This window comes from Ammospiza caudacuta, chromosome 23 (assembly GCF_027887145.1).
Source record: "Ammospiza caudacuta isolate bAmmCau1 chromosome 23, bAmmCau1.pri, whole genome shotgun sequence".
Lineage (NCBI taxonomy): Eukaryota > Metazoa > Chordata > Aves > Passeriformes > Passerellidae > Ammospiza > Ammospiza caudacuta.
The window spans coordinates 1509850-1643443 of NC_080615.1; the positions used below are offsets into that span (position 1 = coordinate 1509850).

Below are 133594 nucleotides of genomic sequence, written 5' to 3' on the forward strand. Positions count from 1 at the left end.
GTCCTGGCAGCTTTTGTCTGGAAAAAACCCTTGCATATATGGAATTTTGGAGGAGAAATACCAATTTTGGCCATGGGTATCTGGGCAGGAGGGACGGCTCTTTTCCTTAGGAAGGAAAACACTGAGCACCAGTGTTTGAAGGCAGGTGAGACCCAGCTCTCAGAAAGCCAAGGGCAGCCAGGCTTGTTGGTACTGGCGGCTTTTGTCAGGGAGCTATCTTTGGATATAGGCAATTTTAGAGGCAGAATCCGGTTTCATCCATAGATGCTTGAATGAGAAGGGCAGTTCTTTTCCATTTGAAGGAAAGCCCAGAACCCCATTCTTTCAGGGGCATATGAGAAGAAACCCTTGAAATGCCAAAGGCAGTTGGACCAGTCAGGCCAAACCAACCAGACCTGTTACCTGTTCCCTTGGATCCATGGGGCCCAGCAGTGTCCCAGGGGTCTCCTCGGTACCACAGTATCACAATGGACCCTTGGTTCCATAGGGACTCACAATGTCAGAAGAGTCTCCTTGCTTCCATGAGGTCCTGCAGAGCCCCTTCAACGAGGCCTCAAACTGTCATAATGGCCTCCAGGATTCCAACAGGCCCCACAATGGAGACTACTATCTGTAGTGTCAGAATAGTCTCCATGATTCCATAAGGCCATGCAGTGTCAAAACAGACCACTGATTCCATGAGACCCCACAGTGTCACAATGGCCCCTTGGTTCCATTGAGCCCCATGGTGTTACTAGGTTCTTTTTGGTTCCAAAATGCCCTGAAACGCCACAATGGCCCTTTGGTTTCACAAAGCCTCGAACTGTTAAATGGCCTCCATGGTTTCATGAGGCCATGCTGTGTCACAGTGGATCCTCAGCTCCATGATGCCCCACAGGGTAACAATGGTCTCCTTGGTTCTGCAGTGTAAGAATGCCCCCTTGGTCCCTTGGAATGCCACAGTGTCACTATTATGCCCTTGGTTCTATGAGGCCCTGCAGTGGCACAATGGTCCTTTGGTTCCACAAGGCCTCAAAGTGTCATAATAGTCTCCATGGTTCCATGAAGCCCTGCTGTGTCACGATGGCCTCCGTGGTTCCACGACGTTCTGTAGTGTAACAAAGGTCTCCTTGGTTGCATGGTGTCAGAACGGCCCCTTTGTCGCACAGAGTCCCACACTGTCAATGTGGTCCCCTTGATTCCATGAGGCCCTGCCATGCTACAATGGCCCCAATGGCTACAATGGTCTCCAGTGATAAGAGACATTATCACTCTCTGTAGCTACCTGAAAGGACGTTGTAGTCAAGTGGGGGTTGGTCTCTTCTCCCAGGCAGCCACCAACAGAACTAGAGGACACAGTCTTAAACTGCACCAGGGGGAGTTTAGGTTAGACATCAGGAAAAAATTCTTCACTCAAAGAATCCCTGGCAGCATTTAAAAAAAGCTGGACGTGGCACTCACTGTCATGGTTTAGTTGATGAGTTGATGTTAGGTCATAGGTTGGACTTGATGATCTCAAAGATCTTTTCCAACCTCATTAATTCGGTGATTCTGTGTCATACTACTCTTTGTTGTTCCATGAGGTCCCACAATGTCGCAATGATCTTGGATCCTCAGTGTCACAATGGCCTCTTGGCTCCACGTGGCCCCACTGTGTCTCAGTGGAATGTGGTTCCATCAGGCTGCACAGTGTCACAATGGTTCCTTGGTTGCCTCAGGCCTTGCTGGTCCACAATGGACTTCTGGTTCTATGAAGTTTCATAATGTCAAAACAGTCCCTTTGGTTCTGCAGTGTCACCATGGACCATTTGTTCCATGAGGCTCCATAGTATAACATGGTCACATTGATTCCATGAGGTTCCACAGTTTCACCATGGTCTCCTTGGATCCACATTGTCACAATGGACCCCTCCTTCCATGAGGCTCCACTGTGACACAATGGTCTCCTTGGTTCCACAAGGCCTTGCTGTGTCACAATGGACCCTTAGTTCCATGAAGCCTTTCTCTGTCACAATGTACTTTGGGTTCCATGAGATATCTTAGTGTCACAATGGTCTCCTTGGATCTGCAGTGTCACAATGGCGCCATGGCTGGATGTAGCCCCACTATGTCACAATGGTTCGTGGTTCCATGAGGCTCCGTTGTGTCACAATGGTGTCCCTGGTTCCATGATGTTCTGCTGCATCACAATGGAGCCTTTGTCCGTGAGGTTCCACAGTGTCACAGTTGACTTCTTGGTTCCATGAGGCCCCACTGCCACCAAATCTCCGAATTATCAGAATGAGACTCCTTAACACTAATTCTGTGTTAAAGAGCACATCATTTATTCAGTCCTGAGGTCCAACAGGGGGTAACTCCTACTCTTATGTGGGCATGTGATTCTGCAAATTATGCTGAGGCAACAAGATAATGTTGTCCCATCATCTTTCAGTTCAGCCCCTCTCCTCCCTCCTTCCTTTTGATGCCTAGGCAACAAGATAATGCTTGAGCTATGCAAAAAGCTATGCTAAAGAAGTAGTTATTTTGTAACAGGGTATGTGAATGAAGCCTCTTTAGAAATCAGCAAATTTAGCAGAACAAACTATTTGAGCAGATAATCTTATTGAGCATATACAGAAAATAGAGGTGAAAAGTTCAAGCACGAAGATTTATGAACCCTCATCAAAACGACCACCAGGAAGTGGATGACCATCTTGTGCAGAAACTGTGCATGTGCTTACATAATCATGTAATCAGAAAATATGTTACAATATGAAGGTTAGGAGAATATAATGTGGACATTAAGTATAAAAGCTAGTTCTGTGCTGTGACATGGTGTTCCCATGCTTGAGACATAACATAAGACAGACTCACTTGTGTTTCCTCAAACAAACAGCCTCATTTATTGTCTCCAACACCCTTTTTTATAGACTATTCAAAACTACTGCTGCTTCCTGGACATTGGTCTAAACTCTATGCCCCGCTGACTCTTAACCAGTCAAATGCTTGCATTTTAGGAGAGCTCCCATTGGCTGTGAGCTTCTGTCAGTCAGCCCAGAGGCTGGTTCGTGGAGCTGAGCTGGGCTGCTTATTACAACTTGATTAATGCTAATGCTACATCTCACCCTGTTTCTTTACTAAAAATTGTGATCTATTCTCTGTCATGTATTTGTAGGAGTCCCTAGCAAACAGGGTAACAGAAACAGCAGGGTTTTCATTTGCATGACTTACATATTAGTGAAGGTGCAGTTTACTGGTTTAGAGTCCATAGGTAAGAATTTTTTAATGTTTAGGTAACAAATTATAGCTTATTTTAACAACAACAAGAAGCCACGGAACTCCTAAAACTGTTGAAGAAAGTCTAACTACTAGAGAAAACAATTTGTAAAGAGAAAACAGTCAGTAAACATGAAAAATAGTTTGTACACAAGGCTGTAAGTTATACCTTAATTCTGAACTGAAATTAGAAAACCTAGAAACATTCAACTTTGGTACAAGCTTAACAAATAAGGCAATTAGTAAATGAGCAGAGTCCTTATATGAACTGTTATTTCTAAAGTCTCAGATTTCTATGAGGTAGTTATTTGCTATGGTTACATGGCTTTGTAATGTCCGTTGGTTTTGGTAGCTGAATATCATAGGGTTATTGTACTATTATATTATTTACCTAAGACTCAAAGAAGGGGATGTACCCTCACCCCAACACCCTTCCCCCCCTTTTTTTTAAACAAAACTTTATTAGTATCTAATTCAAGAAGAATTTTAACAAGAATAATAGTGCAACCCATTTATCCCTTAAAGAAAAGCCCAATGCCCAGAATAGATGAATTTTAAGTTTTAAAATTATGAAAAGTGGTAGAACTTCAGTTAAAGAACTTTGTAATTGAAATTTGCCTATGATAAATTGATTTTGTTATGAGTATCATAGCGGATATCCCCTGGATCTTACTCATCCTTCTTGAAACAATGCAATAATAATTACTTGGAGTATTAAAAAGATACATAATAACACACACACTAAATTATTCCTTGATGAACAGCAATAATTGTTTGAGACAGAAATACAACACTTTACTAACTATAGGGATACTGATTTTGGTCCTAACAATCCAAAAAATCCACAATGAATATTGTACTATGAGCTCCAAGGCATATCTCACAAACAGTTGCACATTTTTATAAGTTTTGTAAGTGAGAACCCCTCAGTTCTTCCATTAGTTTTTGGAACATGACAACCCTGATTTATCAGGGGGTAAAGTGGTTGTGAGGCTCTTGAGAGGTGGAAACTTGGTGCCTATTTTCTTCTTCATCATCCATTTGTAGAGGAAAGCTGGCTTTCCCTCACTGGGCTGGATGAAAGAGTGTGTTGTTTTTAGTTGCTTTGAGACAGTTATCCCATGTGTCCGACCCATTTCTTCGGGCAGACTCAATTGTTTCTGCTCCCACAGCACCAAATCTCTGCATGTCTTTTTCCACTGCTTTTAGGCGGGCAACGTCCCCGCAAAGGTTTTTCCCATGCGCTACTCCCGGGTTCTGCGCTTGCAGTCCTCAGTGGTGACGTTCTCAGAGCCGCCCATGGAGGCAGGACTGGGGTAGGACCTCGCCTGCTGGAGGCATGGCTGTGTTCTCTGGGCTTCGGCTTGGGTGCGGGCCCCCGCCCCCTGACGCAGGCTGGATGGGGATGCGGGTAGCCCCAGCGAGGATGGTGGGGCGGCGGTCCCGGTGACCGGATGATATTTCGGGGCTGTTGAGGCTGCACAGCCTGCTGGAACCATGGTGGTCATCATCCCGCCGCCTTCCTGAGCATTGCCAGCAGTCGCGGCGCAGACAGGCTGGGGATGTTCACTGCTTCTTGGGATTTCCCCACCCCCCAGGGTCGTGTCATTTTCTACAGTCGCGGAGAGGGTGCCCCGCCGGCAGCACATCCCAGTGTGGGCTGGCCTTGCACGTCTACTCGGTGGGAGATACCCTGTCAGGCTGAGTCATGGTCACAGGCTGCGTCCCTGAGGCGGCGGCGGCGGCGAAGTCTGAGCCCCAGCAACAGCTCCGGGAGTCGGGAAATATTTTCGAGGGACTGGTGTGGGATGTGGGACGCCCCAGCTCTCCATGGCACTTTAGCCTGGGCGCGTCCCCGCTGCTGCTCGGGACGCCCCCTCCATCTCTCTGCGCGGCGGTGCCCGTCTGTGCAGGGGGGCTGCGGAGGATGGTTCTTCCAGAGGCAATGCCGATGTAGGGGGTTATTCAGTGCAGCCCGGCCATGTGAGGCGGCATGGCCGGCCCCTGTATTAGGCCACGTGCTCTTCGGGCTTTGAAAGGTCCGCATTCCCCCAGAAAACTCCTCCGGTGTGTTTTCTTCTCCATATTTTTCAGTATTTATTAGTCTTATTAAATCTAAAACCTGCCTCCATGGTTTTATAACTCTTATTGCATTTTCATCACCTTTGGATGCTCCTCACAGGATAATTATACCTGTATGTTTCCAGATATTAGAGTCAAAAGCAGTGTCTTTAGTTAATTTAAGTCTGTAGCATTCCAACCAGTTAATTAGTGCACAATCTATGTCCCATGCCATAAAGGAAGCCTTCCATACCTTTAAGATGGGATTTTCCTGCTTAAAGATAAGGTTTCCCATGTCTCCCGTGGGGTTTTTCTCCAATTTTCAACTTCTCCAGTTTCCTTTCTACTCAGCCCTTTGGCTGTGATTTTCTGCAACCTGTTGTAAAACTTAATCCCTGCAGCTTTTGCTGCAGCTTCCAGGCTTTTTTAAGCCTCTTCCTTTTCTAGCTTTGTCTGGTTTCTCTTCCACACAGCCCTTTGACTGTGATTTTACACAACCTTTATTGCAAAATTAGCACCTGCAGCCTTTGCTGCCTATTTTTGGGCTCTTTCCAGCCTCTTTCTTTTTCAGCTTTTCGCTCTGTCTCTTCGCAATTCCTCGGGTCCTTGGACTGTTAATCGTCACATTGTGGCACCACCTGTGACGTGGTGTTCCTATGCTTGAGACGTAACATAAGACAGACTCACTTGTGTTTCCTTAGACAAGCAGCCTCATTTATTGTCTCCAACACCCTTAATAGACTATTCAAAACTCCCGGTGCTTCACGGACATTGGTCTAAACTCTATGCCCCACAGATGTGGGATCTCAGCACCTCAGGATGGAGGTGCAGAGTGGCCGAGACCACCCCTGGGGGGCTCGGGAGTCCTGGAATGTTGCCAGAAGTGTCTGGTGGCTGGACTTTGATCCCACACAGGAGACGACACCTGTATGAGGACTGGGAGGAATTCACTGGGTGAATGGTGAAGGGATAAGTTAATTAGAGTGTAAAACACAGGGTTTAGGATTTTGGTACAGGGGGGTCTAAAGAAGTAAGATGGAGGAATTGGGGCGTGTCCTGTTCTTCTTCTTCTTCTTCTTGGCCTCCATCTTCTGTGGTGATGGTCGCATTTTGGGATTGGTTATTACTAGAAGTGCACCGGTTAATAAGGGTAGAAGGTATTGGGGAAAAATTATAAATATTGTACACGTAACTTCGGCTATAAAGATAAGTGACCGCCCCGAGGGCTTGCAGAGTGTGCCCATGGCTGGCTTGCTGTGCAGACCTCTGTCGGGCTGAAAGAAAATCTTTTAGATAAACAATTAATAAACACCGAGACCGAGACAAGATCAGAAGTCTCTCCTCGTCCTTTGAAGCGTCGGCTCTTCAAGGCCATCCCTGGGCCTTTCCAGGCCACCTAAACAGCCTAGACAGCCGAGAAACCGAGCAAGTGGCATCCCTGAGCTATCTCCGGTCATAAATCAGCAAAGAGAAACCTGAAAGCGACACACAGACTCTTAACCAGTCAAATGCTTGCATTTTAGGAGAGCTCCCATTGGCTGTGAGCTTCTGTCAGTCAGCCCAGAGGCTGGTTCGTAGAGCTGCTTATTATAATATATATTATAGATATATAACATGGAGCTGTTTAATATAATTTGATTAATGTTAACTCTATACTGTGCAAAGAGCGGCTGAGTGAGCTTGTGGTGGAGCTATCCCCCTCACTCCTGGCGCTGAATAAACTAATACCTGCTTTGTAGGCCTTATACTATGGAATACTGTTTTCTTGCCTAGTTTTCAGGCATCACTGGTGACAGCCCTGGCCCCTTTTCCCTATGAGAGCTTATAGGGTTGATCTTGTGTAACATCCTTTGGTAGAGGCTGTAGCTCCAGGTTGACTGGGGGGATACTGGGGGACAGAGACAGGGAATGTGAGAAGGGCTTCAGCTGCAGTTCCCACCTCATCCGTCACTAGCGGATCCATACTGGGGAGAGGTCCTGTGAGTGTCCTCAGTGTGGGAAGAGGTTTTGGAGCAGCTCCCATCTCCTCCTGCACCAGAGGATTCATATATAGGAGAAGCCCTTCTGCTGCCCTGACTGTGGGAAGGGCTTCAAACACAACTCCCAAGTCATCACCCACAGGCGCGTCTACACCAGGGAGAGGCCCTATGAGTGTGGGGAATGTAGGAGGAGCTTCAGCTGGAGATCCAACCTGATCCACCACCACAGGATCCACCCCAAGAAACGGGCCTACAAGTATCCCCCAGTGTGGGAAGAGCTTCTCCAGGAGCTGTCACTTGACCAGACACCAATGGAGCCACTGGTAAGGGAAGCCCTGCGAGTTCCCTGACTGTGGGAATAGCTTCATGGACTGCTCCAACATTCCTCATAGAAGGACCCACATTGGTCAGAGCCCTCGTGAGCCACATTCCCTGTGATCCATGTTGGGAAGATATCTGTCTGGTTACCCTTTTGGTTTGGCCCTAATTTTCTTCTGATTTATCTTCACTCCTTAAAAACACCTGAAACAGGACTAAAAATAATTCGTCAAAGCTGTCTAACATCCCACCATTTCACCGGTATTTGAGGGGGAATATAGGGGTTTGGGACCTATTCTGGAGGATTTGTGGGTTCTTGGGGGATTTCAGGTGGTGGTCTCCATCTCTTTGCTTTCCAAAAGCCAAGATGGATTGATCTGTCATCTAAAAACTACTCAATCCCACTGAAAACAACTCAATCTTACGCCAAAAGGGCTCAATCCCACCTCAAAATGCCTTGCTCCCGCCTCAAAAAATTTCAATCCCCTCCCAAAATTACTTGATTCCATAGCCACCTGGGTGAGATGGGGTTGGAAGGAGATTAGGAGAATTGGTATCCAAATTTGACGATATGGGATCAGGATTGCATGGGTCTGGGTGGGTGGGATGAATTTTCATAGTACAGAAAACTTACAGAATTGTTGATTTCTGTCCCAATAATTTTATATCAGTTAGAGTTTGTTTTTCAGAGTGCCACCTTTTCAGCTGATTTTGTTTGTGTGCTTTCTTTCCTGCCTTTCTTTGCCGCTCTGTTTCTCTCACAGAGTCTCTCTTGACCCAGGCAGCTCCTATCAAACACCCTCCCCTGATTTAATTCCCAATCCATGAGCTAAAAACACCACGGGATGGAGTTATGAAGGCTGGCAGTGAAATGTCATTGTAAGATCTTGCTCCACTTGGCTTTTGGCTCCTTCTTAAGAGCTTTGCCTCCAAGGCCAGGAACATCTTCTCATTGCTGGGAATTGGAATTCCAGACCCTGCGAGAGTGTGTCACAGATCCCAGAGGGGCATTCCCAAGGCTCCCAGGGAATCAATTTTGGTCCTGCCGTGCCTCCCAAGGAAAGTGTGCAGGGACCGGGGACAAGGTCCAGCAGCTCTGTTGGTTCTGCAGTGCCTCAATGGCCCCTGGTTCCATGACTTTCCATACTTGGTTCCTTGGTTCCAACGATGCCCTGCTGTGTCACCATGGATATTTGGTGTCATGAAGTTCTTCAGTGTCACAATAGCCTACCTCGCTCCATGAGCTTCCACAGTGTCAAAATGGACTCCTTGGATGGGCAGTGTCACCATGGACCATTAGCTTCATGCAGCCCCACTGTGTCACAATGGACTCCTGAGTTCCATGAGGTTCTGGGGGTGCCTCCATGGTCTCCTTGGATCCACAGTGTCACAATGGACCACTGAATCCACATGGCCCTGATATGTTACAAATGGCCCCTTGGTTCCATGGGACCCCAGTGTCACAACTGACTCCTTGCTTCCATGTCACCTCCTCAGTGGCAAAATGGCCCCTTCATTCCATGAGGAACACAAAAGTTTTGTAGAAACATTGAGCAAAACCTGCTTAACACACCTGGGAACATCTGTTTGCATTCAAAAGAGAGGTTAAAGGTGAGGATGGCACCAGCAGCTCCCATCTGCAACAGAGATCCTGGGAAAAGGACAGGGACACAGAATTCAGCTGAAAGACTGAGAGAATTCTGCTTACAGAGATCATTTCTGGTCACTGTAGATCATTGTAGAGAGGTGACACCATTCCAGGCAGCTTGTACTGAGCATGTGGTTCCTGAGTGGGGTTTGTGGTTTAGGAAACCTGGTCAGGCTTTTCCATTCCTTCCTTACAAACAGGAAAACTTCTCCTAGGACTGTGTGCAGGCACAGCCCTGAGGAGAGCAGGTGGGACATGGTGCAATGGGCTGGGACATGAAGCTGCAGAACTCAGGAGACAAGGTTCTGATGCAGAGCACAGGGATGTGACTCCAGGGTGGGAAATGTCAGACATGGTGGGGCTGGGGGTGAGGAGCAGCTTGTCCAAACAGGGTCAGCCCACAAGGGGCTCATTCTTCTACATGCCCAGATCTCCTAAGCAGACATTCAGCATCAAGATCACCTGGGGAATGCTTCTATCCCCTCTTCTCTGAACTGAAAAGTAAAGAAATACTCACTTGATTAAAGAAAAAAAGTCATGATGTGCACTTTGAAATCTTCCTCCTTAACAGAACTCCAAACTGACTCCAATCAGCTGCACAAGCCCTGGAGACTTGAAGATAATTGAAGGAAGACAAAGACCCACCAAGCGCTTTCTGTATTTTCATTAGCCCCATGGTGGATTAGGGGCTGAGTCTAGGATCCTCAGGCACTGAGGGAGGGTTGAAGAAGCTGCTCAAGGAGTCAGCAGCAAAACTCCAAGTCCCTTGGAGCATCAATGAGCCCCACTGAGGGCAAGGACTGCCAAAGCCTCCCCAGGGACTGGTGAGAGCAGGTGCTTTAGGCCAGGGTTGCAGGGAGCCAAAGGCTCTGAGCAGGGAACTGCAATGCTGAGCCCTGGCTTGGTTGGAGGAAGCAGAAAGGACAAGCCTTGAACCCAGGCCTGGGACAGCAGGGCCTGTCCCTCATGAGTGGCTCGAGGCTGTTTGTGGGGCAGTGAAATGTGAGGGGCAAGGACAAATGTCCAAAAACTGCAACCCCTGCCAGCCTCCTCAGAGAGGGGTGAGGGAGGACAAAAGTGCAGCCCCTCAAAAGAAAGTTCCTTCTGTGGGGTCTCCAGAGGCACTGCCCGAGCCCCGGGGACAAAGCCCTGGGTGCCTGTGGCCCTGCCAGTCCTGCCCAGCACATGGCCATCTGTCCTGCAGGCTGTGCCACCCTGTGTGTGCTGCTACGCTGCCCTGGCCAGCTGCCCATGCTCATCTTGCTGTCTCCCCCAGCATTTCTCACCCAGCATTTCTGTACCCTCCCTGGGGTCCCTGCAGCCAGCGCTGTTGGTTCCTGACACACAGAGCCAGGGCTGGCTCCTGCCCAAGGGGCTTTGGAGCAGGGTGGTGGCTGGGGTTGCTTCTGACCTCAGCAACTGCTCCTGGGATGGTTCCCTGGAAACTGAGCATAGCAACATTGCTGTGCATTGTCCCTGCTGAGGCTCAGCCACTGTCGAGGCACATTCCCTGGCTGTAGGATTTGTTCCCAACCCAAGCACTGCACTTGTGTATCCAGCATTGCTTTCCAAGAAAAACAGGGAAGGCAAACTGTGTGTAGCTCATGGTACTTTAGTGTATCTAAAACTTGCTAAGTCATAGAACTTAGAGGTGAGATCCATTTGTAATTAACGGGATGGAGGAGTAGTGTAACATGGAAAAGGGGAGCATATAAATAAATAGAGGAAAACATCTCGGCTTGTTTTATTCCATTTTCATTTCACTTCTGGCAAGCTTTTTTCAGTTTCCCAGGAATCTTCTCCACATTCCTGTCTGCTCTTTTCAAGAACCTTTCCTGGAGAACAAAGTTGAGCTTCTGTCACAAGAGGTGCCACCACCTGCAGCTCCTCTTGGCTTTCCACACTGTGAGTACAGCACGACTTCTGCAGCAAAGCAGGACAAATGTTTGGATTACCTGACAACTTGTCCTTTCTTTTCCTTGTGGGCTGGGCAGTTGTGCTATTGGTGAAGTTTTCATTATCACTGTTCTGACACAAGAAAATAGGAGACTGGTACCAGGACTTGCTGGGGAATGCAACCCTGACTGAATGCAGAGAAAGGATCTCCAGGACACTCTGGGATCATCCTGGGCTAGGCTCAGGTTCTGTGACGGCCTCTGTAGATTGATTCTATTTCAACAGCACCAGTGACAGGGCTGTGTTTGAGCACTTGGAATGTGGCCAGTGTGGCTTTAATTCCCTCGACTTAGTGCTCAAAGATTTGAGAGCATTTCACGATCTGCTAATCATGATGCCTGTGACAAAAACACCAAGTTCACCATCACAAAAGCACAGTGGGTAGCATGGATTGAAAGACGCAATTGCAGTTGTGCTAATAAAATTCAGGTGGCAACCAGAAGAAGGACAAGAGCAGCCATGATCTACTATTCTCAAGGCAAAGACAACAACAGCCTCCTGCTGTCGCCTCAGCGTGAGTAAAACTGCTGAAAACAGTGCTGGAACCTGATCCTTTCTTTCTCTGAGGGCTGGCTCAGGGCAGCACAGGCGAGCCCTGAGCTTTCAGGGCTGTGTGTGGGTGCTGGTTGCTCTAGTCTAGAATTGAGCTGGAAAAAGCCCTTGGGAGCCGAGGCAGGAGCAGGCGGGAAGGGGCCGGCGCTGCTGCTGCTCCTGGCCGGGAGCCCCGGCTGGGCCGGGCCGGCGCCCCCTGCGCTGCGGCTGCTGCTGCTGCCAGAGCCGGGCGGGACTCGGGGACAGGGAACGGACACGGGGGGACAGCAAAGGCCTGGCGGCTGCAGGGATGGTGGCACTGGGGCCGGGGCCAGCACAGAGCTTCAGCCTTCAATTAACCCAGAGGGAAACGCTGGAGAAAGGTTCTATTTCAGCCTTTCTTTACTTGTCGCTGAGAAATTAAAGAACAAGCAGGGCCCAATTCCTCCTCCTTTGGGAAGAGCCCTGTGCCTGGGGCTGCAAGGGGCTGTGAGGGGTCATGAGGTGCTGTGAGGGGTCATGAGGGCCGTGAGGGGTCATGAGGGGCTGTGAGTGGCCCTGAGCTGCTCTGAAAGCCATGAGGGGCTGTGAGGGGCCCTGACGTGCTGTGAAGGCTCTGACAGGCTGTGAGGGGCCATGACACACTGTGAGGGGCTGTGGGAGGCCATGAAGGGCCATGAGGGACTGTGGAAGTTGGGAGGGGCTATGAGAGGCCATGAGCTGAGGGACCATGAGGGAGTGTGGGGGTTGTGAGTAAAAGTGAGGGGCCATGAAGGGCTGTGAGAGGCCAAGAGGGGCCATTGTAATGGGTTAATGTCTCAAGTTTGTTCATCAAGTTGCTAAAGTCTGTGAAAAGGAGGAAGCCAAGAATAGATAAACCACAAAACAAATATAATGGGCTAAGATGTTGGAAAATGAATGTCATAAAGCTTAAACCACAATATATCACAAGCTAGTATGTTGAAAGGTTAGATATGCAATATGTAACTGTGAAAAATGCATGCATTTTATGATTGGCTTTTTGCAAATATTAAAATGAATATTATATATGTTGTGTTAGAAAGTTATGCTGTATTAATTCTCTTAAGTACTGTGTTAAATATAGTTTTAAGTTATAAAAATTGTTAAAATAGAAACTATGCTATGTAAGATGCTTTGTTTAACAGAAAGGGCTTGCAGCGAGATAGCAGCCGCAGGACACCTAAATCTTTCAGAGAAAGGGAATTTATTGTCTTCTTATCAGAAGAAACGAACTTCTTCCCACCTCAAAGGCGCTATTAGGATTAGAAGGAAGTTGACAATGACCAGATGGAATCCTGTGTTTGAATGGAATTTATGCATCATGTATGAAGTGTATGAATATGCAACGGGCTATTGTTCTTAAGGGTTAATCCTTTGTTAACCGGTGTCCTTTTTTGGGCTTGTGATGCCCAGAAAAAGGTACCCGGAGGACGTCCATAACTCTTTGTTTTTATTGTCTCATATTGTCCTAATTCAATTTGTCCAAATTGTTATTACTCTAATTGCGTTACTATTCTTTTTAACTATTTTATTACTATTAAACTTTAAAAATTTTAAAAACAAGTGATTGGCGTTTTTCACAGTAACTATATGCAGCTACACGGCTATAAATAGTAAAGACTATTGCAAAGTCATCAAGATCTTGAAGAAGAAGACGGAAGCCTTCTTCCAAATGACCACCAGAAGGCAGAAAAAGACCCCCTAGCAACTATCGGCGCAGACGCAGAGAACACCGAAAGAATTGCATCTCTAAGAAAAATGGACATATAAAAAGCTTGCAAACTGTCGGGTAGAGTGTGAGCCATTAGTGGAGTGGTGACTCCCTGGCTACACCCAGTGCTGAACTTGCTTGCTATCACTTGCTCTGAATCAATAAATTCTCTATTGGTTAAACTTAACGAGTGGTAGTTTATTTCCACTACCAACTTATAACACCATGAGGGCTGTGATAAGCTATGAGTAGATGTGATTGGAAATGAAGAGCCATGAAGGGCCATGAGAGATTCTGTGGGGCCATGAGGCAGCCCTGGCAGGAGAGGGGTCCCACCATGTCCCCAGGGCAAGGCAGCCAAGAGGAGCTGTGAGTGCAGACCTAGTATCAGAGCAGGCTTGGGACACCTCTGGGAGGGGATGAGATCCTTCTCCAGCTCCAAACCACACTAAACCCACCATTAATAGGATTTTCCATCTTTAGAATCCACTGGCAGCTTGGACTGTACAGTTTAATTCCGGTGGGAAAAGCAAGGGAATTTTCCTAGTGAGTTACATCCAGCCATTGTTAATAATGTTTAAGATTTAAAAGTCTTAACAATAAAAAGTAATACTCATAAATAATAATAAGAAGAAACAACCCCCAAATTCCAACATGCAGCACCACACCAAAATTATAAACATCATTTTTCTTTGCTATCACAAGGTTCATGAAAACAAATCCTGTTAACTTTCTCCACCTCACATCTTCCCTTCCAGATAAATAAGGTCATTTGCAGTGTTTAATACAAGTTGCAATTGCGGGCTGGAGGAAAGAAAAGGTAGACACTACCAATTTCTATGTCAAACCCAGCAGGCCAACTCCAAAATACAGAGAATAAAATGAAATGGGGACAGGGGCTGGTCAGATGTTTCTTTGAAGGATCACAAAATCACCTCTGTGGTGTTCACATGCCCTAAGAGAGACTTAGCTTGTCAGGATTCTCCTGAGAGAAGCAGAGAAAAGAATGATCAAAACAATTCTTAACTCATTTGCTGCTCCTGTATTTGTGTCCATGTGGAATGTATTCTGGAGATCATTTACTTGAGGTGATTGCTTGATTAGATTCTGGTGATGGTGTTTTGGATTCATTGACCAATTGGATCCACATGTGTGTATTGGCACTCTCGGGAGGGACTCTTGGGCAGGAGTCACGGGTAACAGTTAGTGATAGTTCTCATTAGTAATTAGTAATATAGTTATAATATAATATAGTGTAATAAAGTAATCAATTGGCCTTCTGAAATCATGGAGGTCTGCACATCATTCTTCCCAGACGCTGGGCATTGTAGCGCCAATACACCTCCAAGTGAACAGGAGGGGAAAATAAATCCCTATAAACCACCCTGTGTGTTTAGGGACTCAGCTGTGAGGTGCTGGACACGGCCAGAGGCATCTGGAACAGTTTTTCCTCAGGATGAGCTTTCCAGCCAGGCCCTGAAGTCAATAACGAGCTTTCCCAGAGGATTCCATGGTTGCTAACCACCCCTCAAGATGTGACTCAAAGGAGCACAGAACCTTTTTCAATCTCAGGAGAGCAGAACAAAGGACAAGAGATACCCAATCCAGAGCTGTGTTTAAAAACCTGGAAAATAAAAATCAGTTGAACTCTGAAGCCCAGCTGTGGGCCCTGGAATTCAACGGAAAACTGGAAAGGCTTTTTACAAGGACTGACAGTGAAGAGCTAACAGATTAATGTGTGTGGCATTTTGAGAGGCTTCCAGTTTTCTACATTTTTCCTTGAACTGTTGAACTTGACTTTTTCTTTGCCTCCTCTTGCACTAAAGGAGTCTCATTTCACCAGCCAGGAAGGCAAAGCCTATTCCTTATTCCTGGCCCCATGGACTGGTGCTGTCCATGCAGCATTTCCATCCCTCCCATGGCCTCTTCCCTCAGAGTCCCCAGCAGCAGCTGCTAGAGCAGCACATGGAAGCTTGCAGATGGAACTGCTGCCCAGCCCAGCCTCAAGCTACACAAGGATCCTGCTGACAGAAACCCCAGTATTCCCTCCCAGGAGCCCTGCAAACACTTCCCTATCTGTTTTGGCTGTTCCATGCAGACATTGCAGGAAACGTCCTGTCTTTCCTTTGGGGCAAGGCCAGGACCCCAAATTCACACGCAAAATGCTGGATTCTGGCCTCTTTCTGCATCTGCTGAGATGGGGATTACAGCATTGAAGTACAGAGAAACTCACTGTACTTCATCCTCCTGGGGGGTGTGGAGATTCAGGGACATCACACCATAACTAATATGATACAGTGAAGCCAAATTTATTATCCCTAAAAAGACTATATTTATAATAAATCTCTACTGTCCACACGTCTCTAGCTAATACATCTAGCTAGGTTAATCCTAGCTGATTGGATCACCTGATTTTTCACGCGTCTTGCTGTGGTCATCTGGCCCACCCATGACTCACTTTTTTTTTACTTTCCCAAGCTTGCTGACAAACTTGCTGAGTCCTGATGGCTCTTCTTCTTGTATCTTTTTCAAGCATATACCGACCCTATTTCTGAATATGTCCATTATTCATTGCTTGTGTACATGACCATTGTCCATCATTACAAGCAGGCTGGATTGTGCATTGGCTGAATATGGCCATTGTCTAACAAAAACTCCTCAATCTGCAAAAAACTCTCAACAATTCCCCGTTTGTTTTTTTTTTTTTGCACAAGCCAGACTGATTTAAAAGCACACTCAATTATTTTTTGCACACAGCGTAGTAAGCAAGCACTATAAGCAGAATTGAAAAAAGAATACGAAGTATCATAATGCCAAAGCGTACTAAGTCCTTGAGCCAACCTGTTATTAAATGGTGGCTGCAGTCCTTCTGGAGTGACAGATGTGGTTCCGTTGAAGCATTGATCCTGTAAAAGGGTGTAGTTTTCCTCTGGAGATCCAGTGGTGGTGTAGATGGGCCTGGTCTTCCCCTGGGAATCCAGTGGAAAAGGCTGCTTCTGGTGTTCCAAATCTCAGAGTCTATCCAGGTAGGAATACTTGGCTCCTCCCCCTGGGTAAAGCATTTCACAATAGGATGCTGTGATTTTATCAGACATGCAGTGAGACTCAATGGCCCATTAACAGAAGACATCTTCCCAGAGGGAGAATTGGTTGTGGAAGAGGTAAACTGCCCAATTACAAGAAGAAAACTACCCCACCTCTAATAGATAGGAAATAGAATACACACCCCTAAACCACATCTTAAACCCCCAGACAGGATTTTCTTGAAATCAGAATTCTTCATGATGCCAATACCTTGTTTTAACAGGCAGGTGGGCTCTCTTCTCTTCTGACAAGAGTAACAGACCTCCCGTCTTATCTACCAAGCCTCTGTTCAGGCTAGGTGTCCATGCATGGACAGTTGCTGCCTTCCAGACATCCAGAAGGGCTCAGAAGGTTGGTTTTGCTTTGTGTTTATCTGCCAGCATGCTGGAGAATGCAGCAGCCAGGGTGGGTCTCTAATGGATGAACCATGTGTTCAAGTTGTCTTGTGTGTACTGGGATTTGTGAGATAACTAATGATCTGTCTGGGTTTTTACAGGCATTAGCAGAAGTAAAGCACCGAGGCTGACATTACTCAAGGAATGAGTTTTTGTAACTTTTCTTCCTCATCCCAGCTCACGTAAGGGTGTTTCTAAAGAAAAGTGGCTCCCAAACAACAACCAGACCAGCAGTACAGAGGTACTGGGGCAGTTTCCTAAACTATTAGGAGGTTTTGAGGTTTCAGACTTAGTAAATAACTGAAAGAACTTGCCTGAGAACACATAAACATCACACTTTTATTATGTGAAGTGTAAATTTCTTGTCATATAAATTCTGTCTGAAGTATTTGAGCTTGGAGATTTAACAAGCCAAGGCTAAAGGCCACCAAGGTGGCTGTTGCAACCTTGCGGTCCTGTGTTATCCTGGCTGCTCCATGGGCTGCAAGTTTTCCTGAAGATACTCATGATGCTTTTCTTGTTGCAAGCTGTTTCTCACCTCACCTCAGCGCAGACCTAGCAGCCCAGGGCCCAAAGGCTGTTATATGAGCTGTGTTGGTGGGGTTGACTCACTCTGGCATGTTTGATAGCAACTGTTAGTTGTCTGTCTTACCTGTTCTGTGCTGTGTAAGCCATCAGCTCTGCAAACTTCTGGAACCACAAAATTTGGAGATGGGATGACCTCAGCTCTTTCCAATTCTCCATTTCCCTCCTTTGGGGGAAAGCTTGGTCCCTCCACTAAATTTTCCTATACTGGCTCCAGTATTCAGTGACTCAAGCACAGGGTTTTCATTGTTTCTCTTCGGGGCCTGTCAGACTGCTCACCATGAGATGCTTTCCTAAGCCTCTGCCTGATGTGTTCTGCTCCTCGTTTCCAGCCTTGAACTGTGTTGTAGTGTGTTTTTATACTTTGTAATACTTTGTAATAGTTTTGTTTTTGTATCCCCGCATTTTTCCCAAATGGTTTACCCCAGATTGTACCCCCACCCTCTACCTGTGTAATCCCTCTCCCTGGATGAGATCATCCCCAAATCCCTACCCTGGCTCTCTGTCAATCACTAAGCATCCCATCCCCTCCTTCTAGAACTTTTGGTCCAGGATGTCAAGTGATTAGCTGGAGGCTAGGAATCAACCCCCCAAGTGTTACTCCATATGCTGTTCTAAATGTCCATTTCCCAGTATCCATACCTTAATTTTTTCTTATTGGTTAGTAAAATGTTATCTACTTTAGGTTTCCACCTCCCTTTAAATGTAACCTTGGCACATCTTCCGGGGCTCTCAGCAGAAGGCCCTTTAAGGTGCAGGAGTTCCCAGGAGCTCCGAATAAAACCTTGGATTAACCCCTGCTAAGAGTCGATCCCTTATCTTCTACCCATGCCTCTGGTGTCTCTTCTGCTGCAAAGGCACCAGCCCAGGTGCCCTCAGCACCCTCGGGGCACAGAGAGCGTCTCCCCGCTGTCGGCCGTGTCGGGACTGGCCAGGGTTCCTGAGGGGCTCCCAGAGAGACAGAGACAGACCTAGAAGAGTGGTCAGCAAAAAGCTGCAGGGGGTTAATGCTAATCAAATTAAATACTTGAGTACTGGTTAACCCTTTCTGGGTTACTTTGGTTCATGTTCTGAATAAAAAGGCTTGAAAGGAGAATGTCATAATCACTTGAAGGCTGATTCAAGTGTGAGCACTGAGGTCCTAGGACTTAAAGCATAGGGGAAGGTTTTAACCTGTAGAATATAAACATTCCTTCCATGATGATCTTTTCAGCTGAAATGCTGAACTACATGGTCAACTAGATGTGGCAATTGCTGGTTTTATTTTAGGTTTTGCTTGTGCCTAGAATTGAGTCAAGAAGCTTGATTTTTCTTAAAAAGCTGAAGATTTTCCCAAGGATTGCTTTCTCTGTTATCCTGTCTGTGCTGCCAAAGCTGCATAACCAGTAGCTTGACTGTAATGCTGAAGTAATTATTAAAATATCATCTGCAAAACAGAGCAGTCATGACAGGATAATGCCATTTTCCATGAAAGATGAGTGGTATCAGACCCTGGATACTTTCAAATGTATCCTGCACTGAGCATGATTTCAAAAAGTTAAGATTTCAGCTGAGGGTTAGAAGCAATTCATATTGATCAGAATGTAAGTTAGATAGGTAGATGATAGGTTAATGATTATTAGATGCTTAAGCGAGAGCTGATTGTTATATTGTTTGCTATTATGAACTTGTTTGTAGAAGGAAGTGAAGTAAGTGAACTGTTATAAGAACATATTGAAATCAGGAGAACAATGGTTAGCACCTGGGCTTGATGTCAATCAATCATGAAGCAGTGAAGTGATATGCAGAATAAATGGACTCCACAACTTGATGTAGTTATGAAGGGGGTATGTATGTCAGCACCTGGCACAAGCAAGATAGTTCTCATGAAAACTTGTGCCCTGAGCCCTGGTCTAAGCCACATCTTTATTCACAAAGGTGTTCCATATACATTACATTGCACAATCTTTCCATACATATTCAACCCCTGGCCCCACCTGCTGCTGGCAACTATATACATTCACGAATGAGACGGGGCACTCTGAACCAGTATCGTGAGCTATTTATTCAGCACATCAGTCTCAGTACATTGTTAGGACAATGGAGACAGATTACATTAACAGCTCTCTGGTCCAAAGGAAAAGCTAAGGGGGTGTTACATTACAGCACAGCATAAAGCCATGTCAGCTTAGGTTTCAGCTAATCACACATAGAGCAAGACATATTGACAAGAATTCAATCATATGAAACACACATAATGGTAGTTAACACAATGGCTCGTTCATAAGAGACAAAGCACAGAGACTCATTCATACTAACTTTCTAAAGATATACATTAAATAACTTTGTTGCAATCTATGAAACACATTACAAAAGTCTATTGTGCTATTTCTCACGTATGCTCTACTGCTTAGAAAACTTTTCGCTGTATTAGCAATGTTCACAAATCTGCTCTCAGAGGCCTGCCTTTTTAACCATTTTCTCAAAACCCTCTAATTTTATGAATCCCAGCAATTCCCCCTCTCTGTTGACTCAGAAAGAAACTTTGATTTTCTTGTCGTTTACTACTTGCGTTTCATAGCTCTACTGTAAAATTTCTGCTTATTATCTGCTGGAGGCCTATTCGCACTGATCTTAAGCATTGCTATGTTACAGAACAACAACTTAATGCTGTGAAGGCTCAGTCTTTGAAAGAAATATGAATCACGTTTGACAATAGTTACAAGTCACTGTTCAAAAAACTCTGGTCGATTTCTCAAAACCCTCTAATTTTATGAATCCCAGCACCAACTGTCCTCGCCTCACATGGTAATTAGATCCAAGCCCTTCTGAACACGCATTGTTTGCTGTGGTGGTCGCATGGGGGTCTTTCAGTGGTCTCTGAGGCTGAAGGCTGTGGTCTTCCTCATGATTGAACTTTTGAACTTTTCTCCTTTGTGCATGTGCTTTGGTCCCTTGGTGCTTATCTGAGTATGTCTGTCGATTTTGATCTGCTTGGAGCCAGAGGAGCCCCTTTATCTGGGTTTCTTGCATTCCTTGGTCTTCTCCTGGTATTGTTCTTTATTGCAGGAAGCTTCAGAAATTTGCATTTTCCTATATCCTTTGTACCATGGCAGAAGTTTCTTAAGTTAAAGATTAAAATTCAACACACAATTCTACAAGCTAAAATTTAAATGCTTAATTCATATTGCTAACTTAAGTGAACCCCCAAAACCTCAATTTCAGCAGGGGACCTTGGATTGTGCCACAGGGTCCCAGAGATCTGACAAAGACATTGTTGACTTCATCCCTGGGACCACTAACCCAATTCAAGACCACTGACCTAATTCAAGAGAAGAATTGCACCTGTGTGAAGGACTAATAACCTAATTTTAATACAGAGGATGGGAGGTGCTGGGGTTATGCATATATATTGTATGTAAGATCTTGGGAAATAAATAGAGGACAAAGAACCTTGTACAGTGTGGTCACGCCTTTTGGGATGACTCCCCTGCCACCCACTGGTGTTAATAAGCTTTCTAACTTAGACTATAGTCTACTTAGTTAGATAATCTTTGTCCATGATCTTTGGCTTTAATGACTCAAGACAAGAAAGGAGAATTAATTCCAAAGTGTGTCCATGCAGGGGACAAAACTAGAAGAAAATCCAGTGTACACCACCGAGAATTCTGGAAATATTTAGGACAGGATGGAAAGCTGGTAGAAGTTAAGAAGTCTGTGGTAGGGTAATTGTCTCAATTTGAAAGACAGGTGTCTGCAAGGGAAGGTAGAAGCCTCCCTGGGAATGGAGAATGTAAATCCCCTCCCTCCAAATTACTGTAAGTTTGAAATTAAGGGGCTCTCAGGCAAAGATATGGAATAGGAATTACAGTTCTTTACTAGTATGTATAACAAGGCAAACAAAACAACAACTATGGCATTAACAACAAACAGAACCAGGGACCCGGTAACAGTCTTCTTGATTGCAGGCACTTCCCCCTTTGGTGCAGTTACCATCATAGCTGGCAGAAGTAAGCAAAAATCCCGGGCTCGTGGGCAAGGTGTATCAGAAGTTTCACGGTAGCTGAACTGTGGGGACATGCTGGCAAAGCAGCCAGCTGTGGGTTACAGTGTGGAGAAAGCCAGAGCAGTACCAAACAAAACAGCAGGGGTGGGGCAGCGGGGGCGCGGCTCGAGCAGGGCAGGGAGAGGCGAAGTTCAGGATTCCCAGGGCACATGAGCAGATGGTGATCGGTCCCTCAGGGCTGAGCTCCAGCGGTGCTGGTGAAGTCTCCTCACAGTATGTGACAGCCTGGCTGTCCTCCTCCGATGCCAAAGAGCAAAAGAGAGCGAGGCTGCCTCCCAACCGTGCTTTTTACTCAGAGGGGGAAAAAAAAAAAACCACAAGTAACAAGGAAAGAAAAGAAAAAATAAACCAAAAAACTCAACCCCAAACAGTGATACCTTGTGAGATGGGAAGCTCTGGGCTTTTTTGTTGAATTGCTTGGGAAGCTGGTTCATGGACTATATGAAATGAGCAGTGGGCTCTTCAAACTTGGGTAGAGAACAAGGACTGAGCAGGCACAGAGAAGGGTGTTGCCCTTGCACCTCTGCCGGGGGAGTGGAGGGAGGTTACTTGATGCTTCCTTACAGCCTCACACCACACACCTGTCCTGCCAACCGCTGTGTGCACAGGGAGGAACTGCTGCTTCCTTGGGGAGAAGTTTTCAGTGCTCTGACTGGCTGTGGCAAGGGGAGGGAAAAGCCCAAGAGCGCAACAAAGGGTAACAGAGAACCAGCTTCTGCAGCCTGACTCACAGCCATCTGCAGCCATCCCTGCACAGCTTCCCTCTGTCTTCCAAGAATGTTTAATAATGCAGCACACGTAGGTGAGATCACCCTTCTGGCAAGTGCGTGCTGTGGTGTGAGACCAGACATCTGGCACCATTGCACCCACTATAGTGCCACCATCTGGCACTACTGCACCCAAGGCAATAATTTCTCCTTGCTCTTTGGAAGCTCTGTGTGTTCCTAAAGAAGCTGTCATCCTTCTTGATGTAAATGCAGCAGGTATGAAAGGCTTTATCTGTGCTAACAAGCTCTAGATCGGGTGGCTGCTGCTCCAAGGAGCAGTGCTGCCTGCTCCTTGTATTGCCTGCTGAAGATATGCTGCCGGTCCATTCCTCATGTCCCAAAGCCTCTCCTGCTTGTCCTGTGTGCCATGTCTGTAGCCAGCTGTTCTGCCAGGGGGATCACTGGAGATCTCTGCTGAGGTGAGGTATTCAGGAAGAATTAATTCCAGAGGAGGTACTTGCCAGCCCTGAAGCACTTTGTAGCACTAAAATAGTCACAGTAAGCAAACAATTTAGCAGTGCCCCAGAGTTGTTTCTCTGGGCTTCTCTTGAGCAGTTGGCATTTTCTTACAAATGGGGTTGTATTTTGGGGCAATGTCAGAGGAAAACTCCTTATGCTGTTTATGTAGAAGAACCCCCTGTTAGGTTTTACCTGGACCTAAGACCAGCTTTATGTGCTTGAAAGCAGGAATTTACTGAATATTCCTGATTGTGGGGTCACTGATGTACAGTGAAGGACTCCCATCTCCTGGAAGAAAGACAGAATTGCTCTTCTGGCACAGCTGAGCCATCTGACAACTGGAATGATAGTAAGAGCTGTCTCAGCCCAAGCATTTAATGTTCCCTGTTTTCGCCGTGATATTTTCTGAAAAATCCCTTCACCGGGATTTTTCTCCTGAGAAGATGAGAAGCCTCAGAAAAGAAATGTAAACAATAATTATCTGATTGCTTGGAATGTGGTCTGGAGGCTGCTTACCAACAGGTGCATCTTTGATTGGTTCCATGTGAATTGTTTTTCATTAATGACCAATCCCAGTCCAGCTGTGTCGGGACTCTGGTCAGTCACGGCTTTTTATTATTCATTCTTTTTCCACCCTTCTGTCTGTATCCTTTCTCTTTCTTTAATATAGTTTTAGTATATAATTTTCATTTAGTATAATATCTGAGACACAGTAGAGATCCATTCTGAATTAGGTGAAGTGTCTAGGAGAGGTGAAAAGCCTGTGAGGCCAAAGCTGAAGGAAAAACTCGAATGCCGAGACAGCAAGGAGACAGAGAAAGAAAACCAGAAAAGACCATGAGGTCAGTTTGCCCCCGACCTAGGAATTCCTTTGATAAAGAAGAACTGGCGATAAATGTCACACGGAATGAGTATGTATGAACCTATTGTGAAACTGTATGCATATGCATTTGGAAGGGGGATAAAAGGAGACCTGAGGTCTTCAGGGGTACGCATGCCTGCGCGAGGGCGTACGTGGCCCTGAGGTCCGGCTAGCTTATGGGAGAAGGCGGCCGACGCCTCCGCGCATCTGAGGTCCAGCCCCCCTCGGCGTCCTGGCCTCAGGCTGGGCTGGATTGCGGACGTGGTTGAAAGCGCGCCTATGAGTCGAGGAAGGAGGCGACCACTCGCTGGGGTGGAAAACGTCGGTTTATTGAAGGTGGACGCAACCAACAGGTGGAAATGCCCACAGCAAATGGCAACCAACAGATGGAAAGGGCCCCAGCAAATGGCAAGGAACAGGAGGAGGAACAAGGTTTTAAAGGAGAGGGGTGGAGAAAGGAGGGACGCCCAGCTAGCCAATAACCAAACAACATGGGAGGTACAGAACTTAATAGACATACAAGAATAACCAATAAATACAAAGTAAAGGAGGGGCCCTGGGACCACAGCCAACCACAAACCCCAGAGGGAAGAATCCTCTAGAACAGAGGGAGGAGTGGGGGTGATTGACTGGGCCCAGGGAGGGGAGAAACTTGACTTATAAGGACAAGAAATGGGAGGAGAAGTCACATAACCTAGGAGCTTAAGAACTAAGGGGGAGGGGGTAACCATGGAAACTGAACTGGCAGGAGAACAGTGGCGGGAAAACTGTGAGGGGAAGAACCATTTACAAGAACTTGGGGGAGGTTACATCAAATGGGGGAGCAAACAGAAAACTTAGAAAACACACTACAACACATGCCTTTTGAGGAGAATTTTCTCTGCATGCGTCCGGCGCCGTAAATAAACATACCGAGCTTTACAACTTTTATAAAGTTTTGAGGTTTCTTCTTTTCTCCGCAAAACATATCATAATATAATAAATCAGCCTTCTGAGAACTTGGAGTCAAATTCTCATCTCTCACCTCATCCTGGGAACCTCACAACACAAGACCCTGTGGGTAACAGTGTGCTGCTGATTTATAGGAGTTGCTACAGTCACTCCTGTCCCTTGCTGTGAGCCCTGTGAGGGAAAATGATGTAGTAGGTGCAAACTCAGCTTCATCATGGAAATGGTTTGTTTGTGTGCTCCATATTGAGTGACAGCAGCTGCAAACTTGCTCCCCGGCAGTTCTCTTGCTGCATTTTTGTCTGTGCTCCCAAACCTGGGTGGACTCTCCCCTCTGCTCCCTCAGGCTTGGGTTTCTGCCAAGTTATCTGTCAACTGCACCAGCTAATTGCTGTCAAGTATTGGATCAGGTGCTTTACAGGAACTCTGGCAGCTGCCATGGCTGTAAATAGTGGCTGGCTGATGTTTCCCAAGGGCTGGAGGGGAGAAAAGGTGTTTCCCACTGATTATTGGGGTGATGCTGTAGCACTTGGGAGGCAGGAGCAGGTTTGCCCTGTTACTCCAGGATGTGGGCCTGGGAGGACCTGCCCTTGCAGGCTGTGTAGCCCCAGTTTGGAAGCAGACTGGAGTTGTTGGGCAGAAAAATGAAGAGGCTGAGTCATTTAGCAATTAGTGAGCCTTCAGCCCTGGTAAGAATCTGAGTAACTGAGAGGCAGTCTGCCTAGCGATTGCTGTTGAAGGATGTCATGGAGGTAGTCCACTTACAGTTCTGGCTGCTGTTCTGGGTTTAATATTTCCTTTTTTTCCCCTGCTCATCTCCCCATCAGCAAGCTGGGGAATATGCATGGAAAACAAATCAGCAGCAGATAGTAGCATGTGAAGTGATTCTTCTGCTGGCACGGGTGGGACTCTGGGCAGTAACACCCGTGGTGATTTAAAGTCCTAAGATAATGTGTTGCTTTCTTGCTTGCAAGCCCTAAAATGGTTTGGAGGAAGGAGGTGAGAACCTGAGCCAGTTGGTTTGTGATGGATGTTGGATACTGTACAGCTGGTTTGGGTTTTATGTACTTGATTTCTTCAGAACTCATGAGTAGAGGGGACAGGCTGCTGTTACTGGTGTAAGCTGCTGCTCTACTCGTGAGCAGGCACAGGTGTCTGTGCAAGAGGCTCTGGTCTCCCAGATAATACAGGTCCCAAAATGCCCATAGAGGTTTTTTTCCCCTTCTTTAGCATTTTTCAGGCAACATGGAGGCTCCCCATCCCCAGTGGACTGGCTGGAGGCCTGTGCTGGATAAGGAAGTGAAAGAGAATGGAGGAACTAGGGACTCACAGTGAGAATCTATGCTTGGGGTCAGCCAAGAATGCCAGGAGGCAGGGAAATGGGAATTAGTCAAGCAGGAAGAGAGCCAATCCTCTTTGATGCCAAGAGGACCTTCTAAGCACCCAAGATTGCTGTGGGTGTGGAGCTGCCTGGAGTAGCCTGTGGCATCCAAAAGAGAAGGGTGAAGCAGGACGGTCTGTGCAGCTCAGGGTGCAGGGGCAACCCCCCAGCCTGGGCTTGTCACTGCCCACACCCATGGAAGCATCTGAACTGCCCCAGCTAGTGGTTGTGAAAGGCTCTATAAGCAATCATGTGAAATGTTTTCCTTTGATTCATCAGCTGTAATTCCTCCTGGAGACATGCTTTTCTCATGGCTTGCCTCCTGTAAGTCAGCTGTTCCCGCTCAGGAGCTGAACTCTGGGCAGCCTTGCCTGGGTTCCTTTTCAAGGAATGCAGCCTTTCCTTTCACCCAAGCATTCGAGTGCCCATAACACTTGGGTCTCTCTCTTCCCTGATCCTGTTCTTTGTGTTCCTAGGCTGAGGTTTCCCCTGATGAATTTATTTGGCTCCATGATCTCTTTACTTTTCTTACAGGTTCTAAGAAGATGGGTACAATGAGACAAAAATGTCAACCCCTTGTTTTGTTCAAGGGGACAAGCCAGTGCTGTTGCTGGATTACACAATCCCCTGGCATTGCCATCATTTGATGGGACTCTTGAGTTTCCCATTCCCAGTTCAGTGGTATTTTGCCCTGACCAGAACTGAGCACAAATTTGGGCTGGTTTGTGTTTCCAGAATCCTGAATTGTCAGAAATGTGCTGCATCAACATGAAATGCAGTTTTTGGAGTCTAAGGGGTTTCTTTGTCACATAAAACAAGTAAAGAAGTTTTCTCTGATGCCTGAATGTTGAGGCACAGGGGGGAAATCCAGGGAGTTGCTGATAGACTGATGAGGGAATAAAACTCAAGTGGACTGGTGGCTCTCAGCAAACTCGTGAACCTTTTCCTAAGGGATAGAACTTTTCAGGGTGATTCAAAACTGCTCTTCCCCCACAGAACCCCACTTGGGTACCCTGCAGGCAAGGCCAGTTGCTCTGAGCTGCCTGCTCTGAGCTGCCTGGCTCAGTTCTCCATCTTGCCTACACTTGTTTCCCTTCTCTCTCATTCTTTCTCCTGTTGGCTCCCTTTCCTCTGGACTATAGCAGAGGGATCTGGGATTTGCAGCCCGTCCCTTCCCACTTGCCAAACCTCCTTCCTGGCAGTGCTGCTTCAGGAGTCCTTGTGCCTTAGCCAAGAGGGACATCTAGTGGGGCTGGAGCTCAGGGACCTGGGGCTTGTCAATATTTCTTGCATTTTTATTTATTAATTTGTAATCATAATGAAGGAACAGGAACTGAGGTTTTACTTTGTCCTGGTGGCATGGTGGCAAGGTGGACCTTTGGTGCCAGTTCATGGGCTGTTTCTCTCTTCTTACTTGCACAAAGGGAAGTGACTGTGGAATAGGGCTTTTATGGGAAGAAAGGTGCTGTGGTAGGTGCCACTGTGCTCAGTAAAACAAAACCTGTCTGAACACACTTCTCAGTGGATTTGGTTGCACAAGGTTCAAACTTTGACTTGGAAAATCATCTTCTGCTCTCTTCTTGCTTGACCATGATCCTGCCAGTTGTGGCAGGAGCCCCAGACTGCATGTGGGCACAAGGGAGAGAGAGTAGACGCTGGATCTGGTGTTCAGGTGATGGAACATCCCACTGCAGATCCTGTTGGAGCAGGTGCTGGGGCCCAACTGCTGGCCTCTTCTCATTAACTGTTTTATCCTTTAGCATCCTGTTATTCCAGGCATCTTCTGGGGACCATCATCCATAACAACTCCTGTTTAGGGAAGCTTTTAGTGGGCCACGTGTCTGGGGAGCTTAACTGCAAACTGTGGGACACTAGAATGCAAACATTTCTACTTTTATTTGCTCAGTGCTGCAAAAGTGCTGCTGATGCTCCCTGGGCAAGAGAAGGACCACAGTAAATGCTTCCTTTTGTGTTGCTGTAGCATTGTGTAAGCACAGATCTCAGAATGTTCCTTAACTCTGCAGGGAGGGCTGAGGCACAAACAATGCTCCTATTGTTAGCGTTCAAAAACACATAATCACGGGGGATTATATGTGGTGCTTTTTTATTAAAGAGCTCTGGGTACCAGGGGTATATTCAACCCAAATCTGACTCTGACCATACATCCAAAATGATTGTGTTTTTATACTCTATCGTTATATAACTTTCACGTTAATTATTAAACTTATATTGTTCTATTGTATACATAGATTTAGCCCCCCTCTGAATTTCCAACATAGTTTCTCATTATTCTTCTTATGGTTATATAATAATTATATTTAATTACTAAACAATCATCACATCTAACAATTATATAATTTATCATACTGCTTATGCAGGTGCAGTTGATCTGGGAAAACACAAAGCTTAACATTTTAGATTCTATCTTTAACTTTTTCCAGGGCTCCACTATCACTATGAGCCGTCACAGCTGTTTCTGGTTAAGATTTCTCCCCAGACTCCGCATCTCTGTCCACACAGTGGCGCTGCTGTGCAGAACAGCAGTGAAGTGTTTTACTGGGAGAGGCTCAGCTTCCCCCTCAGCACTGAGTCTGTGCTATAGGTTTCTGTTTCAGGAACACTGGCACAGAAGCTCAGGAAGAACCACACAGCCACAGTATTAGAAAATATCCCAGTTTATTGCAGCATCTCAGTTCTGAGAGTTTTACAAAACAATGTATTTACAGGTAAGGAAGGGACTAAGCTGGAGTGTGCTTTGCTGGGGCAGGAACAGACTACAGAGGAAAAAGGAAGAAAATCAGCACATTCACAAGTCACATTTTTCTTTACAAAAGTAAGACAGGTGTAAGGCTGGTGTGCACAGCTCATTGGTGTTGTCCTTGTGGGGAGCACTCCAAGAAAAATTCAGTGCAGCCCTTGTGCTCTTCACAGTGATTCCAGGCACCTGGGGCTCAGCAGAAGCTGTATCAACTCAGCTCAGTATGATGTTAAGGCACAATGCAGTGATGCCAATGGCTCTGGGTCTCCACATGTGCCAGCAGCTCTGCCTGTGGCTTCTCTCATAGCGAGTGATAGTGTTTGAGCTCTGCCCATGGCTTTCTTTGGGGTGAGTGATGGCTTTGAGCTCTGCCTGTGGCTTCCCTCAGGGTGAGTGGTGGTGTTTCAGCCCAACATCTCTCTTTCAGGCCCCCAATCCTGGACTTGGCCAAGCCAGAAGCAGAGCTGGACAGAGGACAGAAGGAGGAGACCATGGTGTGGGACAAGGGAGGGATTCCAAAGGGAATCTCCCCAAAACTATGGTAAGACCTCCATTATGGCTGAAAACCAGAGAAAGGATATGGACGGCTGTTTGAAAACAAATGCACCACTTAGAATATATGCTGAAACGTTGTTTTTGAACTTGTCCAATAAAGTTTGCCTCTAAACACAAACTGTTTGTCTTTTTTTTAATTAGATTTTTTTTTTAAGTTTATTACTATATGAAATCTTGAATGATGGCTCATTCAAATTGTTCATGGGAGCTGCACTAGCTTACCCCCCCAAGGGAAACTTCTCCAAACACAGATTTCTCAGACTAAGGCCTAAACCCAACTTTGGCTGCACATGGAGTCCCAGGCGCTCACAGCGAGGTAGAGGGAGGGTTGAAGTTCACAGTAGAGGCTGTGCATGGCTGGCACTGCCAAGTGTCTTCAGCCAGAGCTGTCCAAGAGGTGTCCAGGCCGGGATCCATCCCTAGAGGCCTGTGTGCTCCTGGATCCAGTCTCGCAGGCTCGTGAGCCGGCTGTACACCCCAGGTTTGTTCCTCTGGGCACAGCCATCGCCCCAGCTCACCACGCCAGCCAGGAACATCCGACTGCTGGGCTCCACACTGACCAGGGGCCCCCCAGAGTCTCCCTGCACAGAACCACACAGGAGCATAAGGACCAGCCCCATAGATCACTCTCATGCACAGTGTTAAAGTCACTCACAAAAACTGAGCAAGAAATAATCAGTAAATCTCTGTCTAAGTCAGCTGTCATTACAATTTTTTGGCCATTCCCTGAAACAAATATTTAAGCACAGCAGTAAGAGCCACAGTGCCAGAACAAAGAGCTATAAAATACCAGTCAAGCAGCCTGGCTTGCTAACTAAGAATCTGAATAAAAGCCAGAAATTGGAGTATGGCTGTATATCGTATCTGGTGAGATGGAGTCTGGGCTGTAGTTTTTGAGCTGTAAGTCATGCATCAACGTAACTTGCTGCTGGTGCCCATTGTAATCTGTTCATTTTCTGAATCCAGGAGAATTCCCATAGATTTGTTTTATGTTAAAAATGTAAATATAAGTGGAAGCACATGAGCAAAGGACTGTCTCCCTGCCTAATAACCAATAACCAGCACTAAATCCAGGTGCTGCCTTACCTGGCAGGCATCCACACCACCGGTCAGGATCCCCACGCACATCATGCGTGGTGTCAGCTGGTCTGTCAGGAGCTGGTTACACACAGTCTGGTTGATGAGCCGGATCTCTGCCTTCTGCAGGATGGAGGCTCCTGTGCCTACCAAGATGGAAGAGCATCATAAGTAAAAATACACATTTTTTAACAACTCCCTGTTTTTCCCTCAAGAAACACAGAAATCATACACTTGTAGAATTTCAGAACGGTTTGAATTTGAAGAGAACTAAAGCCTGTCTTGTTCCATCCTGTGCCACAAGTAGGGACAGTTTCCATTACACCAGGTTGCTCCAAGCCCTGTCCAATATGGCCTAGAATGCTTCCAGGGATGTGGCAGCCACAGAGTCTCCTGGAAACCTGTTTAAAATACATCAGTGCAGCACCAAATCACATGCCAGTGCTCACCTCCTTCTGCAGTTGCTCCCCATCCAGTCACCCACAGGTCCTTGCCCACAGGGAAGTTGTGGGTGGCATCGGGCAGGCAAATGGGCTGGACAACAGCCGTGAAGGTGACAGGGCTCTGCAGCTCCAGCACAGCAATGTCATAGTCGTAGGTGTAGTCATTGAAGAAGGGGTGGGAGATGATGCGCTTGATTTTGCGGGTTTGCACATTGGGGCCGCTCCGGTCACCTTGGTCAGTCAGCCCCAGGTAGGCTGTCCACAGGCTGGGATCTGAATACCTGCACAGGGGCCATGAAATACAGGGTGAGACCTCAGCTTGGAGACAGCACTGCTTACTACCTTAAACAGTTTCCTTGAGGAATGCCTCTCAGAGTCAGTGTTGGAATATTGTGGTTTTGGTCGCCACAATATAAGAATATTAAACTATTAGAGAGTTTCCAAAGAAGGGCAATGAAGATGGTGAAGGGCCTTGAGGGGAAGCCGTATAAGAAACAGCTGAGAGCACTTGGTCTGTTCAGCCTGGAGGAGACTGAGGGGAGACGTCATTGCAGTTACAACTTCCTATGTGAGGGAGAGAAGAGGGGTAAACTCTGATATCTGTTCTGTGGTGCCCAGTGACAGGACCAGAGGGAACAGCCCGAAATTGTGTCAGGGGAGGTTTAAGTTGGGTATCAGGAAAAGGCTCTTTTCTCCAGAGAGTGGTCAGGTACTGGAACAGACCACTGCTTGATGCAGGGCAGTGGCCACAGCACAAAGCCTGACTGAGCTCAAGAAGCATTTGGATGATACTCTCGGGCACATGGTGTGACTCTTGGGAATGGTGCTGTTCAGGGACAGGAGCTGGACTCAGTGATCCTTGAGGGTTTCTTCCAACTCAGCTTATTCTGTGATTCTGTGAAATACTTGGAAGCACAGGGATATGAGGCCAGTACCTGATGCCCTGCAGTGGCAGGAAGCAGTGTGCTGCCGACACCAGCCAGCTTGCTGACACCAGCGAGGCCCCACAGATGTGGCCCTGGCCCTTGATGTGCAGGCTGACCTGCCAGGGCCACTCTCCCACGTCCGAGTTCTGCCCACCAACGATCCGCGACTTCCTGATGTAGGAGCGGAGACCACAGTCTAGGGCAGAGAAGGAGAACGAGTGCTTGCTTTCTCCTGTTCTCATCCCACGCCTCCCCTCTGTTCCTCCAGGACATCTGACAGGACAAATACCCTGTTTACACATGTCAGGAAGGGTTGATGTTCTCTGCACAGATGCTAAATTACTACAACATTTACTGGCCAACTCTATAAAGGGGAGATAAGCCTCTGTATTACCCATCTAAGCCTTCCTGAATAACACAGACACCCCACAGGCCGCTAAAGAACGTGGCTTGGATATTTCCAGATCAAGCTCCTGTACAGAAACACACAGGGGCTCTCTCTGCCACACTGGGGTGTTTCTCTGAGAGACCCAGCCCAGAGTCCCATGTCTCCCCTATTCCTGAGGCACTCACTGCAGTTGTCCTCATCAGAATGGTCCTCACAGTCCTGCTCCCCGTCACACTCAGGGTTCTGTTTGCTGATGCAGTGTCCACTGCGGCACTTGTACGTGTACTCCTTGCAGGGGACCGTGGTCTGGCCTGCTGCAGGCAGGATGGAGGCACAGGGGTTAGTCCCAGTTCTGGGGAGGTCACATCAAGTCCACCTCTTCTGCCCAACCCCAGAGCATTTACACCCCATGCAAGCACACACATGAGGGTGCCCAGCCCCAAGGAATTCCATCAGAGGCTGCGTTTACTGGCAGTCGCCCTCCAGCCGACCCTCACCTGTGCTGCAGCTGCCCTCATCGCTCCCGTCCCCACAGTCGTCCTTGCCATCACATTTCTGTGTGCTGGGGACACACTTCCCGTTGTCACACTTGAAGCTGTCAGCTGGGCAGCCTGGGGACAGAGAGCAGTTCCTGAGGGCTGGGCATGAATCGTGCAGCACCTCAGCACACGGCTGTGCCCAGCTCCCCTCCCCGAGACAAGTAAAGCCTCTGCAGCTCCAAAATACTGTGTCTCCAATGTCTTCTCCAAACTGCACACCACCACGCAGTTATTCAGCCCTTTCTATTCCTACACCAGTGCTCATCCTTCTTTCCTCTGAGCTCTCATTCACCTGTATCAGGTGAGCGCTCATCATGCCTGGGCTTTTTTGCCTGCTCATTTCCAGCACAGCACTTCCCTCCACCCCACGAGCCTCCATCACCCTAGTCACCCCCTGTGTGCCTGCTTGAGCCCTCAGCCCTTTGTGCCTGCAGGGTGAGTCACTCACTGCACTGTAGCTCATCGCTGTTGTCACCACAGTCGTTCACGTTGTCACAGACCCAGAACCTGGGCTTGCACCAGCCATTCTGGCACTTGAACTGCTGCTCTGTACAGGCTGGAAGAGCAGAGTAAGAATCACAGGATCATTTAGGTTGGAAAAGACCTCCAAGACCATCAAGTCCTACCTGAGACCAATCACCACTTTGTCAACCAGACCAGAGCACTGAGTGCCATGTCCACTCATTCCCTGGACACCTCCAGGGATGGGGGACTCCCTTGGGAAGGCTGTTCTAATGCTAGAAATTAGGGGAGAGGCCTGCAAAGGCACCTGTGAAGTCACCAGCAACCCACCCACCATGGCAGCTCTCCCAGTGGGTGTGCAAGCACTTGGGAACCCCAGAAACCAGCTTGGGACCATGCACGTGTACATAAATACACTACACACTCAGTACATCACAGTATTGCCACTTCTCTGGAGAACAAAGCCATTTGGAGCTGTTGTGTCTGAGGTAGTGGATGCTGAAGCTGACATCACAACAGCAGGACAGCCAGAGGCAATACTGAAGGAAAGCAATTGCTGCAAGCAGTGGGAAAGCACCTGAGAAACCAGGATCATGGGGCAGCAGCACATCCTTCCCCAGAAAACTGCTCCTTCCAAACCAGGGCACCTCGTCCTCTCTAATAAACTGCAGACCCTGGACAATAACATTAACTATAGGACAGCTGTGCTAATCCAAGAGGAAAACCTGTTACACAAAGAAACAACTCCTGTGTGTCCCATGGGTTTTCCAGATGAGCTCTGCAAAGCCTGCCCAGTTGGGTAATGAAATGTGTCCCTCCACACCACTCAGCTCAGCCAAACCCACAATCAGCAGGATTAAACAGAAAAACACATTCCCAGCTGGAAAGAACTGGAAAGAGAGGGCGATGCCACTGGGAGAGGGCTGGATTAGCAGGAGCCCACAGCTCTTAGGCTGAGAAAGGATCCCCAGTTGTGCACCGAGTCTCACTCCAGTCTGGAGGAGGGCGGCAGTGCTGGTTCCAGCCAGCACTGAGTCACATTACCCAGAACAAGCCTAACCACCCCATGGTTAGGCACCATGGCCTTTCCATGCTGTGCCAAAGAGAAACCAAAGGCTGGACTTACTGCAGGACCTCTCATCACTGCCGTCCACGCAGTCCAGCCACCCATCGCAGCGCATGCTCCTGTCGATGCAGCGGCCAGTATTGCAAGTGAACTTACCAGGGCAGGCTGAGAGGGAGAAAGGGACAAAACCACACATGAGCCCTCATGACATCCCCTCTACATCCCTTCTGCAGAGTTTCCTATGCCTGCTTACAGCAGAACACAACAGGAAGACCAGGAGGTTTTCAGGAAAGCAAGGCATGCTGCTATGCCCCTATGGAAAAGGCTGCTTCCCATTTACAGGGCAGTGTAAACACAGAGGAGGGACAGCTCCACATCTCAGGGAAATGACTTTCCCCTCCCCAGCCCCAGGGTTTCAACTCACGGTCACTGGAGTCGTAGGACAGGAACTCTGCAGAGAAGCCTGTGTCTGTGTAGGACTGGTCCGAGTGGAACTGGAGCTCGATTTTGTTGGTGGTACTGGCCACCACAAACTGGGAGCGCTCCCCACAGTACCTGCAGGGAGAGAGCAAACAGGAGTCAAAAGGCTCGAAGTCAGCACCAAGAAAACCTCCTTCTATCCCTGATCTCCCTCCACACTTGGGAAGCTGAGAGGGCAGGAGAGAAGGGAGCAGGTCTGATCCCAGCACAGACTGCTGGGCCTCAGGGTCCGAATTCTGCTGCTGCTGCTGGCAGAAGGTTTGGGCCAGTTGTAAACACCAACTTGTGACTTTAGGAATGACTGGGAACAAGTTCTTCCACATCCTTGCCTGCCCTACAATGTGTCTGATCTCAGATACACTGGACTCAGGCAGGATCCCATCTCACCATGGGCAGATTGGATCACGTACGTGAATAGCACTGCAGAGGCAGGTGCTGACTTTGATACCCTCTCTCTGAGGCAGGGTCAGCTCCCTTGTCCAAAACATTGTGAAACAAAATTAATCACCTGCCTCTGAGATTCTAAGTTTTCTCTCTAGCCCAGGTTGTATCAGGCTGAGGAATGCATCTAGAAATGCATCACAGGATATGAGTGCCCTGAGAATGGAGAGCTCATTCAAGCAAACCTACCCCAGATGTTCCTGCCTTCCCACACATGAGCTATGTGCTGTGATGCTCCACAGCATCTGAGGGGTGTTTCAGCTGCAGCACACCACAGTACCAAGTGTGGGACTCCCCACTCATCATGGGGCAGTCCTGGGCTGAGGCAGCTGTGGGGTTTTCAGGGTCTCCCCCGAAAATGACTGCCGTGGGCCTCCCAAACAGAGAAGTCCAGTTAAGCAAAACCTGTCTGGGCCCCTCAGGCAGGCTCCAGGGCAGCAGGCAGTCTTAGCAAGCTCAGCTCTTAAGTGAGCCCAGCTCTTTAGTGATTTTCAGCTCTTTTGCTTGTTAAGTGCCTTTGGCAGATGCAGGGAGAGAGAGGAGAAGCTCTGTGTGAGGTTCCACAGAGATGTCTTTATTGGTGTCTTCTGGAAAGGGTCTCAGTGACAGCTCTTCTGCCAAACTGGGCAAAAGCAGGGGTTTATATAGGGTACAGGAGTTTTAGGAAACAGTCCAATAGTAAAGGTTGAGGCAAAAGTGACCTATAGTCTTACAGAGAGACAACAAGGGTCTGAAGGAAGAGGGGCTTCTTTTGGTCCAGTCATCATGACTAGGCATTTCCTGTCTTAGCAGGTCCTGTGCCTGCTACACTGGGCACCCTCCTGCCTCCTCCCAGCCCTCAGAGCACCAGCACACTTGTTCCCACAGCAGATTATGGAAAGCACCAGTTAGTGTGTAAGTAAATGAAGCCACTCCATGGGTTCAGCCACCCAACACCCACCTTGTGCCGTTGATCTGCACATAGTCTTTGGTGCAGGAGCTGACTGGGATCCCGGGCTCCAGCACAAAGAACATGTTGAAACGCACCTTCACATTCTTTCTAGAGGGAACCTGCAAAAGGAAGCACGTCAGTGGGATGTTCCTTTCTGGAGCAAGAAAAAAGGAATAGTTTCACAGGAAGAGGGTTGTGCTTGAGGGAGGACAGAAGATAACTAAAAAGGGGAAATCAGTTTTCCAGTAGGAAAGAAACAGCTTCATAAAAGTCCCTGAGTTACCCTGGCTCCAGAATCCCCAGTGGAACAGGCATACAGAGGGGTGGAAGCCAGACCTGTGGTCAACAGCCAGTAACTGGCATGTCCCAAAGCCCACACTCTCATCCTTCTTGCGTGAAGTTACAGGGTTTTTCATGGTCTTCTGCGGGGTTCAGGCCTCTTACAACCTCTTCTGCCTTTGCCTCCAGTTCCTAAAGGTGCCCTCAATCATGCCAGACTTGGAGCCTCTGGGCCCCAGTTGCTGTGAGCTCCCTTGCATCATGTCCTGTATGACCAGGGTCATTTGACAGACTTGTTAAGGGAAAGAGAGGGCCCATCTCACCTCAATGTTCCAGACACAGTCCATGTCTGGGGGGTAGTGTGCTGGGTAATAGGGAGTTGTGAAGGTGCCGCTGTCTCCCTTCAGGGTCTCACCACAGGCTAAAATCAAGCAGGAAGGTAATAACAAATTAGAGATTTAGATGTGGTTTTTCCAAGCCTCAGCTGGCTGTCATTGGAGGCAGTGGCAACAGTCTCTAACATGGTTAAGTCACTCTCTGGAGAGAGCAGCTTTGCTCCAAGGCTTGAGAGAACCCAGGAGATCAATTAGGTGCTTCCATCAATCTGCATGTCTAATCCAACATAATTCTCATTTTTGCCTCCTTGGGGAACATCCTTACTGCAGTCAAGAACACCATAGGCAAGGCAAGCACCTGCTTCCAGGTGCTCCAGCCCTGGAAACATCCCTGGCAAACTGACCCCAGCCACAGCCACCTCCCTGTTCAGCTGCCCATGGCAGGGAGACATGGGGAAACAGGCCAAGGCCTCTGCTCACCTTTCATCTTTGGGAGCTGGAAGAACTCAGCCTTAAAGCCAGGGAATCGTCCCTCCTTGTTGGTAACCAAGGTGACTAGCATGACATTCTGGGAGGAGAGGAAGGTCAGGTTGTAGGATGGGGCATAATTCCCACAAAGTCTAGGAAGCAAAGGACAGAATTCGTAAGGCACTACTGCACAGGGAGCCTCAAGCAGCACAGCTCAGCTCTGAGCAGGAGATCTCAGGATCACCCCAGACTTGGTGCCATACAGGAACACCCACCTAACCAAGGCATGGGGCTCCACGGGGCTCAGAGAGTCATACACCTTGATGTAGTCACTGTCATCTCTGCATGGCTCCAGCTCCAAGGTCTTGAAGGTGAGACTGATACTGGAACTGGCATCTGCCCTCAATGCCCAGTAGCAGAGGGCATTGTTGGGGTATGGGCTGTTGGGGAAGCCTGGCGTGGTGAAACTGGTGACCTCCCCTTCCTTGGCATGAAGGGAGAACATGCAGCTGTCTGCCCAGAGAGTAGAAAACAGTTAACAAGGCAAAGAAGCCTTGCCCTGCCTTTCCCTGGGATGCAGAGAGTAATTCCTGCAGGCTATCCCAGGGCAGAGACCTCTTCCTGGATAACAGCAAGGCCTATGCCACAGTCTGTCCAACCCCAAAACAGCTCTAAGAATCACACTGGGGTCTGCCTTGCATGCAGAGAACCTCTCTCCAGACCCTTCCCCATCTTGCAAGAGAAACACCACCCTAAAGAGACCACTGAGATGGAAGAAGAACTGTACTTACTGTCCCGGGCAGAGTGAGCTATGCTGGGGTCCACAGCTGCAGGAAAAAACAGAGCTGGCATCACCCTTTGGGCTATGGGAAATCCCTGGGCACAAAGCCAAGGTTGTTCCTCAGACTGTCATTGATCTGGCCTCACTTGTGGAACCTCTCCCTGCAAACTGGCAGGAGAGCTCTTTCCTGGCCTCTGGGAGCTGAGGGAGCTAACTTTCCCTCTACAGAGGGAGAACTCATCCTTGTCCCTCTTCCCTGGGCTCAGAGGAGAACACAGAGCATTTCAGCAGAGGGGAACAGGTCCGTGCAGCCCCCTTTAGACTCTACATCCCGTTAAGCTGTGCTGTGACATCCAGGCCCTTATACCACCCTCAGGGCTGGCTTTCTCATGAGAGGGCTGTGACCAGCACCTTCTCCTTCCAGAGAAATATCCCACCTGATCCCATGCAGAGGCCCAGGGACAGTGGGACCGATACTCACGGAAAGCAATGACTGACTCCACCTTCAGCATGGGGTTTCTCAGGCGCGGGTTCCACCTCTGCACCAGGCTCTGCTTGTCAGCCATCGCCCTGTCCAGGCTCTCTTCCCGGTATTTGGGCACAAGGAATTCTGACCAGTAGTAGGCAATGACACTGCCTTCACTGTGGAAAGGGTAATTGTGGGATGAGGGCAAGGACAGACATGGGAGGACTCAAATACCACTAGAAGGGGGCCAAACTACTTGATTAGCCAGTTTTTGGAGCCTGGCCACAAGGAAGGGAGAGTTTCATTATAAGTTAAGCAAACAGCAAAGGCCCCTGCCAGCCTGAGCAGTCTCTCTCAGTGCTGCCAGGCACCACCCACTGCAGTTCACTTGATTTTTCCCAAGACATCTGGCAGAAAAAAAAAATGTATTTTCAGGTCACTTTTTACTGCTCACCCTTTCCTGTGTCATTCAGGGTGATTACGGGGGTACTTCTATCCCAGCATCCTGGGAAGGAGGGTAAATGGCTGATGTGATATCCTGGCATCCTAGATAGGGCTCAGGCAGTGCCTAACACTCACCTGAAGGCAGTGATTACTGTCTCTTTGTGATAAGGACCAATATCAGCATGATTCTTGTAGATCTCCTCCACCTGAAAGAGTTAAAAAGAGGTGTTCAGCATGTCTAGAAGTGAGGAAAAGGGAAAGGCTGAAGATAGACAGAGTTTCAAGCCTGCAAAGGAAACCCAGGGCAAATCCCTGGCATCCCTGTGTGCAGGAATCTGCAGAGCCAAAGAAAGAAAGAAGGAGAGTTGAGAGCCCCAGAAGAGCACAGAGCTGTCCATCACAGCCTGTTCTGACTCAGCTCACCCACTCTTCCCTGGGGAAGGTGAATCGCCAAGTCTGAGGGAAGAGGCACAGCTTCAGCCTCTTTTAGACACCCTTTTAGCTCAGTTCCTGGCCCTGACTCATCCAGTGATTCTGGGACGTGCCCTGGCAGCTCCTATGACACCAGGAGATGCCATGGCACTGGGCTGGAGCTGGGATGTCAAGATCCAGCTCCAAAGAAGGTCCCTGCTCCCAGCCAGTGTGACACAGTGAGCAGGGAAAGCTCCAAGGAATCTTACATGGCATATCCCCATGGCCGTGGGGCAAGAGGAAAATTCCTTGCTTGTAGAAGGAGGGAGGCAAGAAATCTCTTACCGTGCTCTTCACCTTCTTGGCCAGCATACTGAACTCTGGAGAGCTGGAGTTCTCATAGGCATCCAGGAATTCCCAGTTCAGAACCCGCAAGTGGCCATTGAAAACCTTCTGGACAGGTGTGTTCCTATCTGGAAGAGAACAGCTCAGGGTCAGGAAGGGCAATCAGAGCTGGGATGGTGCCACAGCAGATCCCCAGTGACAGCAATTGGGGCAGGGAGGTGGAAATGGTGTCTCCAGACCTTCAGAGGGCACATGTGAGCAACACTGGGTAACAAAGCTTTTCCATGTGGAGGGATACGTTCCCAGGGTGTTACCCTACATGTCACCACCCACCAGACGCTACACTCACATTTGAAGTGCCAAAACAGGAGGCCAGTGGTGAGGGAGACAAGTAGAAAAACAATGATCAGGACAGTGATGACCACCTGCCGCCTTGGGCCGCGTTTCTCCATCTTCTTGGAGTTCATGGCAGGGAGGAACTCCACCCCTTCATCCAGGTTGTTCATGTCCTGGGAGAGGAGGGAAGGCAGGACAGTGAAAAAGCTGTTCTCAAAGCCTGGCTTGGGGAGGTCCAGCCACAGAGCAGCCTGAAGCAGGTCTGGGGACAAGGAATGCGGCAGCACTGAGAGCAAACCTCAGTGTTGGCAGCTCCACAGCCATGGCAGGACAAACCCTGAAGGTTTCTTCTTTGCTTTTCTGCACACACCTAATTCCTTTCTGGGCCTAATTTAAGGTCATGACTTCAAGCACAGTCAGGGGCAAGTCCACACACCCTCCTGTGACCATGGCAGGTCACAAGCCCACAAGCTCCAAGATCTGCCTCAGCAGATGAAACTGCAGAGAAAAATTCACCCCCACAAAGTGCTCATGTTGTGCAGGTGTGTCACCCAGAGCTCATGGGGCACAGCATGCTATAAATAGCATTTCCCTAATAGAAATCAAGCTGCTTCCTTCCTTTACAGCTTTTTCACAGCTCTCTGTCATGCCTCCTGAACCAGCAGCACTCCTGTGTTTCTGCTTAGAATCTCTCATCCAGCACAAATACTTGCTAAAAGAAATAAACCAAAAAATTAAGAAGAACACACAAAACATCCCCACAACCCACGAGCAGCCATGCTCCCAGGACAAGACGTGGAAGAGAGGAGTGAGGAATGACACAGCTCTTGCTGTCATCATAATGGGCTGCGTGAGGAAGAGGAAGATGTGTTGAAGCATCGAGCTCTGTATCAGCTGTAAAACCTGAGCTCTATATCAGCTGTAAAACCATTGGTATCCCAAGGTTTCAGTTTCTCACACCTTCTGTTCTGTTCCTCCATCCTTGTCCTGCTTGTGCATCTGTACCTCTCACCTGGGGGGCAGCGGGGGGGGGGAAGGTTTGGACAGCTGCAGACCCAGATGTTTTTTGAGGATCCCACACAGCATCCTTGGTACTGTTGGACATTGTGGGGGCCCAGATCCACACCTACCCTGGCACCTCCTCTCCTGCCAGCATTGCCAGTGGTGTGGCCAGAGCTCACCACATCTGCTTCTGATCTGTGCCTCCCTTGGGAAGGAAGGGCTCTGCACATGCTGCAATGGCCCAAAACAGGAGGATCCTTCACCTTTCTGCTCACCACCTTCCCATTTTCTCCTTAGCAGGCATTCAGCAGCTTCCTGGGCTCTGGAACCTCAGCATGGACACCACGGCACAAAGTGCCAACTCACACAAATCTGTGGCATTTCCACGTGCCCCATGCTCCAGAAGGGTAAAGCTGTCTCCACAAACAAGAGGGTCAGACTCTGCCTGTCCTCTCTCAGCCCTACTCCAACAGCTTGGGTTAATTTGAAGCAAATGTCACAAGCCCCTAAATTAAGGAAAAATATGTACAAGGGGGATATAGCGTGATAGAATACAAGGAAATGGCTTTGAAACAAAAAGATAGCATGGTTTGACAGGATACTGGAAAGAAATTCTTCCCTCTGAGGGTGGTGAGGCCTTGGCATAGGTTGCCCAGAGAACCTGTGGCTGCCTCATCCCTGGCAATGTCCAAGGCCAGATTGGACAGGGCTTGGAGCAGTCTGATCTAGTAGAAGGCATCCCTGCCCATGGCAGGGGAGTGGGACTGGATGGGCTTTAAGGTCCCTTCCAATCCAAACCACTCTGGGATTCTATGAAAAACAACTAGCAAATGGGATCCTGCTGACACAGGGATCTCTGAGCCTGCTGTACAGACATAAGGAAAAAGCCATCTTCACTGCATTTCCTCACTGAACTTCCAGCAGGTACTTCATCTTATCTTTCCTCAGCCTTGCCTGGCAGGAAAGCCCAGCTCCCACTTGAACCATTCCCCCACTTCTTTTGCCCTTTTCTTCACCCAATGCCTGTACTCTCCTCCCACCCTCCACACCCCATTGCAGCCTCTCCTCCTTGCAGTATTTGCCCAGGGCCCTTCAGAACAAAAAGGGAAGTGGCAGGCACCTTACTCCGAGTTGTTGTCAAGGACTCTGTAAGTTTAATCCTCTGCAAACACCAGAAGACCACCAAGACCAGAGCAACTCACCAGTTTTCACATCACCTGCTCTCAGAATCCTCTCAGTTTATTATTTGGCGTTTTTGAGTTTTACTGCCTAAGGCTAGACAGAAAGAACTGTTTCCATCCCCAAAATCCACCCACCTCCAAAATAAAGAGACCTAGCAGGGCTGCAGAGGACAATGCCATGGGAAATGCTCTGAATCCTGTTTGGCTTTTGATCATACAGGAAAAGCTTGAAGATATAACCTAAGGAAACTTTCAAACAGATGGCACACAAAATAAAGCTTAAATACACAGAGACATCCTAAATCAAGAAATTCTTCAATCAAAGTCAAGACTACCTGGAATTTGACACACAGTCTTCCAAACTAGCTCCTACCAGTTTTCCAGTCATGAAATAAATCCTCCCAAAACCTGGTAAAGAAAAGAAACTGGCCACAAAACTTGCAAACACATCCCCTCTCCCTCCACATTGCTGCTCACAATGCAGAGCCTTCTCAGGACTTCCAAGACATTGCTGCTGTTTATCAACATCTGCAGGAGTCTATGGCAAGAAGACATTCTCAGGCACTTAAATGATCTATCAGTTTCCTCAGACTTCCTGGAGCCAGCGAGGAAGAACTGCAAAGAAAACCAATTTTCCACAAGAAAACTCTTCAGCTGTGGGGACCTTCAGCCCTCTGCAGAGTTCATACACTTGCGTTTCACCAAACTGCCAGGAAAAAATGAGAGTCAGCAGCAAGCAGGAGCTCCTGCTGTATGACACTGCACAACAATGTGGCTGATGCATTTTAACATCCCCTTTAAGCTAAAGATTGTGTCCTTGCAGAGAGAAAACTCTCCCAGGGAGAAAATCATTGCTGTGATTAACTCAGAAGGCAAACAGAGCCCCCCTCTACCTCCAGCACACACAGGCAAATGCACGGCTCCTGGAAGCAAGGAAATTAGACAGGAAAACTCACCATGCACTCTCTTTAGGCAATTTCTCTGCTTTCCTTGGAAAAAAATTAGTATGAAAAAGCTAAACCTGGGAGGTTACAGTGCGCCTTCGTCAGTTTTTTCTTGCTCCAAAGCTGAGCCAGCAGCAACACAGAAGTCACAGGAGTTCAGGGACTTCTGGGAAGGTTACTTTTGTTTTTCCCCCAGTACAAGGTGCACAAGCAGCCACTGGCACTGTTACTTGCCAGAAGTTATCCCGTGACTACAAGCAGATAGGAGGCACGATCCAAAAAGGTTTCCCTCCCTACTCACCCTCTGTGTTGTATTCCAGCTCTCATCCTCTTCCATTCCCATACCCTATGAATGCCATTATGTTCCTCAGCCAACACACACACTTGTGTGAAGAGCCCTCACCCATCACAGCCTGGGTAAGGAACAGCCATTCCTGCAAACTCTTCCCAATACCCAGTGAAGAATCTGAAGCCTCTCCCAAGCACTGGAATGATGAATCAGGGCATGCGCAGAAGGTCTCAGATGAGGCCCTGTGTCCTGAACCCTAAGAGGCTGAAACCTCCCTGCCCACACTCTGCACAAAAATCACCAGTTTGACCTGAGGATGAGACTAGCCTGTGTCCCACAAGTGCAGCTCAGCCTCTGCCCCTCTCACTCCCTGTGCTCCACATGCCCTTCGCGGCCAACACCTGTCACCATTCTCTAAGCTGGACAGAAACCAGACAAAATCACGTGCAAGACAGGCTCAAAGATTATGGTTAAATCAAGAAAAAGACAATTGCAATGTTAATCTCCTTCAGCTGATGGCTGCTGCACATTTCCCTCGCGTGCTCTGAACAGTGGCAGCTGTAAACTAGAGAGGAGCTGAACACGCACTGGGCTCACCTTCTCCATGGTTCCTCCAGAAACCGTCTCTAGCCCCAAGTGACTCAAGGTCTGACTGTCTCACCCTTCTCAAGGAAACTGCTCCAATAAACATTATTAACAGAAAACCTCCCTTGATATTCTCTCTGCCTTAGTCACTGCAGCAGTTACTTCCTTCTGCTCCTCCTCACTCAGTCCTTGCCGGTACGGCCAGGCTCCCCACACAGGGAGTGTGACCCACACTGGTCACAGCATCAGCTGTGGCAGCAAAACCAATCCAGGGAAAAGTTCAGACAGGCACTGCCCCAGCTCTCTCATGCCTCAATTTCCCCTGGAGTACCAACCCCATGAAGAAATTTTGAAAAGAAGTGCACATAGATGGATTCATAGAGCGCTTGGAGGGCTCCTGCTCCTCTGCACAGCATTTGAGCTCAGTCCTGGGGAGAGCAGACCTCCCACTCCTCCTTCTCTAAGCCACACAATGTATTTTTAGACAGTGACTGTGCTCTGTCCAACTGGACAAACCAGATGCAGAAGTGACTAATTCTGTCAGCAGGAAATTCAGCTGGCACAAGGGGGTGGTGGGAACCAGCTCTGCACTGGAGATCTTACAGGAAAGCAGAGATTCTCCTGCAGTGGGGGATCATGGAAAGGCTGGGATACGCCATGGAATACGACTCCCCAGCATGATGTGTGCAAAGCAGGGGTCCCACTGGGATCAGCATCCCCCAGTGAAGCTGGTTTCTGCCTTTTTGGCACTCCCAGATGGTGATGTGTCCCAGGCACCAACCCCCTTACTGTTCCCCTCTCCTCCAAAACAGCTGTTCAATCTCTCCCTCAGTTTCTGCATCTGTTTACAGGATTCTGACCCACACGACTGGGCTCCTGGCCATTAGTTTCACGTGTCCTTTATGAACACCAGATAATTTGTTCATCCAGCACCAGACATGAGATTTACCTACTTCCTTTGACTTTCCCAACTCCTTGTATGATCTGGGCAGCTTTGGTCCTGAGGTTTGCCACAGGACTGCTCAGGACCAAAGCTGCCCAGATCATACAAGGTAAGAGCAAGTGTGCAAACAAATAAAATCTCACAGCAAAGAAAGGTCACTGTCTGACACCAATGTACACAACCAAGACAAGGAACCCATAAAATGCCAGGCTGGAGGAGGCATAGGGAGGTCAGAGATGAAGCAGAGTCATTGGACAGCATGGTTAGACTCTTGAGGGTAATTACAACTTGCAGATCCCAGCCTGTGTATCCAAGAGGCAATTCCCACCTCCCCTTTTGTAGCCACACCTGCCTCGGGTGGTGTTCAATAAAAACTAAAACAAATACCACATGAGAAACGAGAGGAATGAAACCTGTCGACTGGGCCACAGTCTCAGGACATAGCCAGCAAGGCAGTTCAGAGCTCAGGAGACCAACACAGTGGGCTTGTGTGGCAAAAAGTTGTATTTTCAAAAGCTGAGAATTCCTGGATCATGTTGAAAGCCCACACCAACTTTGTGGTGCTGGTACGAGGGAAAACAGCCTGTTACCCATCAGAAAAAGTAAAACGAATGTAAACAGCATGTGCAACTCACTTCACCCAAGTAGCTCAAGTACAGCTACAGCATCCTTAAATCAACTCCCTCACCAACTTTTGCTGCAAACCCAAATAACTCCTCTGGAAAAAGATCTGATAAGAATAATCTTCTCACTTCTCACTCTTGATAAGAAATAGATGGAAACAGCACACATGGGAAGCGAAGTTTACGTAAGGCGTATTCATGCTGTGCCACCCCACCACAGGCAGCAAAACACTGAAGAAACTTTACCAGTGCATTATTTTTTGTCTTCAGTTCTGTATTAAGGGCAATGAAGCTATAAAATGATGACATCAAAACTAGAAAGGGAATATGGGGCAAGAGCTCAAGGACAGAGTCCTCTAGACTGTGCACCTTCCAGGCGCAGAGGGCAGGTGCAATAGTGAAAGATACAGGTCACACACACCTATTTCACATACCAAGTTTGAGCTTAACCCTCTACAGCAGATTGTCTTGTGATCACCCTGAGTCATATGAGAAAACAAATTCCTTTAGGTTTATTATAGAAGAAACTAATGTTAATTTTTGCAGATAGCATAGGCTTGGCTTGCTGTCCCATCCAGGCTGATCGGTGCAGCTCTGTCCTGCATCACAGCAGCTCAGAAAAAGCTACCATGCTTCTGTTTTTCTGTGGTACTAGAGGATTTTACACATAAATCTTAGCAACTCTTGGGGAGAAGCTGGGAATAAAGGTACTCTACAGCCCTGATCAGTGTACCTATGGGCCATGAAATTCCTCCTTGCAACACCCTGATGTCCCAAGAGCGGCAGAGAAACATGCCACAGATGCAAACAGCTCATTTAAATCACTTGTATGTCTTTCCTGGTACAGACAGAACTGTCTGGAAAACAGAACTGCCTCCAGCAGCTTAACCAAAGCAGCTGAGCCCCAGACCTCAGCCTCCACAATCCTTGTGACACTTTACTCATTCCTGAAGTTCTGAGGTGGATCAGGATCATGGGTCTCTGATGTTTGAAGCCAACAGCAAAGAAAACACGAGCACCTCCAACCAGGAAATTCTCCGTCTGCCAAACCCATCCCTGTTGGCTGCTCCCTCCCCATCCCAGCCCATGGCCCGGATATTGCAGGGCATATTAGCTCCGGGTCTGTCCCCAGCAGCCTTTGGATGGAAATGACACATTCTACCCTGGGCAAGGGGAGGAGAGAACCTTTGTACCGATACCTTCCCCAGAGCCAGGCCCTCAAAACACTCTCACTGCTCCCTCAAGGGTTTTACAGAGTGATCTTTCGTTTGCTGAGCAAAGGTCTGGCCTCAGCCCTTTTCTCGTTGTGTCTTCCTTATCCCTGTTTGCTTTTGGCACCAACAGCAGCCAAACTGGCCCAAGCAGCAGCTCACCTGCCAGCCACTACCCCAAGGAAACTCTGCACCTTTCCAAGGAAGAGCAGCAGCTTCTCCTCAGCCCAAGAACTACAGCAGCTCCTTTACCAGCACAGGAGGAGACACAACGTGTCGCAAAACCACTAATTTCCTCCACTCTCATAGGGGGCCAAGTCCAACAACAGTCCATGGGTGACAAAATCCTTGGGTTGTTTCCTGCCAGGAGGGCAAGTACTGTCTTCAGGGAACCTGCTCTGGATCTGATCTGTCCCTCTTAAACTGACACAGGGGGAAAACTGATTCAGAACTAGGGAAGGGACCCGCTTGAGCCCTCAGTCCTGCATAAAGACAAATCAGAGCACAAAGCTACCTTCTGCTAGGAGAACAAGCGAGGCAGGGAAGATCGTGTCCCACAGGTGCCACCCCAGCCTGTGGGACAAGGAGCCACCCCAGGGACAAGGAGCTTGAGCTGAAGTGCTTCAGCGAGAGCATCTCCTTCCCACTCCCAGTCATGGCACACACCGGACAGTGGGATAGGAGGCAAGGGAAAATTTCTTGCTGCAGGCCAGCTTTTTGATCAGTGCCAGAACCAGCAGCTCCAATGTTGCTGCAAGATAATAACTACTAAAGCCAGGCCTCAGAGACAGACACCACACAGCCTGCTGGCAGGGTGGGAAATGCTGTTGTCCTGCTTTAACCCAAAACCCTGGGTTTGGAACAGCTCTGTGGCACAGAATAGGCTCTGGAGGTGCAACCCAAACTCAGCCATCCCTGCCCGACCCTCAGCCAGGAAAATCTACACAAGAAGTTCACTCAAGTCTCGGAACACACTGATTATGCAGTGGTTAATTACTGAAGTCCCACAGCCCTCCCTTTACGACGCTTGAACAGGTTTAGTTGGATCTGTTGCTAAACAACCCAGAGCCAGGCCCTGCACACAGCTTGCTAGCGTGGAGTTTACCTTTACTCACAACCCCACTGCTTTAGCTGAAGCCGAAACCAAAAGCCCTGGAGCGACGGCAGCACCAACACCGAGGAGATCCAAAACCGGCACTGACAGGCGATCTCCACTTGCCCAAAGATGGTTTTTTTCTGCTCTGCTGAGCTCAGCAACGTCCCCCAAACAAGTTTTCCTGACCTTACCCAAGGGTGAGCTGGAATCCCCCCTTCCTGTGGGATCCAGAGCAGCCCTGAACCCACTAGGCTCGAAGGAACCAGACGAGCGGAGGACGAGGCATCTCGGCCCACGGCTGGCAGGTGTTGTGGGAGCTCCCCTGCCCAGGTGTGCCCTCACCTGCAGCTGGGCGCTGTACCGCACGCCGGCCCCGCTGCCCGGGGGGCCTTGCTCCATGGCCAGGCAGTGCGGCGCGGCTCAGGCCGCCATGGCGCGGTGGCTGCGGCCTGGGCGCCGTGCCCGGCTCCTCCTCCCGGCGCTCCTGCAGGTGCGGGCAGCCGGAAACGCCCGCAGGTGCTGGGCCGCTCCCGCCTCGCCTCTCCACAGAAATACGGGAAAACACCGTGCCCAAAAGCCCCGCATCAGCTCTGCAACATCCAAGAGATCCTTCAGCCACGAGCTTTGCTTTAGCAAATGAAACCAGAAAAATCTTGTCTTCTAAGAGAGGCTGCCCTGCAATCGGTAGGAGGGCTGGCTGGCATGCAGAGATGCACAGTTCCTAAAGAAAAGCTTTGTGTATCCGGGGTCTCATCCCTCCTCCGGTGACAGCATTATCATGCTATGAAACCCTGCTGCAAAGAGGGCACTCTCAGCACGAACAGATAGTTTACCCCAGGGACAAGCCTCGTGCTCCCAAAAACATTTGGTACACTCAGAAGCAAAATATTACCTTTCCTCAGCCTGAAATCTGCCCTCAGCAAGGCTACATCAATGTAGGAATGAGCTTTCTCTTGGCTAACAGAGATCAGATGCAACATGAACAACACAGCAGTGCTGCAGAAACTGCTGTGCACCCAGACGTGGCACTCAGGGGATGCTCACATAGCAACAGCCCCTGGGGCCTCTGTGGTTTAATATTAAACAGAGAGGGAAAGGAGGAACTGGGGTTCTGAGAAAACTCTAATGCAGGCTTAAAAGAATTTGTAAAACTGAAAGCTGCATTCAATCTTACTTCACCATCTACCCTTTCTTGAAAAGATGATTCATACACACACATTCCAATATTTAGGTTTCTCACATTCGAGAGCAAGTCAGGATTAAAACAGTTAGATCAAACTCACTCTTTCACATAAAAGTTCTTCCTTTCTCCATCTTACATGTGCCAATCCGTATGAATATGCAATATGCCCATTCAAAGTTGAACTGGCCACCCCACTGCTGAGCCACACTTTTTACACCAATTGCATCCTGCCCTGAAACTGAATTTTTTAAACACTTGAACACTTAAAACTGCCCAAAACTCTTGTTCTGGTACAACAAGAGTTGCTGATCACACGCAGAAAATACCTTGCTGAGTCTCCTTTGTTTCCCCTTGCTCTACATGGTCTCCTGCGGAGCAGAAGTTTTGCAGGCTTTTTGCAGGTGGTTTTTTTGGGAAAAAATAGAGAAGGAGTGAGGTCTCTGAGCCTGCTATGGTGTAGAAACACATAAACCACCGCCTTCCCTGCCCCCTCAGCAGCTGCCAGAATCCAACCCACCGCAGAACACGGCACAGGAGGCAGCATCCCCGAATTTAAGGTACTCCTTTTGAAAAGGTGCCGTGTTAGTCAGGCTGCTGATGTCAGGAGCTCTCAGCGCTCCTGCTGATGCCCAGCCCTGCCCAGAGCTGTTTTTACAGCCACTCCCTTACCTGCCTGGCTGCAGCCTGTCTTAACACCCCCGTGAAACAGCATATTTTGGGTACAAAGCAGCTGCTCCCAGCTGAACTACTGCTCCTACATTCTACACGTTCTTCCTGTTTGGCGCATCCACTGATCTCCTCCAGGCTGATGGCAGGCAAACACCCGTGCATCAGGAATGTAGATGATAAGGGCAAAATGTGAAGATCCACAATCCCTGGTTCGACACCGAGCTGTGAATGCTCACTGTTCCCTGTCATTCAAGCCACTGATATTTTACAAACTAATTCACGAGCCCTCTTTGAACAAGGGGACACAGTCACCGTGGGGAAAGCCAGCAAGCAATATATGTGCAAAATGTAAATATTATATAGCTGGGAGGTGGCTAGTTCGAGGCCTCAATACCAGGATTCCGGTTTTTCTGTTGCTGGAGCACAGGGAATTCCTTCGTGGCTGTGCTGCAGCCATTACCGAGTCACCGTGGTGGGAGCAGGTCCCCTCCTGGGCAGGGTACAACCCCAAAACATACAATAACAATTCCCAACCTGTCTGCCACGTGCTTTTTTTGGTGAGACACTTCCATGTCTGACTGAAAGACGCTGAGCGCAGCCGAGGCACGGTGAAAACGCAATAAAGCATAAAGTTCAAGGCACTTACCTGCATGCAATGGCAGCAGCCACCCGCAAAGCTTCTGTTTGCTCCCGCTGGAACCACTTTATCCAATAAAAGCTGTCACCTCCTCCTCCTCGCGTTGTCTCAATGTAGCCACAACAGCATCTTGAGAGCAGAGACGAGGTTTCGGAGGAAGGCGAGCCCTGAAATCTGAGAACCAAGTCCGGCTTGGTCAGAATCTGTGCGAGTTGCAAGAGCTAGATCGCCCTCAGCTCGAACCCCAGACAAGGATCAGCTGCAGGAGCAGCAAATTCTGTCGGGGCAGGCAGGATCCTTCCGCATCAGCTCCCACCCCTGGGAATACCATGCACGTGAAAGAAGGGAAGAACTGCTTACAGAAGGAATGAAAGCCGGCTGCCGGCGGGAGAGGAGTCTTCTGGTGAAGGCAATTGCCAGGAATTCTAGCAAAGGAGCACCATCCATCCACACAGCGACGGGCCAGATTCAGTAAGGGACGAAGGCTTTTCCTTCCCGTAGTATGGCTCAATGATTGTACTCTCAGCGCGACTCCCAAATTCAAATTTCAGCGACAGTGCACTCCCACCCAGATTCCTGCCAGGCAACCCTGAAACCACCCCATCTCGTAGCTCAATCCGGTCCGGCAACTTCTAAAGCATTACAAAAGACTGGGAGAGAGATAAAACTCACAGGGTGTCCTGTTACTTTGCATTCCAAAGAGTAAATAAAAGGCTGATTCAGTGGGAGGAGAGGAAAACGTCATCCAGCAGCGCTGTGCTTTCCAGCTGAACAGGCAGCCCCCAGAGCAAGGGCTGGGTACGGCTGGAGATGGGCACAGCCACCTTGGGCTGATCCAGCCTCTCTATCTGCAACGCAAGGGAATAATTACTGACTGTGGAGAATGGGAGCTGGAAAGGTGTAGCGAGTTGCTCTCAATTGGCTACATGCTGCTCTGGGGCAGAACAGGGAGGTGGCACTCCCCTTCCCAAAGCTGTTCAAGGGTTACTGTGTCATTTGGATGGAAACTTCTCCTTTGATCTCAAATGCTTCTCTCACGAGCTCAGGAATGAGAGCCCTGCTCCCAAAACATGATTTTGGCAGAGATCAGAAGTAGCTCTGCCCTCCTGAGATCGTGAAAGCTGGCCAGAACTAAGGGGTCTAGTGCCCTGCTCCATCTCAGGGATGTCATGGGCATAAGGGCAGCCTCCAACACACCCCAGACAGCTCCTAGAATCGCTTCCAAAATCCAGGAGGGTAATTTCCCGTGCCTCTGCTTCTGGTGCCAGCCACGGGGCTCCCGAAGGAATACAAAGCACTAGGAAACACTAGGATGTAACTTTGCTGCCGGGACTATAAAGACAGCCAGGTCTCCTTGAGCTCTTCAACGCTAGAAAGCAGAGAAACTCTTTTGTGAGCTCTGAATCAGCAACAGTGTTTGCCAGCCAAACTGTGAATGCAAGAGTGGACAGGCCTGACCGCCTAGTTTCTGGCACCGTGTGTTTTGAAACCACTGGGCACGCCCAAGGCTCCAAGTCAGGTAAAGTTTGTCTTCTAACGAGCTGCAAATGTGTAAACTGAGGCCTTGACTTAGCTTAAAGCAGAGCGCCCTTTCACCCTCCCCCAGATCTCTTTGACTCACCTCAACACAAGCTGAAAATTAAGAATACAATAAATCCTGTCAACCAGCCTAATTCAGCTTTGTAATTATAATTACAAAGGACTCATCCCTCCGACTGGGGGCTCTCCTGGTCTCAACTGCCTGAAAACAGACTAAACTTTCCTGTTGCCCTTCAAAGGAACAGGGTGCTAATTTTCTGCCAAAAAATACTTAGGGCTTTTTGGGAAATACTCAGCTTTGCACATTAACACGTTCCCTCCTCTCAGCTGTCCTAGCAGAGGCTGGAACAACAGCCCAGCTAAGTTTAGGATTTTTGGTAAAGTAGAGAGGCTGCATATGACATTGCAATTATAAAAGTGACAAGACAGATAACAACCTTTGCACCAGCACCTTCACAGCCATTTCAGGGGCCATCCTAAGTTGGAAGTCACTTGGAAGCCACTCTCAGTACAGGAGCACTGGCAGACCCAAAAGCTCAGCTTACCAAGTTACTGATTGTCATTAAGGTACTCAGGACATTCCTAGCCAATGAAACAGAACTTACTTCCTTACACAAACAAAGGGAGTGCAAAGGGAGGTCAGTCATTCGTAAAGCCGCAGTGACTAGAGGGCTTGTGACTGTCTCATATCCATAATTTCACTGTGTAACTGAGTACACAAGAATAATTCTCACCACAGGCTGACTTACAAGAACTCTCCTTAAGCAGTTTAAAAGCCCTCAGTGCAAATTCCTTTTGGGTTTTTTTTTTTTTTTTTTTAGTAATCCAGCATATTTTTATATATATAGAAGCATATTTTTGTATGCATGTCTTGTAAATATCAAGCAGCCATTGCTTCCCCAAGCACAAACCAAAAAGTTTCCATAAATTGCTTCAGAATAACAAATAGAAACATTAAAGCCACTTGCCACGTTTCCAAAAAATGCCAGCACCTTGCAGGTCCCTGTTAACTCTTCAAGCAGTGTCAGCATGCAGGGAGAGCATCCTGACCTGCAGCAGGCTTTCTCTTCTTTTCTTTCTCTGCTCTACTTTCCAGGCCCTGATGGCCTTGCTGTGGGTCAGCACAGCCACTTACTGATGCTCCTCTGGGATTTGGTTGGCACCTTCTCTAAGTGTCATTGCAAAACCTCGAGGTTCTGGAGCTCTGAAGGACCAGCATGTTTCTGCTTCAAGGATCTTGCATTTGGCAGCTGACTTATTCTGCTCCAGGTGCAAACTGCAGGACAGTGAGAAAAGTAACATTAGGAGGTATGGGTGCAAGGCTCACCAAATTGGTTTGGTGAACACTTCCAGACATAAAGAAACACATTGCTTCTTAAAATACTGACCTCTGATTGAGTTTCAGTATTCAGGCCTCAATGCAGGATGCCGTGTACAAGATTAATCCAGGCCCAAATGAACTAATCCACATTGAATGGGTCACTTGGCATAACCTGCGTCATCACCTGTGTCATCCCTAAATTAAATCATCAATAGCTCAAATTTGCACTACTCATGCAGAATTTCTTTAATAGTCCACAAAACCAAATGGCTCTATCCAGGGAGTGATTCACCGTACAGGAACAGGAGAGAGGTCAAATAAATTGTTCCTCTAGAGGGATCAGCAGCTGCAAATGCAGTCTTGTGGTGAGAAATTCAGATTTATTTATTGAGAAATTCAAAGCACAAGAAAGATGATTCCAGCTTTCCACCTCTGGATCTACACACATCTGGTCTATCCACATAACTAGGGTCCAATAAATCTCAGATTGAGATGAGTCAGTTGCAAAGGGGTTAAGTACAGGATTAAACAATTTTTCTACCAAAGCATGTTTCCAGCCTGGACCCAGCAGCACATTCTCCCTTCCCCACAGCTCGAAACTGCTGTGTTTAGTGTTTAGGCTATGGGGCAAAGTCTGAATTCCAGAATGCCATCCTACAGGATGAACAGCACCCAGCCAGAAAGGTCCTGAGTTCAGGCACTATGCACCCAACTTGTGGCAGGCACAGAATTGGGTCTATTGTGAGGTGGTTCAGGTTTGCCATGTGACAAACAAGTAACAAGGTTTTTGCATTTACTAAAAACAATGCTAGGATTTTCAAAGGTATTGGAAAAATGAAGATCAACTGTTAAAACATGTCCAGTTAATGACTCTTTTGAAAAGAACACTTGAGGTGAGCTCACAGGGTTATGAGGGCATCCTACTGAATTATATAAATACAGATTTCCCCCATGATTTAAATAAAACAAAACAGTTGTTAAAATAAAGTTTAGAAAGGTTTTAAATGGCTAGTGGCTGTTTGTGTAGCCTGCTCAGTTTTTTAAAGCAGGTTTTACACAATATTCTCTTTGTGGAAATAAACTCCTAATCCACAGCTTTTAGGAGATAAACAAGGCTCTTTGATAACTAGTGAGCATCTCAGTGTGACAAAAACAGGTTGAACTTATTTTTTAAACTAGAAAAGGTATTGACAAAGATTCATCAGGCTGAATGGCCCTTTAGTTCCAGGCAGGGCAGGTGGAAAATGGGTAATGTCAGTATAAATACTTTCTCTAGGCCCTCTTCCCCTGCATGCTGCCCTAGCAGCTCTTACTGCAGGACTCATCCAGAACAGCTTTCAGGCTGCAGAGCAAGAGGATGTGAGAGCATACACCACCTGGAACACAGTCTAGTTTGTAGATACCCTCCCCCAGTCTCAGCACACCCACAAAACCACAGGAGCCCTTCTCTGCCCTTCTGCCTCATATAGTTCAAAGTTACTTATTAAAAACAAGGGCTCTTGACTTGCAGTAGCTTAGGGGTTATTTTTCAACCAGAGTGGAGCAGCTCATCAGACAGGTGGTAGCTGAATCACAACAGGCTGTACTTTGTTTGTGAAAGCTAGGATAAACACTTCCTACCCAAGCCAGCACATGGCCATTCAAAATCAGAAGCCCATCCAGTGTCTGATGCTCTTTTCTCCCAAAACCAGACTTCAAAATAAAAGAGCATAAACCTAAGAGAAGCAACAGGGAGGCAAATGTTGCTCAAAAGTAGGACGGTGTTTAACAGCAAGACACTTAAAACCAGCAGCAACCACCTGAGACACACTAAGCTTCTCGGATTAGATGCAGGTTTCTTGTTTTCTTAAGCTTAATACTTCCAAAGCCTCCTGTGTCCAGCAAGAAAGTCATGAGGATTGACAGAAATTAGAGGGTCTTCACAATGTAACCATCTTTCAGCACTTGATTGTAGGTTATTTAATAATTTATTAATTATGAACAGAACATAGCAGGATTATCTTGATTATGTTTTGAATTTAAAAGGCTCTTTCACATAAGCAATAGCAGGAAATTGCTTGTTGCCTGCTTAATTTAGTCTTTTAACTTCACAACTTAAAGGACTTTGGAATGTCCTCACTTCCCTCCCACACCACAGTCCTTCTGCTGGCTCCTGATTGATAAATGTGCAAAACACGTACCAAACATGGCAAAGCAGGACAGAAAACCTTTATCACTCCATACTGTGAAGCATATGGACCATAATTCAAGCACTTGCTTTCAAATGCTGAACTGATGTGTCCTGCTAACTCAGCATTTATATCCAGTCACTTCTTTTCTTACCGAAATAGCTGTTTTCCTTCAAAGTGGGAAGTGGGTTAGATGCAGTACAGAAAGATCCACAGCCCCAGCCGGAAGCCCAGCAAAACAGTAACACACACAGGGCTCCAACCACAACAGTCCCGAACTGTACATCTTGGTTCTTTAAGCATATTATATTCTATTATATATAACTTGGAGTAAACCACATCTTAAAAAAAAAGCCTACAGAAAAAAAAAAAGGTTAAAAAGAACCATCTTATCAAGAAGATGGACAGGTTATTAGAAGATGGACAGCCCTTGGCAAGCTGGACAATGACTGTACACAAAACACGCTGTAGAGAACCAAAAGGATATAGCAGAGATCTATAAGGCTTTCTACACTTTTATTCTTCTCCTGGTTCAGCACATCTTTTGATCTCATTAAGCTTCAAGGTCATGTCAGAACAGTCACAAATTCATCTCCAGTATGTGCAAAATTCAAAAATATTTACATAGACAGATAAAACTACAAAAGTAAAACCAAAACTAACAGCCAGGGTCACGGGTTAAAGTATTTCTTCCAGAACCCAAGAGACAACAGTTTGGGTGTATTTGAAAACATATTCCAACCTTTTAAATCAAGGTACAGTTTGTTTCCACTGATAAAAAGGTTTCTATGTTGAAGAAAACTAAAAGAGGATTGTTCTTGTGAACATCACATTTTTCCTTTCCACTACAGTCCCATTTGCTGACAGACTTGTTCACACAGTGACTTTCTGTCTCTCATCTCCCTCTCCTCCATGCTCACTCTTACAGCAAAACACCCACTTTGACTCTCACCCTGTCTTTGACAGTAAATTGACATGGATGTAAGTTACAATAACTCCGGTGTCAAAGATACCATCCTGAGCCACTAGGTAACAGTGGTGACAGCCAGACTCCAGTGAAAGCAGACATCTTTTCCATGACTTTGAAAAGCCACTGAATAACCCCTTCCAAGCAACCTTCCCTGCTTAATGAAGATCCAGGATAACTGCTTTGTCTACAACTGAAAATGCAGAGGATTTCTTGTATTTGCCAAAAGTCCTTTGGATGAAAAAAGAACAAAAACCAGCAAGACGTTTCTTAAAACAACAATTCCACAGAACCTGGATTTTCATGTCTGAATTGAAACATTTTGTTTTGCAGGTACAGCATGTTTTTTTCTGTGGAATTTCTACCCAGACATGGCAGTGCTGACCCTGGAGAAGCAAGGGCAGAACCCAGTCCAATTCCAAGCCATGGCTCGGGTTATGCAGCCTCAGGTGTTTGGTTGGATGGAGGATGACAATAGGCTCAGGGAAGTTCTTAGAAAGTGATCCATGTTAAAACCAGAGGTCACAGCTGATCCTGAGTCTGCTTTGGAGATGGAGCTGTCGTCACAACCACAGTGGACACTGCTTTAGTTGAGCCAGAGACTGTTCCTTGCTGGAGATGGGAGGCTGGAACTGTTTGAATTCTCACCTGTGTGAAATGGAAAGAAATAACTCATCTCAAGAATAACCTGGTGACACAATGACTGCACCTGCACTGTGCTCTGGTGAAGTACCTGCTTCTGCTGCCAACAAAAACTCAGTGATTAGAACAACACCAAGCACCAAAACCACTGCCAGAACAGAATATATCATAAGAAGATCATTCCACCCACTGCCCATGAGAGATGGTGACAGGAGATTTCCAGATTAGAGAGGAAGACCTGAAAAGTAGTTTGAATAAAAACCTGTATGTCAGCTGCTGTTACACATTTTCAGAAGAAGGACTTGGATCCATTGGATACCTCACTTCTACAGACTTGTTAATATCAGCTGTCGGTGCAGATTAATGATTTGGAATTACAGAACACTAAATTTCCAGACAGAAAGATGGATATGCAAATCAGTTATGTGACTTCTTCAAGAAAAAGTGACCCACAAAAGCTAAAGTACAAAGCACTACAAAGACTGCTGCATGTATAGAAAAATCCTGATAGGACCTTTGGTTTTACATTCGTTATACTGGCAGTGCTTCAAAAACATTTAAAAACTTTATTTGGATAGAGAGAACGTAAAGGTGATGACAGATTCCATGTGCTTAATGCAGACACTACAACCCCATGTATCCAGTGTAATGTCCTAATGAAGATGTTAAGTCATTAAAAAGCAAATAGAAAGATCATTCCAGGTGCCCTTACCTGTGTGGCTTGGCCTTGCTGCTGCAGCTGCTGTAGCTGCTGTGCAGTCAGAAAACTCACAGGCTTGTTCCCAGCAATCAGTTTAGTCCCTGCTGGCATTGTAGTCAGAATGATATTTCTGCCTAATCCACTGATGCTAAGGAATAATAATTGTTGAAAGGTTAGTAAACAGCACAGCAGGCTCAATCTTTCCAACTCCAAACCACTCTTCAGTTGCTAGTAGATTATAGTTCTACCACATGTACTAACCATTTTAAGTAGTGGGGTTTTTTTCCCCCCCACAGAACTGGCAAATACCCTAGTGACAAGTTTATGTCAGTTTTTATAAATATGACAGAGAATTAATTTAGCACACAAATCACACCCATTAACTCTGGACCATGCACACACTGGGTTAGCCTGATCAGACCTGAACACTTCACAATGCAGAAAACAGCTGAGCACTTGAAATATTAACTAAGGGAGACACTATCAGAATTTATGAAAGAATAAACAAAAAGCCTTCAATATCTGAATGCCAGAAGAATTCTCACTAAGGCAGTTAACTTCTCTTGAATGGAGAGACAGCCTCAGATTACAGATATTTTTCAGTGTGTTAATTCTTGCTCAAACACACAGAACTAATTGAACAGCTGATTTCAAGGCATAGAATGTTTTTTCTTTGGTGTATTTGCTAGAACCTGTATCTCAAAATAAATAACTAAAAATTACAATCTCATTGCAGACACCATATCCACTCCGTTTCTTAACAGACTGCAATCCTATTCCAGCCTCTGTCTGCTTGCTCCCCAGAAACCCACTGAACACAGACCTTCCTCAGCCAATTTCTAAAGCAGAAATGAGATGCAAAGCACTCACTTGGCGCCGATGTTGCCCTTGATGATGGGGGCAGTGACCACGCTCTTGCCCTTCACTGGCTGGCTGATCACTGACAGGGGTACTGTGATCCGTGCTGGAAGTTTGCCCTGGGGAATGGAAAGAACACATGAGGAGCCATGGAGAGCTCAGCAGAGAAACTGGTCGATAACATCTGCTTTGTGAGAGTCCTGTGAGCAGAAACCAGCAGCAGTTTTGCTGATGAAATTTGTGCTCCAGTTCAGGCTTCTTAAAATTCATGTCCCTCTCATTCACTACACAGCTGTATGGACCCTGAAAATCCACATCATCTTTGCACCACAGGATCCATGATTTTTATCCTTAGGAAACAACCATAGTGTCATTTAGCTTATGTAACCACAATACAGTTTATGGTGCCTTCAGATTAGGGTATTAAAACAGCATTCAAGGATGAAATCAGTAAAAAAGTTAATACAAGTAATAAGCACTTGTAGTTCTGAATGTTCTATGACACCATTCCAAGGGAAATTATTGCCAGGGTGTGAGGCAAGACACAGAGCTGCAAGAGGCAGGACTTCAGATATGCAAAGTTTATTTCATTCACTTGCAAAAGGACATAAGGGAAGAATCTGACTTTTGGGGGGCATTTAGCTGCAATTTCAACACCATGAAATGAGTTGCAGACCCATACCCAGAATACATTGTGGCTTCCTCATCCTTGGAACTGTTCAAGGCCAAGTTGGATGAGGCTTGGAGCAACCTGATCTAGTGGAAGGTGTCCCTGCCCATGGCAGGGGATGGGACTGAATGAACTTTAACGTCCTTTACAACCTAAAATTTAGAACCTAAATACAACCATTGCATGACTGCCACATTAATGTGAGTCTCTGTGGATGCAAAGAGCAGTTTTCAGCCATAAAACATCAGTGTATTTGGCACCCCCCTTCTTTACCCACCCCCAGTGAGAGCTCAGCATTACTCACTGCCTGGGATGTAGATACCACTGTGGTGCTGACGGGCACCTGCCGCACAGCCGTGGCTCCTGTACCAATGGTGATGGGGGTTCCCGCAGTTCCTGAGGCCACGGCAACTGCTTTGGACACTGTGGCACTCATGGTGGGTAAGGAGGTGTGGCCTGTGCCAGCAATGCTCACCGCCGAGGACGAGGGCACCTGCTTAGCATGAGTGGCTACCGTGATGGTCTGCCCAGCTTTGGGGGGTATTACACCCAGCCCCTGCACAATTCTGATAGTGGCAGCTGGCTTGGCCTCCGTGGATGCCACCGTGGTTATGGCTTTGCTCTTCTGATCTGCCACAGTCATGCCCAGGGCAGGCATCAGGCGGAAAGCAGAACTTGTTGGCTCTGCAGTCTTTAAGTCAGGAGTCACTTTAACCACAGTGCCTCCGGCTGGGCTGGAAGAGGCAGGAGACACCGTGCTTGTCTTGGCTGGAGACTCAGCAGTCTGGACAGGGTTGGATGTCACGTGCAAAGTCGCAGAGATGCCTTTCCCACCAGCACTGCTTCCCGCAGCTGCTGTGAAGAGGTCCTGAGTCAGTTTGACAGTAGTGACTTGAGACTTGGCCAGGGTGGCCATCATATCTGGAGTGATGCGCAGCACTGTTTGTCCCTTTGCGTCTGTGGTGATGGAGGATGGGGGCAGGCGCAACACATCCTTCCCTTGGATCCGAAAATTGGTTGCTGTGAGTGGAATGCCACTTCCAGCCTGGGTCTTCACGCCGAGCTGTCCTGTAATAGCCACCTGGGAGAGATCAGAGAAATGGTTCTGTCAAACTGGGAAAAGGTCCAAGGCACACTCAAAGCAGAACTTCCCAACAGGATGATGTTTGCTCCCACTAGAATGCAAGTGGAATAAGACTAGCACTCAGTACACTACTGGAAATAGTTCTGGTTGTTTATCAGATGGCATTCTCAATCCCATCTGAAATAGGAAATACTTGTGGGGTTAGTTTCTTTTCCAAACAAAATGAAGGAGAGATCACAAAAGAACCTGCACTAACACATCTTTCACCTGTACATGAAAACAGGGCTCAAACACACAAAACTAGCAACTGTGTCAGCCCGCACAGTCCATCAACATACACAGCATTACAGCTCTCAGATGTTTACATCTGCACAACAGAAAACAATCAGGTTGTGGAGCCCAGTTTCAAGTCTCTCCCTCCCTCTCACCTGCTTGATGATGTTCTGGCCAGCCATGTTCTGAATGATAGTGGTGGAGGAGGTGCTGGCAGCAGAACTGCCTGGAGAACTGGTCACTGGCTTCACAGCAGGGCTGGGCACTGCAGGCAGCCCCGTCACAGTGATACCTGCCTGGCTGGCCATGGAGCTTCCTGCTCTTGGCACCTGCACAGGGCTACTTTGAGCTTTTACAGGCAGAGTCATCACAGCCTACAGAAGAGAGGAGGAAGACTATGAGCAGACTACTACAATAGGAACAGTCTAGTGATTCTTTTTTGTATTGTGTTAGCTTGCGGGTTCAGGGAAGTTCACGAGAATTCCCTTGCAAGGATTCCAACTGCTTGGAACTGTAGTGAGGTAGATGTCAGTCTCTTTTTCCAGGTAACAAATGACAAGAAGAATTGGCCCAGGGTTGCACCAGGGAGGTTAAGTTGGATATTAGGAAATTTCTTTTCACAGAAAGGGTGGTAAAGCATTGGAACGGACTGCCCAGGGCAGTGGTGGAGTCACCATCCCTGGAAGCATTCAAAAAAAATGTGTGGATGATGCACTTAAGGATATGGTTTAGTAGTGAACATGGCAGTGTTGCTGCTGTGTTCATGGCTGGACTTGATGATCTTGACAGTGTTTTCTAAGCTTAACGATTCTGTGATTCTAAGTTCTATGGACTTTTTATGTAATGCACAATTTAATGATGCCAGGTAAATATGTGAAAAACAGAGCACTGAACAGTATTGCATATGTAAAACTGTTTCTGTGCTCTTGACTGCAGTTAGTGCATGTTTCAAATGAGCACAGAATGCCTGCGCATCACACAAAAACACTGCAAGTCAGATCAGATGTCAGATACTCTACCTCTTCCAACTCACCTGAGGGAGCACTTTGGTTTGTGTGGCTGTAGCTGGAACACGGATTTGAGGCACTGACGTGGGCTGCTGCTGCTGCTGCTGCTGGGTGACCACTGGGGCTTGCTGGGACATAGTTGGGAGGCTGGACTGGGCAGTGACCACACGGACCTGTGGCAGGCCTGAGGAGCTGCTGTGACTGACCACACACGGGGTGGGCGCTGGCCCTGGCGGTGCCTGTGAGCTCTGAGCTGGGGACAGCAATGTCCCCAGCTGGGGCATGGTGGGAGAAGACACCAGGAGAACGCTAAGGAAAGACAGAGCCAATAGGTCAGCAAAGATGTAGGACATACACACAATCAGAGAATCACTGAGGTTGCAAAAGACCTCTGAGATCATCGAGTCCAACCTGTGACTGATCCCCACCTTGTCATCCAGCCCAGAACACTGAGTGCCATGTCCACTTGTTCCTTGGTCTCCTCCAGGGATGGAGACTCTACCACCTCCCTGGGCAACCTCTTTCAATGTCTAATTATGCTTTGTGAAGAAATTCCTCCTGATGCCCAACCTGAACTTCCCCTGGCACAGCTTGAGACTATGCCCTCTTACCATGCTGCTGTTTCCTGGATGAAGGGTCCAACTCTCAGCAGCCTCCAACCCCCTTTCAGGGAGTTGCAGAGTGGTATGGTCACCCCTGAGCCTCCTCTCCTCCAGGCTAAATAATCCCAACTCCCTCACTAGTGAATTATACAAATTATTGAAAAACAGCCAGCAGCATTCCCAAGTCACATAGGGGACAGGAGCAGTACCTCTGGCTGGGTTTTGCTGGCTCTGACCCAGCACCAGATACACTCTTGCTGACTGCAGACACCGGTGGGGGTGAGATGGGTGTTGCTGGCAATGCAGGGGCAGTTGGTGTCACAGGAGTCACAGGAGTTGGTGGCATGCTGGAGTCACTGAGGCTCAGCTGACTAGGATCTGCTGTGCTGGTGGGGAGGGCTTTCACAGTACCCTCCTTACTACTCGACTTCTACAAAGAAACCACATTCAGGATCACAAAATCTGGGGTTAATCGCTGCACCTTACAGTAGGCTAAGCACTTCAACCTGAGTTTTATATGGTGGTGAATGATGTTCTGCTGTTAAATCCTGAAATCCAACATGACTGACTGTCTGCCTTTCCCCAGCTGCAACCCTGGACGAACTGGTGTGTTTGGTTGCTCTTGCTCTCAAGGAAAAGTGCACCTCAGTTGTGACAAACATTCAGAACATGCAGATTTCAACCTTGGTTAATGTGCCAATAGACAAGTACTTCAGAAATATTTAATATCAGACATCCAAACCCTGAGGGCTTCAGCAGAGCAAGGGGGAGAACAGACGTGTTCCACACACTCTGTTACAAATTAACCTCAAAACTAGATCTGAAAGACCATCCCTTTGATAGGGAGCACAAATGAGAGGATAATAGTGGAAGCTGTGCACTGACATTCATATACATCATGAATTACTAACTCAAACATGGTAATTTTCATCACCTGCTATGGATGCAGAATTTATGGATTAAATTAAGACTAATTTCCTTCTCAATCCCAAAATCGGCTGTGCAACCCTGAGCAAAGAAATCTACCATTTTAGCTGGAGGTTTTGGCTTCTGAAGAGCTTTCTTGGCCTTTGCTGCAGCAGCTTGAGCATGATGGATCCGTTCTGCAAGGACGAATTAATGGTTAGAGCTCCTGAACACAAGCAGACAGATTTAAGGAAGAGGCTAAGTAAGAGGTGCAGATTCTTCTTCAGACAAGGAATTAAACACACAGTCATGTAATGGTGCAAAGAAAAACATCTAGAAAATTAGCCAAAAAGGTTGAAAATAAGACACATAAAAACATATATCTGCAGTTATTGCACATGGGATGGTATTTTTCCAACAAATGCTTCAAAGTGACACACTGCTCTCTAAAACTGGGTTTAAGTGCTGAAGGACTAACATAAGCAATTTGACTAGGGAAAAAAGCTAGACTGACAAATCAGTGTTCATTATCCATCTTTAAAAACATTTTTAATTCTTAAGATCACCAACTCAGGCTTACCAAACTCTTCCTCGCTCCTGTCCCGGTGCAGGTAGATCCACAACTTCCGCCCAATATCATATTTCACACAGGGATCTTTCTCATAATGCAATCGGTCCAGAGCACCACTAACAACAGTGTTAACCTGAAGTTCAGAATACACAGATTATAAGATATCCTTTGCTGGACTAGCTAAAACTGATGAATAGCAACATGATCCTATTTGGTATAAAACCTGAGTAAGCTGCGAGCAATCTCCACCTGAGGGAGAAGTGACTGAGGGCAGATATTGCATCACAGGATGGTGTTTGCCACCTTGGGTTACATGGAGCTTCCACCAAATCTCTGAAAATTGACTGTTCCTCAATCTAAAATGTGAGCAGCTCCATGACAGTGTTAACGCCATGGCTTTTCTAGCTGGTTTTCATCATCCAAAGTTGGTGCAGATTTGCAGCAGCTCATCATAGTAGTACACAGCTCCCTTTTGCTCATCACAGCAGAATACAAAACTATTGGGCCTTTGCCACTGAATATTGCCTGGCACCAAGCAGTGTATTTTTATGAGAATCTGAGGCCAGACAAGACATCCAACTTACCTGAGCACTTGTAACATCTGGAGCTAGGAACTGGGAATCTTTGAGCAGCTCACAGATTTCAGCTCGAGTTCCCTCTCCATTAGGAAGGCGAGCAGCAGCATCACGAACTGAAACAAAAAAACAGAGCTTAAACTTCCAGCTGTAACTGGACAGCAGTACTCAGGTACTCCATCAGATCAATTTTGGGACTGCTCTATTACCCTTGCTCTCACAGTGTCTACTTGCTTACTAAAATCTAGCCCCAAAAATCCCTCAAAAATACGAGGAGAGATTATAAAGGATCATTTTAAAGTACATCTGTGCCAACTTTGTGCTAATAGTGATGAACTTGGGTACCAGCATTCAACCCCAATGTAGATTCCTGAAATCATTGTTTTAGGGGTCAGAGGAATGTTTTTCTTCTTTACAGAAGTTTTCCTGGCCATGACCTTACCAAGAGATAAAATGGTGACATATGCTGGTCTGTCTGAGCGCAGGAGAGAATGTTCCCGGGCTTTGTTTAAGGAGGTTTCCTTGTCAAACACTCCCTTCACAGGACCAACAACCGACTCAAAGCCATGCATCCGGAAGGTGAAGGCCTTGTGGGGCTGGCTGTAACGGTAACGCTCCTGGAGGTGAACACAAGAGCACTGACTTCACCAGGAAATATACACCAAAGCCTCATGTCATATTACCAAGTAAGTTGTTATCATTCTCTAGAGAAAGCCTTTTTAAACTAAAGGCTCAAATACTGCTATATAGACTTATTTTAGATCAAGAAAATCACAAACTATTTCATGCAAAGTACAATGCTCCACCTAAGCAAGTTGGGCAAGTGCACCGCATTCACTGTCAAGCAGCTGCACAGACTAGAGAGGTGCCAGAAATACAAGAGATACACCTTCTGTCCCCTTCCCCTTTCTTCCTTTTATCTGGCTAAAGAGAGATTTCCAAAATTTAACTTATAAATTCTGTCCTGTAGACAGCACTTGGAGAGAAGGGAGAAGAACCCCTATCATGTGTTTGCCCTCTAATTTCCACTTGCATCTACTACAGATAAGATAACTAAGTGGATGGTTGCACTTACTGAAACTTATTTTTTGCTTGCACACATACATGGCCAAAAAATAAAGAGGTAAGTGGGGGATGGTGGGGGATGGCAAAGGAGACAGAGGGGTTGGCACAACCAACTGACACTATCAATTCCGTTAATTTTATCCAATTAGTTTTTACCAAATTAATTTTACCCACTGAAATACCCACTGGAAATACTGATGGTTTTGAAACAAGGCTATGTCATTAGCAAGTTTTATGCAAGGCCAAGATACTGACTTCAAGGCAGAAGCAACATATCAATTCTTCACATTAACTACATTTGTGTACAGTATAAAACAGCGGTCCTACACAAATTCTCCTGATTTAGTGGCCAACTGTTTTAACAAGTGCCTTTAAAATAAAGAGTCTCCTTACTTGCTCTTGAAACACCCGTTTCTCCTCTCCAGTGCTAGGCCGGACTACATAGTCAGTCCTTCTGAAACAAAGGCACCATCAGTTCTGAGCACAAGAAGCCCACAACAGTCCCAACAAACCCCTTATCCTTCTGCAAATTCTTCTGAACAAATCCTGAAAATATTTATGGTAACAAAAGCAAGCCCTGTAGAAATCTTAAAGTATGCTATGTGCAGTACCTGAAGGCAAGCAAGGACTATAAATTATCTCATTAGTAAAACCTAAGCTAGACTGCAGCTTTGTTCTGATAATATATGTGAATTTGGATAAAATCAGTTGATTTCATGAAGTCCAGTTACTGCATTTATAAAATCAAACTATCAAATTTTCTCCTGCCCCATGATGTAAAATTGTTTTATTTTAAGGTCCAGAGGCACAAGGCCCAAATCCCACAGATTCAGCAGCACTACAAAGGCTTTCAAGCAGTGTTGCACACTTACACTCTGGGCAGTGGCATGGCATCCGAGCTGTCTTCATTTTCCTATTGAGAAAGAAATGTCAATGTTGGGTAGAACTCAGTCAGGTCTCATGCTCCTAGAAGGTGATTTTTGTCTCACTCACTTTGAAAAAAGTCTGGTCTTTGGTCTCCAACCAGAGATGAAACAGTGCTGACAGTTCCTTCTCATGATCTTGGTAACTACCTAGTAAGAAATAATGAAAATGTAAAAATAGAACTTTTGTAATTGTTAGGAAGCCAGATGCTTGTAATTCCCAGTCCTCTCCTGTTCCCTTCTCTCCTCAATGCATAACCAGTCACAGATGTTCAAACTGCAATATTTGAACACCTCCAGGCTTAGGAAATGCTAAATCCCAGTGATTCCCAGGAAATGCTAAATCCCCAGTGATTTTGGTGGTACAAAAAAGATGGTGCTTCAACTCCTAGCACAGAAGGCAAGATGCTGTTTGGGACCCAGTTCCCTGTTCCCACTCTCCAAAGTAATCCCAGTTACTGAATCCATGAGCAGAAACACTGGCCTACATAACCTCCACCATAAACTGCGAAAGGATCAGAGGAAAAGCTTCCTGACTCCAAATCTCTGCCAGTTTAAGCCTGCAAATGTGATCACTAGAATCACCATAGTAAAGCATGAAAAATTCTGTGTAGTAACTAAAGGAATGAACATAAACACAGAACATCTGTAATTTAATCAGTATGAGCCTAAGCACACTGATCATTACGTTGCTCTTTGGTTCCCAATTTTAAAAATGAGAATAGTATCAGTTTGCTCTACAGAGAAGCTTAATTCCTTTGCAGTTGTGATAATTACTAATTACTCTGAATCATCAGAAGGTATGCTCTACAGAAGGGAAAATAGGAAAGTGTTCAGACAAATTTGAAGGCTGACAAACATAGTTAAGTCAGCAACAGAAAGAAATACAGCCCAGTGCCTTTGTTCATTTATGTTCTGTCTGCTGCTGATACTGACGTCTTGTCAACACCTCAAATCCAAAACATGTATTAGCTCAGCTAAAAGAAAAGAAAATGCCTAACCATGGAATTAACAGCTCTGTTTGTGTTTCTCTCCAGGATGCAGAAAGACGAAAAGTAAAGTCCTGGCGAAAACAACAAACCTTTACTATAGTACATATCATAGAAGAACACAAGGTACTCACCAAGCAATTTCCACTGCTGAGTTTTCTCCTTGAATTCAACAAAAGGTGAAAAGCTGGAAGGAGCATCTACAATGACAAATGTACATGTCAGGGACATTATACCATTATCCAACCTCAAAATCATACTGTGGTTATGTCAAGTTAAAGACTCACACTGACAGACAGAGCATTTGAAATTATTATGTAAGTGCATCTCTAAAATTATCCTTGCCCTTGGGAAGGGGATAGGATCCCTTTATCACCTTGGGAAGGTGAGCATCTCAAGAGTATAAGGGCAAGCACAAAGAAAGAACAGAACAGGATAATGAGCCTTCCAACAACAGGCTGTCAGCTAAGAGCCTCTTCCTGCTGTTCACCATGTTCAGACCCGTTATTTCGTGCACCGGGATGAGAAAATGCCAGCTGAGCACTTTATCTTCAAGCTGAAGAGGAAAAAGAAATATGAGGCCCCAGGGACTGTTATTGTACAGTGAAAATTCATGGACTCATGGGAAGAGAACTTGAGATTTACAGCATTCACCAGCATTATGGACAATATGCTGCAAGGCCACCACAAGGCCACCACTCTGTCTCTACCTTTAAAACTTCTCACTATGCAAATCAGAACCACAGAGTAATTCAGTTTGAAAGGAATGGCTGAAACTCAACTGGCCCAAGCCCAAGATGGGTCAACCTCACGTTTCAGTGGATTGCTCAGGGCATCATCTAGTTTGATTTTTATTATCTCCAAACCCAACTACAACTTAACACTGTGGGGGAAGAGACTAATTCTTTCCTGCTTCAAATACCCTGCCTGAAGCCATGATCAGAACATGAGAAACTGTCTAGAGACAATTTCACAGATATTTTCACATACTTGGGAATCATGCTGGGTCTTATGTACTATCCACATGCAAAACAAGTCGACCACAACCAAGGCATGTCAACCAAACGGCCTATCACAGAAATAGAAATACTGCAAGCAATACAAGGATTTCTTGTAGTGGTGAATGAGAAGTTGATTTGAGCTATACTGCAAACCAGACTAACTAGAACAGAGAAAAAGCACAATTAGTATTTTTAACATCTCTTCTTACCTCTGCTCTCGCCTGCCAAATACTGCAAGGCAGGTAAAACCAATTCAGACCAATTAGGGGCAAAGGAGAACCAGTTATTGAGTGCACTGGCATGAGAAGATTGCCAATCGAGAACTTTATCTTCAAGCTGAAAAGGAAAGATAATTATTTTATTAATGATCTCACAAGTTTAAACTATGACTGTCTTCACAGAAAACAAACCAGCTGAACACATGCAGGGGACAAAAAGGTTTTTATGTACGTGAAATAATCACCTGACTTTTTCAAGTAACACAGCACCAAAGAAGGGGAAAACACTTCCCGATTTCTGCCCTTAATATAGAAAATATATCAAACCATGTTCTATAGAATGGGTATGGAAAACCTCACAGATTGAATTGACTAAACTCATGAAACATGTTAAAACCAGAAAGTGGTAGCACTCCCACAGGGTTTAATTTCTTTAATATGTAATCTAAATCTTATTATAATTTACAGCCAAGTAAGTCTGGAGAAAAGTCACTATTACAAAGCTGTAAGCTCCTCAATTCTTTGCTTCCTGCAAAGATTCCTAGTAAGTGGGTTGTTCCTTACCACAGAGAGAATAGCAGGTCCTTCCAGAAACAGTATCTCCAAAAGAAGGAAAAAGAAGCTGGATGATATTTCATTTACTTCAAGGCATGGCTTCATATCTTCAAGAGGTCTTCAAAAGAAAGAGAACGCAGAGTAAATCCTCTGAGTAAATATTCACCTCCATATACAAAGATGAACACCACGTATTTCACCCATCCCAATCTGCATGAAAACGCAGCCTGCAACAGTCCCACAAAAATGTGAGCTGAAACATGTTGCTTTTTCCATCCATGTTAGGTGTTCAGGGCCCTCTGGAACACTTACTCCTCTTTGACAGATGACAGAGGGAGTGGGGAAAAATCCTGAGACATTGATGGGAGTCCATCTGCATTGCCAAGAGAGTCAGCCAAATCTTCCACCTCAGATTTAATAATCTTTGGCTTCTTTTTTTTCTTATCTTCCTTGTCCTTCACCTTTTTCTTGAGGGTTGCGAGGTCAAATAAGGCTTCAGATATGATAGAAGTTAAGAAGAATACTTAGCTTCTTACTATACCTTAATGAAAGTCATAAACTATTAAAGTATGTATCTAGAAATGTATGTTGTGTGCACTCTTTCACACATCAACCATTCCACCTTTCCAGCTGCTGTCATAAATCTTCACTTTTCCCCTCAACAGAAAACCTCTAGTTTTTAAATCAACATATATGAAATAAAAAAGCAAAGGATCCACTGACTTGCTAAGGAACCTTTCCTGCCAGCATTCACTCGAGTCATGATGTCCTCAAGGGTGAGGTCTGTTGTGACTAGATCCGGGTGATCCTACACAGGAAAATAGTACAGAAATTAAACTGAGAAAGGACAAAGTCTTAAGACAGCCATAAAGTGAAGAAGTACCCAAGTACAAAAATGCACCAAACTCAACCAGGATCAGCTTACTAAATTATTTACTGCAATAAAAGTTGGGAAGTCTTCTAACCCTGAAAACCAAAACTTTGTCCCTCCAAAACACATAACACATAAAATTATAAAATCCTTCTATCGAGGTGAACATGGCCAGAAGCTGCATCTATACACTGACAATGGAACCCAGGTTACAACAACGAGCTAATGTGTAGGTGCACACAAAAAATAGCAATCATTTCATCACCCAGAAGTACCCTGATCTTTATGGCTAGGAGATAAAAACATCCAAGTTAAAATGTAGTCCCACCCCCCAAGACTTTTTGACATCTTACAGGCTGACGTTTTCGTTTCTCGTGGTGCTTCTTCAACATCATCTTTAAATCACTTTCTCCAAGTTCTATCTTGTCTGTAATGAAAATAATTATTTGCAGTTTTCCTCTATTGTTACCTTCGACACTTCTTAGAATGCCATTTTCTATCCATTTACACTTCCAGCAATCTCCAAATTTCAGTAACAAATTTCTCCATATATGAATTTCCTTCATTCATTCATCCATTCATTTCAGTGCTTCATTCAGTCATCAGACTTCACTGCTGATGCAAGCATGGAAAAGAAGCCAGAACCAGCTTGAACAGTTTGAAAAATTTATTACAGTCACTATAGGAGGAATTCTCAAGTATTTTGAACTGGACTATGCTAATGCTTCAACATCTAAAATATAACAGAGGAATCAGTAATATTACAGAAACTATGATTCTTGTGTTCAAATACTGGTCTTGCAAGAAGAAAAAGATTAAACTGGGAAAAGAGTCAACTATTTTGAAGACTGCAAAAATGAAGCATCACATGATTTCCCATCAAGCAATAGATTTTAAAGATGATTTCCTGCAAGGTCTCAAGGTAATTCTCTCCCCTCTAGCCATACGGACCCCCTTTGTTTGGTTCTCACCTGCAGTTTTCATGTCCAAGGTTGACAACGTGGGGATCACTCTCAGGGGAACTGGTGGACTTGAACAACGTGCTGGAGAGCGTGGAGGCCAAGAGATTAGATCTAAAACAGAGGTATAAATTTACTTCTGCAAGATCTGACACCAATCTGCTGAACTATTACCATGTGTTCATTAGATCCCAGCCAGTGGAAGTAGAGGCCAGAATCAAAAATGTGTCTTTTTCCATTCATACCTGGAATCTTCAATTCAGCCCAGGGCATTACCTTCCTCATCAGAAGACAAGGCAGTGTCTCCACACTCCTCTTTCACTTCCCTCAGGATCTTCAAGTAGCGCCGATGTGTCCGTCTGTCTCGTTCTTCCGAGTCATATGTTGGTGGGAAGTGCTTTCTCCTTAGGGTCATGTCAGGGCCTCCTTTCCTGGCTAATTCCAGCAAGTGCTGAAAGGAAAGATTCATGTGACATTAGCTATGTCAGCTACAGTGCTGTAAGCCAGGACAGGTAAGCCCAGCTCAGATAACTTCCAGCAAGGTTACCATGAGGTGCCATCAGTGCCTCAGATCTGTACAAGGGGAACCTTAGGAAGAATCAGTATCTGCCACACACAGGATTTTAAACCTAGCATTTTAGACCATCGTTTAAAGGGGAGAAAAAAAAAACAGGTGAAATTTCTACACCTTCTTCTCCACACGTAACACTATGTGTCATTTTATGTGAACTGTTGAGAAGAACTTAAATCATTGGTGTGAGGGGTAGTTTCCACACAAGTATGTAACAATGTAACCTTTGAAAAAACCATTTTACTTCTCATGGCTACAGAGGAAATAACTTCCTATGTATTCCATATTGTTGCCCAATTAAGTTGTGGATGCCCCATCCTTGGAAGTGTTCAAGGACAGGAGCAACCTGGTCTAATGGAAGGTGTCCTTGCCCATGGCAGGGGATTGGAATGAGAGGAGCTTTAAGGTTTATTCCAACCCAAATCATTCTGGGATTCTCTATTTTCCACAACATTGTAGGCCATTTTATAAAGACACATTTTCTTCTTCATCCCTACATACCAAATGTTTCAATGTCTAAGTGTAATGAAAATAAATGAGCAATAAACACATTTCAGCTGGCAAAAATTTGCTCACAGAAGTATCCACAGAGGAAGACTTTACCAGGGATTTGCAGGAATGAGAATCAGAGGTTTGGATCCACATATTTTCTAACTGTAGTTGCTTCAGAAATGGTAAACAAACAAAGGTAGAATGACTTGTTAAGAAAATAATAAGTTGCAAAGGTGCAAATGCAGGAAGTGGGAACAAGGTGGGCATGAAAAGACAGGTCACACAAGTGAAAGCTATGAGAGTTACACAGCCTGAAATATAGCAACGAGTCTATCTGGCCGACTGGAAAATCCAGAAGCATTACTCATTCAGTTCATTAGAGGAAAGACCTCAGAGAACTGTGACTGCACCAAGACACTTGTAATAAAGACAAGTTATTCATCCCAGAGCACACTCACATTGCGGGAAGCGAGGATCTGCTTGAGCAGCCTGTAGAAGTACTGCTGCTGGGCACTCAGGTAGCGCTTGTACTGCGACTTGTAACAGAGCTGCCGGTACTTCACCACCTCGGGATTGAAGTGTCCATCTGTAATAACAAAGACAAAACACACACTGGGTTTTCAACTGCTAGCTGAGATCTTGCCCCAAACCCGCAGGGAAGCTCACGAGGCTGACTGACCCCGGAAGAGTTTCTGGGCGATGTGCAGCGGGTTCCCAAACCGAAAGTTCTCCCCACTGAACAGCGCTGAGATGAGTTTGTTCTGATGCTCTCGGTTGTTCTCAGGGAAGTGAGGCAGAAATTTTTTTAGGTGCTCTTGCTGCTCATCTGTCAGGACCTCCTGCCATGTTGACAAGCTGACAACCTCAAAGAAGATCTCAGGCTAAAGAAAGCAAGAAACAACAGTGAAGAAAATGCAGCCACGTTTTTGACAATTTTCTAGCTTTTTAAGTGACACCAGTCATGAGACACTGTTTTATAAGACACAGGAAACAATAGAGCATAAAAATGAAAGGTCAAGAAATTGATACTACTAACAAGAAAACAAATTCAAAGCTTGCAACAATCTTCTTAATGGCAATTTAAAAATAATAAGAATGTAACAGAATTGATTTGAAAGATATTGTCCCGAGATTAATCAAACACTCGACACTTTTCCCAAGGCAGTCAAAAACACCTCTCCTTTCCAGTTTGCTCCATAAGCCCCAAAAAAAGGAGTTAAACACATTGTTTATATAGAGGCTATGATAAGGTGAAGTGTCTCAGCACTACTCACATCCTCCAGGAGGTCCTCAGGCAGACTGACCCGGGTGGTGCCCAGCATGCAGTCCTCCATAATCCGTGTGCAACTGCCCTCCAGCTCCAGGGTGTCTGTGAGCATGTGATCCAGGGAATCCATCCTCAAGCCCTCCTGCTCCTGGAAAACGACAGCAAAACCCTCAAAAAACAAAAATCCCAAACCCAGATACATCCATCCTGATGTGAGGAATGATGGAGGACCCACCTTTGATGGGTGATTGTTTAAATGGTAGCTATGGAGTGGGCCTTCAATATCTGTCTGTATATATATATATGTGTGTGTGTATGTATGTATACACACACATACATATGTATACATATCAAACCCATACATACACACGCACATATATATATATAAAACACACATGGAGAAGCATGGTCATGCCAATGGAGAAGTGCTTTTCCAGACAGGTAGATTGGGAAGTACAGCTGACCCATCACACTTTGCTTCCCACCAGCAGGAACCCTTTTCAACACTGTTAAACACCAGGACAGACTACATTTAAATCCAAAAGGCGGTTTTAGGGTGCAGAAGCGAAGGTCAGGTCTAAGGTGGGGTTTCCCTCAGGTTGAAGGTGTGACAGGGCCAGGAGCCCCGTCCCCTCCGGCGCGACGCAGCCGGACCGCTCTGAGATGCGAAGAAACGCATAAAACACGCGAAATAAAGAAAAGGGGAATAAAAACACGCAATGAAACGGGTGGCACAGCGAAGAAAACAGGAAAACAGGTTTATTTCATACCCCTCACGCGGCCCGGCTGAAGGCGGAAGGCGGCGGCGCTGCCGCGCCTGCGCAAACGCCCCGCCCTGCCGAACTGCGCATGCACACGGCCCCGGAGTCACGACAGGCCGCGACGCTGCAGCGGCATACCAGAGCACAAGTGTGGAAGTTCCCCTGAAAATACGGTAGTTGTGGAATGCTGAAGCCACCTATCAGTGGCAGATTTATACGGCTTGACTGCAGTCCTGTGCAGTGGATTAGTCATTGAGATGCTGTGGTAATATTACAATGAAGTGTTGAAAGGCTGAATATTTTGAATTTTAATGCAAATTTTCATACAGCAAACGGAGGTTCTTACTGTCTCTCCACACCTTTACCCACTGCCAGCCCCCTCCAAGGACGCACATTAACAATTTCCAGAATAACTCATTTAATAAAATCTCGACGGGGTAACGTGCAGGATTGCAGGTGACAGTAAGGCAATGTACTCACAAACTCTAATCTGTGCCACAACTTGGCAGACGAGAAATCAGAGTGCAGGTCTTACCCAATGAGCAAAAGACAGATTCAGTGCAGAACTTACGATGGACTCTTCCCTAACTTCTCCCTGCTTTTGTTCTTTCTTTACATTTAGGTGGAGCTTGAGTGACTCTTAGTGAGTGATTGGAGTGGATATTTCAGGATAGTACCTGAAATCACCTGGGATGGGGACAGGAGTTGCTCCTAGAGGGATTTTGTCATGGTTTGCTGATTCAACGGAATCATTCTCACCTCCCTCAGTTTTCAGATGCTGTGCAGCTGATCAGCTAGAAAGAACTTTTAAACTTTACCTTTAAATTTAAAAATAGTTTTTAAAATTCCATACTTTGCAAGGGTTTCAACAGAGACACAGGGGCTCCACGCCAGTCCACTCTCCGCTTATGCTCCCTTGGACTGTTGTGGGAGGTCGGAAATTCTGTGATCCATCCAGAGAGCAGCAAATGTATTTTCCCCTGTAACCGTTATACTGTTATCATCCCATCTATCCACACTCCACCTCACTCACCCTCCACTGAACACCTTAGCCCAATGAACAGATTGGTCATCGCGAGTGATTTAAAAAAAAAAAAAGAGAAACATTTATTATTTTCAGGTTGGTTTGGTTTGTTTTTTTTTATACCTGCCAGGCTGCACAAGACTCTGAACACAACAACAGTCACCAAATGTACAATAAACATACACAGTTAAATAAGAGATGGGGCCTGAGCAGTCCAAGAGGTGCAAGATCAGGGTGCGCAGGCTGGGATTGTTTTCTTTTTCCTCCAGGAAAATACAGAATCTGACCCAGAATGCCTCCAAGGGACAGCATCTCCAAACAAAACACAGACCTTCCAGGCAACTGAGAGGACTCTGGATTTACACTTCTGTGGGATACAACTTAGAGAGATCTTTGGGTTGCTCTGGTTTACAAACAATAATAATACATCCCATTCCTTCTGCACTGCAGAAATGGAGAAAATAAATCCGTGCAACCTTTGCCATCTGTGCAATCACTGTAGTTCCTTATTTTGGAAAGAAATTCTGTGGTATTTCCATTTCCAGACTTGCTTCTTTCACAGGCAATTCATTCAACTCGTGACACTAGGAATTACTTCACCTGGAGTCAGGCCAATAGCCCGAGGGTGCTGCTGCTGCTGCTGCAGGGCAGAGAAACTTTGATGAGGAAAGATTTGAGTTCAAAAAGACTGTTTTAAAATGGTTTTCTGTTTTAAATAGCTTTCACTTTTAAATAACTGGTAAAACTGTCCTCATTCATGGACAAAGGTGAATAGAGCAAAGTAGTTTTTAAACCCCACATGTGCAAGATCAATAATGGGAACATATCTGATGTTTGTCTATTGTCAAACTTTTAAGATTCTTAAAATTGCTCCCACAGTCCTCTAGTATCCCAGTCTTCCATTTCCAAGTCTGCTATTTTCCTACTACTTGTAGCATTTCTGGCTTGTTACTAAATTAGCAGCAGCCTGAAAAAAGCTATGACAAAATTCTCCCTACTCTCTTCCCACATAAACAACATTGCAAGACTCAACATTGTAATTCCAAAGTCCTCAGCAACATGAATTCAAGTTACTGGGCATTGTGGTTGTTTCTCCACATTGCCACAGTGGCTGGGCTGCCAAATCCACAGAACGTAAGGTCACTCACTCACTGCACTTGACCAAATGGGAGCTCTGGTTCATGTCAATTCTACCCTGCTCATTAGTGCCTCAGTATGGTGGTACAGCAAGAGAAGAGAAATCCTAGGAAAAAAAGTAACCCACATTTTGGCAAGTCACTTCTCAGCTGGCCAGTATTGGCCAACTGATTTATCTCAATACTATTTCCATGCCACATTAACAGACACATTAATTACGAAAGCCATGCCTGCTAAAAGGCTTTGCCCACAAGGAACCAGATTTGCTCTTGTGCAGCCTGAGTGTGGAGTTCCCTCATGCCAAAGAGCTTTAACTCCATAAAACCTGATACCACAATGTGTAGTGCTTACTGATGTGGGTAATCCACATCTGAATCCATGGGAATATCTATGGAAGAGTCCCATAATCACACTCAGTGCAGTACAAGAGAAAACAAAAAAAAACTTCTCAAGTTCTTCTGTCTCAAGGACCTCTAAGAGACAGCATCCTTCTTTGTGTGTGTTTCATAAATAAATGTATCCTGATATGCACAGATGAATTTTCCAGCAAAGAATGTAAATTCAGACATACACAGTATATCCCACCAGGAGTCAATGGAGTTGTAGTCATGTTTTTGCAACCACCAGAATGCCTTAAACAACCAAGACAACCTGTGAAGAACTATGTAAGGAAAAACATATTACATGGCCTTAAAAGATAAACCTTCTCTTTCCCTTTCTCCTGGTCCCTAAATGCAACATGAATTCTGTATGTAGACCAGGTTCATCACATCTGGTAACCCTCATGGATGGCTTTCCATGTCCCATAAATAGTGGTCCACTAGCATGTTTCTTGTATGTTTCCCGAGTCCATGGTTGGTTGTTTTCTGGAACTGTCGAAAGGAATTACAGTACATTGTTAACAAGGTTATTTGGAAAAAAAAAAGAAACCAACTCTCCATGCAGTCTTGAAGAGGTGAAATATGTTTACTTTGAGGTGGCCACAGAGATAGCGACCCTGTCCCTTCAGAGGAGTGCTCTGTATCCTCGTTTCTCCTTGTACAACTATCTTAGATCACAGCAGAAGCTACTGTGCAGGTTTAGCTGAGCTGCTTGCTTTTTTGTTTTGTTTTGTTTTTTTGTTTATAGGCAAAAAAGCAATTTTCCCTGCAAACACTGGAGGGAAAAGAAGTAACAGTGGTTCTGTACTACCCTTAGGTGCTCCTAGGACTTCAGTCAGTTTGTTCCAAACAACATGGGTTTAAGACTGTGCTTTTCTTGCTTTCTGAAACTGCTGGGTAAAACAGGGCAGGGCAGACAGCACGTAAACAGTTCTGGAGGGCTGGAAAAATAATAATTTAATGGACTGCTTCGGCACATCTTCACAGCTTCATTGTTCAATCCATCCCCATAAAGGGACACCATGAACCACCGCTTGGCTGCTGCTGCTCCTTCCTGCAGGCAGTCTGCTCATATGGCCCAGGGACACTCCCCTTCACCTTGGCTGCTAGAAGCCACAGGAAGCAGTTCTGCCATATTCTAACAACTTACATGATGCTCTCCTCTTTAATGGCTCCTGTTAAAAATATACATACAACAATCTGCCAGGAAGCCTTCAGTTAGGCAGGCTTTCTGCCATACAGCTGAAATAATATTGTTTGCTGGACACACTTCCAAAAAGGAAAAATAAGGGTCAGCAGACATGCCAAAAGTAAAGTCCAGGGCCAGCAGAGGTTTCACTTCTCTCATCCTTTTTCTTAAAAGCTGCATAAAAAGCATCCCAGAAGGATTCTGAGGGTATTTCATGGTCACTGTGAATTAAACCCTCTTAAAGCATTAACAAGAGCTCCAAGATTTTAGTAGAAGGTAAGTGAGCATATACATTAAAACATACAGAGCCCCAGGGTACCCCCACATCTGGGCTGTCAGGGAGGTGACAAGGACAAGCAAATGGCACCATGAGGCTCTTTCACTCATGCTCTGCTGAGAAAGTCCTGGTTTTGGAGATGTGCACTTCACTCCCGCCACTCCCGTTGGTGGTGGTTGTGATGATGTATTGGGTGGTTTGCTGCTGGTTGCTCGTCTGGGATTCCAAGGGATCTGTGTGGGCTGTGGGCTGGGAAATGCCCACCTGAACCTCACTGGAGAGTGAAGAGTTTTGTTTACCATCCAGATCAGGCTGACCTTCAGATATCACGTAGTGAGTCTGCATGGGGAATATAGAAAATAACTAATAAACACTGTATCTTTTGTAACTTTTCTAATAGTCCACCCACAGACATTTTGGTGTGAACAAGGAACTTATTTAATAAGCTCTATTTCCTCTAAATGTATTTGACAGCAACATAACGCCTGTCTTTTGATTTGAAGGACATTTGAATTACTTGGCTTTTGGTTAATTTACAAATGGTTAAACTCATTACACAATTAGATATTCACTACAGAATAAAATAGCAATTTTCAATTGCACTGTTCTGAAAGGTTTTTTTCCTGTATTCCATATGTTGTAGCAGAGATTGCATTCCCAGTGACTAAGATCAACACAAGCCAATGACTTGTCTCCTTATACTGGATTGCTTACAAGGAATAGCAGGAACTCTTCTTATTTTTTAATCTTACATATAACAGAAAGCTACTGAAATGTTTCCAGAAGCTGTTCTGAAATTTGGTTTAATGGATACAGCTTAATCATAAATATTTTTAAGACTAAGCAGTACCACTAAATAATTTTGTTCTGCAAATGTGATTAAGTGAAGATGTTAAACTGAAAGGAGTCACATGTACAAGGGCCAGATAGCATGAGCCTTGTAAATGGTTACAATGCAGACTATACTGTGCAGTCTGCATCTCTTTAGGTACCTCCTTTAGGTACTCTGTGTCCCAGTCATGATTTTGGCATTCTTTAAGCCTTCAAGCTGAAGAGCTTTATGCTTAGTAATATTCTGGATGAAAAAAAGGCCATGAAGATTTTCCTTACCTGAGTAACTGCTTTTACTTGCCCTGTGTTGACAGTGGTGACTGGGGTACCCACAGCAGCCTCTGTGATCACATACTGCCCTTGAGGGATGGTCATCATCTGAATTTCTGATGCTAAAAAGTTGCAAATGGGATAATCAAGACCTTTATTCAAACTCAAAGACAACCTTCAAAGATCATATCTTATGTCAGAAAGATTTAAAGTCTGAACAGTGGGTATTGAATAGAATTCAGGTGATTTAAGGCCTTGTAGAACCCTACAGGCCTCAGCAGAATTTTGCCAGTTAACACCAGATAGAGATTTGGCAATTCATGCAGAGAAAACACATCCTGTTCTCACTCAAATCATCACAGAATTACCATCCAGAACTGCACGAACATGAGAAATCATCTTCACGTCACGCTCCTTTTCCACACAATTCTTTCAAGCATGCATCCAAATTTGAACAAGTAGCTATCTAACACATGGATTCTTGCTGTATGCAAGTTTCTTGGAATAAAGGAGCCCAGTGTGCCTGCCCAAACTATGTACTGGATCAGTATGGATGATAGTGGAAGAGCTGGTACAACCATTTACATTTGTCTGAAGTGTTATCTTCTTGATATCTATGAATATTAACCACAAAGCTGAATGAACTCTGAAAACACTGTCCCATTTGGTAGCTGGAGACATGGGGCACTTGTTAGTCAGACACACTTGCCAGACAAGTAGTTAGAGCTACTGCTGACACTTACAGTAGCTCCGGAATGAGTTCCAGTTGCTGGGGAGATATGTGTGCTGGACTGAGGAGCCTTGCTGCTGCTGGAGGCCTTGGTTTGGTGTCGATGTAGTTGTCTGTATCTGTGAGGGGCTGAGCTCCTGCTGAGGTTGTTGCGAGGAGGGACTCAAAGGCTGACCCCCAGCCTAAAGGGAAACAAAGTGCAAGTGTTCTTGGTGCAGTAAGGATTGCACAGCTCTATGCTGTCACAAACACAGCCTTCTCATTGAAGGAAAACACAGGATGGGTTCCAGAGCATACTGAACACAAGAACTGAACTCTCTCTCCTCCAGCTTGCTTCACTCTATGGTAAATAAGCTCAGACCAGGAAACTGAAATAGTGGTATTGTTGCTTGCCAAAGTGAGTCTGTGGCAGAGACCTGAGATTAGAGGCTAAATTCTACCCAAGAGCATGAAGAACTGCACTTCAAATCTTTGAGGAATGCCAGTTTCCACTTGAATCTTCCAACTGACAAACTTAATTTAGCAAGTATGTCTGTTTCCAATCATTTATCTCTTCTTTGTACATGTTGTTGAGTGGAAAAAATACTCCACACCAAAAAACCCATACAACAAATACCAAAACAAACCCACAACAAAACACCCCCATACACCTTGAGACATCTGGGCACTGCTTGATGATCTCAATGCAAGAGCAATTTCATGTGTGGTCCTTTAAATGAAAAAGAAAACACTATTCCCTGCATCAGCACATGCAATATGCCAGCTGAGCAGGCTGGTAGGGAAAGCATTTTCTGATGAGAAGAGGGAAATACCTGTGATGATGACTGAGGTGCTGGTGATGGCTCTGTGACCTGGATGTGCTGCACCTGGATGGCATGTTGAGTGTATGTCTGGGGGTCATGGAGCTGCCCAACATCCACTGTGGAGTGCTGGGACTGGTGAGACTGGTGAGGTGAGGTAGCCTGGGGAAAAAATTAAACATAATTCTTTACCTCAAATTCTTTACAAAAGCAGCCATGCAAACCTCTTCTGGGACACAAGGTCTGGAATAATGAAGTAGGAGCCTTCATGGAGCACACCTGTTGAGCCTTGTTGAGTTTCTTTGCACCCCGGGAGATAAGGTACATTTAATAGATGTAATGGCACAGAGATGTTCTATCTCAGTGATACCAATGGAAAGGACTTGCCTAACATCATTCAAGCTGTTTGTGGCAGTGGCTGGACTAAACCAAAGGGGCTCAAAAGCCAGGATTAGTATTAACCCCTTCTCTGTAAGCATCTCTCTGTACAACGTATTCATACTCAAGATTTGCATATCCAATTCTGTAGTTTGACACAGCTCTGTAGCAATACAAGTGCTCAGAGGTTTTTAAAGGTTTTTCTGAACAACACTTGCTAATGATACCAATTGCAGTAATTGAATTATAAATTTTGGATATTTATAAAATTAAGATCTTGCTAATATTACCTGCAGGAATCAATGGTCATGCTCTTGGATTGTTACAACAGCCACAGACACTATTAACTGGGGCCATTGCTTAGGCCTTTATTAACCAAATTCATAATCTGATTTGATAACATGGAATTTCAGATTAAAATATAAACACATGGTAGTTTCAGCTTCCTCCAGTGGGTAACAGATTTCTTACAACTGCCTGAGATATTTTCCTCAGACCAGTTACTCTAGTTACACTCTGGTTTCATTTTTAGGAGGTTGATGAGCATTAACAGAATGAATATGCTAATAGATGCTATGAAGGGAACAAGCAACCACTCTCTGTACTCCCAAATTTTGGCTCTGACTAACTGAGGACAAGGAAGTACAAATTACTCTTGAACTGCAGAAAATGGGTCACCCACTGACCCACCTTTCCAGTAGCTGGAAAACATTCCTAGAGCAGACTTGAGCAAAGCTGCCCAGATGGGTAGAACTACATCTGGACAGCACCGATGAGTCTCCAGCAAGCTGACCAAGGCTGGCAGGACTATTTATGCCCAGTACAAGTGCTTATGAAGGGAACTCTATGCCTTATCATTTGATTTATCTGTAAAAAGTAGCTACAGCACTTTTTGTAACTACTCCTTACCACACTTTTGTGTGCTAGAGCCCCAGGAACACACAGGCTTGGGAGGGAAGAAATCAAAAGCACAGCAAGATCCCCACCAGGTTACTCACCTGGGCCACTTGAACAACCTGCAGCTGTATGTGCTGAGGCTGCTGCAAGCCCGTTGTGGATTGAGACACAGGGATGTACTGGATGCGCTGGTAATCTCCCTGGGGAGTCCGGTAATCTGTAGTGAGGGTCTGCGATATCTCTGTCATTGCTTGGGTCAGTAAATCTGTTGTCTGAGCAGGGAGAGAGAGATACAGATCATCATCATACTGATGTACTTCTTCTGGGCTGTAGTTCTTTTATCTACATTTATGTGGATCTGGTCATTTTTTCACAAGAGCTTCATGTCCAGAGGTTGGGGTCATAAGTAGTCACCAGGGATCATCAACTAGAATTGCTGTCTTCTGTCTAAATCCTACTCTGGACTAGTAATGGCTAACTTAATATATCATAATAGAAATAATTATTTTCATCTTGTGACATACCAGTGTTCTGTTAAACAATGGAAGTCCTGTATTTGTGAAGAGCTGACTTGGTTTCCAAGTCAAAAAGTAAATTGTTGATATATTCCATCTTTCCTCCTCCCCTGTCAGAGTCACAACTGTATTTCTGTTGTGTAAAGACATTTAGTACATAACTTAATCAGGTTTATGAAGCCAACAGCATCCTGATTAAATCTCTCCATTTTCAAGCAAAACAGTTTTTTATCTAGTCAGTCTTTAGATAAGAAGTTTTAAACCGTGATCAATAGGACTTTTAAAACTACATAGTATCCCACAACACTGAAGGGCACATTTTCTAGTCTCAGCTTTCACTTCAGTGGCAGTTGATGTATTAACAGTGGAGAGATCAGCCACTGGAGATTCATCTTTCTCAGAGCTGTGCTGTCCAAAGGATTACAAAAAGATCTGACTCCCTGAACACAGTTTGATCCAGTCCCCAGTCAGTGTTAAGCTTGTCCTCTTGATGCCAGGAACTGCATCTCACTTCATGAGAAAATTCCCAATGAAAATCCAGGAGATGTGTATCCCTGAGTTCTTTATGTGGAGTCAGTAAGTCTGAATGAAAGAAGAAAATGGATTTGGGGATAAAAGACAAATCCCTAAAGCTCCAGAATGAAATGCACAGCTCCTGACAGTGCAAAACGGGACCACACAGGTTTAAAACCAGAGGTGATCTCAAATAATGTCCTAATACGGGTTTAAAAGTGGTGTCTGCCAAATAAACCAGGGTTACTAATAACAGAAGGCTCCTGTTCTGTGTGTTTCCCTGCACTGCCCTTGTGTGCCTCCAGTCCTTACCACAACAGTTTCTCCAGTCGTGCTGTCCGTGGTGAGAACAGCTGGTGTGGAACTGATGACGGCTGTCGCCAGCGGTGCATGGATCGTGTTTGGGAGCTGAGCAAACTCTGGGTGCTTCTTGCGGATGTGCTGCACCATCTTTGTCTGCAGAGAGAAGCAAAGGAGTGTTGGAAGGACGGTCAGTAATTCTGCTCAGGGCCACGTGAAATACAACAGCCTGGCCAAACACAGCTTTTATGTTTCTCTCAGTAAAACAGCCTCCAGATTGATACTATGAGATCCTCTGGTCAACAAAGTTGAAAACAAGGATCACAAACCTGCTGCTGATTAGAGGTGACACTGAAGTATTGTCCTCAGCAGGTTTTTACCCCAATATCGCCAAATGTTTTATATGACTTTTTCCAAAGGTCATCTTTTCTGTGTTTTGTTTCCCTGCTCATCTCCCCTGTAACTATCAGAGAGCAGTTTTCAAGCCCTTCCATTCATGCTCATGCTCTGGTAACTTTTCAGCACAAACCCTCTATTCATGGAATCTTATGGCCCTAAAACAACAGACTGTGCCTGCACTGTCAGCACACAGCACAAAACCAGCACCCTGACTGAGAAGAAGAGAGGTCTGCTTGTGGACAGACAGGTGACAGACACCATGGTGAAACAGCATTCCCAGGGAGAGGCTGTCTGAGGCCGGAACCCCCCATACCTTACTGCTGTATTGCTTGGAACAGTGAGGGCAGCACACTGGAGGGGTGGCAATGGTGCCTGTCAGCTGTGTGTGGGTGCTTAGCATAGGATCTGGCTCTCCCGGTCCTGCAGGACGCAGTTTCCGGATGCTTGGAGGTAGCTCAGCACCAGGATGGTTTTTCAGGATGTGTGCTTTGCGTTTGCTGGCACTCTTGTACACCTGCAGGGCAAAGATCTGGATTAAAATGGTGCAACCCTGGTGTCTGCACAGGAAACAGATCCCAGTTATCTTGATCTGGAAGGTCTGCATGTTGCTTTAGAAAATACATTTAGTTAAATTCCCAAACAATTACAACAAAAGGCATGAACATACACCTTCCAGTGTTTCATCAACCTGTAAAAGCAACTGACTCCTTGTGTAGCAGAGAAGCCTTTTGAGAACATATTGCATGCCATAACCAAGCACCAAAGCAGGACAAGGAGGTAAGAGGAAAATTCTTCTTGCCATATTTGAAGATCATATGCCCAATGTTAGTTTGTTATGATGGTTGATGTCTCTACTTGACACAGAGCATGAAACTGTTTTAGTTTAGTGATCAACATACCTTTTAATTCTTTTTAGGCACATCAACAAACACTATCTAATAATTAAAACTATTTTTTCTCCCCTCAAACAAAAGGAAAAGAGGCATCACAGAAAGACATACTGAGGATAAAGACAGTCAAAAATACACTCCCTAGTAAATAAAGGTCCCCAGGCATAAAAGGCAAAGCAGAATAAAAGCAAGAACCCAAAGGTACTGCAGAAGCAGCTTCAGGCTCCACTGACCACTGGGACATGACCTAGTAAGCAGCTTACAATAACAGATGTTAAAGACTAACTTTTAGAAATGCAAGAGTACTTACTGGCCAGGAATTATATGCAGAAGCATACTTAGTCCTGTGCAAACACAAGACTAAGAGTCAGTGACTGTCTGCAGGATAATAGTACTCAAGTTTTCCAATGCCAAACACAGCAGAAAGGGGAAAACTACAGCTTTCAATTAGCATTCCACTGCCTTGACCTAAGTGCATTTTGTAGTTTTTTTTTTTTTTTTTTTACAGTACTGCAGGAATGTTGCTGGCAAGCACCTCAGAAAAGCTACAAACCCTGCCAGAGATTTCTACGCAGAGACAAATTGGTTGCATCCAGGACTTGGGACTGAGCTATCCTCCGAGGGGTGGCTTCCCACACACCTTATCGCAGTATTGACAGAAGTAATCTCTGTTGGGTTTTATGATGGGCAACGTGAGCTCTGGCACCTCTTCTATTTTCATGTCTGGATGTCTCTTTGATAAATGATTCACCTTAAGAGAAACAGAGGACAAGAACATATTACAGCTGAAAGCCGAATGATTGGTGCTTCTCCCAGACATGGGTAACAGCCAAACCAAAACTGAACGATGCAAGCCTGCAGCACTGGAAGCATGTGCTGCTGCAAGGGTTATTGTGCACTCATATTTAACTGCTGAAGGTAAATGTGGTCTTGCTAGGTCTTATTTACAGTTTCTCTAACCAAAATTAGATAGGAAGGGGTGAAATAGTTTGCCAGAACTGTCTTGTAGGTGATATCTGAGAGTGAGGTAGTGTGAAGGGCCTCTGCCCAAATCAGAACCCTCATGAAACCTTAGCAAACAATCTCTTGCCGCAGAACAGCCTTTATCCAGAGGCAGTGCCAAGACATGGCCAGAAGAGGACTTGGAGAAGGGGGAGAAACAAAAAACAGGAAAGACTGCCAGGAAAATGAGGCTCTAAGGCTGAACAAGGCAGTATTTTCAGCTCATGTCCTGTTAAATACAGTACACATCAGACAGCATTACTTAGTGTTGAAATATGGTACTGACAACTAGATGTACAGTACAGGCAGTAAACATGTGCAAATTTGCTGAAGATGTAAAACACACAGGTTTGAAAAAAGATTGATCACCTCAACTCAGCTACAAAATTTGCCAAAATTTGTTTCATAGCATCCTGGCTGGATAAGACCAGATTGGATGGGGCTTGGAGCACCCTGGTCTAGTGGAAAGTGTCCCTGCCCATGGCCAGTAGGTGGAATGAGATGAGTTTTACAGTCCCTTCCAGCCCAAACCATTTTATGATTCTTGTGTTCCAACACTGGAATTCCATCTTTATTCCTTACCTATTCATCAGAATAGAGTAGAGAGGCTGTAACAGCACCCAGGCACTCACCAACATGCCCCTGCGGCGGAAACCCATCATGCAGAGGCGGCACTTGAACATGAAGCTCTCGTAGTCAGTGGACGCGATCCGGGGCTTGAAGGTTTTGGAGCGGCTGATCCGATCAGCCTTCTTGGCCTCCCTCTCTGGGTTGTGCATCCTCTGCATGTGCTCTCGCAGCTTGTCCTTCCTCTGGGAAGGAGAAATTGGGGGGAAAAATGTCAGCAACATCACAGAAACTGCCATACTGCCTGTTATGCATAAGAGCCACAGTTTGAGTTGTTCAGGGATCTCTCTCCAGAGACGGAAATTTTCCTCTCAGAAAAATGTGTTCCTTCACCCAGAAGTATCCAGTCCCTCAGTGTCCCATCACAAACTCACTGACAGGCAGCAGGCTGCTGCCACCACTGTTTACTTGGCTCACAGTCTGCTCCATCTGTTCCAATGGGATTTGGAAAGGCATCTGGATGACATGTGCTGACAAGATGGATGCCATGGACACAGGCATCTCAGCCAGGAACATTATTAATCCACTGGCACCAGCAAGTTAACTGACAATGTATAAACAATGTAACCCAAACACCTGGTAATGGAGATGTATGATGTCCCAGTTCTTAATGAGCAGATAGAAAGTTCCTTTGCTATTAAATTATTAGGAATAAGATCTGTTTGAAATAAGATGCTGAGGTGACCTTGCCTCTTGTCCTTCAGAAATGGATGTCGTAGCTCTCACGGGACACCAAGAAATGCATGCAACTCACAGGCAAGTCTAGTGTGTTTACACGTGTTATTTTCTTTCACCTTTGAGAACATGAACTTATTTCCTTGAAGGAGGGTAAGGAATAATTTTTTTTATACTACTAATGATCCAGCCAAGAGCCACCTCACCTTAAACTGCTTGCCACAGGTGGAGCACAGGAAGTCTTTGCGGTCCGAGTGCCGCAGCATGTGGAGTCGCAGCTTGTCGGGGCGGCAGAAAGCCTTGTCACACTCTGTACACTGGTAAATCTTCTCAGAATGGAAACTGCGCACATGTTTCTTGACCTAAAATGGCAGATCACAGAAAAATGAAATTTATTCAAGAGAGAAGTGAGTTGTAACACATTAGGAAACTCTTCACAATATGAAAGAGAAGGAAAAGGTTTTGAAGGTGTGTAATATACTTGGGTTTAAAAAGTATTTGATCAGAACAGTTGATATCTCAGCAATAGTTTCTGTGAAACTGTAACATCTTTATTACTCATCTGGATGGGTGATTTGATTTCCTCAAGACTGAATCTTGAAGGCATCAGCTATTGCACAGTTGCACTTAATGGACAGCAAAAGTCCAAAATGCACCATCTGCACAGAATCGCCCTTGAGTAAACAAATACATCTGAAGTTCATTATCTTCCTTTCATTTATAAGAAACCAAAACATAGGGACTAATTCCTTTCAATCAGACACAATGAGCTTGCAATTATAATTGGCAAAGAAGAAAAAAACTTATTCAGAACAGCATTTGCACACCATTCCTGAATGGCAATTACTTCTTCATACTCAGGGACTATCCTTCACCTCTTCAGACATCTAGAGGGGTATTTTTTTCCTCCCCCCAATAATTAACTAATGAAGTTTGACATCTGAAATGAAAGCACTGTTCAAGAAATGGATCTCTAATTAAATCCTTACCGTCTTCTAATACTGATCATACACGGAACAACTTGGCATCTCTACCTGTTCCACATAGAAGTATTTCAGTAGGCAGCAGTGACTAGTCTTAATTATCCACACAGCAAGAAGAGAAAAAAAATTATTGTTAAATGGCAAAAATACAACAGAATAGCTGGAAAAAAAGCCATGGGACTTTCAGTCAGTTGCATGGGAAAGTTTACAGTGAATTAAGTTGCAGTACAGCATTTCTGAATCATCGACATTCTTCCTTGCTGAACATTTACAGAAGATAAAGGACTTCTTCCAGGATGGTATTATATTAGTGAAATCACTTTCCCCCATCCTTTCCTCTTCAGTCTAGTGGGTAGTCTATCTGTTCCTATTACTGATCTAAACCGGATTTCTACATTTCAGTTTCACTCAGGCAGCTCAGTAAGAGACATCAATTGCTTTGTCCCTGGGAAGGATAATGAATATGTGCACGGTCCATCTCAGTTTTTTCTTACTGGAAGTGGAAATAGAATCTTTAAATTCTAGTAATGACCTTGTCCAAGTGTTCAGCATAGTGCAGAGTAGCCGCATTACTCACTGCTCCAGTGCAGTGTGCAGGGAAGGAGAATAAAGTGCCCAACCGAAGCTCAGGGGGATGTCAGGAAGCAGAGTATCCTGATCTTTTCTGCCATTTCTTCGAGCTGTTCAAATGAATTATCCTGACAGAAAGTAGAGGGGTTTTACATCTTTAATCCCTTGCCATTTTTTTTGTTCAGAGTTTTAATGAAGAAGGGCAAGGTCTGTTCAAGTACAGGCTGAATACAACAAAAGACAATTCCTTTTTGTGCCACGGAGATGTAGTAGTCAGGACCTCTGCTTCAGGAATTTCTTAGGAATAAGGCATCCACCCTTCAGCACTCAGTGCCTTCTAATGACAGATTGAAGCATCACATCTGATGATTTAGTGGACAGAGCACTTCAGTGTCATAAGACAATGTCTAGCAGTGGTTGGTCACTCTTCCATTTCAATTTCTGACTGAGGTGGACCCCTGCACCTTGTGAGAATGAACTGCTGTGCAGTTACACATGGAGAGCACTGAGAAACCCACAGCCTTTTTGAGAGACCCCCAAAGCAGCGCTTCAGATCAGTACAGCATCTCACCTGGATAAAATCTGGGAAGCGTTTCTTGCAGGTGGGGCAGGTGAAATAGCCATCATTGACATGGACGGCCACGTGATCCTTAAGGAGATCCAAGCGGTCAAAGGACTCAGGGCAGAAAATGCAGGAGTACGTTTTCTGGTCCATGTGGAACTTCATGTGGCTCTCAAGGGCACCGCTGTTGATGAAGCCCTTGTTGCAGATGTCACAGGTCAAAGGGCAGTTCCCTTCCCGCCCATGGAACCGCAAGTGCTGGTCCAGCTTGTCCTTCTCCCGGAAGGCCTTCCCACACTGCAGGCATTTGAACGGGCGGAAGGATTTCCGGATGAACAGGTGCTGCAGAGCTGCATTCTGAAAGAAGCATCCAAGAGACCGTTAGCTTTCCTTACCATGTATAGATTCCACATCCATATATATTCAGAATTAAATATATCAGATGATTAGTGAACCTAAACTTCAAGAAATTATTTTCCATCATATTTGGCCTCCAGTTTACAGCAGGGGAGGCTGTGACAGGCAGAAGTCAGGAGGAACATCTGCAGCTACACCCTGAGCTAGCGGAACACAGTGCAGGAGTTTCCTCTACATCCCCGATTTCTTCTGATTTAGCTGACTTTCTTTAAACATGCAATTTTTCTGTAAAATAAAACGAAGTCCTCTCTGAAGCACAGACCTGGGCCTGAGAAAAGCTGCAATTCCAGCTGATTATTTGGCATCACATCATAAGTTCAGCCACCACACAAAGGAATGGCGAGCCAGCACTGTGTGTTTCCCTCAGGAGCAGGGCTTATGAAATTCCACAGCCCTTTACAAGATCACCTTTTGCATCAAATATCACCAGAGATGTGCAGCAGTGGTTTAGCATTGTCTGGAGAACTTCCAGTGGAACATGCATTCCAGAAATGCTGGTCTGAACTGTTTTTTACTGTTGCCACAAAGAAGAACAGAGTTTCAAAACATGATGACAAAGGCAGAATGGCAGCCTCATCAGCAGCACATAAGACCTTGTGAGCAATTCTCTACTTCTACTGTGCACAATGTCTCTTCTCAGCCCCTATGTTTTTGGTGTGTGTTTGCCTTCACTCTGCCTTTTCTGTAACATTTAATGATCGTTCTCTGTTTTCTCCCTACCCTTCAGATAAATGTTATAGAGCCATCCCAGTCCTGACCCAGTACTCTCCGCTAGATGAACAGATGCTGTTGGATGCACTGCCTATAGAAAGAGGGAAGGAGGTCCTGCACCTGCATTTCAATATTAGATGAGAACTTTCATGTTGGATAGTTGCAAAGCTGGAATTGAGTCCTATGAAATCCCCCAGCACACTGTCACCCATACTGCACTCCAAGTATACTGCAATGCTCTATTCCTCTGCAAGAAGTCTAAGCAATAGCCACTCTTCTCTCAAATACTTCTATAAACCATTATTTATTGATGTCTTTTTTCACATTACACACAGAATCTACATCATGATAGTTAGAGAAATAATGTGGAAGAGCATAAATTTAAGTTGCATATTAGGAAGAAATTCTCAGCTGGGAGGGTGTCGAGGCCCTGTCACTGGCTGCCCAGAGGAGCTATGGCTGCCCCATCCCTGGAAGCACTCAAGGCCATATTGGATGGGGCTTGGAGCAACCTGTCATAGTAGAAGATGTCCCTGCCCATAGCAGGGGAGTGGAGCTGGATGAGTTTTAAGGTTCTTCCCAGCCCAAACCACTCAGATTCCACTAGAATATTGCTGACACTTCTGAGCACGTGTTCCATATGACCCATTCATGACTTCTGCAAACAGATTTCCCTGGTTTCCTGTCTCCTTTGCTTGTGGGAATGTGGCAGGTGACACAACTGACATTTGCTGTGTCTCTTAAGCGCACACCAACAGCTGACACTGACTTAATAAAGGTATGAGCTCTTCTGCTGGAATGAGGGGACAGCTTGGGAATACTGTGAAATGCTGTGCTAAGAATTAAATTTGTGAACCTCAAGATCCTTTTTCACCATCTGAACTGCAGAGGGAAACCTAGACTTTCATTCCAGAAAAGAACAAGAGAGCAAATGTTTTGCTACCAAAAAAAATATTAACACTTTAATACAGGAGCTCCAAATAGGGCTTCCCAGGAGCTGTCATCATCACTATTCTCCATTTTACAAGTGGAGAATGGGAAACAGGGATCTGCTCTAAACCACACTGGGAATTGGAAAGCCAGCCATGTGCTGTGCAAAATCTGATGTGCTGCTTGGAGTTCAAAAGATGTAATTATTCCCTTAACCACAGGGAGATGCTAATAAAACATAGGTGAAAAGATGTATTTCAAGTCCTGAACTGCACTATTAAGTTTTGATCACTAGTACCTTAGCAGGGAGTTGACTGCTAATACAGCAGGCCAGACTCAACATAGCCCTGTTGTTATCTTAAGGGCTACAGAATGTGAAATGTTTTACTGCTTTTTGCCTAGGTAATCTATCAACTACAAAAACAGAACCAAAGAACTAAGTGTTGTCACATTAACTTGTAGTATTGATCCGGCACAAACAATTGTGCAAATATATCTTCCAAAATTTTAACACTGATATTATGGCTCTTCATTCAAGCAATTTACTCCTATAAAATCCGCCTTAAATCTACAAAGAAGTGGCATGAAAAGAACTGGAGAAATGCAAATTGTTATTCAGGTAACAGTTCTGGACACTGGTTACCTAAAGAAGAATGAATGTGACGATTTATGGTGCAGGATCAATCAGGGAAACACTAAACAGGAGTTGGACCAAACAACATGGAAGGCAGTGTTGATACGTACCATTGGATTAGATACAAGAGAAACCCAATGAAACAAAAACCCAAACCTACCTGCAGCTCCAGCTGAGCAGGCAGCATTGAGAGAGAAAAAAATACTTATGTTATGCAATTGACTTGAGAAAACAGAAGCCTTGACTTCTGCAGGTCACTACAAGGGCTCTTCCAAATAGAGTTTACTGCTTTGAGGTTTTTGCCTCAGGAAACACTAAACAGATCTTCCAGGTTTAGTCTGTAGTTAGTAACTGGGGAGTTAAAAGGGCAAAGACAAAAACCACAGTTAATCTTGAAGGGGTTTTGTGACCTTTCCTGTTTTCCTAGGGCTCATTAACAGGGATGCAATGTGCATTGTAGAACCATAGTAAGAACAGAATGCTTTCAGCAGAAGGGAATAATTAGGTCAGGATGACAACAGGATAGGGAGAAGGAGAGTAAAAAAGTTAAGGAGAAGGGACTTTTTCTAACCTCATTTTACTGGCTGTGCTCCTTTTTACACAAGTACTTGTATTTCTTTCACCATGAAGGAAGTGACTGTGCTTTCCAAATCGTATTCCTATCCCTCCTGTTTCTGGCATTAGCACACAGACACCCTACATACTGCCCAGAACTGAACTAAAAACAAAGATTCATTTTGGCTGTGGACCACAGTGTTCTTCTAATTTTCTACAAGAGTTCTTGAAGGGTGCGTGTATCTCTTTTCAATACTAAGGACCCCCCCAACTGCCATAATTAAAGATCTCCAACGAAATCCCACAGACTCTAAAGCAGGAGCTAAAAAATGAACTGATCCTATCAGGACTTGAACCCTAGGGCAGGATAAATCAGTGCTTCCACCTAGCATGAAAACACTCTCAGAGCACCACTGTCTTAAGCCTTAGAAAAGCTGAAGTAATTCACAAAGAATGACTGGTTTTGAAAACTAAATCCTATCAAATTAATAAGGAAGAATAAGAGATACACAGGTTTCAGAATCATAACCAGAAGTCAGGACTTTTTACCTGTTCTTTAAAATAATGTACCACATATCTAAAAACCAAATGTTTGCTTGCTTTTATTATGAAGTGCATGTTATTGTAGGCAGCTGCTGTGTGAGTGTTAAAAGGGTGATTTTTTAAAACATGATGCTTGCTGGTTTAGTCTTATCTCAAGTGCTCATTGCCCACAGTCTGATGCAATATGGAAAGGTCTGTGCAACCATCCATCTGCCATTCTGCCAGTGCTACTGGCTTGAAACATCTCCAGAACTCGGCTGAACAGGAGCTGCCAGATAAAGGGAAAGTTTGGAAGACTTGAGATACAAACATATCACTGAACCACCACTGCACTCCTCTAAGCTGTCATCCATTTGTCATGAATTTACAGAGAACAAAAGCGAAGTCACAAGACAAAGAAGTAACTTCAGAATTTCTGTCATTTTCTTCCTACATTAATTATTTCAGAGGATCCTAAGTTCACATCTTGGGTTCAAAAGTTCAGGGAAATGGGCAATGCTTTCTTTTCTTTTCTGAGGATGCTGTAGCACACTGTAAGCAGTACATCCCCATGCTCTGTTAAAACTTCACCATCTCTCTCTGTACTCTATTATACACCCTTCAAAATACATTCAATAAAAAAAATCCCACAAGATTTTAACATATGAAAATGAAATCGCTGGTAGAAACTTGTCATTCAGAGACTGCAAGCATTTTGTATGGTTAAAAACAGTGCAGTCTTAATGTGCCCAAGCCGAACTCTTCCTTCAAGACATGCCACAACATTTTTGGGGGTAATACCACCATTGGTCTTGCATATATATTACTCTAAACTGCAAGCAAAATTTGGTTCAACATCTTCCTACACAGAATACTCAACTTCTTTCTAATCGTTCCTCATCCCCTAAAAATTACATCCCCTAAAAATGAACCCTGGCCCCACTGCAGCTGTTTCTTTCCTTAATCCAAAGTTAACACATGGAAGAAAAAGATTTTAAGCTAAATAAACTGATCTCCCAGTTACAAAGATTCAAGGATTTGAATTTGTGCTTGAATCATTTCCCACCCACACAGAGAAAAACCAGCTCAGCCAGTTGACATAGAGCTCAGACTCAAAGTGTTTGCTTTTAACACAGGTTTTGCTCTCAAAGGCAGGGTTTTCTTCCCCAAAAAAGGACTTTATCACTAAGTATCATCATCATCTAAGTGGATCCAAACTGGTGTTGTGGTTCCTTTTCGGCAATTATTTGCAAGAGAGTTCTGAGAGACACAGATGGTGCTGTGAGCAAGTCATTAGTATGTGCCACAGCACCAGGATCTGTCAGTTGTTTGAAGCACCCCTGCTTACCAGTTTGGATGGACTGTGTTTCCATGCAAGAATTACTGTGATGGAATTCAATCAGCTCCAGCTCCTGACCAGTTCTCACTAACACCTGTGAGATACTGTGCTACTGTTAGTGAGATACTCTCACTAACACCTTTGAGTCATTTATGTGAGATTTGTCTTCCTCTCAGTGCAAAGAAAACTGCTATGAATGAGATACTTTATTTGGGATTTGGAAATGGATCTGACAGTGAAAGGAGGACCAGCTGGCCCTGGCAGGCAGGCCTGGCATTCCCTGGGTTACAGTGGACGTGATCCCTCATCCTCTGTGCTTACCCTGATGCGCTTTGCTCGCCTCATGTCATCTGCTGTCACGGAGCTCTGTGTGGACACCGTGTTCACCTCGTGCTGTGGCTGTACATGGAGCACGTGGTTTTCCTGCTGCTCCAGCGCTCCCTGTGGCTCTGTTGGCACCGGAGTCTGTTCCTGCTGCTCCAGCCCATTCAGTGGGGCTTGTCCGGCCTCATCAAACTGCCCCTTGCTGGAAAAATGCAGCAAGTCCTGAAATCGCAAATCATACAACCAGTGATTATTCCCCCCACCCACTGAAAAACACTTTTGATAGTACTCAGCAGACAACAAGATTTGTACATATTTAATCAGAAACTATAAATAAAACAGCATAGTGTAGTGTCTATACTAACTCCTACAGTTCTCCTACTGTGTCCACTGCTGCTTTTGGCATAATAACCTTCACCTACAGCAGGGTCACCCAGAGCTCCAGGGAGGCAGTGCTGCAGGTGGGTGACTCTCCATGGGCCATCCCTCTCTCTGCCCAGCCATGGTCATTATGCTTTCTTTCTCAGCATTCCTACTCACCCATTCAACTCAGCAACAATGATGCAGTAAATAATAAAATGCAATAAATAATAAAAATGGCATAAATTTTGGCAGCAAAACCAATCAGCATTATCTGGCTGATTAGCTGGATAATAGCCAACAGGGCTCTTCTGCACTCAGGACTATTTCTGCTTTAACCAAATAGACTAGTGCAGACCCAGGAAAAGAGAGAATTTCTGTCTCATGGAAACTGTTGTCACTTTGAAACACTGTGTGTCATTTTGCAGTGTCTCCTCCTTTCTAAAGAACTATCTGGAGTGCCAAACAAGGTGATCACACTGAGCACTGTGTGGTTTTTTTATCCACTTTCAAGCTCTGCACACATCACTTCCATACATCATACAAAGCTGTTTTTCCTCCCCTTTTGCATTAGCATAAAAGGGAGGTGCTGTGAGCAGGAAGCACATGCCAGAAGTCTACATTCTTTCCCTGTGAGTTCCAATAACTCTTCTGGAGTGGAATTATCTTCTATTACATAAAAAAAAAAAAACCCACAGATCCTTATTTGACACCACATAATGCAACTGAAGAAACTTAAAAGCACAAGCTAAGAAACAGAACACCAGAATTAATTTTGAATTATGTCAGTTGAAGACTGGTGTTGTCAAAACACAAAACCAGGTGTGGGAGAAGAAAACCAAGGAATGAGGCCCTTACAGACTGTGAGTGCTTACCAGAAAGAGACCCTTAGTAAACAATACACAATCTCAGTGTCCAGCCCAGGTCTGGGTGGCAAGTTTCCACCTTGCTGACACTCAGCTGTGTTCTCAGCATCCTGACTCTCCAGCTCCCAGGCAGAACTCGTGCCCAGCTTTAGCGAGGTGAGCAGACCTCCAAGGGCTTAGGGCATCATCCTATCCCACTGCACAGACACACGTGAGCCAGCTCTGTGCCATGCTCCAAGCTGGCAGGACACAAGCTACCTCCAGTCCAGAGGCCACTCACACACTGGACTGTGCCCAGCAAGCGCCATCTCCCCAGAGTGAAGGGTTTGGAACCAGCATTAGGTTTATTTGTCTAAATGAGGCTGGCGTGTGTCATGTCAGCCTGCAGAGAGGGTGAGCTCACAACTGCCTGCACCTGCCTGCAGCATTTAGGGCATTGTAGCAGGAATTCACAGGCAGAGTATAGATTCCTCCATCTGAGTCAGCACAGAGCCATGACCCAGTGAGGAGCCAGAGGAAAATTACCACTCCAAATACCAGCTTTCAGCTAAGTCATAAACCAGAACACTGATTCCTTTTGTCACTGCTCATAAAAGAACTTAGTGGTAACCTAAGCATGGTCACCACCAGAGAATTTAGTTTTTTACTTAAATGCATCATATTACATCCCTGCAGAATATAACCAACAGCTACAAGCAAAAGAACGTTTTGCAATAAGCCTGCCTACAGGAGGCCCTTCTGTTATTATTAAAACATCATGGAGAATCATATCTCAAACAGATTTAATTTTACCAGCAACAGTTTTAAGAGCAGGCTGATCTCACATTCCAGAAAGGACAAATAGAAGCCTAAACTACTATTACAGTTTTACTGTCTGAATTACTTCTGTGAGGCTGCTAAACTGTCACAATAACCCAACCTCACTGCTAAGGGCTTTGAAGTGAAACTTGATGAAGAAATCCAAGTGATTTTACAGGTTTTATAGTAGGGAAGTAGTGTGCTCTCCTGGCAGAGAATTCCAGCTAGAAACCAAGAATTACTCATGTGTAAGTCCAAAGCATACCTTCAGTTTGCACTGATGCCCCAAATTCTTTTAGTCAAGAGTTTACATTCCATGTGCTATTTTTTTCCCTCCATCTCCAAAAATATACCTGTGTTCCTTCTTCACACTTTTCACCATTTTCACTGGTTACTTCTATGCGCATAAATTTGGGAGGGCGCCCAGGGCGTCTGCCTGGTCCAAATCTTCTCTTTCCTCGCCCACGACCTCGGCCTCTGGTTCTGCAGAATACAGGAGTGCTCCAGGTTAAGATACAAAAAAAGACTAATTTGGATTCTCCACTGATTTTATGCTTTCTTTCTCAGCATTCCTACTCACCCATTCAACTCAGCATCAATGATGCAGTAAATAATAAAATACAGTAAATAATAAAAACTGAATAAATTCTGGCAGCAAAAACAATGGGTTTCTGCCTGGTATCTATTTATTTTGTGCTTTATGAGAAGCCAAGGTTCAGAATACATTAAAATTTCTATCAGTAATCATGGGACCAAGAGGACTATTTGCTTCCATCCAGCCCTCTGCCATGGCAGACTTCTTCTAACACCCCAGTTTATGTTGTGCTGAGAAGCATTTTCAGCATGCCGGAACAAGTGCACAAGGACACCCATTTGAAATCTGAAGCCATAACATTCCTCCCCAAAAAGCACTCAGTTGTTGATGTCAGGCACTAAACAGAAGGGAACAATTTTGTGTCAGAAAAGCTAAACAAAACAGTCACTTGCTACATTTCAGGAGAAAAGAAGGCACCAATATCTTCTGCTCTGTGACAGGTGTTTGTAGATTCAGTTTTCAATAAGTCAGGATAAACTATCTTGCCAGTGGCACAATGAGACACTAGAAGCCTTGTTTTCCAAGCTCTGTTATTTCTGTATCTCTGAGAAACATAGTATTTCAATACTGTGATGCTGAAGCATTACAAATATTTAAAGTCATTGTCAAAAGAAAAACAAAACAAAAAAACTTCACTAATTTCAACAGACTATTTATTTCTCTCAAGCTACGTGTTTCACTGAGTCTTAGACCAGTCAGCCTCCTGCTGCCACGATTTTCCATTCTGGTGCTGACCTGATCTCTCCTGAGTTGGTCACTAAAATTTGCAGGACAAAGCCCCTCCTTTCTGCATGTTTGGGGAAGCACCACAGTGATCCACAAGCAAAGCTAAGGCTGTCAGTACCTGCTGAAGAAGTCCAGCTTCTCATCATGGGAGTTGAGGTGCTGTTGGAGCTGCTCTGAGCTCATGAAACGCCGATTGCACTCGTAACATGGCCAGTTCTTTTCCTGCTCCCTGAGCACTGTCGGAAATGTCAGTAACACCATTTCACTCATCACCTCATTTTTTTACCCCCAGCCTCTCTATCCTCTGTGGGCCAGATTTCTCCCCTGAAGGCTAGACAGGCTGCAGAATACCCAGCCCTGCTCTACTGGTCTTTGCCTTTATATTTTCTGTACTGTGCCAAGACCATAGCTCATCACAGAGACACAAAGATCACTGGGGACAATTCTCATGGAATATCAACGCTGTTAGATAGTCAGGGGTATTCTGAAATTCACCCTTGTGTGGAAGAGCATCTACAGGATTGTGCCTCTGGTGTAAGTTAAGGGAAATCAAGGGAAATTTCTAAATCTAAAGCAGTCACACAGCAGACAGTGAGTACAGAAACAGATCTCTTCTTCGGAGGAAGTAACCTAAAACTTCCTAGAAACTGAAGAAAAGGCTTAAATTAAGGTAATACTCTTATGAGAATAGTTATTGGAAATAAGCCCCAATAACACAATCAAGATGTGGCTTAACCTTTCCTAACCTAGCAGAAATTTGGGAGCATTATACAGGCCATATACTTGAAAGTAAGGAGTGCAACTCATAACCACCACCACACTGAAAGCAGAAGATCTCAAGTTACCCTTCCTTTCCTCCTCAGTTATGTCATGGATCTTCTGGTTCACAAACTCAGCATAGGAGGCAGCATACCACACCTGCAGCAGGAGCACAAGGTAACAGGACACTGAAGTGGAGCCAAAACTAATGGAATTTTGTTTTAAAATGGGTTAACATTTACTTCACTTGCCTCAACCACTAACTCTTATTTCTCTTTCCACCCTCAATAATAAAGTCTGGTAAGATCAGTGTGGCCCCACTGAGGAATGTAAGAGCTTTGCCCAGGAAGTACATCCATTTCATTTTAAGGTCTAGCTTCCTAACACAAATGTTTGTCTCGCACATGGCTTCCAGTAGCTCTAAAGGAAGTAAGATTAATATCTCTTCAAACCCAGCTATATAACTGTAAAGGAAGGATGTCATCAGAGTACTGATACTTGTACCAAGAGGAATGGAAATGTTATTAACTTGGGGGATTTCCCATTTCTTTCCTGCTCTCCTTACTTAGACAATAGGCAGCACCATCCACATAGACTCATTTAAAATGCTTCTGAGCTTCAGAAGGATTGGAACAATATGGTTATGCTTCCCAGAACAAAACTCTGCCAGGCTAGCATGATGGACCCACTTTTGTCATACAAGGAATTTAAGCCTTCAGCAAAGGCAACCACACGAGGCAGGGAGATAAAGTTTATAAAAGCCTAAAAGCAGATGCTCACATTTAGATGAGAATTCTTCCATCATTTCATTTGTTTGATGAAAAAGAGTGGATTTTAGAAAAGATTTCTCAAAGAAGGCATCAACAGATTTTCATCAGGAAAAACTCAAACAAGTTTGAACTTGCAGTGGGCACAGGCAGAGGTGAGTAGGATTTCAAGGACTCTCCAGCAGGTGCATCACTCTGCAGGAATCTCACTAGCTGGACAAAGACAAAAACCTGGAGCTCCTGGACTACACACCTGGCAGGCAAATCAAAACTTCCCAGCTTCAACTACTTTAATCTCTGGACAAAATGTGCATGAATGCCCTACATCCACTTGGAGAAGAAATCAGGACACTAAGCCTTCCAGTTAGCAAGCCATTTTACCCCAAAAGACACTATTAACACAAAGTAAGAAAAATGATGCTCCTACATGGAGGTCTGTACAGATTCAAAGTCTTATTTCGAATTGTTTTAAAAACTGTTGAGAAAATGGTATTTGAATACAGTTAAAATGGATTTGTAAGATTTCTAGTAATTCAGCTTAAAACATTAAGGACTGATTTCAGATAGTCTTGCTCTTAAAAGGTACAAGTAGGCTTTTGCCCTGATTCAGTAAGTGCACTTACTAAACAGTTGTTTTTCCAGACAAATTGTTGAAATCTACATTCAAGAAGAGATTTGAAGAACAACAAAATTTCCTGATATCAAATTTTTTTGGTCTTCTCCCAGTGCCCAGAAAATGTTGAAAATTAAGGCCATCTCAGCCAGTCACACTGCTTTGAGCTCAAGATAATCAATAACTTTTCAGAGGGAACAAAAAGCAAACCACAGGGAAATCACAATATCCTTTATCATTTTTCACATGCAAAGTTTCAAAAGCTCCAGGAAAGCCAGGTAAAAGGAGACACCACATTCACTTAAGGCACCAGAAAACAAGCCAGGAACACACAGGGCTAACTGGAAAGGGCATCCAGAATTAAAAAAATACAATTGCTGCAATAAAAATTAGATTGTGTCAGCAAAATATATGCTGTGTAAAGCATGACAGGGAGAGACAAGTAATTTACCTAATTTTATTTTAAATTTCCTCATGAACCAAAGCTCATTAAAACGCATATGTTGGTGACTAACTACTTACTGACTTCAGTGATATTCAATTCAGGCCAGGCTTTTTCAGAGGAAAAAAGTTCTAAAACTATTCACATCAGTAGTTTTTGGCACTTAATAGGCATCAACTTTAAAGTACTATTTAACCAGTAAAAAGACAGAATCCTGACACACAAGCAATGCCATACCTTGAGTTCCTGCTTGGGTTCCACATTTTTAATGGTGGTGTAATAAATGTGGTGGCCATACTGATAGGCCACTAGGTTCTGCTCCAGGTGATTTTGAGCTGGACGCACAAACATCATCCAGTTACACAGAGCCTCACTGGACAGCTCAAACCACAAGTCCTCTTGCAAGTCTCTGTCTTTTCTGTCACCCTTATCAAGAGAAACCTGTAGCAAAATCCAATTACATGTGACTGTAACTGCCTGGCAGCACATTCAAAAGAATTTGACTTACTAAGGAAACTACAGTGCCCATGCAACTGTTACATTAGGGGAGCAATGAAGACATAGCTCATTTTCTCTTTACTAACAGAGATCCAGAAACAAGCAGAAACTTATTTAGCAACAGGTAAAGATTAACTAGGGAGGCACAATGGATCCTTCCAAGGTTTTCAGGGACAAGAATCATTCATTAAAGGGGTGTCAGGCACAGTATGAACAAGTGACTATAACAAATGACACACAAGTAGCTGTAGCTTTAGTAGGCTACAGAAACATCAGTCAGAAGTTTCTAACTGGCAGACCCACTTTTCCTTCCATTTCTTGAGTCATGACACTGTCTCAAGCAGGAAACAGCTTTTTTTTTAGCTCAACTTCTCTTGGTTGCTCAATCTGTCTATGGTCACAACTTGCTTGTCAGACACTGACCATCAGAGCCCTCCTAAGACTGTGGATCTAAACTCCAACAAATAAAGGACTAATTTTTCCTAGTGAAACCAGCATGGATAAATGGATAAAAGTCACTCAAATACATTTTACCCCATACAATTACTTGGCAAGAGGAAAGGCATAAAAATATCTCCTCACCCCTACATCTTATGAATAGAAAAGTAAGAAACATATTTTGAACTGCGGTTACAACATGACATAAAAGAATGGCTGCAGAATTTCCTCAGAAGGGGCTGCTACTTTTATGTCCAGATGCTGCTTCAGCTCATGTGATAGTGATTCACAGCCTTCCATGTTATGCACCCTATATATACATATATATAGCCTACCACCATAGTGCCAAAACATTCATGGGGACTAGTGCGTCACCCTGAATAACAGAGCAAACTTGAAGCCAAAACAATCTGGGTATTTCTTAGTTACATTCAGAGATGGAAGTAACAAAATATCTCTAGTGAACTGATGAAAGTAGAGTGACAAATTAATGAAAATCAAAGCTAAGGCACAAATTGATTTCCCCTTTTCTCACCCTTACCTTCAAATGGATATAGCAGTCTTTGAGCTCAGTCTGTCTGACCAGAGGTCCTTCCACAGGCCCAAACTGTGTTCGCTTTGGGATGCGCCTTTTGGAGAACACACCTCCCAAAAACCTGTCTATATAGAGCACCAGGGGAAGGCTGGCCCTCGCCCTGGTCAGCACAGGCCGGTTTGGGATGGGATGCAAAGGTCCATGTTTTGGACACACTGAGGGATGTGCGTTATTACACTCTTCACACCCTGCAACACAAAGGCAGAGAGGACATGACTTTTAGGCAGACACTCACACACCAGCTCAGAGACAGCCTTATCTCTCTCTAAACATCTTTGGCTCAGCTGTGGGAACATTTATGCCAATAGTCTGTCTATATTTCAAAATATTAGACAGGCCAGTGTCCAGCAAAATAGGAACAAATCAGCTCAGAGACTTCACTAGAGACAAAATTTTGTCTTTTCAGTCAAGCAGCCCAATTTGAATTCACATTTCTCATTTCTCTGTGAATCAAGACTCACATTTACTCATTACTGCGAAAATCTGAATGGTTTTTGCCTCTCTTTACTAAAGGTCTAATGGAGAGGGGAGAAAAGAAGGGGGGGCAGGTAGTACACTACATATGACTGCACATGCTTACACAAATCATTGGGATCAAAGGGTCGAGGTGGATCTGGATCCCACTCATCCATGTCAGTGTCTTCCCCATCTTCATCCTCATCTTCATCCTCATCATCTTCCTCTTTTGTTTCTATCCTTTCCATTTGATTCTGCAGAGGTGCTAAAGAATCAGAACCATCCACAGCCTCCATAGGAGGTAACACTTGGTTATGCACAGGTAATGATGCCTGAGGAGAGAATTCACAATCAGTTCAAGCTGATTCAATAAGCAAACCACAAGGACAAGTAATGAAGGTCCTGGCTAGCCTACCCTTCCTGCTGCCTATGGTAATGGAGAGGAGGACAAGAGAAGGTGCTAAATGACTGCCAAAGGATGTTTTGCATGGCTGGCTGCTGCTGATGGCCTCACTGAAAACACCTGTATTACTCCCTGGCTATACCCTGCCAAGGACCCAGTTCTCAGAAGAAACTGAACTCAGAGAAGTTCTTGATCCTTGCAGAAAGTTTAAAACCAAGTCCAGGCTCTGTGGATATTACCTAGAGCCTAAAGCTGTATTTTAATTTCTTTTGTACAAGTGAGAGAATCCTGCACTTTGGCACACCATCTTCTCTTGACAATCCAACAAAACCAATCTCCAGAGTACAAAGGTAGAGGTCAAGAAGGGGTGAGGTAATGTGGAGACTGGATATAAAGCACAGGACATGAAGAACAGTTGAGGCCATTGCACACTTCTACTAATTTTCAAGTTTAGCCCTTTCCTTCCTTAAAAGAACTGCAACATTTGAAGTTTGGCGCATATTTCATCACCCACAAAGTTTCTCAGGTAGAGAACAAGAAATAGTACACACAGCAGAGCTGCCCAAAAACACTGGCAAGGAAACCCAGTGGATGTTACTGTGACAGTCAGCACTACACCTTCTGTTAACTTCACTTTTCAGCACTGACAGACTTTTAAAGGGGCTGCTCACAGAACCATAACTGAAACAGGTTTCTCTGTATATTAAATATATGATATCCTAAACCCCCATACATTCCATGGCAAGACTAGGGAAGACAGTACAATCTGCACTACACCTTTCTCAAATCTCCTCCCAGATCACTCAGCTGCATTTCATCCCCAGAGATGATGGAGCAATGGAATCAGTGCGCTCGTACATGAAAAGGAAAGGGTGCCTGGCAACTTACTCTATCTGCTTGTGGCCCCTGCTCCAGAGCCACTGGCTGGGGGGGATCAGCAACGCTGCCGAGCACAGACAGGTTGGTGGGATTCATGCTCTGAGCAGCAGCAGGCAAGAGCACCGTTACCTAAAATCACAGGCACTCATTTTAGCACTGCAGCATTTCCATCAGTCACTTAACACATGGGCAGGGCCCGGCATGCACAGCTCCCTTGAGCCCTGCACTCTACTCAAAAACTGCTGCATTCCCATCATTTTTGGGGTTCAAATAGGGATAATGGGCTTGGACAGAACCTGCAGCTCCTCGGACAAAGGGAAAGACTTAAAATCTATAGACTTTGCAATTTCTGAATTACCTATTACATATTTTTAAATTAAGGTCCCGGGTTCAATTGCACTAAAAACAGATGTTAGGATCTCTTTAGCTCTTGGTCAAACCAGTGATTTGGGGTCTCTTTTCCTCTATACCCAAATTTACTTTCATTTTCAAGGGAAAAGGTAAAGAAGGACTAAAAACATTTCCTCATTTTTTGATTTTTTCTTTCCTCAACCAAACCTTGCTGATGGCTGAGGAGTTTAGAAGTAGATAAGCTTTAAGATCCCTTCCAATCCAAATAATTCGGTGATTCTATGATCCAGGCTCCATAAAAACCAAGATGGTGTATTGACCTCATGAGATGATCAACCTCTCAAAAAATAAGTTCCCAACAATTATTTTTCTTTACATTTGGTCAAACTGTATATTTTTGTTTACATACTTTTTTTTTGGTGCTGTAACAAGCAAATTAATGCATATTACATTGTTCTCATCCATTCAGCAATAAAAAAGCACAACTAAGGAATCACCTTAGTTGTGCTTTGCTTTATTGCTGAATCCCTAGGAATCACCTTTCCTGCCTTTTGTTTCCTGCTTATGTATACTGGAATTTGCACCATTATTTCACGTGACTTTTCATCCTTCTCTACAGCTGATATCGTGTGGCTTCTAGTCTGTGTCTCTGATTTTTGGTAAAATCCAAGCTCTTGCCTTTCTGCAGAGTGCTTAATAAATATCAGATAAAACTGAGAACAGTGCATTGGGCCAGTAGCAAGGGAGCAGACAACAAAATTCATAATGTAAGCACTTGGTCTTAGTACTCCAAACTAGTTGCTTAGTTTAAAGAGGTATTAAGAGTATTTTATGAAACTCCTGAAAAACAACAGCAAAAAGACTTCAAGGAATGGTGCAACGGTGAGGATGAAACCACCATGACAGTCTGGTACTGACACTTCTGAAGCCAAGTGGCAACAAAGAGGCATCATTATTCCTCCAGTGTGCCAGCAAGGATAGGGTCATACAGATCTGGATCTATCAGCACCCCCTATTAGCATTGCCTACTACTAATCACACCAAACATACCCTTACTTGCACTTCCATGTCAGGCACTGCATGGATTATGGGCATTATTTTTAAAAAACTCTCACTTTCTTTCTACAATAAAGTTTCTTCTGAAAGACAAGAGGAGCTTTAATTATTATTTTATCATTAGTTGTCAGTTCAGGGATGTCCCACATGAAATGCTGCTGTAAAAACAGCTGCACAGGCAGAAGTTGATATAATGAGGGATTAATTGTTCACCAAAAAAATTAATATCTATGTTAGGACTGCTATCAGACTGTGTTGGAATGGAGGACAGGCTGAGGACAAGACAAGTGCTGCTGGGGTAATAACAGCAGATCACCTGTGTTGGAACTCCCATCTGCACTGTGTACAAATAATCTCTAACTAATCATACATTTGTTAAATGAGCTTTAAGACAATTAAATAAGAATTTATCGCTTTTTAATGCAGGGAAATTGATGGAGAAAAACTTCAAGAGCAAAACTCCAGAGAATAAGTAGAATGAGAAGACAGGCAACACCTTTATTGTGTTAGTCGTTGCTTTCCATCTGTGCCTCAACTATTTAGAAAATTTGTTTTCAGCACAGATTCAATCTCACTCTGCCCCAAGACTGTCAATAAACACACATTTTAATGATGGCTTTGGTGATGATTCAGAACTAGTACATCCATTCACACATGTCATTAAAGACTCACCAAGCAGAAATGATTTTAAGTCTATGACAAGCAGAGAATTCCAACCAGAGATCTGAAAGCACCTATCTACAGCTGATTATCACAGCGCAGTCCCCAAAGATAGCAGTAAGAGTTAATAACAACTTCCCCATCCATGATGGATGTAAAAAGAATAGGAAAAATCATCATAACCTTATAAACACAGGCTGCAGTTTTATTTTTTTCCCAGCCCACCTCACACCGGCAAGCCCACCTCACCTGACAGGGGAGCCAGTCACTGAACTTCTTCAGGTTTCATACTTAATTTCCTGTGACATTTCTAGTAAATCTAAACTTTAATCTAATTTTTCTATCCCTCAAAAGCCTTCTGTGGACTTCAAGGCATTTGGATCAGAACCTGTATGAGGACAACTAAAAACCCCACCTTTCCAAAATGACACATTCAGATGACAACAGCCACATCTGCTGCAGGGACACTGCTGAAAGATTTTTTCATGCTATCTGGGGCAGTAAATTATAATTTTTGCTGAATATGAATTAAAGAGAATAAACTCAAAATAATTCATAACTTTTACTGTCACTCGTGCTCAAGGCAGTCATTGGCCTTGATCAGGATAACAGTACAAGACTAAGATTGTCACTGGACAACTTCAAAAACAGCTCATTACCCTCCTGCATCACATGAATGTCCCTTTACCTTCCCTAAGTGTTCCCTCACAATATTAGGCCCAAAATGAATATTATCTCTTCCTTACCTGCTGGGTGGTAGCATCCTGTTGGACGTAAGCCACTTGGGACGGATCTGTAAACAGAGTCTAGACAGAGTGAAAAAGGCTTATCAAACCAGCCATGGGGGTTTTTACTCCCAACTCACACAAAAGTTACCCTGCCATTATGAAACAACCCACACTTGAGCCTTTGTCAACAGCTTCTAACCTGCCCGTTACCACCGCAAACTACTTCAACTTATCCAAGTAAACCTATATACATGGAAATTTAAAATTAGGTAATGCTCCATAAAGAGTTAATGTATTTATGTGGCACTTTGCATCTGTACAGCTGAAGTGTTTCACGAATTTTATTTTTTTTATTTACCAAAATCACTTTGTCAGTTGATGATTTGATCAAAGGATGAAATTCAATAGCTCTATCTATGCCCTTAATGTGTAACACTTAAAAGCAGGATAGAAAGTAACTGTGAGCTTTTTCTTCCTGAAAATTTACAACTATCATGCACATCCTATATAGGAATTTGATATGGCCAGGATGCTGTTTAATTTCAGAGAAGCCATGCCAACTTCAGTATTCTGCAAGAACAGCCCTGACAGAATCCCAGGAAATGCAAGACTAAGGATTGACTGAGGCCAGCCTGCCTTAGCCAAAACTTGAAATATCTGAGCTTGCAGCAGCCTGGCTACAATAAAATAAAGCATGATATAATTCAAATTCCTTTAGCATTGTGATAATTTCATCTTAGATGCAGAAGAGTGTCTGAATACTACATATCTTTTGAGACAATGGCTGCCTTTAGAGTTTTGGAGTTAGTTGGCCAGTAACTTCCTAATAGATATCCTCTCAGAACACCCCTTCACACAGAAGCTGGTTTTCTGGGACAGCTGACAGGTGCACAAGACACAATGTGCCACATGAGGCCCTGCCAGCACAACAGGGGTGCCAGGGACGTGCACTTTGCAGCACAGCTCATCTGCTCTGTCAGCAAAGATATTATAAAACACTCTGGACAAAGCAAGCCTGTTCCTTTTTAATCTGTCCACACAGAAGCAGAGATGCATAGCATATTGACCCCATATAAACATATGCTGCAAGGAATAAAGGCTGTTTGATATGATTATGCAGAAGAAAATTAATATAAAAGATCTATAAAATCAGCAACTCTGAAGAGACCACAAAATTACATTGAATAAACAGAGATGCTCTGCAAAAAGACATGACTGTTATTGTAACTATCAATTATGTACTACACAAAACAAAGACTCTTCCAGAAGGACTATAGATGGCTCTTAGCTTTTTACTGGATACAAGAGGCAGAACTTCTGGTGAATTATCCATGTTCTGGAAAACACCTTTGAGTAAATTATAATCTCATCCACCTTCAGTGAAATAACCAGCATTTCATTATTCATAGCTTCACCATCCTTTGACAAGCAGATTTGCACATTAGACAAATGAACAGCATGAAGTCCCTACTCAGCAGTGGGCAGAGAAAACTGCTGGGAGCGACTGCCTGCTATTTTCCAGTCATACCACTTGGCTGGTAACTGGCCTTCATCCCAAACAAGATTGTTGTGTTTTCTAGGTGCCAAAACCAGGGTGGGCTCAGAACCACACGTGCCTGCGTAGCTTCCACGGGGTGGATGTAAACCAGGGTGTGCTCCGAGGTGTCCACAGAGGTGTAGGAGGTGCCGTCAGCCGTGTAAACCACCTGCTGGGCAGGGCCGCGCTCCTGCTCGTCACTGTACATGATCTGGGCCACCGCTCCCCCCTCGGGGACAAAGTGCACCTGGGGAACAAACAGATCCTGGGCTCGCACCAACACAGGCCAGTGGGACACAGCACCAGAGTCACGGGGTGCCTTGGAAAGCAAGACAACTTGTGTCCCAACTCATCTGAATGCAGTGAAAAACACAGATTTCAAATCTCACTCAATTATTCTATCAGTAGAAATCTGGCCACAACTCCCATCAGTGTCTGGTTTTACTTTACTGCTACAAAGGGCACCACCCATACTTAGTTCTTGCATGATGCTTCAGAAATTTGTAAGGGAACAAGTTCATATTTGAACTAATGTATCTATTAAATGTATTGGGCTATTGTTTCCCTTTATGCTCATATCCCTCTCAGGATTTATGGTAATTATTTCATTCAGCTAGTTCTGTAGCTGGAGGTAATTTTTGCTGTCTGATGAGAGGCTAATGGAATTTATTAACTCTGATACTCCTCAAGATATAGTATTGCAGTTCTCAAAGTCAGCAGTAGGGCGTATTAGACTGCTTCTCTGTGGTATGTATGCAGCATCAGTAGAAAATTCAACTATTTAAACCTATACCTAAAAACATTAAGCACAGATTCCAAGGACTACTGGAACAAGTTATGTCTAGGGCTGAACTTTAAATCTAAACAAGTCAATTTTACCAGAACATTATGATCATAAAAAATTTTTTATATATATATATATATATATATGTATATGTATATAAAATGAGCCAGAATACTGGATTCCAGTGAAAACAGGCTCTTGCCATCATTTACATGCTGAAATGCTGAAAAGCATTTTCAGTGCATGGGAAAAAATAGGACAGTGAGCAGGAAATCTAGTTTGAATACAAGTATTCATAGTCACATAAAATTCTTTCACATAAAATGATACCACAGTTACATATTTTATTTTGTTTCAGTTTTTAGCTTATGCTTCAGAAGACACCTGGTACTCCTCCGTGGATGCTCAGTGTGGATTGTGTACAATAGATCTTCTCACAAACACTATAATTTCACATTTGGAAAGCCCTCTGCAAATACTCATTAAGCCTTAAAACTGCCATGTGCAAACAGCAGCATGGCTATCCCACTGCAGAGAAAAGGGAACACAGGCAATTGAAAACTGTCTTTCTCTGCAAATTTTAAAGCTGGAAATTACCAAGAGGCCAAATTTCTCAGCTTGTGGGTCAAATACCATGCAGCACCCTTTTCCTATCATACTTAAAAGAGTAAATCAATTTACAGAATTCTAGAAATTCCCAGTTGTGCTGTCTCAGAGGCAGAGGGACAAGCTGTATACTGCAGAACCTGAAAGAATTAAAACTGCAGAATTAAAACTGCATTAGTCACTTACAATTAATATTTCTCCTTTCCTCACTATCCAGATGTCTGTCTGAAAAAAATTACTTGTATTACTTTCCCCAGGGTCCACCCACAGTTCCATCTGATTCAAATGATGCCACCAAAATCGGCTGCCATAGAGTAAGATTTTGCTCATTACTCTGAACACCCTTTACTCTCCCACATGGTAATAAATGTATTTGGATACAAACTTCTACAGCCACTGCTTAGTTTTGTTCAGCTCATTTCAGAGCTCTGTGTCTTCACTGCTGCGGTTTGCACAGTTCAGTTTCTGAAGCTTTAACCCTAAATCACCACAGAAATGTTTGTATTTCTGCTCAAATGAAAGCTGAGCTTCTAGACTCTAAATCAGGGCTGAATGGGAACTAACCCGCCCCACTAATCCCAATCCAGCCCAAGCAGAGGTGGAGCTCTGGCTAATCACCTGAGCAGCGTGCTGTTCCTGTCCTGCAGACTCAGTCCACACCTGAGGACTTTCCTCTTTCAAGTCCATCTCCTCCCTGCCTGTGTGCTCCATGAGGAGAAGGAGACCTACTGGAGTAATATCTGGCTGAAGGGATTCATCTGTTCATTGTGTTTCTGCTTCCAGAAGACAAGGTGATCTTCAGCAACATGGCTGTAAAAAACCAGAGAACCGAGACATTAAAACCAGCATGACACATGGCATGGAGCTGAGGGATTTATTATTATCCACTACCAGACTTCAGTAACACAGACTAAAGCAGGTTTGGCTTTATAAACACCTCCTACAAGACCCAAATACCTTAAGTTATGGGAGCAAGGGAACAGAAATCTGATCTCACTGAGCATGGTCAAGTCCTACTGTTTGCCACTTTCCATATCCCCTTAAGGAGGAAACAAATCAACCATTGCACCACTTGCACTGAAAGATTACACTGAATTCTTCCTTCATCTCTTTCCTTGGCCACAGGCCATCCACATCACCTTCTCCTCATTGTCCTTCTGGCACCTACAGGCCTAGAAATCAATAAATAATGCAAAAAATGGACCTGAGGCTTCCAACAAGAAAACACTATGTTCAGAGATGCATCACCAGTTCCTCAGTTTGCCTGAATGATGTTTTGTTTGATCACCAACTGGTTTTCCATGTACAGACAGATTTGACTTTGGACAAAACCCCAGTCCCAGGTTAGCAGAGTGTTACAAGAGCCAACTATTAAAAGGGAACAATGAAACTTCTACTCTCAAAGATCCCGACAAACTGCTTCCAAGCTTGGTTTTATTCACCTCTTGCAATTTTACTGGGGCCTCTCAATCTGCCATTGTGATCCCAGAAGGGGAGTTTACAGCTCTGATGATTGTTTGAGTCAGTGGTTCAGCACCCTCCCAATCCTTCGTCTCTAATGTCGTATTAAATCATAGGCCAGGAATTAGCATGAGGCTGAGCCCATTCCATTTCTCAGCTACTCCAATTAACTTTATTTTATATCCAGTGCCTCGCTGGGCTGATCCAATGCCAGTACCCATCTGTGCACCAGGAAGGAAGCAGAAGGCTCCTTGCTGATGCTTTCATTCATTTGCATTTTAAATGCAAATTATTTTAGTCATAATTTATCCCTATAAATGCTAGCATTCGGCTTGTCATTGACAAACTGAAAAATAGATAAGGAGAGGTAAAAAAAGCAGCAGGCACTTTATAAATCCTCCTAATTCTGCCAGTAAGGATTAAGCTATGCAAACCTGAGCACTGACTGTTCCACTGGGCCTGGCCAGCACGGATAAATCATCAGGGCAGGCAAATCTCAGGCTAATGTCACTGAACTGTGCGGTGGAGCAAAAAAATCACATTACTTACATATACACAACGAAAAACAGTGGGAAAGACATTTCTGGGCATTGCTAGACATCAAGTCTTGCTGATACTGGTGACTGGAGTTAACGCTTGCTGTCTCACGCTGAGCAACCCAGCACATGGGAGCCCCACAAAAGCAGACACTGAGGAAATGTTCTGACTTTCTCTTATATATGAACATCTCCAGTTATGGGAATATAGGCACAGAAACCTCATCTCCATTAATATTGCTTGATACAAAACATCACCAAAAAGCACTTAGGAGAAAAATTAAAATAAAATCTATGTACCAGCATTCAATGCCTGAGCTTAGTATGAACAAATTACCTGCAGCAAACACGAGTGATAAAGACCAGCCTTGTCTTCAAAGTGTGGAAGGTCTGGGCAATTTACAGATAAATATTATTTATTTATATATCCAAGGGCACACATGCTCTGATCTATAAATAAATACCATCCATCCCTACACAGAACCTTTCTCCTAGCTACTTGTTATGTTATTAAGGATTAAAAAGTTGGGAATTTCCCATATCTAATCCTACCTCATTCACTGATCTCCTTCACTCATTTTATCCGGTATAGGTTCTTTATTCAGAATATATAAATATATACATATATCAGGTATATGATCACCTCTACCCATGCAAAACACGACAGCATTTATGTCAGTAACACACTGTGAAAAACTTCTTTGCAAAATTTAACACCTATCCTGTTGATATTTTTCAGCTGGTTTATCCACAACAGCTCTTTTCCTAGACAGCCAGTATTAATCAAGAGCCAGTTCAGGTAATTGCACTAACAGTAGCTGGTAGTTTAATCAATTACCTAGCTGCTTAGAAAACTAAAAATAAAAAACAAACATTAGAGGTTTCAATTTGGGGTAGTTTGACTTTTTAAAACAAATATAATTATCCTGTTAAAAAGTAAGCAATTACATTACCTACTAATTGAATTAAGAGAAAGGCTCAGTTCTGGCTAATTCCACATGGTGCAACCTGTAGCAGAATTTTTGGCTGACCTTCCCCACGAGCAGACAATGAAGGTCTGAAGGAAGATGCTGACTCACTCCTGCAGAGTCATTTTGGCACAGGTAACTTACAACTTGAGTACAAAGGAGACTAAAGGGTTCAGGCAGGGTCTTTAAAAGACAAAACTGGGAATTAAGAATCATCTCTGAAAAAAGTAGTACCCAAAAAGTTGCAAAGGAAAGCAGAAGACAGTCATTTCATGGTTCTGAAAGTTAGCACTAACTTATAATCTTGGGGGAAAATAAAGCAAGGCTGAACCAAATTCAGTGTCCCAGTGCTGCAGATTCTATAAACAGTCCAGTTATTGCTGTTCCTGACAGAAATGAAAATAAGAGCGCAGCCCAGCCAATTGTGCAGCAATAAGGAACACTAGTAAGAACCACAGGCTTTGCTGATGTTTTCAACTTCTGTACTTCCAAATTCATCCTAGGATTGACCTCTGGGATGCATTCCCTCAGTACATCTGTAATCATGAAAACACGCTGAAAAGCACATTTCTCTGGAAACGTGGATGAAGACAATGCAGGAGGAGACAGGCTGTGTCCCAGAGAGGTCACAGGGACCCAGAGGTGCAGGAGGCAGGAGCAAGTGTTGAAATCCAGCTGTGAAACAAGGCCAGGAGCTGGAAAAATCTTACCCAAAGTCACTGACAACAGAACTGCCACAAACACCAACACCTGAGCAAGTTTTCTGACACCAATGACAAGAAGACCAAACTAACAATGCTCACTGATCTTTCATAGGATGCTCCTCCTCATGAATCCTGCACAATCTTATTTCCTACCCTAGATACACCCCCTCAATTACAGCCCTGACACTGACAGCCCACAGTGTCTCGAAATGTTAACCATTTCCCTGTGGTCTTCTCTCAGCTTTGGTAGTTTTTTAGCAGAAATAAATGTGAAACTTTGGACATAAGCATTGCCAAATCACTGGCATGCAGGGAGTGCTCTCTACACTCTTCGCCCATGGATTATCTTTGGCAATTGTTGATTTTTCTCACTGTATTGAACACATCAGACATTTTCAGACAAGCTACATAAGCACCAAGACATGCACCTCAATGGGAAGCTCTGCTGTGTCAAAGGGATTACCATAAGAATCTGTGTAACAGAAGTTGAAAGTCAATTGCAGAAATCCTAAAGGAAAAAAAGATAATTAAAGATAAAAGGCATTGTAATAGGATGAACTCAGTTTTTTCTCAGTATTCAGAAAGTAGGCTACATTTTGTAAGAAAAATCCATGTAGAAGTTTAGTAAAACAGTAATCCAAACAGCTTGCTTAAACTCAAGTTAAATTTACATGTTATGTATGTCACAGCTATATTCTCTCCACTATAAGAGGCCTGGCTCAAATATAATTCAAAAATTTTTGTAAGTTCTTACTTTTCTGGAAGTAGAGAGATTTAGTCAATTATGAAACATCACCCAATAATCACCCAAAATTCCACCAGCACCCCAATGTTTTCACACAATCCAATGAGCATCACAAACATGAGCAATAAGCAATGCCAGTGGGAGCTGTTAAAACATTTGCAGTAACTGCAGATGCAGCATTTTCCTCCCCAAATGACAGGCATGCCTCACCCTGTCTGTGCTGGGTGATGACACAACTGAAACAGTCGCAGGCATAACTAAAGGGTACAAATATGGTGCAGTGGTGAGGCAGTGACAGTCCTGTGTCACTATATATTGTGTGAATCACGACACAACACGACTGAAGAACCAGCACAGCTCCTCTGACTTTGAAATATCTCCTCTAGTGGAACATTAGCTCATTCTGAGCTGTTCAAGTAAATTAACCATCCCTTCAGGATAACACAGCTTTGTCTCAGAACACCATTCACATTTACCTTCCTTTTTTCAACACCTTCTGGGACCTGTTGCTGTCACAGACCTACAGCCATCTCTCTTTAGGTTTTACACTTTACATCCAATCCAGAAAACGTCATTAATGACAAAATTTCTCCTCTGCTGCTCCTGATGCTTCAAAAGCATCTTGGTGTCATTGTCTGACAGTTCTTTATTTTTTTTTTTTTTTTTAATCATGCCTAAAACCTCCTTTTGACCTTGGCAACACTCTCCAACTCCTCCCTCCTGCTCCTGTGGGACGGTGTTTTCTCTGGAGCTGTATTATTAAATCAGCAGCTTCCCCATGAACTGCATTCAGTTCCAGAGGATGGGAAAGCACTGCTCAGAGGGGCAAAGCACCTCATTTGCCTACGCAACAGCAATGTCTTTGTTAGCTCTGCTGCCTCAGCATTAGACACCCTGAGGCAGCACAGCCCCACGTGCGTGCCCTTACAGCTGCATGCATGATCCCCCCACAAACACTCAAGAGTGAACAGTGCTGTAAGAGAAAACCACTAACAGCAAAGTCACTGCTGGTTTGTGTTTGGTATCCAAGTGTTTTAAACACAAGTTAAACCCAGTGAACTCATCTAGGGCTTCAAAGGTAAGCTCTGAAAGTCAGGAAAAAACACCACAAAAAAAAAATTAGAATCAACAATAACCGTATTTTCTTGGCAAACTTGCTATTAAAGAATGGCAATTTCTTTCAATGCTATGACTACACAAGAATGTACAGAGACAAAATCTCTGGGGACTTTATCTGCAGCAACCTCTGTGAAGTTCACTAAGGGCATTCTGCTGAAAAATCCAAGCCAGTGGCTGCCAAACACTCATTTTTGCCCCTTCTCTGGGATGAGAAAGGGGGATATTAAAGCAGAGGAAGGGGAAAAGACCACCTCCCTGCTCAGGGAGGAATAAAGCCACTCAGGATCTCAAATGAGAATGCACTTTACAATAATGGTGCATAAGCCAGCTAATGTGATTTACTCCCCAGTGTAAAAGAGCCTTGCCATAGCCTGAGGTTCCCTGCAGCAATAACAGCAGGGACTATTGGCTAAATCCTCCCATGACTGAGCTCACTGACAACTGTGTGTCACCCCAGCCATGTGCAAGGGCACCAAGACTGGTACAAAAAGAGTTTTAGGATTCTGAGTCTTCCTCCAGCTTTTAGTATGAAAATGATTTATGATGCTAAAAAGGAACATCACATTTGCCAGCAAAAAGCTTTACCCACACTTAATTATCCTAGTTTGCCTAGAAGGCAGAGCCAGTGCATTTCCTGAGATCCTTTAGCAGGAACATGCTTTCACTGCTGCAAGACTGTTTCTAACCTCATTGAGGAGGACTGTTGTCACCTCTTCTGCATTCCCATCCATCACAGGCACATGCTGTTTCAAGGAGCTCTGGTCCTGGTGCATTTTGTGTGAACGGTATCAATCAGGTCACGTAAAACCACATTTTTTATGTCTTACTGGAGAGTTAAAAATGGAAATCATACTAGGACTGGGACAGCAAGAATTATTTATCTCCACAAAGGGAAAACTGGCTTCAATTTATTTTGTCATATAATAAATAGAAGAGCTCAGCCAAACACCAACTTACTCTTTGCTGCCATCGTACATAATGAGTCTCTCTCCTTATGGCACATCCATCATCAAAGCAACAATGAGCTGGAAAAGATCTCTTAGACCAAGGCCAGACTGCTCGACATGGCAGTTCCAGCCCTTTTCCTAAAGGGACAGTGCCCAGGCACTGAAGGTGACAGCACAACAGCCTGATGTAACTATTCTCTCAGAACTTAGCGGGTAAGTAGCTGCAGATCCATTTCTAACAGAGAACACAGGAGAGAATCCAGCCTGAGCACAGGTTAATGTCCTCCTGGGAGCTACCTAGGCTGTGTTTAGACACCTACTCAGAGATGCTCCAAGGACATCTCTCTTGAGTCCTAATTTTTGTATAATAAAGTATTTCTCACACTGTCCTCTCTCTCAGAGGGCAAAGACTCAACTTCATTACTTTCTACATATGCAAATCTCTTCTTTAGTCACCTCTCTTCCCATTTGCTCAACATCTACATAGCCACTCCAGCAACTGATTTCTTCCTCCCACCCTCAGCTTCCTGAATCTCTGGCCATGTTCCTCATGTTCTTGTCTTCCCAATGTTTCATCCTCTGAGGTCCCTGTGATATCATGGTTGTTGAATCACATACTACAGCTTTTGGGCTCCAGCTGCTCGAGACAATGACCGTGCCTTCCTAAAGGACTTGGATTATAAATCACAAAGAGAGAAGTCTGATAAAGCAAGGAAATGGAATACATGCATTTAAAGTATAGGACAACACAAAAGGAAGATAAATGTCTGTATCAGTGTCTTCTACAGTTCTGCCCACACAACCTTCAAGATGGCTCTATTAGGGGTTACTGAAAGAAAATAAACCATTCCCCTCCAGCTTCTTCCTGACAATTTTTTGTCTTCCATCCCTTCTCCTCCTCCAGTAAACTCTTTCCAAAAGAGCTGTCAGTTGAAGGGGATTCTTTCCTTTCCTACAAGTGGGTGGTGCTTCCTCTCTCCTTCTCCCACCTCCCTGCACCTCTCCTTAAAATTTAAATCACCTGTCATAAAATTCAAAAAAATAAACCTACTTTGTTTCTGTGCATAAAAACACATACATGAGATAGCTCCTTCAGAATAGCTGCTGCTTTGCACTACCCCAAAGAACCAATGGGCTATCTGCACCTTCAAACAGGTGGGCACTGACATATAGAGCCATTTCAGGGCTACAATACAACAACTGCATGTTTGACTAGCAGGAGATAAAAGTGACAAACAGACCCAATCTCACGGTCAGGTCCAAACAAAATTCAGCATACAAAACCAACCCACTTAATCAGATACACTTAGAAGTCCATTAGAATTCAGTGTACATAGCTGCCAGCAGTGCAGGTGGCCAGGACCACACTGGGAACGGCTGCTCACTGCAGAGCAATTTACCCCAGGAGAGCTCATCCAAGGATTTTCTGCAAAGGATAGGACTAAGGGTGCCAGAGGAGAGCAGACAATACCACAGACCCATTTCTCTCTAAAATCAAATTGTCAATTATTCTATCAGATAACAATAATAACAACTACTCCGATATTTTATCTTATAAAAAAGATAATAAAGCTGTCTCTTTTTGCACAAGAGAAGCACCCATGAAGCAAATATGTCAAAAGCCATCACAATTTCAGAGAGAAGTTTTCCATTTAAGGACAGACTAGAGCAATACACACTCCTGTATTAGTTTTCCTAGAAATGAAGGCATTACAAGGCTCAAGACTGCCAATTATTTTATTGTATCCACAAAAGATGCAAAGAACCCTCTTGTAAAATCAGTTGGTGATTCATTAGCATCTCATCTTCTAACTGAACTATAAGAAAGAAAAAACTAAATTATTAAAAATCTGACAGAAGAAAGCAAAAGTTCAGTATAGTCTCTATTTCCATTGAAACTCACAGGGAAACATTGATAGGTATTTCACACACCCAGCTTGGCACTTTGATCATTCTTTAAAGGTCTGTGAGAACCATAAATATATAACCATATAGTGATACACTAGATAGGATGCTGAGGTACAAAAAAGTGCATCACAAATACAGCCTTCATTTCACTGTCAGGACTATGACTACTGTCAGAAGCCTAAAGCAAGTTTAAATTGTAATTTAGGGATCCTGTAAGAGCCCTCCTGAGGCTCTGCAATGTCCAGCTGAAAGGTAAAAGGTGACCACACATAGCTCTTGTACAGGGAAATAACCCTAAAAAATGTGAATTATCGCTTTAGGATGAGTAATTCTGACACGCACAGCATCAGGACCTCGTTCTTCCATTCCAACTCAACTATTTAACAAATTCACATAAACTCACTTTTAATGAACTGGGGCACAGGAGGGGAAACAGGACAACTCAACACCAACACCCACAAAGCAAGAGAGCCACCAGATCAAGTATCCACCATACCAAGACCACAGGAACCGGGTTTTTGGCACCAAGACCACTGTCAGGAGACCCGTGAACCCCACAGCTTCCACCTGCCTCAACTGTTGCTACTCGCACCAGGGCCTTCGTGAATGGAACTCCCTCAGGGCAGCGGGGAAGGGCCTAACTTTCCTCAAGACCAAGCCTCAGGGCCACCCAGCCAGGAGCCTTGGCCTGTTGGGGCCACACAGATGCCCAACAGGCCCGCTGGGGCAGGAGACCCTCATGAGGGTGGAACGGGCAGAACGCAGCGCGCCACGGCCCCTCACAGGGTGCACTGGGGTACCTGCACCCACAGCCCCGACAGAGTCGCCACGGCCACCAACAGCCAATCCGAAGACGGGGTGAGTCGCCCCCTCCCCTAACTAGGCCAATAAGGAGGCAGGGGCGCGAGGCATATGGCCAATCGGCAGGCGTGAGTGACCCCCCTCCCTCCCACCGCCCGCTTCCCGCCGCCGCGCCCCCCCATCCGCCCCCGCCTAAAGGCAGCGGCGCCATCGGCCCCTCGTGAGAGCGCCCGGCGGCCAGCCGGCCCCAACCATTGAGCGCCGAGGAGGGACACGGGCGGGCGGCCAGGGCGGTCGCTGAGTGGACTGGACGGGACGGGCTGGGCAGGGCCGGGCCCGTCACCGAGGGAGGGGGAGCTGGACAGAGCGCGGTGCGAGCGGCCCAGAATTATGGCGGAGAGATGAAAGACCCCCCCACACAATGCTGGGGAGGCAAAACATGGCTCTGGCACCCCCCCCCCCCCCCCCCGCCGCTCAGGTGCCGGGGTCTGGACCGTACCACGTAGGGAGGGGAGAACAAGGGTGGGGGCACCCCCTTCTTCCCGTGTCCGGGGCGGGTGGGGGATCCCGGCTAGGGTGGGGGAAAGCGGACTGTACCTCTCCCGCGGGGTGTGGGGGGGAAGGGAACGAGTACGCCCTACTTCCTCTTCCCCCCCCCCACTGGCGGGAGCGAACGGTTTATCCCGGCCCTGCACCGCCAGCTCTGGGCGCCATCTTGGGTGCGACTAAAACAACAAGTCTAAAACCCCCGGCGGGTCCCCGCGGCGTCCCCGGGCCGCGCTGCCCTCCCGGACCGTCCCATCGCGTTACCTGAGGGGGTCCCGTGCGGGCGCCGCGCCCCGGCCGCTGCCGCCGGCCCTGCAGCGGCCCCGAACCCCCCCACCTGTCCTCACCTCACAATGGTAGCTGCAGAGCGGGGGGGGGGAGGGGTGGGTGTCCGCCCGGGTCTCATTACCATAATCTGCCTGGCAACAAGCCGCGGCGTCGCGCGCTGATTGGCTGAAACTCCTCCGCCGGCCACGGTGGGGCACAGAATTCCCCAAGGAAAAGCTTGGAGCGCCCAGGTCAGGGGGCTGAGGCGCCGGGGGGCGGGGGGCTGGGACGACGACACACACCCCGATCCGCAGGGGGTGGGGGGGGGAGTCCTCTGCCCAGGTTTTTACTCTCACCTTCGGCTGCTGGCCGCCAATCAGAGCCTCTCTCTCATCCCCGCCAGGGGTATCTTCGCCAATCAGAGCGCGCTTTTCATCGCGGCGCTCCGCCCCCGCACTGGGGGTGTGGGCGCCGCCAGCAGGGCCCCCTGCCGTGGGGTGGCGGGGGGCGCTGGGCGCCCCCTGGTGGCGGGAAGGGGCAGAGCGGCGACACCTCCGACGTCCCTCACGCCCAATGTTCCCGGACAGGCCGGGCCGGGCCGTTCCCCGCTCCCTTCTGGATAAGGAGGTGACTCCCAAACTTCTCGTGAAATCCCATCCGCAATGCTCTGCAGCGCCTTCAGCGCTATCTGGCAGCCCCTTGCACCATAATTACCTAAAATTGTGTCAAAACCAGTGGATTCCACTGGAATTTTACTTAAAGCTGAAATGTGAGCTATTAATGCCTGATGAAGGTCAACCCACGAGAAAATGCCCACTAAAGGGCTCCTTCTGCCTAAAACGTCCCTAAATAGTGCTCTAACAATTATTTTCATGGTACATGTGTCTGAGTCCTAAATGTCTGCTCAAAGAAGGTTAATACTATTGTTCAAAAATATAAGTAATTGGTCATTCCAGTGTGGTTACTGCCATATTTGTGTTTAGTATTTATCTATTTGTATTATGGTGGCACGGAAAACCATCCCTTTCTTATCACTCACTTGCCATTAGCACACACTCTTTAACCAAGCAGCTCAGTAGATATTTAAGCCAGACAATCCCTGTGTTTAGGACCTTTTAGTTTTATTCTCAATGGCTTCATGGACTGTGTGAGAGCACTGTGAAACCACTGCTCACTGCAGTGTGGACAGCCACCGATCCCTCAATGGGCCATTGTGTCCAACTGACCAAAGCCCAGCAGGACAGATAGGGGAAATTTGGGTTAAATATTAATCATTACTTTTACAGAACTGGTTTTGCTCAGTCTCTGTGCTGGAAGACCAGTGACAGGGTCAGATCTTGGTGCCATTAAATGTAATTCTCCATTAGGTCTGTCTTTTTAAAGCCTGGACTAGTCTTTTAAATTAAGAGCTGCTGTTGTAAATTGAAATCATCCCCTGTTGTACTGACCCCCTTCCACGAGCAATCAAAATTTCAAAAACAGCCCACAGAGATACAAATTTTCTAAATTGTGTTTATGAACTTGATATTAAAATGTTAGATATGGGTTTTACACCTCAAGTCAGCAGAATTAGCTTAATTTAGAAGTTTGTTCATTTTTTTCCCCCTAACTATACTTCTTTACATTTCTGGGCAGTTTTCTTAATTTAAATTGGGGGAGTCATGGAGCCAGTTTATTTCTTTGTCCCATAGAACCAGCTTCAATTTCATTGTACTGTACTGAAACTTCAGGACAGCAAGGAAACACATAAAAGTAATCAAAACTGCTTTATTTCTTATAAATTTTAAAACCTGCATGTGTCACTTTTTTTGAAAAAATCAAAGTGTATTTTTATTTACGTTTTCCAAAAGTCTCCCTAACATTTTTAAAGACTTGGTGGCTCTACCACAAGAGATGTAGCCCCATGGTGAAATACAGAACAGTGCCCTTTCCTGAAACAGGGCTCACATTGAAAGTTGTTCCACAGGTTATTTTTTTTCCCTTTGTAGTCAAATTAATGCAAGTTTGCTGTGGATGCACCAAAGCTGCCAGATGCTGGTGTGATTCATATCCTGCAGTATCCGGCATCTGATGTAATGCCTATTGTAATTCCCACATTTCATGTGTTGTTTCTGATGCTCCAGCACAGGCTTTGTTTCCCCCACAGCCTTGTGCTGGCAGAGACAGAGGCCTTCACATGAGGTTAATTTATTTATTTCTAATCTGCATAGTTCAAGGGTAGGTTATGAAATACCCCTCTTCACCTCCAGTCTGGAAGGTGCTGGAACCCTCCTGAAAATCCTCCTTTCCCTGCTCAGCTTTCCCAGGCCATCAGATCCCTGTCTCCGTGCCTGCATCATCTCGTTTGGATGCTGCTGCTGCAGCAATTTCTCTCATCTGACAGAAACCAGTTCTGTCTCTTCCCTCTGGTGACTCCCACATTCATTTCTCCACTAGTTCCTAGATGCAAGCAAGTGTACTGACTGGCTTCTCCCCCCCTTTTCAGATTCCAGGTGGAAAAGCACACTGGAACTCCACCCCATTTAATTGACTCATGAATAGCTTTCTGCCCTCTTTTCCTTGGACCTCCTCACCCCTTCCTTTCACCTAGAAAAGCCACTCCTAAGTCTCTGCCATAAAAAGAAGCCTCCCATCCCTGGACCCTACTCCCTAAAGCTGCTCCCCAAGCCTCTCTCAGACCCCTGGACAGATTTTCTGGGGTTTTTTTCCCATCCATATGGATATTTCAGGTTTTGTTTGGGTTATTGGATTTTTCTCCATGACATAATCCCATTTTGAGCAACATATAGATTAAATATGACAAAGAAAAATGCTTAAGTGCTCTAAACTCATTTGAGTTATAGAAGCAGCCACTGCCTTCCTGGTCCTGGTGACCTCCCAGTCTCATTCTGTGCATGACAAGTAGGTACTTAGGTCTAGATTCCTAAATTAAACTGCACATGGAATTGGGCTATGCTTTGTGGCACCCACTTCCCACCCTCATGTAAGTCAGCAGCTGGCTGCGATTTAAAACTCCAATTGAGAAGATGGAAGAACTTTAGCCCTGTCCCTGTGTCTGTGACAACCTGCTAAATTATAATGCAACTGAAATGTAATTACTTTTCCATCCTGCACAGAGAATACAAAACATGAATTCGCTAGTTTTGAGTAAGCCACAATAAATTTAATTAAAATGGCCTCATGTAAAACACATACAAGTACAATAAAGTTATTTTATTTTGGTTCTCAGGATCACTCCTCCCCCAGAAAATTTGTCTGTTTTTTAAACATGCTGAATTAATCCCTTTAACTGCCAAAATGACTAAAACAAGTTTGACGGTGTTGTAATAGTACCTACATCAACTCAAAAATTTAAATTTTATTTTAAATGAAAAACATACCATTAGCTGAAGCATTCACCTCATGTATTCACTATTGGCTCTCTTTTTGCCTGATTTGTACCCAACCAAGTGGCATTTCTCTTCCAATTGTTAATAATAAAGAGGCACAAAAATAAGTCAGGAAACAACTTGCATCATCACCCTGCCCTCAATCCCCCTAATTTTCACTGGTCATTTGGTAAAAGATACAGCAAGTTTTAGGAAAAGGCAGCTTTTCAGTTCACTGAAAAGCTATTTAGCAAAGCTCTGCTGGGACGTTGGGATAGGAAAAGTAAGTCCTGATGCCAAAATGCCTGCAGAGAAAATATTTTGCCCCTCACACACCAACGTCTCCCTGACTCCATTAGAACAATATTTATAAAGGCAGCTGCTGCTCCTGATGATGCCTTGACATGCCATGGTTTTAAGGAGACAAATCAACTGGGAGCTTGGCATATCATAGCTTTTGCTGCAAACTGTCTCTTTGCAAGATCCTGCAGGGTTAGAAAGGGATTTTTCCTTCTTGTGCTCAGCTGCTCCTGTGGAGGCCCAGCCTGATGTCGTGGTTCTGTTGCCCGATTGATAAATGACACAAAACTCGGATAAGTTTTGTGGGTGCTTTGTTAAGGGCCCGGGGAACTGGGGGACTCACGTCCCAAAGTCCGAGCCCCCAAATTCACATATGGGTGCTTCCCTCTTATACATGCGATTCACAACAAAGTCTCCAATAAACAGTTCCCTGTTCCCCTTGCCTAGTCTCTAAAAAAAAACAGTCCTCCATTCCCCTTACCTGGTCACAGACCCCTTGTGATACATTCCTTGGTTCACAACAAGATCATTAAACCTCTGCTTATCTTATTCTAAGAGCATTGTATGCTGCCTCTAGACAGGTTAGCATTCTTACTTTCCTGCACTAGTTTAATTATTTATTAAATCCCTAAGACTACCTGCTAGGTTACACACACAAAACTCAACACACTTTTCAACGGCTGCAAAACTACTTTTTAACAAACCAGTTCACACACAACTCACTATAATTAAATATTTTGCTAAATTTCATTTCTTTTCCAACAGTTCCAGTCAGCCCCGTTTAGGCAAGTACAGTAACTCCAGTGCAACCCAGTTCTTCTCTGCATTGCCAGACTTGTTCATTCTTGGAGCATTTCCCAGAAATCTGTGCTGGACAGATGTAGTTCACTTTCAAATCCAGGTCAGCTACTTCTTTAGCTGGGATTACTGTTCGTTCAGTGCACACATTTCTTCTCTGGGAAGGATCTCAGCTCCCATGATCCTGACAGCCCTAAACTGCCAGCACCCAACCCTACCAGCTGATTTCCCACTGGAGTTGAGATGTCTCCATGACTCAGCCCTGGCTGTGTAGAAGCATTGTCATTAGTAGGAAATAATTTGTGCATCAACTGCAAAGTAAACACAGAGGATGTTTGGGTTTCCTTTCCATTAATCAGGCCAGAATTACTCTCCATGCTTTTTGATGTTTCTGAGTTCACTAGAAAGCTAAATAAAGGTTTAATAGTCTCTACTAAAATTATTACACCATTTAAAATTATAAAATAATTATTGAAATGATAGCACATTATACAAGATTTTTAATTTTTCCAGATTTGTCTCCAGCACTGGGAAAGGATTTGATCCAGCCTTTGACAACCTTTTTCAAAATGTGGCAATGACAGTCAGCTTTCCTCCACCTCTGTCAGGAAAGAAGGATCTTCAGAGATCTTCCTCCTGCTTCTGCATACATTTGGTAGATGAATAAAAGGGGCAACATAAAACCACATTCAGCGATAACTTATGGTAGATGTTTAGACAGCAGCCACATTTTCTTTTAAAAAATTGTATTTTGAGATTTAATTTAGTACATGTACTAACTCTAGACTCTTGCTTATCTTGGCTTTTTATAGAAGAGCTAAAAGTAAGTCTCCTAGCTGGGAAAACTCTGTATCCTTTTTCAGGATGTATAAAGATATATATATTTTTCTGTCAGATGGTCAGTCTTTCTCCTTCTGCAGGAGTTAGAAATTAGAAGTCTGACCTTCTGATGGATGTAGGAGCTGGCAGAGGGTTTCCAAGCTACCAAATCCTCTCTGTCATAGACACCTCAGTATATAACTTGAGCAGGCTTTCCCTGATGAGAAACTGAAATGTTTATTCTTGCAGTTTTGAACAAGAAACTAAAAACATCATTGAAGACAAGTTGATTCTTTATTCTAAAGTCTATTTCTACTTATTTCATGCCTTTTAAGTAGGGTCTTTATCCTTACTCGCAGTGTTTACTCTCCTGATGTGTTTATAGACAGCAATCACATCCTCACTGAGGTTTGTTTTGTCAGACTACACAAACCATGTTCCTTTTGTTTCCTGCTGTCCAGCACATTCCTCATTCCCAGCTGTCTACCCAGCCCTGCTGCTCTAGTGGGGCAACAGGGCTTTTACAGACAAGATTTCATTACAGGTGATGCAGTTTTAGAAAGTGATTAATTTTTAAGGGCAAAAAACATCCCCTGGGATAGCCCCAGCTCTTATCTAAATGTCTGGATGTCCAAGCTTGTGGAAATACTCACCAGTTCCCATTCCATCCTTCAGCACCTATAGAAGATAACTAAGATTCATCTAGAGACGACATCCAGAGAGCATTCAAAAATACAGATCAGCAGGCAAGTTCAAGAGGACAAGGCAGACCTGAGTCCAAAATTAGAATCAAATTTGCATGTCATGATGGAGGCTGGTAAAGAAAGTAGGACAAAATCCATTAGTAACTTACCTAATCTACAGCAATAGCACAGATTCAAGATCCATAGCCAGTTACAGTTGATACTAAGCTAAAACCCAAGACTCCTCTAGAATTACTCAGACAAGAAGCAACAGCCCTAAACTTGGCTTAAGTAGGACTCCTGGGCTTGGGGATGGGGGGATAGTCCCAGGTGAAGCTGTTTGGGATCAGGAGGATTTATGAGTGGCCTCTGAAGTCTAACTTAATAGTGTACTGCTGCTCAGGTGCTAAAGGTAGATCTTAGGCCTGATTTAGCCATGGGTTTTTGGAGAAGTTGGTTTGGCTTTTTTTTCATAAAGGTATAAATCGAGTCAGTCTTAAATCTAATATTTGTATTATTACCCTATTTGTTAACAGCTTATAGGACTGGCGCACAAAAAAGGAAAATACAGTTGTGGTTGGATTTTTTTTCCTTAATTTCAAGCCTTTACTTACTATGGTCTTAAGTTATTCTTTTATTTTTTATCATAACATTTTTAAAATTAGATCTTTGGAAAGAAAAACACTGCTGACATTTTCTTACAACATTCTGAGATTTTAAGGAACCCCCCTTATGGCCTGTGGGTGGGGTTGTGTTGTTTGTCACCCCTTGGGGATTGGGGTTTCCTGTGTGAGTTCTGACCCTGCAGCAGGTGCTGTCTGAGCAGACCCTAGGACTGGTGTCATTTTGGACTACATTCAAAGTATTTTTGCAGTGTGCTTCTTTGCAGTCAGATGTGTCCTTCAAGAGGGTAGTTGTCTGGGTAGAAGAGAAATGTTTGTTTAGTGAGTGATCAGTTTAAAAGGAGGGAATGCTTTCCAACTTAACTGAGTTGGAAGTTAAGTATATTCCACCCACACTGTAGACAGGTATATGAATAGCTTTGAAAACACCTGGTTTAGGAGAACAGGAGGAATCAAATGGAGCAAGTGCCAGGATTTTTCAGGGAGTTAAGGCTGCCTTATCTCTGAAGCTGATAAAAAACAAATTATATCATTCCAGACAGCCATTAAGATTGAAGCTGCGGCCTCTGCCTCGGTGCAGATGCCTACAAATAAGAAATTTCTGTAGTCTCACAGACAGGAAAAACAAAAGATTGTGCTGTTCAGGGGGAAAGCACAGAACTGCCCAGAGCAGGGAATGCTGGCAGGGCTTCTGCTGTGCTTCAGTCAAACTGGAGGAAGGATGCAGATACTGTAGCCTGGGAAGAAATAAAAATTTGCTTCCCCAAAATCTTTTAGTGAATAGAACATAACCTTTTGAACTAGTCTTTTTTCAGGAAATAATCCTCATTGTCAAAGTTCAGGTGATGTTATCCAGGTGCACCCAAATGTTATGTACTCCAGGTGTGCCCAGGCACCTGGCAAGCCTGACCCAAAACAAAGGTGCTTTTTTTCAAAGCAGCAGATTTACATGGTTAAGTTAGGACAGGACTTTGCATTTCTCTGTTATTATGGAATTGTTAAACTGTTGCTTTGAATTCCTGTAACTCCAGCCTGCACATAGTGGAAAAATTCCAGATTTGCTTGCCAGAACATGAGGCTGCCATTCACAATAAAAGATTTGCAGCAGTTCCAGCTCACAGTGCTAGTGTGTCCTGCATCATGTTGGGTTTGCTCTGCCTGCTCTGCCTTCATTTTGCAGGGATCCCCCTGGAGACTTGTTTCCAGAGTTTTGCTGTTAGAATACAACTGGTATTTCCCAGGGCTCTTAAATCTGTTTGCTTGGGAAGACTGTCTCTAAAGCCAGTATACCCCACTGGGAGCTCAGGTAGGGTCTGGACTCTTCAAGTTTATCAAAAGAGCCCAGACATTGATCCCTGATTTCCAAAATGTGCTGCTTAGTGAATTTGCCTGAATAATAGAGCATGATAATAGCAATGGCACTTCTCAAAGCAAATGTTGAGTATTTTTTAATCAAGAAACTTGGCAGCTGCAGGCCCAGTCCCTCAGAAGCTGATTTTTACACTGAAATGTCATTGCCACTGTGGTAAGATTATCTTGAAAGTTATTCTTATAATTGCTGAGGTATTCAGGAAGGCAAAGAACAGGAATAGGTCTAAGATGACAAGGTCATTTTTCACTACTTGGATCAGCTTAATATGGGCTGAATTATTCTCTCTGGCAAGTTCTGTTTCACCCAAGAACACCCTAAAAGTTGAATGAGCTGCTTCACATCCTAGTGGTTCTCCTCAACCTCAAAAGGTTGTAAATGCACAGAGAAGAGAAGCTGTGGCTGCCCCATCCCTGCAAGTGTTTATGGCCATGTTGGATGCTCCATGTTGCAGCAACCTGGTCGAGTGGAAAGTCTCCCCTGCCCATGGAAGGGGTGCAATGAGATGGGCTTTGAGGTCCCTTCCAATCCAAAACATTCTGGGATTCTGTGATTTCCTGTATTCATCTTTGCACTGAATTCCACATCCTGGCTCCCCTTTTCTGCTCTTTCCTCATTAATTCCCTGCAGAACTTTTAGGAACTGTGCTGGTGATGCCTGTTTCTCTTTTTTTCCCATCACTTACCTAGTTTTATTTTTACCTGCACACTTTCTCTTTCAGTGTAGAAAAAAGTATTTTAAAATTCTATTATTTAATTTAGTATAGAGCAACTGTAACACAGCAAAACAGAAAAGAGTGGTCAGATACTGGAATCATTTACCCAGTGAGGTGGTGGAGTCATCATCCCTTGAAGAATTCAAAAAAAGACTGGATGTGGCACTTGCTGCCATGATCTAGTTGAACAGTTAGAACATCGACTGGACTTGATGATCTTATAGGTCTCTTCCAGTCTTGAACTTCTGTGATTCTGTGATTCTGTGAAAACCCCACAGAAGGTGTAACAAAGACTAAATGTCAATTCAATATTTCTGTGACACCTGCTGGGAATTTATCTCCTTTCAAAGCTTTTCTCCAGGTTTTATTTCACAGCTGACATGTTGGTTGATAACAGAAATATGAAATAAAAAGGAATGAAAGAGCCCTCTGCTGTACAGAATGCTGACTTCTCTTGGCGTGGAACACTCAATAGTGAATCATGCAATTGTTAAAAAGCTATTGACAAACATTGGAGTTGAAGGTGGCAGAAAGACATCATGTGCAATATTTTTCCTTCCCTGACTTTAAAGAAACATCTTCCCAACAAAGACAACAACTTACCTAGCCATAAACTCATTTGAATCTTATTTTTCATTGCTGTACTTCTTGGATTCTCCTTTGGTAAGTGATTTCCTGCCCTGTGCCAGATGCTGTTTCTATTCACAATGAAGTAACAGTCCTCTGTGAGTGATATCATAGTACCATACCACAGCCCTTATTGTGACTTTTCAAATTTACCACACCGAAATACGTTCTTTGTTGATTGTTTGGGGGCTTTCAGATCTAGGGTTTGACTGAAGTCAGTCTAACAACAACAAAAACAACAACAAAAACAACAACAACAAAAAAAAAGAGAACAGAGCCTGGAGAAATTGGACGGTTTGCAATATGCAAGAAAAACATGGAAACAAAAAGAAGGGCAAAACCAAAAAGTTTGACTATTTGATACGTTCTTGTACAGAAAGAGGGAAAGCTTGAAATAAGGCTTGTGTAAGTCATTGTTGTTTTTCAGGTGATACAAATATTTAATTACTGACCCTGCCAAGAGATCTACCCATGTGCTTTTTCTAGATGATCCAGCTGATCCTGGATCAGTACATGGTGTTGGCCAGGGGAACCCTTGGCTTGGGGGCTGCTCCCCTTTTACCACCCCACATGTGCTTCCTGGCCACAGCTCTGCGCCCATGTGCCAAAGGAAGTGTATCCAAATACAAATAATTTCTAGATAATCACCCTGACCCCAGGTTTGCACCTTCCTAAACATAGACAAGGAACTTTGCAGTTGCCTGCTGTGATCTGTATTTTTTATCTCATGCTGATGCAGTTCCATCCTTTGCTGGGATAAGGTTTATGAAAACCGGTGGATGTGTTTTAGCCAGTGTCTGTGTGCATAGAAGTGATTCTTTTGAAGGGTTATGTACAGATATGTGTTCCAGAAGACAGAACAAATAGAAGGAAGCTGGTTGAGTTACTGAAGTTCTTATCATGCAAGGATTGGAGCACTCTGAATTTTAACTACAGTACTTGCATCACCAGGTCCCTGTAAGGTTGCAGAGATGTATCTGTGTATATGTGTTTAAGCATAAATTGATCTAAAGACATAATTATATATGCTTATTTTCTCCCCTGTTAGAAGTAAAATGGTAGCTGTGAAAAAGAAAGGGAGATGGAAGACTTTTGCAATTGGTTAGCAAACATTGATTTAACATCTTTGCTAAGCAGCCTTTTTTTTTTTTTTATTGCTTTTTAGCTTTCTCAGTTGACAAAGAATTGGCAAATGGGCCTGTCATCCAGCTGTATTTTCAGTAAGTATGGAAAAGGTCTTGTTAGACATCTTAACAGAAATGAGGGTGTTATTTATCATACCCAGCAAAATATTGATGTGTTTAAATATGCTGATCTATAAGATTTTAGAAAATAGAAAACATGGTCAAATTTTGCCTTTATTGTTGTCCACTGAGACTGTACCGAGTAGTACACTGAGGAAGAATTTAGCCAAAAGGAGTTTTGAGGGAAACTATTAAAATACAGATAAATGAAGATGTCTGCTGACCCTAAGAATCTGCATTCATGTGGCAAAGGATTCATTCTCACACTGCAATGCTTTCTGATACATATTTTTGTATCATCATTTCCCATTTTAAATTAAGCTCTAAAATCCCAAAGGGGAATTAACTACCATCCGTTTGCATTTTAAAGTGAAAACTCAAACCTCAATAGAGTGCTCTACTTAAGACTCCTTTTCTATAGCTTAGCCAATGAGCTACATTTTGGTGGAGACCTTGGGGAGTCAACCAAGTGACTGAGACAAGGCAGGAGCACCTAGAGTTGGAGGAAGCCTAGTAATTTGCTTCCAAAAACACTGAATACACTGATATCAGTGTGAAGCTCTCCTTCAAAATGGTGTTTTTCAGTATTGTGGGGCACAATGTCTTTAATTTTGGGGGAGAAAAGAGATCTTCAAGCCTTGGCAAGCTTTGAGTGGCAAAAGACACAGGCTGTTCTCTCTCCTATGAGGGAAAAATCATGGTAAAATTAATGGAGCAAGTTCAAATTCAGCCTTTTGCAAGATATGGGAAAAGACTATTGGAAAGTTGCACAACAGAGACTTAGTTAAAGATCTCTCAGGAGCTGACTCAGCTTCTGTGAAAATGTGATTCAGAAAGAGCCTGTTCTCCCCCTCAGGCCATGGGTTTGGGGTGGAAGTTGTAGGTGGCCCCCTCCTTCCCTTGGAGACACTGGGATTCAGCTTCTACTTACATGTCCTAGTTCTTTTCAGCTGTGTCCTGCCCTTTGCCTTTATTCAACTGACACTGACTTCAAATACATGTATTTCTGTATTTCTTATCACCAAGAGAACCTATATTCAAACTTCTTGCTGCTTTAGGAGTTTAAAACCTGCCAAAGCACTGCTACATCTCACTTCCTATGGCCCTCCAAAGAACTCTGTTTCAAAGGTTATAAAAACCCTGGAGCACAATATGAAGCCTCTCTCTTGAATGAGTTTGTAAGTCAATAGTGCTGTTGAGCCCTGGGTGTATTTGGAGCATTGAAATAAAGAACTTGTAGAGCAAGGTCGGCAAATATGAATTCCTGTGACTGGGAATTCCTGTATCCCACTGATTTTCCTCTGACTATCAGTGGAAGACCAGGCTGCTGCTCAGAAAAGACCCTACAGCTCCTTCCCAATGTCGGGTCTGGTGATAGTGCTGGAGGCAAAGCTGCAGGTCCTGTGTCTCCAGGTGTGCATTTCGAGCACCTAAAGTCAATATTCATGTGTTGAAATAAGAAGGATGACTCGGTGTTTGAGAACTGTGAGGCCCCAATGATTGTAACAGGAAATGTCTTAATATTTGTTTAAATAGAATGATTCAAACTGCAGCCTTCTGTGCTGATACCAAATTAAAGTAAGGAGGGGATTTTTGAAGTTATTCTGCTTTTAAGTGCAACAGGGGAAAAAAAGCATTTAAAGGTACCATGCAGCTGATGGAAAACTACAGTTCCCAGTAATTTGTATTATCAGACATGATGTGTCTTCTAGACATTTTAAATTCCTTATTGCCTGTTCCTGTGTCATAACTTCCTCATACACCCTGTTCTTGCAAACTGAGTAACTGCTCAAACAAGTGATTGGGGGTGAAATAAAAGGTGACTTTGGTGTGCCGTGAAACAGCTTGTTAGCACAGGCAATTCCATGATGCCTGATGGAACAGATGCTGAATCAGACCTGATTGCAGAGGGAGGAATCAATTTTTTGCTGTTGAATTACACTTATCTTCAAAGATGTAAATGATTCCACATTTATTCAGCAGGACAAGTCCTGAGGTTTTATATTCCATGTTGTTCATTGCTGTGCCATTCGTTACGATGATTTGGCTTTTAATCTACCAATGAATACTGAATGAAGAATTAAATCATGAATCAGATCTCTTCTGTTACTTCCCAGGAACACAAGCCATTTTTATTTTCAATTTCAGGTTTCTTTTACAGTAGAGGACAAAAATAAATTATAAGTGAAAAGAAGTTAAAATTATTCTTCTCAAGCAAGTCTCCTGTATCAATGCTTAATCCTTCTGTTATGTCTGATGTCATTAATCATTCTACTGTAATATTTGACACAATCATTTGTGGGACAAATGAGGATCTAATATAAAAGCTGCAATAATACTGACTTATGTGGAACTGCAGCTAATTATAACATATTTGAATTTTCATCTTTCATTAAAGACCTCTGTAAAATGAACAACCTTTCACACTGCTGAAATGACTGAGACAGGAAAGCAGAGGAGGAGTGAGGGAAGAAACATCCAAGAACAACAGGAGAAATCTCAGCACCGTAATGAGCCAATATCAGTTGTTGATGGATTCTTTTTAATGGTGGGCTTTTTCTCTTTCAGATGTCTTCTCTACCACAGCTGTTGGACTCAGCTTATTTAGGTTGGAATGGTTTGGTTGCTTGGGTTCATGAACGACTGACTGCCATCTTCAGAGGTTAAACATCGCTTCAGTCTTCACAGGTGGACTAGAAGAGATAAAGGAGACAGGATGCCATTGCAGGAAGATAATATGTCTCACTGAGCAAGAGGATGAGAGTTCACTAAATATTTTCTGCAAAGCAGCCTTTCCTTCCTCTCTCCCCACCACATCTTCTCTGTGCCTTTACTTGTAGACCTCTAGAACCTCAGTCTTTGAGTTCTCTCTTGAAGCGTCACGTTCAATGTTTGTGTTCAGTTCCTTGGAGAAGCATCAGGCATTGCTGCCAGTGCTCAAAGCCTCAGATCCATCTGTAGAGAGAAAATGAGCAGCATAAATTCCCAGTTTGTGTATTAGCTAAAAAGGTGGCTAGTCTCTGCTATTTCTGTATTTGGGATCCTCAGTCTGAATGTGGGCTCATTACTCTATTGAATTATATATCAGAAGTAATTTCTTTTCCTGGGAAGTGAATCCTATATACATGCAAATCTATTCCAAAATGGATTCCTCCTGTCTCTCCGATGTTGCTTTTGCCTTGGCTAGTCTTCAGAAAAACAAATTGTCCAATTAAATTCACCAATGGTTTTGCCCCCCATCTAGAAATGAGAGGAGATCATAGATTTAGCACATTTTCTGGATGCTGAGATTCATATGCAGAGTGTTGAAGGAGCAGCAGCTTTCCTTAGCAGCCATTCTCTTGTGCTGCCCTTAAGCATCCTGGATTGATGCATTTTTCATTTTCCAATGCAATTGAACCTTTCTGTGCTGGTGCTTCAGCAAAGCTGTAATATCTCCAAACCTAACAAAAGGGTTATTTTGAAGATTTCAGTTACAGGAGTATTAATGCCAGGCTTGTTTCCTTAACAGTCTGTTACATGCTGTAGGCAAGGACTGTGCTGTTTGAGGTGAGTACAGCACAAACTCCTGTGCAGATCTGCCCACTTCAGACACGTCAGTGGAAACCAGATGAATGACACTGTTTCAGGCATGGACCAGAGCAATGGGAAAATGGCTAGCAAGAGTTAAGGATTTATTGGTATAATGAAGGGTAGATTTTCTCCCTTCCCTGCCAATCCCTTTTAAAGAAGTCTCTGAGCAGAAACAAAGGCTTACTGTCCACCACCATTTACTGAGTCACTTCTTTTCACAGATTTCTGTGCTGTTTTTCTCGCGTCTGCAGTTATTCCATTTATCCCTGTTATTCTCCATCCTTTCACTCTTCTAAACTTCACTGTATTCCTCTAGAAATCACCTTTTTGTTTTTAAGCTC

General features: G+C 44.8%; 3 protein-coding genes across 6 annotated transcripts; all 3 read right to left on the bottom strand.

Annotated features, from left to right (window-relative positions):
• Positions 1 to 28644: 28644 nt before the first annotated feature.
• ST14 (ST14 transmembrane serine protease matriptase) lies at positions 28645 to 50879 on the bottom strand. Of its 2 annotated transcripts, none has more exons than XM_058819055.1 (20): positions 50640 to 50879; positions 50289 to 50453; positions 39930 to 40089; positions 39581 to 39708; positions 38960 to 39030; positions 38396 to 38556; positions 37925 to 37960; positions 37409 to 37646; positions 37146 to 37285; positions 36654 to 36751; positions 36061 to 36170; positions 34624 to 34754; positions 34260 to 34364; positions 33120 to 33227; positions 32630 to 32743; positions 32318 to 32443; positions 31754 to 31940; positions 30825 to 31099; positions 30385 to 30521; positions 28645 to 29879 (listed from the first exon to the last, which is right to left on the bottom strand). In XM_058819055.1, the coding sequence occupies exons 2-20, from the start codon at positions 50292 to 50294 to the stop codon at positions 29718 to 29720; spliced, it is 2493 nt and encodes an 830-aa protein (XP_058675038.1). In that variant the 5' UTR covers positions 50295 to 50453; positions 50640 to 50879; the 3' UTR covers positions 28645 to 29717. The 2 variants fall into 2 exon arrangements, with proteins under 2 accessions (XP_058675038.1, XP_058675037.1); XM_058819054.1 differs by having other exon boundaries at positions 32318 to 32446.
• A 4796-nt stretch (positions 50880 to 55675) lies between these two features.
• NFRKB (nuclear factor related to kappaB binding protein) lies at positions 55676 to 73869 on the bottom strand. 3 transcript variants are annotated; one of them, XM_058818993.1, is made up of 26 exons: positions 73844 to 73869; positions 73081 to 73221; positions 72486 to 72687; positions 72265 to 72392; positions 71020 to 71194; positions 70756 to 70857; positions 70138 to 70211; positions 69637 to 69721; positions 69226 to 69406; positions 68923 to 69031; positions 68350 to 68476; positions 67274 to 67339; positions 66221 to 66300; positions 66100 to 66140; positions 65621 to 65678; positions 64605 to 64779; positions 64172 to 64278; positions 63597 to 63720; positions 63137 to 63213; positions 62320 to 62540; positions 61535 to 61817; positions 60657 to 60875; positions 59449 to 60225; positions 58487 to 58593; positions 57629 to 57764; positions 55676 to 56922 (listed from the first exon to the last, which is right to left on the bottom strand). In XM_058818993.1, exons 2-26 carry the CDS (start codon positions 73201 to 73203, stop codon positions 56797 to 56799), a joined length of 3903 nt encoding a protein of 1300 aa, XP_058674976.1. In that variant the 5' UTR covers positions 73204 to 73221; positions 73844 to 73869; the 3' UTR covers positions 55676 to 56796. The 3 variants fall into 3 exon arrangements, with proteins under 3 accessions (XP_058674976.1, XP_058674975.1, XP_058674974.1); XM_058818992.1 differs by having other exon boundaries at positions 65621 to 65681; XM_058818991.1 differs by lacking the exon at positions 73844 to 73869 and having other exon boundaries at positions 65621 to 65681; positions 73081 to 73239.
• A 1091-nt stretch (positions 73870 to 74960) lies between these two features.
• PRDM10 (PR/SET domain 10) lies at positions 74961 to 119231 on the bottom strand. Its single transcript, XM_058818948.1, has 23 exons — positions 119132 to 119231; positions 109751 to 109942; positions 107822 to 107989; positions 106224 to 106283; positions 103420 to 103539; positions 102253 to 102460; positions 101619 to 101860; positions 100379 to 100582; positions 98406 to 98478; positions 97679 to 97796; positions 96593 to 96722; positions 94213 to 94437; positions 88793 to 89140; positions 86875 to 87030; positions 85999 to 86178; positions 85005 to 85115; positions 83788 to 83988; positions 83088 to 83231; positions 81849 to 82019; positions 80485 to 80634; positions 79686 to 79854; positions 78952 to 79064; positions 74961 to 78180 (listed from the first exon to the last, which is right to left on the bottom strand). The coding sequence occupies exons 2-23, from the start codon at positions 109841 to 109843 to the stop codon at positions 77944 to 77946; spliced, it is 3621 nt and encodes a 1206-aa protein (XP_058674931.1). The 5' UTR covers positions 109844 to 109942; positions 119132 to 119231; the 3' UTR covers positions 74961 to 77943.
• Positions 119232 to 133594: the final 14363 nt, after the last annotated feature.

Excerpts from the sequence above, each read along its gene's own strand:
- NFRKB (XM_058818992.1), bottom strand. The coding sequence starts at position 73,203 with ATGGATTCCCTGGATCACATGCTCACAGACACCCTGGAGCTGGAGGGC. Across the intron at positions 64,780-65,620 it reads AACGGGTGTTTCAAGAGCAA|GAGCGTTACCGTTACAGCCA; the intron begins GTAAGGAGACTC and ends GTTCACCTCCAG. Across the intron at positions 63,721-64,171 it reads CAGATGTTACAAGTGCTCAG|GTTAACACTGTTGTTAGTGG; the intron begins GTAAGTTGGATG and ends TCTGAACTTCAG.
- ST14 (XM_058819054.1), bottom strand. Across the intron at positions 34,755-36,060 it reads GTGCAGATCAACGGCACAAG|GTACTGTGGGGAGCGCTCCC; the intron begins GTGGGTGTTGGG and ends CTCTCCCTGCAG. Across the intron at positions 32,744-33,119 it reads CAGCGATGAGCTACAGTGCA|GCTGCCCAGCTGACAGCTTC; the intron begins GTGAGTGACTCA and ends CTCTGTCCCCAG.
- PRDM10 (XM_058818948.1), bottom strand. The coding sequence starts at position 109,843 with ATGGAGCACACAGGCAGGGAGGAGATGGACTTGAAAGAGGAAAGTCCT. Across the intron at positions 96,723-97,678 it reads AAGCTGGACTTCTTCAGCAG|AACCAGAGGCCGAGGTCGTG; the intron begins GTACTGACAGCC and ends TGTATTCTGCAG. Across the intron at positions 87,031-88,792 it reads GCTTCCCAGATTTTATCCAG|GTCAAGAAACATGTGCGCAG; the intron begins GTGAGATGCTGT and ends CTGCCATTTTAG.